Genomic DNA, 144179 nt, shown 5'->3' with positions numbered 1-144179 from the left:
TTCGTTCTTACAATTGTACCTTCTATCTCAATAAAAGCCTCAGAGGGCAGAAAATATCTACTTGTGTTATGAACTTGTAGTTCAATTCTTCCACCTTGATCTGGTAATCGTGCGTCATAAGAATAAAACTGATAATCACGTACTGATTCATCTTTGATGACCGGTGCTTCAATGTCAAATGTTGTGTCAGACATGCGCTTGAACATCTTATTATAATTATTTTCGTCTAACACGTTGATTACCGCGTTCGGGAAATTCCGCTTCCGAGTTCTTGATCTGCTAACGCCGCTAGATTTTGATTTGCAGCTTGATTTATTATTTTACTGACATCTGCGGGCATAATTTCAGTACTTGGTAGTTTTACTGGTGGTTGTAATTTTCGTCGCATTAATCGTGCTAGTCTATCTTTGATCGCCGAGAACGCCTTACCAACAACATTGACAATTGCACCAGGAGTTTTTTCACGAACAACATCAATAGCTTTCATCGATAATTGTTTTGCAACAGGCGTTACTTTTTGAGACAACCTTGTAAATAACCCTTGAACAACATCACCAAGTCCAACTCCGTAAATTGCTCTGTAGATTGGTAATCGTGAGTTTACTGCTCTGACCGGTACGGGTTTACGATGATTGTTGTGTACAATCATCTTATTTTATTTGCCATTTATCTAATCATGGTGAAAACTAGTCACTGTGATCATCAACAAGTTCATCGATAAGTTCTCGGTAAGCACCGATATCCATGATACCACAAATATCAGCTGCTTCATTAATTATTTCTGGTGAGTTATTTCCAGCTCGTTTTCCTCCTATGAGAACTTCTAATCGTGACACATCATTGAGGATATTATCAGGACAAGTAATAAAACCACTTCCCAAACCACTTCCAGTTGCTCCGTCTTCCTTACTTGTTGTTTTCGCCCTTTTCTCAAAGAGTCTTAAGGGTGATCTTTTGTTTTTTTATGTAGCTCCTCAGACTTTTTAAATTCCGACATCAACCTTTGCTGCGGTGAACAAGATTGTTGTTGTTCTATTTGTTGCAGAAGTGGAGAAAGTTGATATGAAGGCTCCTCCTGGGAAGGTTATGATTGTCGTTGTGAGTCCAGATAACGAAATTTATCTATATCTTTAGTATATTCATCGTATACTTTATCACCAATTTTTGCCCGGGGTTTGTTATAATACACGCGATATAACCATTTAAAATAAATTTTACCCCCTGCGCCAGCGTACTTGGGTTTAAAAAATTCAGACCTTTGAGGAAAATTATCAAATACAAAACGAGAAAAATCTTCCTTTTTAACTTCTTCTTTAAGTTTCTCAACAAAACCTTCGTTACATTTTTCAATCAGTTCAATATTTCCTCTTCCTGTTTTAGGTTTAGGTGCAAGTTTTTCTTTCCCGTCGGCGAATTCAGTATGAAGTTTTCCAATACCCTCAATTATTTCTTCACCGACGGGAGAAGGCTGGGCTACAGCTATATCAGTTGGAAGTTTTCGTAATCTCTTTTGTTTGTTTAGTTTTTTTGTGCTATTTTTTTCAGTTTGTTCTGCAGTTTGTTTAACTGATGGAAGAAGACCTTCAGTGGCCGTTGCAACCCTTTCAGTAATTTTAGTAACAAGTTTACATAATTGTTCTGTGCCTTCTACAAATTCAACTTGTGCTTGCTGTCTCGCTTGTAGGTTCTCTCTAAAAGAATCTCTTACGGGGATAAATTTTTTAATTGCTTCTAGTCGCTCTCGGGCTAACCGGGCAGTATAAGATTCTGGATGAACCATTATTTTGATATAACATAATGATTTAATTCCAGCAGCGACCTCAAGTTGGTTCGTTTTTGTAATATACTCGCCATCGACAAGTTTACAGTTGGAGAAATAACGTGGACTAACCCCCAAGAGGGAATTTTAGAAAGAAACTCTCTTAGAGAATCCTCAGTGTATTTAGTTATTTTGATTTTTAAGGTTATTAATCATTTTTTTTAGGAAGGTTTATTTCGTATTTTGGACTTTCTACAAAAAGGTCTGATCGCCCCCCCCCCCCCCCCCCCCGCTGCTTATGTCAAGTAACCCAAGTCTAAAACTACTGTCGCAATAAGTTCATCTTCGTTTGTAATTGTGGGCTTAAATAGTGTTACCAACCTATACAGTATTGGGTACAAAACGTGTGCGAGTAAAAAAAAAAGATTTTATATAATCTACTATACACATTATGTATTGGCACGTTCCTTCAAATGAGAACCTGTACATTGACATTTTATATTTTTCGCGTTACCGTGTATAGTTTTCCTCAAAAAGAACTGTAGTAGCAATCGACCAGAACAGTCGAGATATGTTTATGTGTGGAGGCTAGATCCATTAATTGCAAAATAAATTAATAACTGAGATATGATGTTTGATATAGGCATGTGGTCACAAGTTTGCCCCATTCCTACAATGTAAGACATAGCACATGTTTGTTTTTTTTGTTTTGTTTTTTTTTGTTTTAGTGCAAAGTCTTGCTATCCAAATAATGGCCTTGTATAGCTTATTCCGATGTCGGTTGACCTCAGAATGAGTACCGGTAGTCAAAGTTTCAGGAACATCTCACACATTTGGCAGCCTATATGGACACTCTTCCACTATTTTATGTGCAGTTAATATACTTACTGTGCTGTCTTTATCCTGGCGGAATGAACATATGACACTAGCAAATAGACGCATTTTCATCTTCCGTTGATGTACATTTGAATTTGTTGCAATGCGAGACGGTATTCGAACTATGCCGAAGTATGTTTAAGTAGGTTCATGTGGAGGATATGTTTCTTGAACGAAACGAAACGTTGCTTACAGTTCCATAGACATAATATATTTTTATTTGTTTCGTTAAAGAATATCTCAACTTAACTCGATTTCGGCATGCCCGACTTTCATCGCTTTCCAGCCAACTGAAATATAGGTCAACGAAACTTTAAAACGGGTCCATTTCTTTTGTGAGAATTTGAATTAATTAGAGAAAAGACATCAGGGTAAGTAAAGTGTGAGAAAAACATTATAACTTTACTTTGTAGAAAAGCGTCATTATTGGTTGCCATTTGTGTGTGATATTTCTGAAAAAAAATTAATTCGTTACATCAAAACACGCTACACAGCACCGTTAGTTAGGCGGAAAGACCCATCACCCCACCCACCCCAGAACAAAAATATCGGGTGATGTGTCTTACGTTGTAGGACTAAAGTTTGCCCCACTCTCGCACTGGATTTCATGTATATGTCCTTCTTTTGCTAACGCAACATTCACATGGTATATTACTGATTTGCCCATTTATGTGCCGCATGCACATTTCACTAAGTCAGATTCATCTAATGAAAATAGGTGCAAGTAACATAATATGCCGATTGACAAGTGTATCTTCTAATGTATTTCTTTTCAAACGACGCCAGGTACTCGTGTATTATGTACACATTACTTTTCACCATTTTCATGTCATTTAGAAATGTTGCCTGTGACTCAAAATGTAATTGACTCAAAAACAACAAATTAAAAACTGGACGTAATGTAAAGTCACGTGTGTGTGTGTGTATATATATATATATATATATATATATATATATATATATATATATATATATATATATATATATATATGGACCAACTGTCGGAAACGTTCGTATTTTTCTTATTGCAGACAATTTAAAATTTTATTTCAATACACATACACCCTTCTTACAAAATAGTTTATGTACAAAAAGCAATCTCAACCAACAAAATCTGTAACATATTTCTTCTCTTTTCTTGACTTTACTTACAGTAGAGATGTAGTTTCTTAGAATAGTAAGGGTATTCTCTTTTGTTTGTTTTTTCCTTCCAAATCCTCATTTAAGTTCAACATCAAAGTTGTTCTCGAAGTTTGAAGATGGATTTAGGTTTTGTTCGGATGTGATTGAGGGTTTTATACTCCAAAAATTGCAAGACATATGAGCAAGTTTTATTGGTGGATGTATTGAAGCCCTGAACTGATTATTTCAATTTTTAGGAAAATATATTTCCTTATACCATTCATAAGAGTCGCCTTTTCTCCATTCTGAATATGTGTCTGTGTTAGGAAATCATTCGATGTTTTAAACTACAATTATAACTAACATTCCTGTTTATGGCATAGCATTCTTCCGCTATGCGTGTGCGTTGGATTTTATTATCGGTACCATAAGTTTGGCATCATATTTATTCGCTTCATGGTGGTTTAAATTCATTTCCCACTTTAATGACTTTCTTCTAGGCTCTACATTGCTGGCATGCGATTTCAAAAGGGTGCCTGTGTTTTTATTCCCATGTCCCCTATTTTTGTCTCGTTCATCCATAACTAGTGAAGTGGGGCGGTTTAGCCTCAAGGGGAATTAGCATCACAAACCACCCTGGGCCTGTTTAGCCTCTATGTAAATTTAACATGGGCAAAAACCCTGGGCATGTTTAGCCTCAAGGGAATTTAACATGGTAAAACAATCTTCGACCTGTTTAGCGACAAGGGGAAATGGAACAGGGTCGGGACCCTATTTTAATATGGTCCCGACCTGATGGGTCTATGGAAATTGAACATGGGAAAATTGAAACAGGGAGGGTCTCTATTTTTTTTTTTTTAAAAAAAGGGGCTAGGCAATGAAAGTCAAGATCTTTTCGAGACCTATGAGTGGCCCTGAAAAGGGCCTTTGGGTTTATCTTCACATGCCCTATTGTTAACACAGAGGGCACCGCATTGGTCTTCTTCTTGTCCACAAGCTGCGCCTGACTGCAGGACCGTAAATGAGAACCCTTTTTAGGCATCCTTGCCTCTCCACATATATTCTTCTGATCCACAGGCTGGTGTCTGTCCTGTGGACAACTGTCCACTTGGATCGGACATACATTGGTATGTCCGTCCGGAACATCATGGAAGACACAAGAGTTGATGATTGCACGTCGGTCCACATGTTGGGGGTGCCGAGAACAGGTGAAGGAATGCAGTGAACTGCGCTTATTTATAGGGAGAGGAAGGATCGAAACGGATTGGGTTCATTGACCAATCCAAACACGCGTTACAAAATTCAGTCAGTCCACGTCCAATCCGAAGAGAGCAGTCTGTGACGTCACATGTCCCATATAGATTCGCTAGCGCCTGTACGCAGTCAATCCATGTGACAGTTTTTCAATATGACGGAAACTCAGAAAACGATAAATTGGGGTGCACCAGCCGTGGAAACTACCCAAGGGAACCCGGACTTACTTTCAGAAGAGGTGAATTGGGATTTTGTGTATTTTCTTACCTCGCAAGAATTTGTTCCGGAACCTTCGTCACCTTCTCCTTCATTACCGCACGTGGAGTATTTTAGACAGAGACAGAAAGAAGAATTGGAGAAATTTATACAACAGCAAAAGGAAGCAGAACAAGCTTTTCTCCTACAGCAACAGCAGCAAGAAGAAGAGGTAAGAAAAAAACCACAAGATGAAGCAGCAGCAGCAAAGAAACAAGGGTGTGAAAGTCAAACGGTCACGGTACTGTTAGACATTTTAGCAGAGTTAAGAAGTCTGAAACAAATGTATCAGACTTCTTTATTACGACCGAAGAGAATACGACCTTCCCGAGCTAAACACTCCAACCCTGTGACTAAGCCAGCCGTACCAACCTTAGTTATTTCAACCACATCATCATCATCAACATCACGCAGTCCAGAAGTAGGCTTTGGCCGTGGCAAAGGCTTAAGACAGTTAAAGTTGATTGCTTAAACTCACCCCTACCCCAAAGGCCCTTTTCAGGGCCACCCATCTCTCTCGAAAAGAGATCGACTTTCAGTTGCCAATAACTAAAAAAAAAACATTTTACCCCTATAGTACGTGTCTGTGTATGAGTGCGTGACTATAGCTTCTTATTTTAAAATCAAAACCCAAAGGCACTTACCTTTATATCTAATTTATTCTTTTATAAATATTTACAATCCAATTCACAATTCACAACATAGCACTTTAAAAAGTTCATAGACTTCTTCTATTTTATTGTTCATTCTCTCTGTTTTTTAAATTTCTTCATAGTTACAGTCTTTTCCTCCTCTTCCTCCTCACTTTCTTCCCTTCTTTTCTTCTCCTGTTTCTTTTTCTTCACCTGTCTGCTTTCTTCCTCTTCTTCCTCTCTATCACTCTTCTCTTCTTCTTCTTGCTCCTCTTGTTTCTTAGGGCAATCTGGAGACCAGTGTCCTTTTTCTTGACAATGATAACAGGTATCTTGACTTTTGTCTCTTTTTACCCCTGTTTTGCTTTTTTGACGGCCTGGACACTCTGAAGACCAATGCCCTTTCTTCTGACAGATATAGCAAGTATCTTGACTTTTATCTCGATAGGAGGGTGGGTAGTCCCTCGGCTGGTCTGAAGAGAATTTTCGGATGACCCCTCGCAAAGCTCTGATGAAACGTTCGATCTGTGTAGTCTCTTCCATCGTTGTGCTCGGTTTGAGAGTGAAATGAATAGTAAAAGGACAAGACACATACCCTTTATATACGCTGGTCTGCCATGACTATAAAGTAACCCATGGTGTTTAAACTTTAGTCATTTGACTTTTTGCTATCAAGATGAAACGATCCAATTCATTTAAGAAGAAAGAAGAAGAAAGTAAGAGGCAGAAACGTGATCTATCGCCTCGTACCAGGGCTGAAGTCTTGGCACAGATTCATGCCAGTGATTTGGAAGAGGACATGAGTGAACCAGAATCCAAACCCAGAGAGTTTTCCTCTAAACAAAGTTCACCACTCTTAGTCAACCCTGAAAAATACTATTCCATTCGAGAGACGGAAAAGCGTCCCTCTAGAAAATTTAGAACCACGGCTTACAAATACGCGGTGAAGTTTAAAGATTTCAAGTCCGACGTACCGTTAGAGAAAGCAGAAGGGTTCATCACCGAGATGTGGGATTCTTTGCTCACCACACTCAAGCGACAATGTCAATCCAAAGAAGACGATCGCTTGAGACTTTCCATACAACACGGCGGTTTGAAATCCCCTGTTTGGATCGAGTTTAGCAGACCTGCAGAATTGACCGCTTCCAAAGTCATGGACAAGATTCAACACGTGCAACAATCTAATGACCAGTTTGACATCACCGATGGAAAAGCCACACTGGACATGACCCACGTCTCTCCTCCTCAAGGGACCGGACAACACAATAAGGTGTTATTGGTGAACGTCTTCGCAGCACCAAAAAGAGCCTCGTCCAAATTTACAATTCTCAAGACCAGATGTGTTTAGCCAGGGCTATCGTGGTGGGACGAACCTATGTCGACAAAAACGACACGGCAGAATGGAAAAGAGCCTGGAAAACTATTCGACAATCGGACCGAGCCAAACAACGAAACGAAGCAGAACTCCTGTTACAACAAGCCGGCTTGCCCAAAGACAACCCTGTGGCATTCCTGAAATGCAAAAATTGCAAGATGTCCTAGCTCCACGCTACACCTTGAAAGTGCACCATCAAGAAGTGCGCGGGCCTCATTTGTTTCGAGGGAAAGACTTTAAGGATGGAAAATACATTCACCTCTATCATCACGATGAACATTTCGATACCATTACCAGTATCATCGCATTCCTGGGATACAGTTATTACTGTGAGAAATGTGACTATGGCTATAACAATCGAGAGCCACACAAGCATTGTGGATCGAAATGCTCAGGATGTTTGGCCTCTCAACCCTGTCTGAACGAAGGGCAAGAACGAGTGCATTGTCCAGCTTGTCTGCGCCCGTTTGTCAGCCCTGCCTGTTACCAACAACATCTGAAGACGCAAGGTTCACAGAAGAAATGTGCTTGTCACCTGCTGAGATTGTGCCTCACGTGTGGACAAGGCCTATGTACCAATAATACCAAGGCACACGTATGTCGAGGAAAGAAAAAATGTCACATTTGTCACCACATCCTCGATTTGGAACATCAGTGCAACGTACAAAAATACCAACCCCAACCAGAGAAAGATGACGGTTACAAGAAAAAAGGCAATTTCATCTTTTTCGATTTTGAATGCATGCAAGAGACCGGCATTCACATTCCTAATTTCTGCGTGGCTCATCGAGCGTGCGAGAAGTGCATTCAAGAACCTATTTTCAGTCATTGCCCTCACTGCAGTAAGATTCCTTGAGGGCGTGAAAAAATCTTTCGGGGACCGAACACGCTAGCTGATTTCGCTCAATGTGTCCTAGACCCCATCGACAAGACGTGGAGTCAAGAGGACATCGAACGTTACGGAGATTGTCGTCGTCATGCCACGGTGATGGCTCACAATTTCTCCGGATACGATGGACAGTTTCTTTTGAGATACTATACGGAACATGGTACCCAGCGTTCTAAAGTCACTTTGAACGGAGCCAAAATCATTTTCATGCAAGTGGGACAAGTGCAGTTTAAAGATTGGATGAGTTACTTGGCCATGCCTTTGAGTCGAATGCCTAAAACGTTTGGAATGACAGAAATGGCTAAAGGGTACTTTCCACACTTTTTCAATACGGAAACCAATCAACATGCCGTTCTACCCCATTTGCCTGAGGCTCACTATTACGACCCCGACAACATGCGTACCGAACAACGAGAAGCTTTCTACGCTTGGTACCAGGTCCATGCCTCTGACCCTTTCGACTTTCAGGAAGAAATGTTAAAGTATTGTCGTTCCGACGTGGACATTTGACGGCGATGCTGTGGAAAATTTCGAGAACTGTTAATGGAACATGGAGGGGTCGATCCTTTGAAAGAAGCTTGCACCATTGCCAAAGCGTGTTCCTTAGCGTACCGGCAACGATTCATGCCTGAAAACACCGTGGCTGTCATGAGTCCTCAAACGACCAACTATGTCAAACGTCAATACTCGGTTAAAGCCCTACGTTGGTTACATTACTTGTGCGACAAGGAAGACAAATGGATTCAGCATGTCCGCAACGGAGGGAGCGAAAAGACCATTGGAACGCATTTGGTCGATGACTGGGACTTAGAAAACCCCAAGATCGTGTACGAGTTTAACGGTTGCTTATTTCACGGATGTCCCGTCTGTTACCCTGATCGTGGCACTACAAATCAGTTTTTACAACGAACCATGGAAGACTTGTACCAGGCCACTTGTCAGCGACGCCTAAAGTTAGAACAGGAAGGATACCAAGTGGTGGAAATGTGGGAACACGAGTACGATCACCGTTTGAAAACCGATCCCGAGTTTAAACGTCTCGTGGAAAGTTACCAGTTCATGGACCCGCTGAACCCGAGGGATAGTTTGTACGGAGGAAGGACCAGTGCCACCTGTTTGCTGTACCAAGCCGACGAAGAGAAAGGAGAAGAAATCAAATACTTGGACGTGTGTTCGCTGTATCCCTACGTGTGCAAATATTGTCGCTTTCCTGCAGGGCACCCACAATTGTTAACGGAACACATCGACCTGAAAAACATTCGACAATATGAAGGCTTGATCAAGTGCAAAGTTTTGCCTCCCACCGACTTGTACCATCACGTCTTAGCACACCATTGCCAAGACAAACTGATGTTTCCTTTGTGCCGTACTTGTGCTGAAACGTGCAACCAAGACCAACCTTGTCAGCACACCCAGGAAGAACGGGCCTTGACGGGGACGTGGGTCAGCGTATAATTGTTCAAAGCTCTGGACATGGGATACCAACTGTTAGAAGTGTACGAAATTTGTCACTTTCCCAAGACACAACAATACCACAAGGGTGACCCCAGTCAGAAAGGCATTTGCGCCGACTACGTGGATGCCTTTTTGAAACTAGAGCAAGAAGCCAGTGGCTATCCTTCCTGATGTCACACTCCCGAAGACCAAATACAATTCAAAGAGAAATACTGGGCACAAGAAGGCATCATTTTAAATCACATCGAGAAAAACGAAGGCAGGCGATCGTTTGCCAAAGTGATGTTAAATTGCTTGTGGGGTAAAATGGCACAACGGTCGTGTTTACCCAAGACGGAATATTTGACAGAACCTTCCCGCTACTTTCAGATGATTCACGACAAAACTAAATTCATGAAACACGTGGACGTCGTTCGCGAGGATTTGATCTTAGTGAATTACGAAGAAGATCTGGACTTTGTAGAAGCCGATCCCTTTGGAAATGTCATCATTGCGGCTTACGTGTCAGCTCATGCTCGCTTAAAATTGTACGAAGCTTTAGAACTGTTAGGGGAACGCGTCCTGTACTTTGACACGGACAGTTGCATTTACATCGATCACCCGAGTCAACAGCACCCTGACATCGAAGGAGACCGTTTAGGAGCCTGGACAGACGAGCACCCCGACGACAAGATTCTAAGTTTCGCGAGTGGCGGTCCTAAAAATTACGGCTACGAATACCGGAACCAACAAGGAGAAGTGCACACGAAGTGTAAAGTGAAAGGATTGACTCTGAATTATCGTACCAGTCGAGTGGTGGACTTTGGCGTATTGAAAGAAGCCTTGCAGTCTAGAGAAGATGAACACTTTAAAGTGACCACCTATCAGCCCAACAAGATTGTACGTTTACCCACTCACCACATCGTCAGTCGACCCTTGGAAAAAGTCTATCAAATCGTGTACCAGAAGCGAGTGCGGCTTCCCAACCACTTTACTTTGCCGTATGGACATGTCGGTATAAAACATTGGTTGTAAGAGGATAGCCACCTACCAGAAGTATGACTTCGCCACAGCAAGAATCGAGTGAGAAATCCAGTGAGAACTCCAAGTTCAAACCCTACCATTTTCCGGTCTTCTTGCCTGACTATTGTGATTGTGCCTGTTGATTGGAAACATTTCAAGCATGGCCTACGGATAGGGAAGGATTACCTTCTTCGAATGTTTTAGCTAGAACAGGATTTGTCTACTTGGGACCTGAGTCTGGATTGGGATACGAATTACAGTGTTTCGCTTGCGGACTGAAGTTACGAATGGATCTATGTATCTATAAAGATTCAGCTATTCTGGAACATACTCAATGGTCTCCGCACTGCCCTTACCTTTCTATGGCCTTTCCACCCATTACACTACGGTACAATTATGACTGTACCTTAGAGACGGTACCTTCCAAAACAAGACATAACAAAGGAGCGATGTACAAGCTTGAGACTTCATTGCGCCTAGTATAAAAAGGAACCCTAGGCAAGATCGATAGTTCATTGTGACTACCAAGACCAAGCGAACAAGATGAATCTTTTGAAAGAGACATCGTTCCAGTTTGAGGATTGTAAAAAAGTTTTACCTTCCCCTGGTGTGGCTAATATTGGATGGATAAGACCCATGCATTGCGACGGAAAATATCCGGAAGGAAACTGCAAGTGTCCATGCGGTTACCATTGTAATTGCGTAACGGAGTTTGCAGACGAGTGCGATTGTGAGCCTTGCGATGGGAGCGATGCTGTACGTTGTGACCTTAGCGATGCCGAAAAGCATCATGGGAACTTTGTTCTCACTACCCCTATCATGGAAAGTGATGATGTGCGTGTCAAACCTGATGGATACGAAAGCGATGCCACTCGTCATCTTGGACACTTTACTGGGTTTCATTTTAAAGGTGGATGTCAATCTTTACGTCTACCACCCTACGGATGTCATCCAGCCCTGAGCAAACTCCTATCGATGTCACCCTACCTTTATCGAAACGAACCTGTGAAAGACGAATATTCGTTCCCTGTACGTTTGTCGGAATGTGACTTTGAAAATCGTCTTCAATCGTTCAAAGGAAAATGGCCTAAGTATCTGGGAGGACCGACCCCCGAACAATTAGCCAGAGCCGGATTTTTCTACTTGGGCGAAGGGGATAAAGTCAAGTGCTTCAGTTGCGGTGTGTCACTTCACCACTGGGAACCACAAGATTCGGCCTACCTGGAACATGCTCGATGGTCACCGAATTGTCATTACTTACCCTTAGTGGGACCGAGACATTGAAGTAACTTACCATGTCGTTGAAGAAGAAATCAGATTGGTTAGGAATCAAATGTTGGACATCACCGAGACCAGTATTTAAACTTCATTTCAAAAACGATATTGAATCATTACCTAAAGAACTGCAGGAGAAGTTTTGCAAGGAGGTTTGGCAGGGACTTGCCAGAGTGAAATCTCAATGGGTAACTGTAAAACTTTTGTGCCGAGAAATTCACAAGAGGAAAGTGAAAAAAGTCAACTATCGTGTTAGATTTCTCAGGGTCAAGGGTGCATTCATCCTATTATATCGCTTTAGACCGTTTACATCAAAAGAGTTCAATGAGATTCTTGGACGTTACCCTGAATGGCAGTGGTCAGAAATTACTCACTATGTGGATTACTTTTGCTTTAGGAGAAGATTGTGAATTGTTCTGACTGACCTATTCATGGATGCTTTGCTAGAGAACATTCGTGCTTTGCCTATGGAGTTAAGAGAATGCATTTACCGAGAGCTGGTCAAAATACAAGTGAAACGTAAAGAACAATTGCATCCGTTACATCACCGGTGTTTGAACCACTGGTACCTGAATAATATACAAGGACTGATTCAATTGAAAGTGTTCCATTGGACAGACATCGATCAACGACCCCTGGTTTAAAAAAGGATTGGTTTGCTATTGATGATTCTATGTACTACATTGTAAACTCACTGCATCGAATTGCAGAGGAAGAGTTAACGAATTACCAACATCTTTTACACAATGTCAACTTAGTGAAAGAGGAAACTTCTGAACGAATTGTAATGTGTAAATTAGTGATTAAACGATTTAGATTCGACAATGAATTAAAACCATGTCTGTGCAAACGGTACATTTCTTGTGTCAGAAAGAGGATTTAGTATGACCTATTCATGGATACTTTACAAGAGAACATTTGTGCTTTGCCTGTGGAGTTGAGAGAACGCATTTACCGAGAGCTGGTCAAAATGCAAGTCAAACGTAAAGAACAGTTGCATCCGTTACGTCACCAGATGTTTAACCACTGGTACCTGAATGGTATAAGAAGACTGATTCGTCAGAAATTGTTTCAGTGGTTAGACCTTGTTCAACATTTTGAGAAAGTGAATGAACGAAATGTTCATCATTTTGGTTACTTCGAGATTCACCTAGAGCAACGCATTGAGGAAGACGAGTTAAAGGATTACCAACATATTTTACGTGGAATCTGCTTAGCGAAAGAGGAAACTTCTAAACGAACTCTGAAGTGTAGGTTACAGTATGCAAGATTTAGATTCCCAACTGGAGAACGAAGATCTCTAGTTAGAAAGTACCTTTATTGCTTCCGAAATAAAGAGACTATAAAAACAGGAATCCATGCCACGGCTCATGTCACAAGTGATTGAACAGATTCCGTGGAAGGAACTCAATGACCATATTCAAACCGTGGATCATTACCATCAATTATTACAAGAACTGTATCCAATCAATTTGGGACGACGCATAGTGTGTATCTTAGTGACTTGTTTTCTGGGATTTCGTTTACCAGCCGATTCCTTGTGGACTCTTTACGAACAGTACTTACCACCCAATTCAACATGAAAGTGGTGCCTTTAACTGGTCACGAAAGACTCATTTTGCTCAAAGCCTTGCGTTTTCATCTGGATACTTCTCGACCTCTACGGGAACAAAAGATTCGTCAACTTTTAGCTACCGAAGACGTGTATGACGATGTGTGTGTAGCTTGTGACTTACACCCCCATTGGACAGATGTACGTGCCTGGAAAAAAGGGGGTTTTGAGGCTTGGACCCAAGAAGTGGCCCAGTATGCACGAGAGTTGTGATCCTTCCTTTCAACGTCCAAAGAAAAAGTCACTTTTCAACCTGTGTTAGTGACAGTGCCAGAAGAACCCGTCACCCAGGACAGGACTGTCGTGGACATGCCTGAAAAAACTTTCGGGAGGACACTTGTGTGACCTTACCCCCTATAGAACTGGTCAGAACATTACCCAAAACATGTTGTACAGAAACATGTTTCTATTCCACGCTGATGGTTTTCATGTGCCTTTTATCGTTGTACTTAAGCCTTTGGCTTTTATGTATTTTTGTCTTTCGTGTTCATGTTGAAAACATTCAATAAACGTGTCCTGAAAAAAGTATAAAAACTCTTGTCTTGTCTGTTTTCGTGCCACAAGTGACATTCCTAACACTATGGCTACATCTGCTGGCTCTGCTCCCTCTTCCTCCACTGTCAAAGTCATCGACGAACACTCAGATCGTGCCAGTTGGGAGGCTTTGTATCTTCGCCATCCCTTTAACATGCTCATTGCTGGACCTAGCGGTTCAGACAAAACCGAATTTGTCAAACGTTTGATCGAACATAAACATCATTTGATCGATCGACCACCTCAACGCATCGTGTGGTGTTACAAAGAGTGGCAAGCGGCGTACAGCCTCTTGCGAGAAAGTCAAGGCGATTCCATCGTGTTTGTGGAAGGCATTCCTAAAGAAGACGACGGAATCGTCTCTGACTCCCGTCAAACCCATTTGGTCATTTTCGAAGACATGTTAGGAGAAGACGAAGAAGAAATTAAACTTTGGTTCACGCGCAAAGGGCATCATCGTAATGCCAGTGTCGTTTACATCACTCAAAATTTGTTTCAACAAAGTAAAGCCCATCGCACCATCAGTCTCAATGCGCATTGCGTGGTCTTGTTTAAAAGCCCTCGAGATAAATCGCAAGTGCAAGTCTTAGCCAAACAGTTAGGAACGCCTTGGCTGACTCAGGCGTACGACTATGCCACTCAAACTCCACACGCTTATTTACTCGTCGATTTGAAACCTACGACCCCTGATGATTTGCGATTTCGTACCCAATTGTTTCACCACTGGTGTCAAGACGGAGGGCCTGTCCTGTACACGTCTCCGTCCTCGACTTAATTTCACTCTAAAAAAATCTATAAAAACCTCAGACACTTTTCGTCTGTCTCACACACAGTTTGAACATGACGTCCCTTCAGTCGCATCTTCCCGTCAAATTGATTCGTGCCGGGCTCGTGTCTTAGAAGCTAGTCTCAAACAAGTCTTACGATGGTTCACTGTGACAGCACGTCAATTACTGCAAGGGATCATTCAGACTCCTCATCAAACCAAACGCTTTTTTGATAGAAACAAAGTCGCTTTGACCCAACTGGCCGATCCCTGCATCGACACTCAGACCAAAAAACAAATCATTTTGAAACCTGGAGCGAGCGGTACTCTAGGAGGTGTCATCATTCGCTCTCTCTTAAGATGGGATCCTAATGCTTCCAAAGTTCTCCCCAAGAAAAAAGAAGTCAAACGAAGCTCCAAGAAGAAGAAAAAGAGCCACGGTGTCAAGACCAGGTCCCCAAGGAGACCGTGTCTCCAAGAACTTCTCCAGTGGCGGGACCCTCCTCTTCCCAGTCACCACCCCGGAAAAAGAAAAGTCCCCAGAAAAAGAAGCAGAGAAAAAGTCCCCAGAAAAAGAAAAGCCCACAGAAAACTAGTCGCAAGAGAGGCACTTCGGCCAGGACGCAACCTTACACTCGCAAACCACGACCTGCAACGGTGGTGACCGCGTCTCCGGTAGCCTCAGATTCATTCAATTCTCCGTTGATGACACCAAGAACTGAAAAGTACTTGGAGACGTTGATCACACCAAGAACTTCTCCGTTGATGACCCCAACAATTTCCCCAGTGGCATGACCCTCCAATTTAGCGGCAGTGGCCGCTGCTCACAAAGTACCTGCTCCCAAAATCAAAGTTCAAGAAAGATCGGGCATGTTACAAAGTTTACTGGATTTGTCCAAGCAAGAACTGGCTCGATTTAGTCCGTTGCGTACCCCTGAACGACGTGTCATACCCGTCCTCATGTTGATACGCCGTAAAGACAATCAGTGGCAACGCGTTCCAGTATAAAAAAGGCCTGCAACCAAGTAGGGGTATCAGTGAATTTCCAAAAGATGTCACCTCCAAGAAGTGCACACCGTCACTATCGTCAAAAAAGAAAGAGACAAAGGCAGACTCGTCATCCGACAAAGCGCTTAGCCAAGCATCGACGTTACCCTAAGAAAAGATACAGTCGTTCCAAGAAAAAGAGGCATCAACAAAGGGGAGGATTCCTTGGCGATTTTGGAAAAAACATTGTCACCTTTATGACAAAGCGATAGTCCAAAAAAAAAAAGATAAAAGGGCGTGTGTTAAGTCATCGACGTTAGTGTATGTTTGCTGAATGTCCCGGAACCCACAAGCAAAGATGTCACCCTCCAGAAAACATTCCTCTTCTAAACCCCAAGGAAAGAAAAGGAAAGGACTGCCTCCACGTTTAGTCAAACATGGGGACATGTTATCTGTCCTGTCCAAAGCTTCTCCACCCCCGCGAAAAAAAACTCATTCAAACAGCCTCCAAAGAGGTCATCGATACCGTGTGCGAATGTTGTTTGAACGTCTTGAAAGGTACGATCCCTTTGTCCAAACACCAGAAACAATGCTTAGGCAAACATCGTCACGTTCTTCGCCAAATGGTTCAAAAGAAAATTCCCATTCGTCAAAAGAAGAAGATGTTGATCCAACGTGGAGGAATTTTACCCCTCTTGTTAGGCCCATTGCTGAAAGGAGTCTTGGGAACAGTGTTGGGAGGACTGATGGGAGCAAGATAAAAAGGACCTCTGAAGCCCCAAGATCTCAGAATCGACCCCTGACATCCCATGGAAAGACGAAAACTAGCTTTTGTGCCTTACAAACGATGGATGGAAAACCATCATTGGCAAGAACAACGCACTCCGCATTTACCTCCCAATCCCAATTTGACTGAGATGTCCCAGTTACAACACGAATTGCAGTCCTTGATGGATCTCCAAGATTTGTCCGAAACAGAAAAATCGCAAAAGTACGGTCAACTCTTGCAACGACTGCAACTCTTTCACCAGAAAGCTTTAGACGAAACAGCTCTTCCCACTCTGAAAGATTTTAAGACCTTGATGAAAAGTCCAGCACCATCACCACCACCACCACCACTACCATCCCCAGGGGTCACCAGAGACGCTACTCCACGAAGGCCTGAGGAAGAAGAGATACGAGAAGTGTTTCAAACACCGTCAGCAGCTCCCATTTCAAGTAAGATTGCAGCATCCCTGTTGACCCCGTCCCCCACACCCCAACGAGAAGAAATGAAAGCTTGGGTAAAAAGATGATGTCCACTCCTCCTTCGACAGAAGTGAAAAAGAAAGAAGGGAAACCAGAAGTGAAAAAAGAAAAGAAAACCAAAGCCATTCCATTGCCACCTCCTCCACCACTACCTTCGACTTCTACTCCCGTAGCCCATAGGACACGTAAATCCGTTTCCAAACTCCCCTTTCGACCCACCCAAAGTAGCATCCTCGAAGAGTGGGTGCCTTATTAAGAAACAAGAAAGAAAATGGAGAAGGTGTTAGCCAGCATTTACTACGATCCCTCCCATCCTGCAGGTTACGCAGGAGTTCAAAAAATGTATCGTGCTGCCAAAACTCGACTGAAAAGTCTCCGTTTACCTCAAGTGCAACGATGGTTACAAGAACAAGCTACCTACACTTTACACAAACCCATTCGACGCAAGTTTTCCAGAAGTCGCACCCAAGTGGAAGGCATCGATCATCAATGGCAAGCCGATTTAGCGATGTCTCTCATTTAGCCAGCTAAATCGCGGCTACAAATATTTGTTTTGTGTCATCGACGTCTTTTCCAAATTTGCCTGGGTCGTACCCTTGACTTCCAAATAGAGCAGTGAGTTAGTGCGAGCCCTGCAACGGGTGTTGAAACAAAGCGGTCGTCACCCTCTTCGATGGCAAACGGACAAAGGTACCGAATTTCTGCACCAAGCTTTCCAAAAAGAATTAAAGAAACATGACATTCATTTTTTTACCACCGAGAATCCTGAAACTAAAGCCAGCATCGTGGAGCGTTTTCAAGGTACTTTGAAAGAACTAATGTGGAAATATTTTACGCATCACCACACTCTGAAGTACATCGACATCTTACCGCACCTGGTGCAAGCGTACAACCAATCTTACCATCGAAGCATTGGACGTGCCCCTCAAGAGGTGACTCCCGAGAACTAAGTGATGGTGTCTGATCCCCTGTTTGGTACGTCCCCGACGAGGGCTGTCCCCAAGAAAAGTGGAGTTTTGGTCGTAGGAGATTGGGTACGCATTGGCAAAACCAAACGCACTTTCGACAAAGGTTACTTACCTAACTGGACTACCAAATTGTTTCGTGTCACTGGACGAGTGCATGGCCGTCATCCTGCCGTCTATAAATTGGAAGACATGAACGGAGAAGTGCTCAAAGGAATGTTTTATTTGCCCGAGTTACAACGTGTCACCAAAAAAGAAGACGACGTGTACGACATCGAAAGCATTCTCGAACGCAGAACCCGTAAAGTGGGCAAACGACGTGTCAAAAAAGTCAAAGTACGTTGGAAAGGATATCCACCCAGTTTTGATTCTTGGATCGACGCTTCGCAAGTCATCGACTATAAAAAGAAGTGACCATCATGCCCTTGCACACAGATTCAGCTACGGCGACCACTCCTTCACCCAGTTCTTCTCTGCAAGATTTACAGAAACAATCCTTGTGGGTGTGGTGTGGAGAACGTGTGCCTAAAACGCAAATCGTTTTTTTTCTGCCAAATCTTTGTGGTGTATTGTGTCATCGGTGCAGCCATTGCCAATTTGAATTTGCAACAAGAAGACAAACAATTGTGGACCATTTTATTGAGCAGTTGCATCAGTTACCTGCTCCCCAATCCCTCCCTGAAATTCTCTTCCAACGGGAACAACGGGAACCTTGTGTTCAGTGCCAGTGTCAGTCACCACTCCAACAACAACAACCCCATTTTGGGCGGAGACACGCCTCTGATGTCCAGTAACCCCTCGGACAGCCACAGAACTCTGGAATTATGAGCAATAACAACCAATTTTACTTAACCTTACCCAGTGACAGTTCCATGGAGGTGTTTCCCAAGAACACGTTGTGCTGTTACATGGTCAAATTACCTCAGACCATCGAATTAGATCACGAAGCTCATTGGGAAGTGGCTTTGGTAGAAATCATTCACCCGACCCAAGTCCTCAATGTCCTTCCCAACCAAAATTATTTTTTAGTGGAAGTTCATGACGAACCATTGCAAAAGAACTTGAATACCCGTGTCAAATATGATCACAAAACCTATGATCACAAAACTCAAAAGTGGTCCTACCACTTGTTCGTTCCTGCAAGCTATTATTTTAGTGGTCAACATTTGGTGAGCACCATAACCTCCAGGTTTAATGTCGTGTTTCTTAAAGCTTTGGAGAGTGTCAAAAAAAGTGTCACCCTTGAGTAACACAAAGCAGCTCGTCGCTTCCTGATGAAATTTGACGGGGGTAAAATCATGTCTATTTTATTTTGTCCTGAATTGTTTGATATGTTGGGTGGGAACATGGACATGAGAATGACCATGATCAAGAAAAACGAATTGCCAGTCATTTCCGACAACGATTCTTTTACCAAGTTATTTCGTTCCCCGGTAGAACTGAATCAAGGACTGAATTTGATTTTTGTGTACTCCAATGCGGTGGAGTACAACGTGGTGGGACACACCTCTGTACCGTTACTGCGTGTCATTCCTTTCAAAGTGGATTCTGCTGCGAACGCTGACGAGGAAGGTGGAAACACTTACCACGTCCACCGCGAATTTGTACATCCTCACTATTTGCCCGTCAGCAAGTCGTATTTGGACACGGTCAACATTGCTATAAAAGGAGATCTGGGACAAAATATTCCATTCACCAAAGGAAAAGTCACGGTGAAACTCCATTTTCGAAAATGGTTCTCTCACGACTCGTAAGTCATGTATCCAGTGTACCGAGGGGTTGCTCTACAGCGAGGACACGGTTTATGAGATATGTTAAAATCGGCTTTTCGTTCGGTGGCTCCGGTGTTGAAACCGATGGTGACACGCGGATTGCACGCCTTGAAAGATGCCGCACTGACACAAGGCAAAGAATTTCTCCAAAATGTCATCATCGACAAACAAAACCCCAAAGAAGCCTTCCTGAGGGCAGGCAAAAATGTCTTGCTGAAAACGGGTAAAGACCTTTTGGGTCGACGAGAAACGCCTATAAATGCCCTGCACGCTACCAAGTCAGGAATTCCTACTTCCTTGACACAACAGCAAGGACAAGGCAGAAAGAGACGACGAAGAAAACACCCTTTCACCTGACTTCACACGTCTAAAGCTAGAAAGGCCAAAAAAAAAGAAGAACCGTTCGAGACTTAGACGTTTTCGATTATTGAGAAAGAGAGAAAAATGATGCACCGAGAGTCTTGCGCTTGTTCCAAGTCGGAACTGGATCTGTTTGCCATGCCACCCACCATGATGACGATGCAAGAATCCCAATGGGTGGAATTTCATCCCGTCTCCTCTTTGACGGATTCAGCTCCCATCGAGTTTGATATCAAAGGTCAGCCCGAAGATTACATTGATCTGAATAGCAGTTACCTGTATTTGAAAGTCAAAGTGATCAAAGCGTTGGACAACACCAGTCCTGGAGCCAATGATAGAGTAGCATTCCTTGTTCAACGAAGTGGACTTGTACTTGAATAACAAACTGGTCAGCAGCAGCATGGATACTTACCCTTATCGTGCCTACCTGGAAAATCTTTTGACATACGGAAAATGTGATGTGATGTGATTTGGATTTTTAACGTAGCTTTAACAATTTTTCAGTCATATCGCTACGATGTCTGCAGTGTGGCAGTTTATAGTGATGTCTAGCACTGGGGCATCATGCCGCAGACATGTAGCATGATGTCCCACCCAGTCACATTATCCTGACACCGGGCCGACCAGTCCTAACACTAACCTCTTAATGCTGAGCGCCAATCGAGGCAGCTGTTAGTGCCATTTTTTTGTAAGTCTTTGGTATGACTCGGCCGGGGATCTAACCCATGACCTCCCGCATCTGAGGCGGACGCTCTAACCACTAGGCCACCGGAGCGGTCCGTAGGGAAAAGAAGCCAAGAATACTCATCTGGATGCTTGGGTGGTATGGAAACCTAACACAGCGGGTGATAACACGTTTAACGATACAGCCCTGACAGAAGATGGGAATCCTCACAATGTGGGGTTTAACACACGTAGAAATAAAATTCTACAAGGGCGAAGTTTAGAACTGATGGATCGTTTGTATTTGGACATGTGGTCACAAGAAAAGTATTTGCTAAAAGGGGTGAATGTCCGCCTGAGACTGAATCGTAGCAGTGCCGCTTTCCATTTGATGGCCCATGCCAATGAGTACAAAACTATCATTCAAGAATCCCGACTTTACGTGCGTCGTGTGGAAGTGTTACCCAAAGTGGGAAACGACATCAGTCACACGTTGAGTAGAACGACCGCCAAGTATCCGATACGAAGAGTGGAAGTGAAAACGTTCACCATTCCCGCTGGACAGCGATCTATGATCGAAGATCATCAGTTCCAAGGACAGTTACCCAAACGTTTGATCGTTGGTATCGTCAGGAATTCAGCTTTCAACGGAACCTACAACGAAAATCCTTTCTACTTTCAACACTTTGGTGTGTCCAAGATCGAAGTCAGTCGCGACGGCAAGACCTTGTGTACCCGACCCTTTGAGCCTAACTTTGGTGCCGCGAAGAATTATTTGAGATCATACTTGTCCCTGTACGAAGCCACGGGACAGTTAGGAACCAACACCAGTCACGGTATTTCGTACGACGATTATGCAGGAGGTTATGCTTTGTGGGCTTTTGATTTCACTCCAGACCAAGGCAGCAACGAGGGACATTTCCACCCTATAAAATCGGGTCAGATTCGTGTGGAACTTCAGTTTGCAAACCGAGACCCTGATGTAACGGTGAACGTCATCCTGTATGCAGAATTTGATAATACGATAGAAATCAACAGTTTGAGAGAAGTCATTCTAGATTATTAGAAGTCATGGAAGACTGTTATCCCTCTTTACCTAGTGGAGAAACTTTGGACAAGGAATGTGAGGAGACCGTGGAAGAAGAATCTCAAGACAAAGACGACGAAGTTATGATGAAGTCGAGATGGCCAGAACAAGAAGCGCATTTAGTCTCCTGTTATGCTACAGTATTGGCAGAAAAAAATGAAGGAATTAATTAAGGAAGAGTGTTATAGATGTCACAACGATCATCCCAGTCAAATTCAACACGATAAATGTCTGATGCTGAGTCAAGAAGAAAAATTGGACGAGTATCTGGACAAAGCTTGGGGTCTCATCTCGAAAGAAGTCGTGTTGCATCAGTGGTATAAAGACTTGCGTGAACATTCTTGTCCTCCATTAACGCCTCTGGAGATCCGTCGCATCGAAACTCTCGTGAACCAGAGCTAAACGCCTTTTACTTGTCAGACATTTTCCAAGAGAAAATCAGGATCGAATTGATCACATATCATTACCTGTGAAGAAAAAAAAAACCACACAAATAAATGGATACGTGGGAAAATTATTACCTTTTGAACCACAGTTCGTACACTGCTTCTTGGAATCCTGTCGTCTGTGCTAAAGATGAACTCCCTCATCGCAAACCTCAAGACCATCAAGCTTATGTGATCAACACGGACGACAGTCATCTCCCAGGAACCCACTGGGTAGCCGTCTACTTTCCTCAAGAAGGATGTGTGGAATATTTCGATTCGTATGGATTGCCTCCTTTGGAAGACGATATAATTGACTTTTTAAGAAGAAATGCTCAGACCACCCGATTCAATAATATGAAATTACAAGGCACAGATTCCTTGGTGTGTGGACAATATTGTGTGTATTTTCTGCATCATCGCAGCCTGGGCTATTCTTAAGAACATTTAGTGACTCATTTTGATCCAAGTTCTTCTTCTAGAAACGATGTGAAAGTAGATCGATGGTTTTGTGACCATTATACTGGTCTTTTGTCTCAAGCTAGGAAACGTAGTGTCCATCAATGGCCTAATGACTTCCAACAGTGGAAATCACAATTTCATTCACAACGTTGTCAGCCCTATTTAAAGTAGAGTGTTAGCTGAAAAAAAAATGTTTGTGATTTGAAAAAATGTTTGATGTTATATTGAAAATTTATTGTTGAAAATGTTATAGTTGTTTGTTAGTGTTAAGTGATTTTGAATAAAAAGTGTTGTGTTTTGAAGAAAAAATGCCTTTGTGGTTTGTTTGGCTATAGGAATCCTGATTCATGCTCTTTGACTTCTTACTATCCCTCTCATGACACTCATTGAACGTTCTGACTCGAAAACCGTGTAGGGATGTTTTCCTTCACGTCCGCGCTTTGACCATAAAACCGCGGGAAATCTCCAGTCTAACCATCATTCAGGCAGTGGACAGCGACGGAGCAGGACCGGTGACCAGCAGCGGTGAGCGGACGGGCAGAGCAAGTAGCACGTGCATGTAGGATCACAGAACAAAGAATGTGGCCATAGCACTTTTATCAGTAGAGCAACGTACTCTACACTGTTCTACCTAAAGCCGAAAACAACGTTCACTACACCAAACGTTGCTGAATTAATTCGACCGAAACAGACGGAGAGTAGAGGAGGGAAGCAGCTGATACTGGGGTTTTGTAGTTTGGACGTACAGTGAAGCCACCACCTCAACCATGTCTCCAAGTAGGCGAAATTAAAGTTATAGCTGGAACGATGGAAGACTGGAGCGGCAGTAAAAACCTGGAAATGTCTGCTAGCCCAGGCACTGGGGAAAAAGCTGCGAGACTACCTTTCTAGACCGGACAGCTACCGCAACGCCGGAAAAATCTGCAGTTCAGCATAGCAGTCTAAGAAGAAAGAATAACAAGATTGCTACCATTGCTTTAATGATACACGGCTTTCATTTGGTAGAAAGCCGTATTTGATAATACTTTATTTAAACCAGATTTGACCTTATTGGGTACCGCCGTAAAAATTTCTTACTGACTATTTACTTGTGCGTGATTCAAACTTTTTTAAGTCACTTTGACTCAACTGATTGGTTTATTTTTTAGAATTTAAAAAAAAAGTACACTATGTACGCAAAAATTTTAACTTGTTCGATCAAAATTTATTCAAAATCGATATAACTCTGAAAATTTGACTAATTGCAGAGGTGGCTTACACATTATTGGTATTTTTATTGTCCATTAGTATAACTGGACTCGATTTGAAATAAGTACGGGCTGGCGTTTCGGGAAGTACACAACATCCATGGCTGGCTTGCTGAGCACCTTTTCCTCCTTTACCACGCTCGGATTTCGTACAAAAGTGACAAGATGTGGAACGATTTCCACTTGCCACAAGCCCAGGTGTCCTAATGTGACGTCATAGCTGATGACCAATGGCAGCTGGCGTTACATACTGCTTGGGTTGACACCTGGGGCAGCTAATACAACTGAAAACATGAGTGTGGGTTTGTATTATTCCTACTCATGACTAGGCCTTACATTTAGTTCTGTTTGGGCACATCACTACTGTCCACAAACCAACGGCCCAGTTAAAAAGTACTCTATGAGTACATAAATGCCTGAGTGGTCTGGCACCATTCCTCCGCTCAGGAGTAATCAAAAATTGCTCCGTGTGCAAATAAACCAGTGGTACATGCTCATTGCGAGCGAACACCACTTAAATCCAATTCAACAACAACAACAACAGTCTAACCATCCATTGTCGACTCATCCTCCTACGAAGATGTACTCCAGACTAGCTAAGCTAAACAAAGCCTACGTGAATTTGCATAGGGTCAGACACAGTCTGATACCGAAGCCAGAAGAGACAGAAAATGTGAGAATGTTAAAAGTCACTGAAGACCTGATAGAAGAGCTCTTCAGAGAAGAAATTAACAGAGAGAAAGAAGAATGGACAGAGAAGTACAGACTTCAGAAACAGCAGAGAGAGCAGCAACAGCAACAACAGCAGCAGCAACCTGAACCTGACAGAGGCTTTGTCGATTGTCGTATCGATACCAAAGAGTTCTTCTCTTTCGAAGAAGCAGACCTTATCCTGGGAGAAAGCCTATCGTCAAAGGAGGCCGCAATCTTAGAACCTAAAAAAAGATGGCCATAGCAAACAAAAAACAGCCCTTTTCAGGGCTACCCCAACCTCTAGAAAAGAAATAATTATGAATTTGCCAATGTGTAAATGTAGAGTAGTGTAAATATAAACAATCACTCTTTTCTGGTGTGATTGTATAAGTTATGTGTGTGTGTGTGTGTGTGTGTGTGATTGTAAGCGCTCACGGACTTTTGTGTGGATAGTAGGTTATGATAATGTTTTTTTTTTGTTGTTTGAAGTGTGTGGATAGTAGATTTTGGGTTTAATTTGACTGCTTTGCGTATGTGGATAGTATAATATTTATTTAAATGGCTTGTAAAATTTTTTAGAATAGTGATGGGTAGTATAAAAAAGTGAGTGAGTGTTTCTTTTAGGTCCGCGCGTTGTTTGGTCATGATCTAGGTATCATAAGTTTTGTCTTAGGGGGATGTTTTGCTTCACGTCCGCGCGTTTTAAGTGATGATCTAGCTAATATATGATTTGAGTCTTGGGGGATGTTTTCCTTCACGTCCGCGCTTTTCGTATAAATTGAAAATCGCTAGGCTGTCTAGCTACCCTTGTTGATTGATCAACACTAGAGAATGAACACCAGACTAGCGAAACTGTTAGAACTTCATGTGCACCTGGAATATGCCAGGCCATGCTGAATGAACTGGCCGCAGAGGCTATAGTGGAAGAAGGAAGGATAAAAGAGGAGGAGAGAAGAAAAAAAGAAGAGGAGGAAAAGGAGAGAGGAATGGCTGTACCACAGCCACAACAAGGAAATTTCAGAATCACAGAGACAGAAGATTGGGATTCTGAAGCCACTCATCCCGCCTCTGCACTCCCAGCGAAAAGAGTGAAAGGAAACTGGAGTAGGAGATGTGTTTGCGGTGCCAGGCCGGGGAGGTGCAACCACTAACAGGTGTCTGTGGAGTTGAAAAAAACAGCCCTTTTCAGGGCTACCCAAACCTCTAGAAAATAAATAGTAATCGATTTGCCAATGTGTGTATGTAGAGTATTGTGAATATGAACACTGACTCTTTTTTCCTAGTGTGAGTGTATGTGTTTGTGTTTGTAAGCACTCACGTACGTTTGTGTGGATAGTAGATTATTGGGTTTTGTAAGTGATAAAGTAAGTTTGTGTGGATAGTAGATTTGGGTTTGATTTTAATGCTTTGCGTGTGAGGATAGTAGATTTTGGGTTTGTTTATTGCTGCTTCGCGTATGTGAATAGTAGATAATATGAGATGAGAAAAGTAGGGGATGTTTTCCTTCACGTCCGCGCGTTGTTTGGTGATGATATAGGTAATATAAGTTTTGTGTCTTAGGGGGATGTTTTCCGTCACGTCCGCGCTGTTCCTATAAGAACTCGTAGCATTCGTTGTACGCGCCATTCTACGGAATAAGCGAAAAGAAAATGGTAGCTGTATCTGACCTGTTCAACAACTTAAAGGAAACATACTATTGGATGATAGACAGTGAATATGTAGTGGAAAGAATTGAAAGAGAATGGAGGATAAGAAACAGTATGGACTTTGCTAACAAACTAAAAGTAGCCAGGGAGAAGATGGAGGAGTTAATAGAAGAAGAAGTGAAGAAGTTGAGAGGGTTTATTAATCTTCCCTATGTCAAAATTGGAATGTTAAAAGAGCCTTGGATAATGTTGCAGAAGTAAGGTGTTTTTTTTGAAGGAATGGTGAAATGGTCAGATTGGCCCTTTGTCAAAAGGGGTTTGGAAAAGCTGAAGAAAGCTGAAGAACTAATTAGAAAAGTGATGGTGGAAGAAGTAAAGAAGATAAAGGAGAAATGGAATAAAGAAAGAAAGGATAAGGAAAATTTAAAGAAAAAGGAAGAGTTTGAGAGGCTCAATCAGAACTGGATAAAAGTTCAGGAAAAGTTCAGAGCTCTAGGCCATCCTGAATGGATGCAAGAAAAGGAGAAGAAGAAGACAGGAATAGTGGCAAAAGTGAGAAGATGATTGAAGAAGTGGAGGAGTTAGAAGAAGAAGAAGAAGAAGAAACCCAAAGGCCCTTTTCAGGGCCACTCATAGGTCTCGAAAAGATCTTGACTTTCATTGCCTAGCCCCTTTTTTTTAATAAAAAAAAAATAGAGACCCTCCCTGTTTCAATTTTCCCATGTTCCATTTCCATAGACCCATCAGGTCGGGATCATATTAAAATAGGGTCCCGACCCTGTTCCATTTCCCCTTGACGCTAAACAGGCCCAAGATTTTTTTTTCCATGTTAAATTCCCTTGAGGTTAAACAGGCCCAGGGTTTTTGCCCATGTTAAATTTACATAGAGGCTAAACAGGCCCACGGTGGTTGTTAATGATAATTCCCCTTGAGGCTAAACCGCCCCACTTCATTACTTCCATAGGAACCTTTTGCATTCTTACAGTCAGTCTATGCATTACGTAATTATTTTTTTTATCAAAGACTATTTCCAGTTGACCAAATGTTTTTCGTTTATTCTTTGTTCCTGCTTTGTTCGTTTCTATTAAAATAGACAAGTAACGCTTTCAGATTTAGAGAAAAAAATCAACAGTTAATTGATATATAAAATCAAACATATATTTAATATGAGTGTGCGTTTGGATGTAGAATTCTGACGAGAGAAGCAATCAGTTACGATCTCTTCTGTCTTGATTTTTATCTGAAATTGAGTTTTATCTCAAAGGCCTCTATCTTTCTGAATTTCTTGCAAATTGTGTGCTATTTGTCGCGAAGCGGACTTGCCCTGGAAACGTCATTTTTTGCATATTTCTTGGTAAATGCAGAGATAGTTGTCGAAATCGCACATCCACCCTCCTACCACCATTTATCAGTAAACTTGTTCTTTACTTGAAGTTTCAATCAGCCGCTAACCACTTTTGTCCCTGGTAACGCATAAATAAATCATTAGATAAATGACACCCTTCATGCTTAGGGAGCCTTCCTTATGGTGAGACACTTTGACAGTATTCTCCATCTATTTAACCTAATTAAATGCAGTGGGTAGTAACTTCGTTATTGTTCATCAAATCTACAGGAGTTTTGAATTCTCAAACAAATCAAGTTGTCTTTTTCTTTTCAATAGAGTCCACGTAAGGTGGACATAAAATGGTATACTAGGAGAAACGTGAATATCTCTTCTATTGATCGAAGGATCGAGGTTATATTCTATTGCCTGCTGATATACACGAACATATTTCATTCAATTGCAATTGATGTTTGGCATGCATACTTTTTTATATATATAAAAAAAATGATTCAGCATTCTTCATTTAGACTGTAAATTACCTATTAGGTAGGTCTATTTATGATACAGTAGATATCGATCGATCCACCAACCCGACCCGCAATATGTATGTATGTATGTATGTATGTATGTATGTATGTATGCATATATGTATGTATAGGGGTCCCGAGTGGCCGAGTGGTCTAAAGCGCTCTCCGTTACGGATCACTGCCATCTCACCTCTGTCTGCGTGGGTTCGAGTCTCGGATTCGGCTAATGTGGGTACGTGAGAAAGCTTGCCAGTAGCTTCTCGTGGGTCAGTGGTTCTTTCCGGGGAATTTCCCGGGTTCTTCTTCCACCATTAATACTGGCGTTCATGTGTAGCCTATCGTGTGCTGAAAAATGGCGTTAAACCCTACAACAACATATATATATATATATATATATATATATATATATATATATATATATATATATATATATATATATATATATATATATATGTGTGTGTGTGTGTGTGTGTGTGTGTGTGTGTGTAATAGAGAAATGTACTGAAAAATTCGTTTAAGCCATAGTAAAACGATCTTCATTGTCAATCCTTTATAATTTTGATTAGTTGCTGTCAGAACATCAACAAAAATCGAATGAACCCATTAACACGAATAAAATAACTACCTTGACAGCTATATATTGCATTGTCAGTAGGAGTTTCGATCAGTTTACTAGTTGTTTAATAGGAAAATCTGAAAGAAACAACATTACACCTGGCTGATTTTTTTGATGATCATACTTCGACTGAAATAATATTTTCTTCTCCTGCTTCTCTATTCCAGCAGTTACAACTTCATCATTTCTTAGGCTGTATTATATTTGGCTACAAAGGAAATTATACAATTTTCAATAAAGCATGACTTTGATTTCCCATGGGAGCTATTGACAGTACATATGACTTTAGGAAATCTCAGAGGGATATTTTGTCTTGTTGAGGTTAGTCGCTACGATACTGGGATTGGCTAAGTCAAATACTTCTACCAATCGATCGGATTGTCGATCGAGAGAGAGAGAGAGAGAGAGAGAGAGAGAGAGAGTCGAATTCAGACAAGATAAATTCAATACCAATTTATTTTTGAGGGTGGAAGAGGATGATGGTGTTGTGTCAAAAATATGGACATTATTTTCCACCTCAGCATGCACACTGTTTCAGGAGAATACCATTTGTAAACAGGCAGTAAGGAAGAAGGCAAATCGTCAACTCATACATATTTTTCTACATTTTTGGGGGGTTGTGGGTTGTATTTTTAAAAAATCAGCACCAGCGTCTCTTCAGACGGCTACTGGCATTGTATAAAAGCATCGTCGTTAATTCTGTCATTTCACTCTCATCAAATTTCTGGTTTGGAGTTTCAAAATGGCGTAAGCAGAAACCATTAATTTACATCTGCCTTTTCTCAATTTTTCGGTCTGAATAGTCCCTTTTCTTTTCACTTTGTTTCTCTTAACATATTATATTTTTCTATTCTCACTTAGTGGCAGTCATGTCAATAACATTTACTTGACTACTACCATCTTACACAAGCCACATAACAATGGCGATGATGAAGATAAAATTACTGAACCAGAAAGACGGCAGAACCTTGTCTAAAAGTGTATGCTGAGAGCACATCTGCCAAAGGAACAGTTAGGTGTCCTGGCGGGAAAAATACCAAAGGTGGATTCAGTAATATTATTCGACAAAATAAACCAAAATAATTATTCGGTCTTACTGTGAAGACATTTTTTGAACTGGTTTACATAATATAAATAATGGCATAAAGGTAAATGGTTTTGAATTCAATAGTTTTCAGAGAAGTACAAGGAATATTTAGTTTGATATTAATTGAAAAATTAAATTATCTAGTGATGATGCATGTTTCTTTATAAGTTTATACTGCTTTAAAAAAAACCAAAAAACTGAGAATAAAAATGTTCAATTGCAAATTCCACACACAAACACAAACACATATACACACATACGCACACACAAGAAAAGGCGAAAAGATGTACTCCTTTTTTTGCAAGCGACGTGTTAATACGCAAATGATTTTCATTTATTGTACGGTCGAGGCAAGAAGTAACAGCACTGTTAGCAAGATGGTTAATATAGTGGTGCTTGTGGAACGAATAAACTACTAAATGGGTAAATATACACATTTGTATTCCTCTGCATTTACGGACAATTCGAAGGTCCTGTAAACTTGGCAAAGTCAGTCTTCAGTGGTTCAAAAAAAAAAAAAACGGAATTTGTGGACCAGTCTATGAAATCGCTGTTTTAGACTTAGATGTATGAATGGTCAAATTTGACATAAATTTGAGATCATGCTTACTTTAAAAAAGATTCAAGATGAGATGCAAATAGCTGAAAATAAAAGTACCCGTTGTAGATGGATGTCTTGTTCGCTTGTTGATAATACCCACAGGCTATTTAAAAAGTGTAAATTATTCTGTGTGTGTTTCTAAAAAGAACTAAACAAGGACATTCTTTGCAAAACAAGACAAGACACTGTACTTAATTAATCTCTACTTCGATCCACGAAGTTCAGTTGCTTATACAAATATAAAAAAATACTGAGAACAAATTAAACGGCGGTGGAGGGGTACATAAAGAGGTCCACTCTTAACAAGTAATTTTACTCCTCCTCGAGCGCTCCACTGACCTAAGTGGTTAGAGCTTCTGCCCCGGATGCGGGAGATTTCAGGTTCAAACCCCGGCCGGTCAGATAAAAAAAAACTTATAAAGATCGTACTAGCAGCTTCCTCGCTTGGCGCTCAGCACTTAGAAGTTAGTGTTATGTGATTGGGTGGGACATGTCTGCGGCATGATACCCCAGTGCTAGAAATCACGTTAAACTGCCACAATGCAGACATCGTAGCGATATGACTCAGATTGTTAAATCGACGTTAAAAATCCAAACACACACACACACACACACACTTCGTTGTTGGTAAATGCTAAGCTGAACGTTTGATTTACGTGCAATACGACTGAACTTCTTCAGCCCTTCCATTCAAATAGACTCAAATTGTTTTCCAGAATTAAAAAGTTGCTATCATCAAAGAAGCGTATTATTTACGATAGTTTCGTATGATCATGCGTTTGATTTGTAAACTGTACAGTAACCTTGGTTTTGTTTTGTGGTTTGACAAAATGCCTTCCACAGGTCTTGATGCAACAGAAACCATTCTACATCAGGAGTTATACAATACTGAGTTTGTGTCTGATCCGGACACTCGTTCAAGGGAAAGGCTTGTGGTGGTGTCAGTCCTTCGTACACATCCGTAAACAGTATAACCTCATTTTTTTTTTCTTATTTGTATTTTTTTTTCTGTCAAAATTGATATAAGTATACATTGCCTATTCGGCTGAGGTTTATACAGTATCCCTATGTTTTTATTCGTGGATAGGTAGATAGGTAGGTAGGTACGCAGGCATGTAGATAGATATATAGATAGATATACATACGTAGTAGATTTGTATGAGGTATAACCGTCCTACTCCTAACCTGATCCTTTGAGACATTTTGGATCCGTTTCTTGTCGCACTGCACGAACGCATATTCATACTATGTACATTTAAAATCACTGTTATAAGAACTGAATTTTTCAGTTGGAAATTAAATGAGTCTAGTGTACGTACTTAATCAGGACTAAATGTTAAAAATTGTATTACAATCTCAACTTGTGTGTCGGCAGTAGACTACTAAAAAATTACTGTAGACAGTGACTAATATGGGTATCAGTAATTAACAGCTACAATAAACATAATCCAGGACTACGGAATACTTTAGAAGCTGTACAATCTACTTTTCTTTGGCAACGACATTAGCATAATTTGGATTTGTGCCAGATATATACCATACGTTTTGTCTACATAAACTCGTTTATTAAAATGCATTCTAACCTAATTTTCCTCCACGTTCTGAGACCAGGGGAGTATTAAACAATGTGGGCACAATTTTATAATCGGAAATTAAACTTTGACGGACAAAATATCTTTCTCTTAATCAGAATTGTGTCATTAAAACGCTTGAGGATAGTAAGCAGGTAAAATCGTCATCTGTTTACAGCCATCACATTTTCATTTAGATAATTATTTCGTTTTGCTCATTAGTCACCAATTCACCGATAATTACAACTAAAACAATTAAATATCCGGGATATAATTTACGGTTACGGCAATTTACCTGGTAAAAGAAAACGACGCTATGGCTCATCCACTTCTAGGTCGATATAAACTAGTGTACAGCACAATATTCAATTTGAAGCCAACTACTGGAAGCATTAAACACTTTCAAGCTTTTCTACCAGTAGAAATAGTCATGTAAACTTTTGTAATTTCAACGCTTTTTGTGTTTATTGTTTGTCTTGTCTATGTTTGGTTAGAACGTCTGCTTCGGATGCGGGAGGTTGCGGGTTCGAACCCTAGCCAAGTCATACCAAATACTTATAAAAATGGTACTAACAGCTATCGTGATAGACGCTCAACATTAAGAGGTTAGTGTTAGGAGTAGTGAATGGGGGCACTTTACGGACAATGGGAATTAGCATTAAAAACACCCTTGGGGCACTTTACGGACAAGGGAAAATTAACATGGAGAAAAATCGTGGGGCACTTTACGGACAAGGGGATTTAACATGGGAATAAATCGTGGGTCACTTTACGGACAAGGGGAATTTAACATGGGAATAAATCGTGGGTCACTCTACGGACAAGGGGAATTTAACATGGGATTTTTTTTTTTAAAAAAATTTTTAAAAAAATTTTTTTAAAATTTAAATTTAAATTTAGGCAATTCAAAGACTATCTCTTTTCGAGATATATGGCTGGCCCTGAAAAGGGCCTTTGGGTTTTCTTCTAATTTCTTCTTTTCCTCCACCAACTTCTTATTTTATCTCCAACACTCTTTCTCTTCTTTTTTTTCTCCTTCTCTTCTTTCTTCTCTTCCTCCTCTTCTTTCTTCCTCTTCTCATTTTCCTCTTCTTTTTCAATTTTTTCGTTCCATGTTCTTATTCTTATCTTTTCCTCTTCATCCTCCTTCTCCTCCTTGATTTCCTTCATTACACCACTAATCTTGTCCTTTGCTTTTCTTAAATTGTTAATTTCCATCTTTACACGATGGGGACTATAGGAATAATGGTCTTCAACCAGTCTTATTAGCATCTGTTCCATTATTCCTAAGTTGTCTAACACGTCTTGCAAGGTTTGCATCTTGTCCATTTGGTTTGACGCCATCTTCTTTGTATTCTTTGCAGAATGGTTTGAACGATGAATACTGTGGGTTCTTATACGAAAAGCGCGTACGTGAAGGAAAACATCCCCCTAAAACATAAAATGGATCTTACCTAGATGATGACCAAACATCGCGCGAACGTGAAGGAAAACATCCCCCTACTTTCTCATTTCATATAATAAAACCCTAACTATACTCTTCACATACGCTAAGAAACCCATAATCTACTATTCACACAAACATACCTGAGCTCTTACAAACACAAACACACAAACACACAAACTCATACCCTCACACTATCTTAAAAAAGAGTTAGTGTTTATATACACACTACTCTACCTACACACATTGGCAAATTGATCGTTATTTCTTTTCTAGAGTATTGGGTAGCCCTGAAAAGGGCTGTTTTTTGAACTCCTGATGCACCTATCTAATGGTTGCACCGTCCTGGCCTGGCGCCACACACGCATCTTCTTCCCCAGTCTTCTTTCACCTTTCTTCTGGGAAGCGCAGAGGGAGGATGATTCGCTTCAACACCCCAATCCTCTGTCTCGGGAATATTGAACGACATCCTCTCTTCTCTTTTCTTTTCCTCTTCTTCCCTCTCTCTTCTCTCCTCCTCTTCCTTCTTTACTCTTGCTTCTTCTACTATAGCCTCCGCTGATAGTTCGTTTACTATGCGCCTGGCATATTCCAGGTGCATCTGGAGTTCTAACAGTTTCACTATTCTGCTATTCATTCTTGTGTTGATCAATCAACAAGGGTAGCTTGACTGCCCAGCGAGTTTCAATTTATACTGAAAGCGCGTACGTGATGGAAAACATCCCCTAAAAACATAAAATTCATCTTACCTAGATCATGACCAAAAAAACAACAACGCGCGGACCTAAAAGAAACACTCACTCACTTTTTTTATGCTACCCATTACTATTTTAAAATTTTTTATAAATCACTTCAATAGACTATCCACATAAGCAAAGCAATCCAATCTAACCCCAAATATACACCTCAAACACCAAAAAAGACATAATTTTAATCTACTATCCACACCATCCTACTTTATCACTTACAAACACACAAACTCACAATCCTATACACTAACACATACCCTTACAGTTTTTTTAAAAAAGAGTTAATGTTTATTTTCACACTACTCTACCTACACATTGGCAAATTAATAGTTATTTCTTTTCTAGAGTATTGGATAGCCCTGAAAAGGGCTGTTTTTTGTTTTGCTATGGCATTCTTTTTTAGTTTCTAAGAATGCGATGTCCTCTGAGGATAGACTTTCTGGCGATAGGTCTGCTTCTTCGGAAAGAGAAGAAGAATTCTTTGGTGTCGATACGACAATCGACAAAGCCTCTGTCAGCTTCAGGTTGTTGCTGCTGCTGCTGTTGTTGCTGCTGTTGCTGCTGTCTCTGAAGTCTGTACTTCTCTGTCCATTCTTCTTTCTCCTTGTTCATTTCTTCTCTGAAGAGCTCTTCTATCAGGTCTTCAGTGATTTTTAACATTCTCACATTCTCTATTTCTTCTGGCTTCGGTATCAGACTGTGTCTGACCCTATGCAAATTCACGTAGGCTTCGTTGAGCTTAGCTAGTTTGGAGCACATCTTCGTAGGAGGATGAGTCGACAATGGATGGTTAGACTGGAAACAACCCCGGTTCTTAAAGTGAAAGCGCGGACGTGAAGGAAAACATCCCCCACACGGTTTTCGATTCGCAACGTTCAGTGATTGTCATGAGAGGGATAGTAAGAAATGAAAGAGCATCAATTCAACATTCTTATAGCTAAACAAAAGACAAAAGCATTTTTTCAAAACACAACATTTTTTATTCAAAAATCACTTAACACTAAACAACAACTCTAACATTTTTAACAATAATCCAACACTATAACATCAAACAATTTTTTCAAATCACAAACATTTTTTTCTCAATTCACAATCTACTTTAAACAGGGCTGACAACGTTGTGAATGAAATTGTGATTTCCACTGTTGGAAATCATTAGGCCATTGATGGACACTACGTTTCCTAGCTTGAGACAAAAGATAAACATAATGGTCACAAAACCATCGATCTACTTTCACATCATTTCTAGCAGAAGAACGAGGATCGAAATGAGTCACTAAATGTTCTAAGGAATAGCCCAGGCTCCGATGATGCAGAAAATACACACAGTACTGTCCACACACCAAGGAATCTGTGCCTTGTAATTTCACATTATTGAATCGGGTGGTTTGAGCATTTCTTCTCATAAAGTCGATGATATCGTCTTCCAAAGGGGGCAATCCATACGAATCGAAATATTCCACACATCCTTCTTGAGGAAAGTAGACGGCTACCCAGTGGGTTCCTGGGAGATGACTGTCGTCCGTGTTGATCACGTAAGCTTGATGGTCTTTAGGTTTGCGATGAGGGAGTTCATCTTTAGCACAGACGACGGGATTCCAAGAAGACGTATACGAACTGTGGTTCAAAAGGTAATAAAGTTCCCAGGTATCCATTGTTTTGTGTTTGTTTTTTTCTTCTTCACAGGTAATAATACGTTGTCAATTCGATCCTGACTTTTTGCTTGAAAATGTCTGAGGAATAAACGGTTATTCGTTCTGTTTCCTCACTCTGATTCAGGAGAGCTTCGATACGATGGATCTCTTGAGTGGTTAATGGTGGACAAGAATGTTCACGCAAGTCTTTATACCACTGGTGCAACACGTCTTCGTTCGAGATGAGACTCCAAGCTTCGTCCAGATACTCGTCCAATTTTTCTTCTTGACTTAACATCAGGCATTTATCGTGTTGAATTTGACTGGGATGATCGTTTTGACATCCATAGCAATTTTTCTTGATCAATTCCGTCATTTTGTCCACCAAGTGTTTGGCAAAACAGGAGACTAAATGGGCTTCTTGTTCTGGCCATCTCGACTTCATCATGACAATTTCTTCGTCTTGGGATTCTCCTTCCACGGTCTCCTCACATTTCATGTCCAAAGTTTCTTCACTTTGTAAAGAGGGATAACAGTCTTCCATGGCTTCTAATAATCTAGAATGACTTCTCTCAAACTGTTGATTTCTATGGTATTATCGAATTCTGCATACAGGATGACGTTCACTGTCTCTGGCAGAGGATTTGCAAACTGAAGTTCCACACGAATCTGGCCGGATTTTATAGGGTGGAAATGTCCCTCGTCGCTGCCTTGGTCTGGAGTGAAATCAAACGCCCACAAAGCATAGCCTCCTGCATAATCTTCGTACGTAATACCGTGACTGGTGTTGGTTCCTAACTGACCGGTGGCTTCGTACAAGGACAAGTACGATCTCAAGTAATTCTTCTCTTTAAAGTCAGGTTCAAAAGGTCGGGTACACAAGGTCTTACCATCGCGACTGACTTCGATCTTAGACACGTCAAAGTGTTCAAAGTTGAAAGGATTTTTATCGGCAGCTCCGTTGAAGGCTGTATTCTCGACCATACCAACGATCAAACGTTTGGGTAACTGTCCTTGAAACAGATGATCTTCGATCATGGATCGCTGTCCCTTGGGAATGGTGAAGGTTTTCACTTCCACTCTTCGTATGGGATATTTGGCGGTCGTTCTGCTCAACGTCTGACTGATGTCGTTTCCCACTTTAGGTAACACTTCCACACGGCGTACGTAGAGTCTGGCTTCTAGGATTTTGGTTTTGTACTCGTCAGCATTACCCAATAAATGGAAAGCGGTACTGCTCCGATTCAGTCTCAGGCGAACATTCACTCCGTTTAGCAAATATTTCTCTTGCAACCACATGTCCAAATGCAAACGGTCCATCAGTTCTAAACTCTGTCCATCTTTGATTCTGTCTCTTCGTTCTATAAATCCCGCATTGTTGTCTTTCTTTTCATCAGTTTCGAATGTTTCAAACTTGCCTGCTTCGTCAGCTTCCCATACCACACAGGAATTGAGATGAGTGTTCTTGGCATCTATTCCGTACGTCAAGAGATTTTCCAGGTAGGCACGATAAGGGTAAGTATCCATGCTGCTACTGACCAGTTTGTTATTCAAGTACAAGTCCACTCCACTGAACAAGGAATGCATGAAATTGTTGACGGGAGCTACTGCTTCAGTGTCTATAGGACCTCCAGTCTTATCTAGAATTTTGACTTTCAGGTACAAGTAACTGCTATTCAGATCGATGTAATCTTCGGGCTGTCCTTTGATTTCAAACTCGATGGGAGCGGAATCGGTCAATGAGGAGACGGGGTGAAATTCCACCCACTGAGATTCTTGCATGGTCATCATGGTGGGGGGCATGGCAAACAGATCCAGTTCCGTCTTGGAACAAGCGCAAGACTCTCGGTGCATCATTTTTTTGTTCTGTGTCTCAATAATCGAAAACGTCTAAGTCTCGAACGGTTCTTCTTTTCTTGGCCTTTCTCGCTTGAAGTCTGGTGAAAGGGTGTTTTCTTCTTCGTCGTCTCTTTCTGCCTTGTCCTTGCTGAATGCCTGACTCGGTAGCGTGCAGGGCATTTATAGGTGTGTCTCGTCGGCCCAAAATGTCTTTTCCCGTTTGCAGCAAGACATTTTTGCCTGCCCTCATGAAGGCTTCTTTAGGGTTTTGTTTGTCGATGATGACATTTTGGAGAAATTCTTTGCCTTGCGTCAGTGCCGCATCTTTCAAGGCGTGCAATCCTCGTGTCACCATCGGTTTCAACACTGGGGCCACCGAACGAAAGGCCGATTTTAACATGTCTCCTAAACCGTGTCCTCGCTGTCGAGCCACCCCTTGGTACACTGGATACATGACTTGCTTACGAGTCGTGAGAGAACCGTTTTCGAAAATGGAGTTTCACCGTGACTTTTCCTTTGGTGAATGGAATATTTTGTCCCAAATCTCCTTTTATAGTAATGTTGACCGTGTCCAAATACGACTTGCTGACCGGCAAATAGTGAGGATGGACAAATTCGCGGTGAACGTGATAAGTGTTTCCACCTTCCTCGTCAGCGTTTGTGGCAGAATCCACTTTGAAAGGAATGACACGTAGTAACGGTACGGAGGTGTGTCCCACCACGTTGTACTCCACCACATCGGAGTACACGAAGATCAAATTCAGTCCTTGGTTCAGTTCTACCGGGAAACGAAAATACCTGGCAAAAGAGTCGTTGTCATGAATGACTGGTAATTCGGGGCTTTTTTTTTGTTCTCCTGTCTTCCTCAGCTCCACGTCACCGCCCAATATGTCAAACAATTCAGGACAAAATAAGAAAGACATGAATTTTTTGGACCCCTCAGAAAATTTCATCAGAAAGCGACGAGCTATTTTGTGGTATTCCAGGGTGACACTTTTTTGGACATTACTCAAAGCTTTATGGAACACGCCATTAAACCTGGAGGCTATGGCGCTGACCAAATGATGACCACTGAAATAATAGCCTGGGAGAATGAACAAGTTGTAGGTGGTTGTTTTAGTTCTGTCATCAGAGGTTTTATTGGTATATGTGCCAATCTTATCCAACTCATCTTGCAATTGTTTGTCATGAACTTCCACCTTAAACCAATTTTGCTGGGCAGTGATATTGTGGACTTGGGTTGGGTGAATCATTTCCACTAAAGCCACTTCCCAATGGGCTTCGTGATCTAAGGGGATGGCTTGAGGTAATTTGGCCGTGTAACAGCACAACGTGTTGTTGGGAAACACCTCCATGGAACTGTCACTGGGTAAGGTTAAGTAAAATTGGTTTTGGTGACTCATAATTCCAGAGTTCTGTGGCTGTCCGAGGGGATATTACTGGATGTCAGAGGCGTGTCTCCACCCAAAATGGGGTTCTGGTTGTGGTTGTTGGAGTGGTGACTGGCACTGGCACTGGACACAACGTTCCCGTTCGAGGAGAATTTCAGGGAGGGATTGGGAAGCAGGTAACCGATGCAACTGCTCAATAAAATGGTCCACAATTGTTTGTCTCCTTGTTGCAAACTCAAATTGGCGATGGCTGCCCCGATGACACAATACACCACGAAGATTTGGCAGAAAAAGACGATTTGCGTTTTAGGCACACGTTCTCCACACCACACCCACAAGGGTTGTTTTTGTAAATCTTGCACAGAAGAACTAGGGGAAGAAGGACTGGTCGACGTAGCTGCGTCTGCTGTGTGAAAGGGCATGATGGTCACTTCTTCTTTTTATAGTCGATGACTTGCGAAGCGTCGATCCAAGAATCGAAACTGGGTGGATATCCTTTCCAACGTACTTTGACTTCTTTGACACGTCGTTTGCCCACTTTACGGGTTCTGCGTTCCAGAATGCTTTCGATGTCGTACACGTCGTCTTCTTTTTTGGTGACACGTTGTAACTCGGGCAAATAAAACGTTCCTTTGAGTACTTCTCCGTTCATGTCTTCCAATTTATAGACGGCAGGATGACGGCCATGCACTCGTCCAGTGACGCGAAACAATTCGGTCGTCCAGTTAGGTAAGTAACCTTTGTCGAAAGTGCGTTTGGTTTTGCCAATGCGCACCCAATCTCCTACGGCCAACTCTCCACTTTTCTTGGGGACAGCCCTCGTCGGGGACGTACCGAACAGGCGCTCGAACACCAGCACTTCGTTGTCGGGAGTCACGTCTTGCGGGGCACGTCCGATGCTTCGATGGTAAGATTGGTTGTACGCTTGCACCAGGTGCGGTAAGATGTCGATGTACTTCAGAGTGTGGTGATGCGTAAAATATTTCCACATGCGTTCTTTCAAAGTGCGTTGAAAACGTTCCACGATGCTGGCTTTGGTTTCGGGATTCTCGGTGGTAAAAAAATGAATGTCACGTTTCTTTAATTCTTTTTGGAAAGCTTGGTTCAGAAATTCGGTGCCTTTGTCCGTTTGCCATCGAAGAGGGTGACGACCGCTTTGTTTCAACACCCGTTGCAGGGCTCGCACTAACTCGCTGCTCGATTTGGAAGTCAAGGGCACGACCCAGGCAAATTTGGAAAAGACGTCGATGACACAAAACAAATATTTGTAGCCACGATTGTAGCTGGCCAAATGAGAGACATCGGCTAAATCGGCTTGCCATTGATGATCGATGCCTTCCACTCGGGTGCGACTTCTGGCAAACTTGCGTCGAATGGGTTTGTGTAAAGTGTAGGTAGCTTGTTCTTGTAACCATCGTTGCACTTGAGGTAAACGGAGACTTTTCAGTCGCGTTTTGGCAGCACGATACAATTTTTGAACTCCTGCGTAACCTGCAGGATGGGAGGGATCGTAGTAAATGCTAGCTAAGACTTTTTCCATTTTTTTTGTGTTGATTGGTGTCTTAATAAGGCACCCACTCTTGGAAGAGGCTACTCTTTTTCTCTTGGGGTATTTTCTTGGATTGCAAGGCTTTGCGTGTGCGGCCAGCAATAGGTGTCGAAGAGGAGGAGGATGTCTGAGCAGGGGATATCGGTTCTTGTTTCACTTCTGTCTTCACTTCTGTCTTCACTTTCTTTTTCTCTTGTGAGGAAGAAGGGGTCGCCATCATCTTTTTAATCCATCCAATTCTGGAGGTAGGTGGTGTTGTTAACTTGCGTACTTTTTCTGGTGGAGTTTGAAACCCTTCTTCTTCTTCTTTTCCTTTTTCTGTCTTGGTCACGGGTACTGGTGGTACTGGTACTGGTACTGGTACTGGTGATGGTGCTGGACTTTTCATCAAAGTCTTAAAATCTTTCAGAGTGGGTAAAGCTGTTTCGTCTAAAGCTTTCTGGTGAAAGAGTTGCAGTCTTTGCAAGAGTTGACCGTACTTTTGCGATTTTTCTGTTTCGGACAAATCTTGGCGATCCAACAAGGATTGCAATTCGTGTTGTAACTGGGACATTTCGCTCAAATTGGGATTGGGAGGTAAATGCGGGGTGCGTTGTTCTTGCCACCGATGGTATTCCATCCATCGTTTGTAAGGCACTAAAGCTAGTTTTCGTCCTTCCATGGGGTTGTCAGGGGTGAATTCTGAGATCTTGGGACTTCCGAAGGCCTTTTTATCTTGCTCCCATCAGTCCTCCCAACATGGTTCCCAAGACTCCTTTCAGTATGGGGCCTAACAAGAGAGGTAAAATGCCTCCACGTTGGACCAACATCTTCTTTTTTTGACGAATGGGAATTTTCTTTTGAACCATTTTCCGAAGAACGTGACGATGTTTGCCTAAGCATTGTTTCTGGTGTTTGGACAAAGGGATCGTGCCTTTCAAAACGTTCAAACAACATTCGCACACGGTATCGATGACCTCTTTGGAGGCTGTTTGAATGAGTTTTTTTCGTAGGGGTGGAGAAGCTTTGGACAGGACAGATAACAGGTCCCCATGTTTGGCTAAACGTGGTGGTAGTCCTTTTCTTTTCTTTCCTTGGGGTTTTCTGGAGGGTGACATCTTTGAGTCTTTAGGAGCACCTAAAAACACTGATACCCTACTCGGTCACAGGCCTTTTTTATACTGGAACGCGTCGCCACTGATTGTCTTTACGTTTTATCAGTTTGAGGACAGGCATGACACGTCGTGCAGGGGTACGTAACGGACTAAATCGAGCCAGTTCTTGCTTGGACAAATCCAGTAAACTTTGTAACATGCCCGATCTTTCTTGAACTTTGATTTTGGGAGAAGGTACTTTGTGAGCAGCAGCCACTGCCGCTAAATTGGAAGGTCCTGCCACTGGGGAAGTTCTTTTGGGGGTCATCAACGGAGAAGTTCTTGGTGTAATCAACGTCTCCAAGTACTCTTCAGTTCCTGGTGACATCAACGGAGAAGTGGACAAACGTGAGGCTGCCGGAGACGTTGTGGCAGGTCGTGGCTTGCGAGTGTAAGGTTGCGTCCTGGCCGAAGTGCCTCTCTTGCGACTAGTTTTCTTCTGTGGACTTTTCTTTTTCTGGGGACTTTTTCTCTGTTTCTTTTTCTTGGGGCTTCTTTTCTTTTTCCGGGGTGATGGTGGTGGTGTCTGGTAAGAGGAGGGTCCCGCCACTGGAGAAGTTCTTCTTGGGGACTTGGTCTTTTTCTTTTTCTTCTTGGGGCTTCGTTGGACTTTTGTCTTGGGGATAACTTTGGGGGCATTAGGATCCCATCTTAAGAGTGAGCGAATGATGACCCCTCCTAGAGTACCGCTCCCTCCAGGTTTCAAAATGATTTGTTTTTTGGTTTGAGTGTCGATGCGGGGATCGGCCAGTTGGACCAAAGCGACTTTGTTTCGATCGAAAAAGCGTTGGGTTTGATGAGGAATCTGAATGATTCCTTGGAGTAATTGACGTGCCGTCACCGTGAACCATCGTAAGACTTCTTTGAGACTAGCTTCTAAGACACGGGCTCGTGTTTGTGGATCTTTTTCTCGACTGATGCCATACAAGGCACGAATCAATTTGACGGGAAGATGCGACTGAAGGGACGTCATGTTCACACTGTGTGAGACAGACGAAAAAGGGTCTGAGGTTTTTATAGATTTTTTTCATGGGAGGAGTGAAATGAAGTCGAGGACGGAGACGTGTACAGGACAGGCCCTCCGTCTTGGCACCAGTGGTGAAACAAGTGGGTACGAAATCGCAAATCCTCGGGGGTCGTAGGTTTCAAATCGACGAGTAAATAGGCGTGTGGCGTTTGAGTGGCATCGTCGTACGCCTGAGTCAGCCAAGGCGTTCCTAACTGTTTGGCTAAGACTTGCACTTGCGATTTATCTCGAGGGCTTTTAAACAAGACTACGTAATGCGCATTGAGACTGATGGTGCGATGGGCTTTACTTTGTTGAAACAAATTTTGGGTGATGTAAACGACACTGGCATTACGGTGATGCCCTTTGCGCGTAAACCACAATTTAATTTCTTCTTCGTCTTCTCCTAACATGTCGTCGAAAATGACCAAATGGGTTAGACGGGAGTCAGAGACGATGCCATCGTCTTCTTTAGGAATGCCTTCCACAAACACGATGGAATCGCCTTGACTTTCACGCAAGAGGCTGTACGCCGATTGCCACTCTTTGTAACACCACACGATCCGTTGAGGGGGCCGATCGATCAAATGATGTTTATGTTCGATCAAACGTTTGACGAATTCGGTTTTGCCTGAACCGCTAGGTCCAGCAATGAGCATGTTAAAGGGATGGCGAAGATACAAAGCCTCCCAACTGGCACGATCTAAGTGTTCGTCGATGACTTTGACAGTAGAGGAAGAGGGAGCAGAGACAGCAGAGGTAGCCATGGTGTGAGAAATGTCACTTGTGACACGAAAACAAACAAGACAAGAGTTTATATACTTTTTCAGAACACGTTTATTGAATGTTTCAAATATGAACACGAAAGACAAAAATACATACAACCCAAATAGTGATGTACAGGAATATAAAACACATCAAAACAATCAAAGTGGAATATAAACAAGTGTCTGTACAACATGTTTTGGGTAACCAAGATGTCCTAGGGACAGTGTGTAATGTTCTTACAGTCTCTACATGAGGTATTGTCACACAAGTGTCCTCCCGGAATGACCTTTCAGGAATGTCCATGACAGTCCTGTCCTGAAGCGAGTGGTTGTTCTCGGTGACGGGTTCTTCTGGCACCGTCACTAACACAGGTTGAAAAGTAACTTTTTTCCTTGAACAACTCTTGTGCATACTGGGCCACTTCTTGGGTCCAAGCTTCAAAACCCCCCTTTTTCCAATCACGAACATCTGTCCAATGAGGGTGTAAGTCACAAGCTACACACACATCGTCATACACGTCTTGGGTAGCTAAAAGTTGACGAATCTTTTTTTCCTGTTGAGGTCGAGAAGTATCCAGATGAAACCGCAAGGCTTTGAGCAAAAGGAGTTTTTCGTGACCATTTAAGGCCATGGAGGTGGTAAGTACTGATCGTAAAGAGTCCACAAAGAATCGGCTTGTAAACGAAATCCCAGAAAACAAGTCACTAAGACACACACCACTTGTCGTCCCAAATTGAATGGATACAGTTCTTGCAATAATCGATGGTAATGATCCACAGTTTGAATATGGTCATTGAGTTCCTTCCACGGAATCTGTTGGATTACATACGACATAAGTCGTGGCATAGCTACCTGTTTTTATAGTCTCTTTGTTTCGAAAAGAATACACGTACTTTCTAGCCAGTGATGTTCGTTTTCCAGTGGGTAATGTAAATCTTGCATACTGTAACCGAAACGTCAGAGTTCGATTAGAAGTTTCCTCTTCCGCTAAGTAGATTCCACGTAAAATATGTTGGTAATCCTTTACCTCGTCTTCCTCAATGGGTTGCTCTAGGTGAATCTCGAAGTAACCAAAATGATCAACACGTGAATCATCGGGGGCCTGGAAGTATTGAACAAGGTCTGACCACTGAAACAATTTCTGACGAATCAGTTCTCTTATACCCTTCAGGTACCAGTGGTTAAAGATCTGGTGACGTAACGGATGCAATTGTTCTTTACGTTTCACTTGTATTTTGACCAGTTCTCGATAAATGCGTTCTCTCAACTCCACAGGCAAAGCACGAATGTTCTCTAGCAAAGTATCCATGAATAGGTCATACTAATTCCTCTTTGGTCTGACACAAGAAATGTACTCTTTGCACAAACATGGTTTCACTTCAGTGTCGAATTTAAATCGTTGAGTCACTAATCTACACATTACAATTCGTTCAGAAGTTTCCTCTTTCACCAAGTTGACATTGTGTTTAAGATGTTGGTAATTCGTTAACTCTTCCTCTGGAATTCGATGCAGTACGTTTACAATGATGTAACTACAATCGTCCATACCAAACCAATCCTTTTTAAAACTAGAGGATCGTTGATCAATGTCTGTCCGATGGAACACTTTCAATTGAATCAGTCCTTGTATAGCCTTCAGGTACCAGTGGTTCAAACACCGGTGACGTATCGGATGCAATTGTTCTTTACGTTTCACTTGTATTTTGACCAGTTCTCGATAAATGCGTTCTCTCAACTCCACAGGCAAAGCACAAATGTTCTCTTGTAAAGTATCCATGAACAGATGATTATGGTAAAAAGTTACTTCAATGTCTCGGTCCCACTAAAGGTAAGTAATGACAATTCGGTGACCATCGAGCATGTTCTACGTAGGCCGAATCTTGCGGTTCCCAGTGGTGAAGTGACACACCGCAACTGAAGCACTTGACTTTATCCCCTTCGCCCAAGTAGAAAAATCCGGCTCTGGCTAATTCTTCGGGGGTCGGTCCTCCCAGATACTTTGGCCATTTTCCTTTGAACGATTGAAGACGATTTTCAAAGTCGCAGTATTCCGACGAACGCACAGGAAACGAATATTCGTTTTTCACAGGTTCGTTTCGATGAGGGTTGGGTGACAGGAACAGGAGTTTGCTCAGGGCTGGATGACATCCGTAGGGGGGTAGACGTGAAGGTGGACATTCCCCTTTAAAACGAAACCCAGTAAAATGTTCAAGAGGACGAGCAGCATCGCTTTCGCATCCCACAGGTTTGACACGCACAGCATCACTTTCCATGACAGGGGTAGGGGCACTAAAGTTCCCATGATGCTTTACGGCATCGCTCAGGTCACAAGGTACAGCATCGGTCCCATCGCAAGGCTCACAATCGCACTCGTCTGCAAACTCCGTTACGCAATTACAATGGTAACCACATGGACAATCGCAGTTTCCTTCCGGACATTTTCCGTCGCAATGCATGGGTCTTATCCATCCAATATTAGTCACACTAGAGGAAGATACAACTTTTTTACAATCCCCAAACTGGAACGATGTCTTTTTCAAAGTATTCATCTTGTTCGCTCGGTCTTGGTAGTCACAATGAACTATCGATCTTGACCATAGCCCCCTTTTTATACTAGTCTCAATGCAGTCTCCAACTTGTACATCTTTCCTTTTTTACGTTTTTTATGTCTTGTTTCGGAAGGTACCGTCTCTAAGGTACCGTCAACATTGTACCGTAGTGTGATGGGTGGAAAGGCCATAGAAAGGTAAGGGCAGTGCGGAGACCATCGAGTATGTTCCAGAATAGCTGAATCTTTATAGATACATAGATCCATTCGTAACTTCAGTCCGCAAGCAAAACACTGTACCTCGTATCCCAATCCTGACTCAGGTCCCAAGTAGACAAATCCTGTTCTAGCTAAAACATGCGAAGAAGGTAATCCTTCCCTATCCGTAGGCCATTTCTGAAACGTGTCCAATCGACGGGCACAATCACAATAGTCAGGTAAGAAGACTGGAAAATGGTAGGGTTTGAACTTGGAGTTCTCATCGGGTTTCTCACTCGATTCTTGCTGTGGCGAAGTCATCTTTCTGGTGGGGTAACTATCCTCTTACAACCAATGTTTTATACCAACGTGTCCATACGGTAAGGTGAAATGATTGGGAAGTCGAACTCGCTTCTGGTACACGATTTGATAGACTTTTTCCAAGGGTCGACTGACGATGTGGTGAGTGGGTAAACGTACAATCTTGTTCGGTTGGTGAGTGGTCACTTTAAAGTTTCCATCCTCTCCCGATTGCAAGGCTTCTTTCAATACCCCAAAGTTGACCACTCGACTGGTACGATAATTCAGAGTCAGTCCTTTCACTTTGCACGTCGTGTGCACTTCTCCTTGTTTGTCCCGGTATTCGTAGCCGTAATTTTTGGGACCGCCACTGACGAAACTTAGAATCTTGTCGTCGGGATGCTCGTCTGTCCAGGCTCCTAAACGGTCTCCTTCGATGTTAGGGTGATGTTGAATCGGGTGATGGATGTAAATGCAACTGTCCGTGTCAAAGTACAGGACGCGTTCTTCTAACAGTTCTAAAGCTTCGTACAATTTTAAGCGAGCATGGGCTGTCACGTAAGCCGCAATGATGACATTTCCAAAAGGGTCGTCTTGTACAAAGTCCAGATCTTCTTCGTAATTGACCAAGATCAAATTCTCTCGAACGACGTCCACGTGTTTCATGTATTTGGTTTTGTCGTGAATCATCTGGAAGTAGCGGGAAGGTTCTGTCAAATATTCCGTCTTGGGTAAACACGGTCGTTGTGCCATTTTACCCCACAAGCAATTTAACATCACTTTGGCAAACGATCGCCTGCCTTCGTTTTTCTCGATGTGGTCCAAAGTGATGCCTTCTTGTTCGTAGTATTTCTCTTTGAATTGTATTTGGTCTTCGGGAGTGTGACACCAGGAAGGATAGCCGCTGGCTTCTTGCTTCAGTTTCAAAAAGGCATCCACGTAGTCGGCGAAAATGCTTTTCTGACTGGGGTCACCCTTGTGGTATTGTTGTGTCTTGGGAAAGTGGCAAATTTCGTACACTTCTAACAGTTGGTATCCCATGTCCAGAGCTTTGAACAATTCTACGCTGACCCAGGTTCCCGTCAAGGCACGTTCTTCCTGGCTGTGATGGCAAGGTTGGTCTTGGTTGCACGTTTCGGCACAAGTACGGCACAAGGGAAACATCAGTTTGCCTTGACAATGGTGAGGTAAGACGGGATGGTATAGGTTCGTGGGAGGCAAAACTTTGCACTTGATCAAGCCTTCGTATTGTCGAATGTTTTTCAGGTCGATGTGTTCAGTCAGCAATTGCGGGTGCCCTACAGGAAAGCGACAATATTTGCACACGTAGGGATACAGCGAACACACGTCCAAGTATTTGATTTCTTCTCCTTTCTCTTCGTCGGCTTGGTACAGCAAACAGGTGGCATTGGTCCTTCCTCCGTACAAACTATCCCTCGGGTTCAGCGGGTCCATGAACTGGTAACTTTCCACGAGGCGTTTAAACTCGGGATCGGTTTTCATACGGTGATCGTACTCGTGTTCCCACATTTCCACCACTTGGTATCCTTCCTGTTCCAACTTTAGGCGTCGCTGACAAGTGTCCTGGTACAAGTCTTCCATGGTTCGTTGCAAAAACTGATTTTTAGTGCCACGGTCAGGGTAACAGACGGGACATCCGTGAAATAAGCAACCGTTAAACTCGTACACGATCTTGGGGTTTTCTAAGTCCCAGCCATCGACCGAATACGTTCCGATGGTCTTTTCGCCTCCTCCGTTGCGGGCATGCTGAATCCACTTGTCTTCCTTGTCGCACAAGTAATGTAACCAGCGTAGGGCTTTGACCGAGTATTGACGTTTGACAAAGTGGGTCGTTTGAGGACTGATGACAGCCACGGTCTTTTCAGGCATGAATCGTTGTCGATACACTAAGGAACACGCTTTGGCAATGGTGCAAGCTTCTTTCAAAGGATCGACCCCTCCGTGTTCCATGAACAGTTCTCGAAATTTTCCACAGCAACGCCGTAAAATGTCCACGTCGGAACGACAATACTTTAACATTTCTTCCTGAAAGTCGAAAGGGTCCGAGGCGTGAGCCTGGTACCAAGCGTAGAAAGCTTCTCGTTGTTCGGTACGCATGTTGTCGGGGTCGTAATAGTGAGCCTCGGGCAAATGGGGTAGAACGGCGTGTTGATTGGCTTCCGTATTGAAAAAGTGTGGAAAGTACCCTTTAGCCATTTCTGTCATTCCAAACGTTTTAGGCATTCGACTCAAAGGCATGGCCAAGTAACTCATCCAATCTTTAAACTGCACTTGTCCCACTTGCATGAAAATGATTTTGGCTCCGTTCAAAGTCACTTTAGGACGCTCGGTGCCTTGTTCCGTATAGTACCTCAAAAGAAACTGTCCATCGTATCCGGAGAAATTGTGAGCCATCACCGTGGCATGACGATGACAATCTCCGTAACGTTCGATGTCCTCTTGGCTCCACGTCTTGTCAACGGGGTCTAAGACCCATTGGGCAAAATCGGCTAACGTGTTTGGTCCCCGAAAGATTTTTTCACGTCCTCCAGGAATCTTGCTGCAGTGAGGGCAATGACTGAAGATAGGTTCTTGAATGCACTTCTCGCACGCTCGATGAGCCACGCAGAAATTAGGAATGTGAATGCCGGTTTCTTGCATGCATTCGAAATCGAAAAAGATGAAATTGCCTTTCTTCTTGTGACCGTCCTCTTTCTCTGGTGGGGGTTGGTATTTTTGCACGTAACATTGGTGTTCCAAGTCCACGATGTGGTGACAAATGTGACATTTTTTCTTTCCTGAACATACGTGTGCCTTGACACTATTGGTACGTATGCCTTGTCCACACGTAGAGCACAATCTCAGCAGTTGACAAGCGCATTTCTTCTGTGAACCTTGCGTTTTCAGATGCTGTTGGTAACAGGTAGGGCTGACAAACGTGCGCAGACAAGTGGAACAAGGCACTGGTTCTTCGCTCAGACAGGGTGAAGAGGCCAAACATCCTGTGCATTTCGATCCACAATGCTTGTGTTGCTCTCGATTGTTATAACCATGGTCACATTTCTCACAGTAATAACTGTATTTCAGGAATCCGGTGATACTGGTAATGGTATCGAAATGTTCATCGTGATAATAGACATGAATGTATTTTCCGTCCTTAAAGTCTTGCCCTCGAAACAATAGAGGTCCGCGCACTTCTTGAGGGTGCACTTTCAAGGTGTAGCGTGGAGCTAGGACATCTTGCAATTTTTGCATCTCAGGAATGCCACAGGGTGTGTCTTTGGACAGGCCAGCTTGTTGCAACAGGAGTTCTGCTTCGTTTCGTTGTTTAGCTCGGTCGGAACGTTGAATAGTGTCCCAGGTTCTTTTCCATTCTACCGTGTCGTTCTTGTTGGCATAGGTTCGTCCCACCACGATGGCACGGGCTAAACACATCTGGTCATGAGGGTTGCTAATTCGGACGAGACTCTTTTTGGTGTTGCGAAGGTCGTCCACCAATAACATCTTTTTGCGTCCTGTCCCTTGAGGAGGAGAGACGTGGGTCATGTCCAGTGTGGCTTTACCATCGGTGATGTCAAACTGATCATTAGATTGTTGTACGTGTTGAATCTTGTCCATGACTTTGGAAGCAGTTAATTCTGCAGGGGTGCTAAACTCGATCCAAACAGGGGATTTCAAACCGTCGTGTTGTACGGAAAGTCTCAAGCGATCGTCTTCTTTGGGTTGACATTGTTGCTTGAGTGCAGTGAGCAAAGAATCCCACACCTCAGTGATGAACACTTCTGCTTTCTCTAACGGCACTTCAGCCTTGAAATCTTTAAACTTCACCGTGTATTTGTAAGCCGTGGTTCTAAATTTTCTAGAGGAGCGCTTTTCCGTCTCTCGAATGGAATAGTACTTTTCAGGGTTAAATAAGGGTGATGAACTTGGTTTAGAGGGTTCGGATTCTGGTTCACTCATGTCCTCTTCAAAATCACTGGCATGAATTTGTGCCAAGATTTCAGCCCTGGTACGAGGCGATAGATCACGTTTCTGCCTCTTACTTTCTTCTTCTTTCTTCTCGAATGAATGGGATCGTTTCATCTTGAAAGCAAAAAGTCAAATGACTCAAGTTCAAACACCATAAACTACTTTATAGTCATAGCAGACCAGCGTATATAAAAGGGTGTGTGTCTTGTCCTTTCACTATTCATTTCACTCTCGAGCCGAGCACAACGATGGAAGAGACTGACCAGATGGAACGTTTCGTCAGAGCTTTGCGAGGGGTCATTAGAAAATTCTCTTCAGACCAGCCTACGGACTACTCTCCTTCCTTTAGAGATAAAAGTCAAGATACTTGCTATATCTGTCAGAAGAAAGGGCATTGGTCTTCAGAGTGTCCAGACCGTCAAAAAAGAAAAAAAAACAGGAGATAAAAAAGACAAAAGTCAAGATACCTGTTATTATTGTAAAGAAAAAGGACATTGGTCTCCAGATTGCCCCAAAAAGAAACAAGAGGAGTCAGAAGAAGAGAGGGATTCTTCAGAAGAAGAGAGGGATTCTTCAGAGGAAGAGAGGGATTCTTCTGAGGAAGAAAGAAGACAGGTGAAGAAAAAGAAACAGGAGAAAAAAAGAAGAAGGGAAGAAAGCGAGGAGGAAGAAGAGGAAAAGAGTGTGACGGTGAAGAAATTCAAAAAACCGAGAGACTAAACAAGGAGAAAAGAAGAAATTAATGAACTTTTTATTAAAGTGTTGTGTTATAAATTGTGAATTGGATTGTAAAAAATGGAGAAAAGAATAAATGAATGATATAAGGTAAGTGTCTTTGAGTTGTGATTTTAAAATAAGAAGCTACACTCACGCACTCATACACAGACACGTATTAAAAGGGTAAAATGGGTGAGTTTTTTTTGAGTTATTGGCAAATTGAAATTGTATTTCTTTTCGAGAAATGTGGGTGGCCTGAAAAGGGCCTTTTTTCTTCATGGTGTAGGGGTGAGTTTAAGCAATCAATTTTAACTGCCTTAAGCCTTTGCCACGGCCAAGGCCTACTTCTGGACTGCGTAATGTTGATGATGATAATGATTGGGTTGAAATCACTAAGGGTGGTACGGTAGGCTTAGTCACAGGGTTGACATGTTTGGCTCGGGAAGGTCGTATTCTCTTCGGTCGTGATAAAGAAGTCTGATACATTTGTTTCAGACTTCTTAACTCCGCTAAAATGTCCAACAGTACCGTGACCGTTTGATTTTCACCCTCTTGTTTCTTTGCTGCTACTTCTTCTTGCTGTTGTTGCTGTTGTTTTTTTCTTACCTCTTCTTCTTGTTGCTGTTGCTGTAGGAGAAAAGTCTGTTCCGCTTCCTTTTGTCGTTGTATAAATTTCTCCAATTCTTCTTTCTGTCTCTGTCTAAAATTCTCCACTTGCGGTAATGAAGAAAGTAACGAAGGTTCCGGAACAAATTCTTGCGAGGAGAGAAAATCCACAAAATCCCAATTCACCTCTTCTGAAAGTAAGTCCGGGTTCCCTTGGGCAGTCTCCCCTGCTGGTGCACCCCACTGGATCGTTTTCTGAGTTTCCGTCATGTTGAATCACTGTCGCATAGATTGACTGCACACAAGCGCTAGCGAATCTATATTGACTACGTGACGTCACAGACTGCTCTCTTCGGATTGGATGCGAGCTGACTGAATTCTGTAACGCGTGTTAGGATTGGTAAATGAACTCAATCCGTTTCAATCCTTCCTCCGCCTATAAATAAGCGCCGTTCACTGCATTGATTCACCTGTTCTCGTCGCTTCAAGATGTGGACCACAGTTGAGTCATCCACCCTTGTGTCTTCCATGATGTTCCGGACGGACATGCTCATGTATGTCCGAGCCAAGTGGACCGTTGTCCACAGGACAAACACCAGCCTGTGGATACGTAGGATCTACGTCGAAAGACAAGGATGCCTGAAAAGAGTGCTGATGTACGGACCAACAGTAAGACGCAGCCTAAGGACAAGAAGAAGACCAATGCGGTGCCATTTATGTTAATGAATACATTAACATAAAACCCAAAGGCCCTTTTCAGGGCCAGCCATATATCTCGAAAAGAGATAGTCTTTGAATTGCCTAAATTTAAATTTAAATTTTAAAAAAAATTTTTTTTAAATTTTTTTAAAAAAAAAAATCCCATGTTAAATTCCCCTTGTCCGTAGAGTGACCCACGATTTATTCCCATGTTAAATTCCCCTTGTCCGTAAAGTGACCCACGATTTATTCCCATGTTAAATCCCCTTGTCCGTAAAGTGCCCCACGATTTTTCTCCATGTTAATTTTCCCTTGTCCGTAAAGTGCCCCAAGGGTGTTTTTAATGCTAATTCCCATTGTCCGTAAAGTGCCCCCATTCACTACTGTTAGGACTTGTCGACCTGGTGTCAGGATATTGTGATTGGGTGGGACATCATGTTACATGTCTGCGGTATGATGCCCCAGTGCAAGACATTACCAGGCCTAGCCCTGGCGAAAAGAGAACAAGGCAACCACCTTGGGCTCCGTGCTTTCAGGAAAACAACTCCGCAATGCAAGTTATTTGCTTGGGGGCCCCGCTCATCGATTGCTGCTTTGGGCCCCGCATGCTGCCTTGGGCCCCGCACATCCTAGGGCCGGCCCTGGACATCACTATAAACTGAGACACTGAAGACATCGGTACGATATGACTGAAAAAAATGTAAAAGTACGTTCACACACACGAACACACACACACACACACACAAACGTTTGTTTTTAGTGTTTGCCTTTTGTATAGAAAAAGACAGTCGAAAACGCTTAGGCAAGTTAGAAACTAGTTTTGCAATGTTGTCAGTTTATTGTGTGTGTGTGTGTGTGTATATATATATATATATATATATATATATATATATATATATATATATATATATATATATATATATATAGTGGGTGGGTGTGTGAGCGTGTTAATGCGAGTAGACATACTAATTAATGTCGTAAAATTATATATCTATTTATCGATAAAGATATGAATCGATTAATTATATGTAATTATTTATCAGCTCAAAGAAACTTTCAGTACGTTTATCTAAGACACACGTGATTACTGTGCCGTATTCTTTTGATATCATATGCTGAAGTTGAATCACTCGGCACATAATATTGCATATTCATTCTGCTATATTTTTCCTTGACACCGCTAATGTAGACAAAACATATCTACAAGAGAACCAGGATTACCGATTAAGCCCTGTCCAACGATCTAAGCTTAAATCTAGGTTTAAATAACAAGGTATCGCAGCACACCTTGAATGCGGCGTTTATAGGACAACTCTCGACGGTGGTCTGGTAATATATGTTTGCCTTCTGATAACTTTAAACATAGGGACGTGTCAAGTCTTCAATTATACACCGGCATTGCACGAATAGATATATATCGGGGACTTGAGCATATAAAGCTCTTTAATTTATGAATTGCAAGATATAGGACAAGAAATGACAGAGTAGGTAACGAATGATGGTTAGATGGAAGTTATAAACATAATGGTGTTGTAATTTATGCGTTACACAACTGTATACTAGTATAGCTTAACAAAATACATTTGACAACAATTTGTGTTTGATGAAACGTTACACTGACTAAAACGCACTACAAATTTCTGCTCCACTGAATCTTAATTTCATGCCAGAACAAATGCGAGTTTCAGTACTTCCTACAAACTCAACGTCTAATTTGTATCTAATTGCTTTTATACGAAATGATAAACATTTGTTACAGGTCCTTGACTAAAATTGACATCCTGTTTCTAAATCTTTTGATTAACTCTGGCCTTTTTTCTCTGTTGAAGTAACGAACACACATGACAATAATTTGCAAGAGAAACATGCCTGTATTCAGGCTACCGTGATATTTTAAGTTAGTGGGATGGTTAACACGATTTATCATGCTTTTACATAATTTTGTTATATTTTATTTCATTACAGAGAAGACTTGGTCCTCACAGATACACATACGCACCCCGATTGTATTTCATTACAGAGACTATTTGGTCTTCACAAATACACACACGCACACTGATATTTTTTCATTGCAGAGAATACTTGGTCCTCACAAATACATATACGCACACCGATTTTATATCATTACAGAAAATACTTGGTCTTCACAAATACACGTACGCACACCGATTTTATTTCACTTGGTCCTCACAAATACACGTACGCATACCGATGTTATTTCATTACAGAGAATACTTGGTCCTCACAAATACACATAAGCACGCCTATATTATTTCGTTACAGAGAATACTTGGTCCTTACAAATACACGTACGCACACCGATTTTATTTCATATGGTCCTCACAAATACACGTACGCATACCGATTTTATTTCATTACAGAAAATACTTGGTCCTCACAAATACACGTAGGCACACCGATTTTATTTCATTACAGAGATCACTTGGTCCTAACAGATACACGTAGACACACCGATTTTATATCATTAAGAATACTTGGTCCTCACAAATACACGTAGGCACACCGTTTTTATTTCATTACAGATAATACTTGGTCCTCACAAAAACACATACGCACACCGATTTTATTTCATTACAGAGAATACTTGGTCCTCACAAATACACGTAGGCACACCGATTTTATTTCATTACAGAGAATACTTGGTCCTCACAAATACACGTAGGCACACCGTTTTTATTTCATTACAGAGAATACTTGGTCCTCACAAAAACACATACGCACACCGATTTTATTTCATTACAGAGAATACTTGGTCCTCACAAATACACGTACGCACACCGATTTTATTTTTCAAAAACTCTTTATTCAGAATAAATTTCAGTTACATTTTTCAAACATGTTTAATCTTATCTAACAGGTTCATATTTCACCTGTATTAGACTTTACATGTACTCTATTTTTTCCATTCAGATATGTCTCTTTGGTTTTGCAGAAGATTATTTCATTAACATTTTCTCGTGCATTGTTAAAACTTACCAGCTATATTAATCACCCACGTATCAATGGTCCTGGTCTGAAAAGCGTCCTTAGTAACGGGGCGATCGGTGCGCGCGAGCGGTTAACTAGGTATTGTGGAGATCTACAGTTTGATACTCTTCACGGCAAACTCTACTGGACTTGGGGGGAATAGGGAGCTATCTCCGGACTTTCAATTCATTTACGGAATTTTAGGTAAGTTTCTTTTACCATTCACACGTTTTCTAATAATATATTAGAAGTGTAAAAGAGATTTCTGATTATCAATGCTTTGGGTGATCGGCGCGACTTCACAATGTTAATGGGATAATGACTATGGTGTCAGCTATCTGTACTGTATAATCAGTCCTATTAGAAAATTATCGGGAGCTGTTTGAACAGCAAATACTGGCAAAGGAGTAGACGGTATTTTAAATTGTGAAAGAATGTTAAATTTGTATTCCTAATTGTCGACAATATTTATATTATCACTTTTCTATTTGTAGACTAATATGGATATTTTTCTGAATTTAAATCCAAAAGACTGGTTCTGTAATAATGTTATTTAACCTGTCTTCTTATTATTTTAAAAGAATTACAACTTATTCAAATCCTTTGCCAAATCGTACAGATAATTTTATGTTTTAACGTAAATTTGAGGAATTTGCCTTCAGCTGAACAATTTTTGAATATATCAAATTGTAAATGGCTAGAACAGGTCGGATAGTGAGTGTAAATGTAACAGAATTAAATCCGAATGCATGCAAGTTGACTTTAGACCCAATCAATCTGATCCAAATGAACCCCTCTGTCGATTTTTTTTTCTCAAAACAGAAACACAATTAAAGCGTTCCCCCTTCCCCCCACCCCCGTTTTTTTTTTTTTGGAATGTACTAGACTGATCACTATTACATATTACTATGTAACACAGAGAGAGAGAGAGAGAGAGAGAGAGAGAGAGGGAGAGGGAGAGAGAGAGAGAGAGAGAGATTCTAAGCAATGAATGTGCTTAACAACTAGGCGAGATAATCGTGCTTTTGATACGGTGACTTTAAAAACATCTGGAACGATGTCAACCAGATAAAGACAGATTGTATTAAATAAATACAGACTTAACTTTTGTTTTATCTAACGTGTATAATGAAGTCGTGTTTATAAATTAATACGTTTCAAAGATAACGTTGCCATGGATATGACATACAAGAGCTATGCATATGTCGGTTTAATTATAGCAATGACCTCTATGCTGTGTAGGAACTTATATTATCCCACTCTCCTAAATTCTTAGGAACCCCATAAATTTAATTAATTTGCTAAATTCAGATATGTCAATCTTTTGGGTAAAAAAGTCGATAAGTTCTCAGTCTTAGTCTTTTGAGATCGGGAAAAAGTTATATTTATTGTTTGTTCCTTACAGTGTCCTGTCAAATCTAACCGTACGAAGTAAGGTTTTCAATGCAGTGCTTTTCTTCAGTAATATCATGATTCGTTACACATATTGACTGACCGCAAATAAGTTATATTTGAGTTCATGTGTTGAAGATTTAACGTCTGACTCTATTATTAGTTGTTCTTTGTGCTTGTTTTGCATTCATTTTTTAAAACTCATGTAAGATTTTAAAAGTAGAATTAAATTGATGTAATCGATCAAATTATGTATGCTGCCTTTTGAACAACAGTTTAAATTAGTTATTTGTGACAGAACGGAGTTAATCAGAAACCAGAACTTTAATAGTTCTGTCTTTAATATATAAAAAGAAAAAACTGTCTTGTGACGTTATCAAGTTCTCAGTTAGGGTCGTATTTCTTGAATCTGACGGTATACACAAAGAGCCTGGTGTCAATTACATTCATATCGAATCTAAACATAACCTTGTGTTATTTTAGATATATGTGTAGATGCATTAGGTGTGAAAAACGATAACATCTCCGACATTTATTGTGTGTCAGAATGTTTTGAATTATATCAGCATCATCTGCTCCTGTTCATTAATCTTGTTTACAAACATGTTATGTCACTAAACACATGTGACTAAACCAGTTTACCTTTGGGTCTCCTCTTACCTTAACGCAGTTTTCTGTTTAGCAATGTTTTTTTGTTTTTTTGTTTTTTGTTTTTGTTTGTTTTGTTGTTTGTTTTTGTTTGTTTGTTTTGGGGTGGGGGTTGTTTGTTTGTTTTTGTCAATCCAACAACCCAATCGTTTCCCTAATTTGACAGAAAAAATGGCCTGCTTATAAAATCTGATAAAAGTATTCTGTACTTTTGGCTGCCTTGTAACATCAGTATTGAGGGTAATGAAATGATGAACAAACCAGTCAAAAGTGTCTTCAGTCAGTCATTCCTGAATGGAAAATTCCATGTATTTACTTTAAATATTATGTAACTCATCATATTCTATATACATAGCAAAGCATGCCGAAAGAAAACTCCGAAAACAAGCTAAGGAAACTTTCCTCATAGGAGACTGGTATCCCGCATATAAGAAATATATATGCACATATGGAGCTGGCATTAATGTATCGTCGTATGCCACTCTTCCCATACATACGGACCGCCACCCAAAACTGTCGCTAGTACACCGTGGGAGCATCGTGTGATTTACATGCGTAATGGAAGCTTGTGGGACATTCAGACCTGATATCAGTCACATCTGTCACAATAGAGCGTGTACAAATTTAAATCGTCATGACTTGAACATTCTTCAATCAATGTTCGTGATATTTTCAGTATGCAAAAATTTTTATTAAAAAAAGACACCCATTCACATTGGGTGATTGTCACATAAACTTTGATTTTATACGATGTGCTGTGATAGTAAGATCGTGGTAATCTGCATTCTGATTGACAGTCATGTGTCTAGCTCATACACAAACCTGACCCATGTATATACCCTGATGGGTAAATCTCGACCAGAACGGCATACCATATATTGACACAAACCTAACTCACGTATGCACCCTGATGGGTAAATCTCGACCAGAATGACATACCATGCCTTGACACAAACCTAACTCACGTATACATCCTGATGGGTGAATCTCGACAAGAATGCCAGACCATACCTTGACAGTGTCTACAGAGATTTGAACACATTTTTGTCGAGCGTATCGACTTCTACCATGGGATTAATAAGCAGCGATCCATACAGTACAGAGAAAAACAGAGAGAGAGAGAGAGAGAGAGAGAGAGAGAGAGAGAGAGGGTGGATTTGAATCGTAAAGTTAGACAGGTTTTCATCACTAATTCGAGACATGGAGAAATTTTTTTAGAAAACCCAGTTCCGCTTGGGCTATCCGCAGAGGAACTAGAGAGACAGTTTTTGCTATATAATTAATGTCGAATATCTAGATGGAAGCACGACAATCGCAATTTACATGTCTGCGAAACCAAAATCAAAATCAGAAGCTTTTAACATTTGTTAAAAACAATTTATGTTGGTCATTCCAGAGCCGTATCAATCAGTCAGATGTGGCCAGATGTAAAAAATGGTTTTCACTAAGACATGTAGCTCTATATTGATTTATTACCTGCAACTCTTGGAATGAATAAACGGCTCTCACACCTTAAATGTTTTTTTTACATGCACAGCAATTTTGCCTTATTCAAGACAAAATAATTTGCTTAGTGACGAAAAACATTAACCTGGAACTTGACCAAAGCAGTTTTACATATCAAACGTTTTTAGTTAATTGTCACCGCTCCATTAAGTCAAAGCTCAACGTTAAACACTCTTTAACACTTACAGTGCGAGCGTAGCTAAAAATCAATTCTCGATCAATGTTAGACAAAATATTAATTGCTTGTGTGAATTAATCAGTTTTGAGAAAGACGTAAATGCAACAGTTTTGCACTCACCCTTTATCGTCTCATATATATATATATATATATATATATATATATATATATATATATATATATATATATATATATATATATATATATATATATATATATATATATACCTTCCTACGCACCTACCTATCTATCTATGTTTGTCTCGATTGGTCAGGGTCCGTTTGGCCATGTCCTTGTTTTATAATTTATATAAATATCCTTCGAAAGACAGAGCAACGGATACATTCACACATGTACAAAGACGTGCACAGGCAAACAGTCAGACATTGATGCATGTATTGATAGATACATGGATGTATACGTTAATTTTATAATATTTTCAAACTGTTTGACTTCTTCAGTCATATTAATTACTCGTGAACACTGACGAAATTAAAATGTCCTAATTGTAATATCCTAATATTATTTAGCTTTTGTGATCGTGTTCTTGCTATAGGGTTGTAATGGTCCAGAGAACGGGGCAACTACTGTATGAATAGGCGGTCATAAAGAGAACGTTTGTAGGCCAATAATTTTGTCCCCATAAGTAAATATATAAATCGCGTTATCCCAGTATACAGCAGTATTGAAAACCAATATGGACACATTTTTGATGCAGGAAAAGCTGATATAAGTGAGGGTTGTTGAACTATTAGGTGCCGACAAACGGCTGGTTTTGACACCAAAAAAAAAAAGGGTGTGGAGAACAAAGAAATGCTACTGCCTTTTGTCAATGGTCAGGATATGCATGGTAACCCAATGGGAAGATCTCTGACACTTTAAACAAATATATAACTAGACCGTATGTGGACTGATAGACATACATAATACATATTACAGAAGGTGAAGAATTAGTTCAAAAGAGAAAGTGTCAGTACAACTGAAATGGTGTGGAACATGTATACGTTTTAAAATCTCACCTAACTAACGGTATTTCAAATTCACGTTTCCTATGGGTTTTTTGTCGCAAATACCTCAAAATCATGATCATTACAGAATTAGGTAGTCGTACAAGATAAAGAAATTAAAGATAAAGACGATAAAATTTGTTATAAGCTGTATAAAAAGAAATACACAGACTTAAATATAAAAACCTGAAAATATATGGTCAAAATTGTTACATAAACCTGTTTCTTCTTTCTTTTAATAAAATGACTCATTTAAAAACAGAATATCCTATCGTAGTTTATCATAGTCGATCACACATCACACTTTATAGTCAGGGCACACAATTTATCATCTTAACCTGACATATACAAAGCAACAGCCAAGAATCACTTAAAATTTCATGTTTACCGAGGTATTTTGTACCTATCTATTGCCTATCAAGATTTCAACACAAACTTCTAATAGTATCTGATAACATGAGAACCGTACAATGCGTTTGGCCTTGTTCCTAAGTTTACCGGTTCAAACTAAGATATTTCTTAGATTTATATATAGGGTCAACCACAATATGAACCCCAGGATACAACTGGAATATTTATTTTAGAGCTACCGTTGCCGTTTAATTTGCGGAATGGTCAATATTTTGCCGGGGAGGGAGTGGCAGTGTAATTTAGACACAGGTACGTCTCCAACCCATATTTTTTTTAATTATTGTGATTTTCTAAGGCATTGGATTTAAATAAATTTAGGGAAAACATTTTTTTAATTACATGGGTAATAACAATCGAATGTAAAGTATTGAATGCAATATTTCAACTACTTAAACACTAGCATTAATCAGTGTGTCGAACACAGATGTTAGACCTAAATTATACATGATCAGGAACTCCGTCAACACGCATGCACTGAGGATACATGCTATCTCTTTTTAAAATTCTTTTTTTTCTGAAAACAATAGAAGTTTGACAGAAAATCTGTTATGTTCTCTCCCGACAAAACAGATATAAAATGAATTTTGGACAAAATTATAGGAAATTATATAGTAATAAACATATATACGAATTTTATAGGTATTTATATAAAAGTATATGGACGGTTGAAAACATTAAATACATTATTATTATTCGTCGATCCTTATTGGTACAATCATAAGGTATTATATGTTTCTTCAGTAGGGTTGGGAAGAAGACGAGTCCTGTACAGTACGATTTGCAATTACATTTATGGAACGCCAGAGCTGTCTTAAGAAATCATATAAGGACGAAAGCACCGCATATAAAGAAGTTTGCATATCATATAAGTACAAAAGCACATCATATAAAGAGGTTTCCACGTCATATGATAAAAATTGTCATGTTAAGACAGCTCTGGTGTTCCATATACATTGCCCAAACTCTCACTGCCGTCAACATTTCTTTCTCCCTTTTTATCAATTTGACAGGTTTGCTTCTTAGCTAGAACAAACTGATTCTGGTGAAAATTTACTACTACTACTACTACAATAATAATAATAATAATAATAATAATAATAATAATAAATGTCTATGTGATTGTGATAACGACCACCCACTGACTAAAAATGCCAAACAGCCCCCTGAGTAGTTAAATAAATGCTTTCTCAAAACTCTCTGCAATCGGCATAACTTCTGATGTAAGTTTCCTTTAAATAAATATCTCTTTCTTGTGCCAATCAATCTGCGTTTTCAGGCACCATGTAATTGCCGTCAGCAATGATCCATTTTCATCAGTGTAATTCTTTTGAGAAACACACGCCTAACCACATGAATAATGTAAAATTTATCACCTTGCGAGTGACCCTTTGTTTTCATTACATTCATCGCACAAGTCCCATTCAAAAGCTGTCAAGTTTAAAATTGTGCATAATGTCGGGACTCCCATGTGTTGCATGATTGTGCACATGTATTACCGTGTCAATATTGGAGCCTAAAGAATCTAAAATCAACGATCTCGATGTTGCACAATCAAATTATTAGTCTGAAATAATTATTTAAATGTAGCGTTTCTTAAAGGTGCGTAAGCATAACGTCTCAAAATGCATATTCACAGCATGCACATATACACCCGTTTTTAGTTGCAAATTTACATCTGACCCCGATGATACTGACATGACTTCCTCTTTCTTGATATAGTCAGTACAAACAAATCTTTTCGCACCTATTTTCGGAAGAAAACTGCACACAGCTTGAATATTTACTCAGAAAACATCTGGAGGAAATTCTGATTTGAAAATAAAGATCCGGTATTTCACAACCTGAGGTAGGTGCAAATGTTATATATCCGACACACTTTGGAACCGCCGTTGACTTAAAGTAACTCACATGTTTATCAATCGCTATTAACATGTGTGTAATTATGTCATTGTTAATGCAACGTCATGACAACAACGCCGCTGCTGCACGAAAAATATAAAATTAGGACAAATTAAAATAGGTTGATAGTTAACTATCAAAATTTGAGAGACTTTCCAAAGGGAATTTACTGTGTTCATAGTCTGTTTATGATAACGTGAGTTTTTTCTTTATCTTTTTATTTTTCTTCTTCTTCTTCTTCTGCTTCTTCTTCTTCTTCCTGTGAGAGAAATATCGAGTTAGAATATCGAATAAAATATGCAAGGAGTCACTCCTATCAGCTCAGAATCAAGCGTATTTGAACAAGTTTCAATCTATATTTTTAATTGATTGCTGTCAACATGTTAATGTCAACACTCAGATGCAAACTGTTAAGAACGTTTAGTGAAATACAGCTCCATTTACGTAAGTCAACACATACGTTTTCAGAGCGACGAACAAATCGAATTCAATTGAATTGCCATTATGAATTCAATTTGATGTTAAACATTCTCTCCCATTGTGTACCCATATCTCCATGCGCCATGTTTATTTTCATGTCAGACCCATACATCTCTCAGCTAATTCCTTATCAGCACCACATTTATTTTGTTGTCGGTGCCCACCGGTATTTTTTAAAACATATAAATGACGTATATTTATCGAATCCAAAGTCGTTACATGTGTATTTGAATAGGTAGTTGTGTAAATACATATCCTTTCAATTCGTTTAACTTCAGTAATGAAATAAATTCTGAAACGTGGCCGTGTAATCTATTGTAAAAGAATGTGTCACAAAGTCACAACTCTACATTACTTACTCGTTTTTATGTAACATACTACATCTATCCAATAATATGTTGACAGACCTTAGGATTGTTCTGCTCGTAACAGGAAAAAATAGATAAAACTGTCATTATCTTTAATAAATGTGCCAAGATCTAGTTCAACAATGTCTTAGTCCATTAACCCCCCCCCCCCCCTCTCTCTCTCTCTGTGCAGATACACTTCTGTGTTTATTAGTAAAAGATGTATGAGTAGTGGGAAAATAGAAAAAGCAAAAGCATGGTAAGCGTTAAATGTTAAAATGATGAAAGAGACAGGAATCTTTGTTAAACAACCACCTCCACTCCAAGAAAGAGACAGGAATCTTTGTTAAACACCCATCTCCACTCTAAGAAGACCAGAAGAATATGAAATGAGAAACTGCGTGAACAAGGCAGTTAGTGCAGGAAAGAAATCATTGTTTTAGTGGAGTTTATTGTATTATTAATAGCGGACGGAATTAATCAAAGTACTGGACGTACTTTCAGATAGTGGCGGGGTGTTATTGACTACCTTTTACTGTGGATTAGCTATTATTATGTTCAAAATAATTACGAGGAATTAAATTGATAAACTGTCTGAATAAAAGCTTAATCTCTTGACCTCAGATATACCGTGCATCTAAAACCTGCTTTGTTGTTTGATTTGTTCACGAGTGCACTTAACTGGACTAAATCGAAACAATACAGAAAATTCGACGAAACAACATCGTAATTTTGTGTGTGTGACCCTTTTTGATTGTTCGAGATAGAAGTCAACATGACCTATCTCTGATCCTTTCAGAAAGCATCCATGACCAGCATGACTGGATAGTTATACATTGCCCAGTCGTTCTAGCTTATTTTGTGTAGTTTATGGTCATTTGTACAACTGTCGTTTCGGATCAAACATAGCAGTAGCAAAACTAACAAACGTTTGAATCCCTCGCTACGAGAGAGAGAGAGAGAGAGAGAGAGAGAGAGAGAGAGAGAGAGGGGAGGGAGGAGAACATTATTTTCAAAGCATATAATGGACGACAACTAGAGACACGCTAATGCTTAAAAGTACTGGTGAATATATGTAGGAACCAACTCTCTTATTTTAGCTATTTTTCGAAACAGGCTATGTCGTAAGTGTCGAAGATGAAAAAGCACGATGCGACGAAGACAAATGCCACAGTCAAAGCGTCTTAGTAGTATATACACTACCATGATTCGTGATTAATTTTTGAAAAAAAAGATGTAATAATACTGTAGAGTGAGAGAGAGAGAAAGAGACAGAGGTATATAGGCTTACTTACGCCGTTGCGTAATCAGACCAATCTCCTCGCATGTAAATTGTTATTGTCCATTAGGCGTGCAATCTAGGTTTCTCGTAGACAAAAAAAAAAAAAAGAATGAAAAAACATCCATTCACCACCCCTCCCCCCCCCAAAAAAAAGCTTAAATTTAGACAAAGCTACTGAGAACCAAACCTTTATATACATATACCTTTTAACAGACATAGATAATAACTGTGCAATTATTTTAAAAAGCCTTTTTACTGTGGTATGAGCACAGTAATTTTTGGCGACAATTTGTATTTCAATGAAACTTGCGCCACTCCTACATGGACCGCATTTTCACAGGTCTTTCAAATAACATATTTAATGATTCAGTTGGCACTAATTATCTGACTTCGGTCATAAAGGGCAATTAAAAGAAAAGTATTTCAAACGTATTTTAGACATTTCTTTACAGACGATAATAGGCTGTTTTTGTAATCGAGTTATAGTTCCTGGACCCAAAACTTCATTATTTTTTCATATTTAACGGTAATTCTACAAAAGACTACAGTTTTATCTTCTTGTACTCCATTCTTATACTTCAAGAAAATTGTTATCATTGCCAAGCTTTACATTCAAATGTTTTGTCTTTATATTTTTTCTCTAAACATTGAATCAGTTTAGATTGCTGGATTTGTCGCTCAGACTTGCTGCTTTACGTTTTGGTTGGAGTTACCACGTACACATTTACATATATCTGAATGACATATCTCATCAATATTTATAATTAACTGTTATATGAAATTTGAAAATAGACACATACACATTGCACATACAACATGTTATGGTCTGATTGTGGAAAGGTTATTCAGGATTGTATATTCATCCATAGAACACAATACACCATTTCACGTTTAGAACTAATTAATAGTAACCAAACCCACCTTCCAAGAGAGATTATGACGGGCACGTGACGGGTATATTATCGTATACTAGGGTCTATCCCAATGGAGATTTTTTTTTCTTCTCCAGGTGTATTACAACTTAGTGTTGTGGAACACCATTATTGTGTTGTCACAGTGAAATCTTTTGACTGTTTCTTGTAAGTAGGTGTTTGTTCTGGATCAATTATATGATGTAAATCATTTTTAACCCCCCACCCCCCATGACAGCCTTTTCTTAAGTATTTAACATCACTTGTGAAAGGTAAAAAGAAGGAAATGCACTCTTTTTAATGTTATTTACGAAACATTTCTTAATTAAGGTTTGGAATGTATTGTTTAAACAGAGACAAAATAGCAGTAGAAGTAATCGTAAATATTTAGGAACTCAACAGGAAGTATCTGAAATATGGCGTGTTGAATACTTTAAATGCAGTCGGAACCTCTTTGATGCCATACAAATCTGTCATTAACAAAACAGAATATTTGTTCAATATCAAACAGCGAGATTCAAATTTGGGGTATTGTGTAATGCCATGGTAACCAACGGACCTAGTTTGCTTTAGCTATGTTTTTAAAAAAAAATAAAATATTTTTGTATTTAAAAAAAAATCAGTCTAAAAAGGAATGAGAATGTTATTATTTGAAAGGTATGTTACCGCTTAAAATTAAAAGTATCAGGCAATTTCTAATCACAAATGAATGAATTTATTCGAAAAGATAAGGACACCTCTATAGTATTAGTTTTCCTTTCTTTTCAAGCAGTTCAGTCAAAGCAATTTCATCAATAGTCGCAGCTACGAGCCATTTACCGTCCTATGTTAACATCTCGCTAAAATGCTATCAAAATAAAGTTATAGACATGACATTTTTTAAGGATTCCACCACAGAGAAAGTTCTCCATTACTTAATGGATTTGAAATCTTCGCAACAATGTTTCTTTTGATAACTGCTGAAACGTGAAGTTGACATCATGCCGTGGGGTCTATATTTCTTCAAGCAAAAGGATATAATAAATTTTGAATGGCAGTCATAAAGATTGAACCAAATTTATTTCTTTTGAATTACGTTCGACTTGTCCGCCGTATTCAGTGCGGGTTCCTATATAATGTCTTTCTAACAAACCCTTGTGTTCCAGATTGTATTCTATTTAGAAGAGGAAATCATGGAGTTACTTCTCTGTACTATCCCTTATATTTATGTGCACCCAAACGTGCCCTGATTGACATCTCAGGACGGGTGAAATTTTAATATTTTATGTATGTTTGCTGTACGTATCTAGAAAAGGTGATGCTTTAGGCAGGTGATTGCCTAGTAGAAATGGCACACGGTTAACACCAGGTTTGAATGTGCTGGAAAAATTTTACAGGACTCTAAACTGAAGGTTTCTTTGTCAAGCATCTTAAGTTCGCCACTGTAGAAAAATGTAGGATGCGTATTTAATATCGGGAAATGTTACCCTTATCGAAATTCTACTGAAGATCGTAGCAAATATGGTTTGTAAAAAGCTGAAAAATTACCCCGGAAAAATTACGTTACTAAGTAGCCTACACTGTAACCGTCTCTACTCGCTTATAAGACGGGACCAACTGCAAACAACGTAGATCCTTATTTGCCTTTGCAAAATGCGCAGGCAGATAACGGTCATTATTGTTTCTTCTACTTGTTACTCCAAACATACTGGATAGACCAATGTCTGCCGGCGCAGTATGCAACAGTAGGTTTGGGTCTATGCAGCAGGAACCGACTTATGCGTGAGTACATACTGTATGTAGTTCAAGAGAGCAAGGCAGGAAGCACTAAAGGAATGTTGAACATTTTAAGCTGTGTTTATCAGGATCGTCCTCTTCAACTTTCTTATCTTCCTTTTTTTATTTCTTTTATTCTTTTTAAATTTAGTATAAAAAAGTGTTTTCCTTTTTATTTTCTCTGTGTGATAGAGGGTCGAAGATTCATTACTTTAGCTAATAGCTTTGCCAGTTTTATTTCTTAACAGTTATGTGTCACAAATGATTATAAATATACTCACGTGATGTGATCTAAATGCAACTAAAAAGCACACTTTATTACAGAGAGATGTGGAGAATGATAGCGATGTTTCTTGTGAATTTTACATTTCATTTCTGTTCCGCCTAACCCTTCAAACACGTTACACTCTTAGGTCATGTGACTACAAAAGGTCCTTTAAACAGCTTGCTCGGTTTAAAGTTAAAAGCTTTGTATACGCCGTAGTTGCTACGGATCATATATCCCATTAGATATACTACACCGTTATTAGCACTGCAGTTCTTTCAATGGACATTAACAAAATTGACTATATGCGTTCTGCAGTAATTCTATCCAGGGTTTTGTCTTGTCCTGTCAGTTTGTATCTAGGTTAAAACAGATTGCATGTCGATCGCAGTTATGTATTGAACTTTTGTATATTACCGTGACATGTACATTATTTAGATCAATTAGGCCTACCCTGTCTTAGAAAAACCAAATGTTCTTCTTGAATTACGTTTAAGTTTTGCCACTGATAATAGAAACAAAACTGTGTATGCAGACGTTTTTTTTATATTTTATTGCTAGACATACATACATGTGTATATTGTACATACATTATTACAAATAAGGTCTTGAGAAGATCTGAATATTGATTGACAGGAACACTAGGAATGTATGTGTGTATGTGAATATGTATGTATGTATGTATGTATGTATGTACGCCGTAGTTGCTACGTATGTATGTATCTATGTGTGTATGTGAATATGTATATATATGTATATATATGTATGTATGTATGTACGCCGTAGTTGCTATGTATGTATGTATGTATGTATGTATGTATGTATGTATGAGGAGAATTGGGTGGGATGGGTGATTAGGTATTGGATGCTAATAAATGAGGGCAGTAAGGTCGATAGCTACATACGAATGGTATTTAATGGATCTAAATACTTTTGAATGGCTGGTTTCGTGGTTATAAAAACTATCCCGAGTCCACTGAACATGATCCACGCTCAGGAAGACCGTTGCGCGCTTGGTGAGCCGAAGTGGGTGCTGTGAGAGGGGCAATTGATCAATATGCTAAATAAATGGCGAAAGATACTTCTGTTATCACGGGCAATAATTCGTCATCTGTTTCTAGTATACCGAATAATCATTTGAAGCAAAGAATGATTCTGACAGATGGGTCATGCATTTGTTGACGGCTATTAAAAACAGGCCCGGGTTGAAATCGCCAAAGAAGATACTAACGAAATATACAGAAAGTGACCAGAGACGTTTGAATAAGCTGGTCACAAGTGATGAAATATGTATTTTCATTTTTGAACCCGACTGAAAAGAAAATAAATAATTCTGAATCAGAGAAAATGAGCACAGGCCACAAATCGCTGGACGTAGTCGAACTGGGAAGAGAGTTGCATGAACATTCATTTTTCAGTACAAAACAGCCTTGTCAGCCAGGCTTCTGTGCCTGACTATGCTAGTGTCAGTGGACATTTGTCTCCAAAATGTAACCAAATGTTGTGGAACGCATAAATCCAGTGTTGACATGCTTCCTGGTTTTGCCGCATCCTCCATACAACCCTTATTTAGCTCAAGTGATATTTGGCTGAATCCCGTTTTCAAAGATTCGACAAGTGTTCGACGATTTGAAAGCCTCCATGCGATTGGAAGCGCCGTCTTTTTCTTTCAGTATATGAACAATATAAAACTTTAATACAAAATGGCGTTCAATATTTGGCTAATCCGACTGATAAAGTGTGTAGAGGTGCATGATGGGTACTTTGAGGGGATGCACAGTGTACACTTCACTAATCAAGTAATTTGTTGCACAACACACTATTTAGAACCTTTTGAGTACCTCTCGTTGTGGTAGTAGGGAACCCGGATAGATAATCAGACAGGCACGACCTCTGATGATTTTGTTTAAATTAGATTCCATCGTTGAGATATGTTTTTCAACCTGCGGGATGTACTCGCTTATAAGTCGAGTCAAACTGTAAAAAATAAAGATCCTGATCTGCCTTAGTGTAAAGCTCATACAAACTAGGTTATGTATTATTTGTTCTACTGATTATTCATAACAAACTGCACAGACCAAGATCTAAAGGCAGCTCTGGGTATGTTCAGTTTGCAGTTGGATTCGACTTATAAGCGTGTATATTTGTATATAGAAATGTAAAATATAAGCACCCACATTTACACTAAATATGAAAGCTGCAGTCGGAAATGCACACGTTGCATGTATGGGCGGTTTAAAATATTGTTTAAAATATTTTACTGTTAAGCTTTCGGTCACTAAATCTTACACCTCATATATGTTGTTCTACTATATTTGTCCATTTGTTGTTAACATGTTGTTCTACTATACTTGGCATCCGTCCGTCTACCAGAGACGATGGCGTAGCTCCAAAGTAAGTTTTTGTTTATCCTTCTTTCTAGCTCTCTTTTCAAATTGTTTTATTTTTCTGTCTTCCTCTGCGTTTTGAACTCCCTGCCTGACAGCTAGACGCCAGCTGGAACGGTTGTTTGCACAGCTCTCCCAGTCGTTGACATTGATGTTTGCCGTCTTCATATCCTTCTTGCAAACATCTTTGTAGAGCGGATGTGGTCGTCTAGTTGGTCGTGAACCTTCTGCTAACTCCTTATATAACAGGTCCTTGGGAATGCGGCCTGGGTCCATTCTCTTGACATGGCCAAGCCAGCGAAGGCGCCTCTCGCTGAGAATGGAGAACATGCTGTTCATGTTGGCGCGTTCTAGAACCTCTGTGTTGGGTACTTTGTCCTGCCACTGGATGTGCAGAATGCGCCGCATACATCTCAGGTGGAAGCTGTTGAGTTTCCTCTCGTGTCTTGCATAGGTGGTCCATGTTTCGCTGCTGTAGAAAAGTGAGCTGAGCACGCAGGCTTGGTAGACACGCAGTTTGGTCTTCTCGGTGAGGTTGGGGTTGTTCCAGACCCTCTGGTTAAGTCTGGCCATGACTGCTGCTGCCTTGGCAATCCTGCCGTTCACCTCAGAATCAATGGAGAGTGAGCTGGAGATGTTGGACCCGAGGTATGTGAAGTTCTCGACAACTTCCAAGTTGTACCCATCGATGGTGACAGAAGCGTCCTGCGCCATGACGTTCGTTTTCTTCAAACTGATGGTCAGTCCAAATTCCTTACAAGCGTGGGAGAGGCGGCATACCAGTTGCTGAAGTCCATCTTCCGTGTGTGATGTCAAGGCTGCATTGTCGACGAAGAGCAATTCACGGATGAGTACCTCTGTGACTTTAGTCTTAGCACGGAGACGGGCGATGTTGAACAGCTTGCCGTCAGTCCTGGTATGTATGTACACTCCTTCGCTGCAGTCCTTGAATGCGTACTGGAGAAGCATGGAGAAGAAGATGGCAAACAGCGTCGGCGCAAGGACACAGCCTTGTTTGACTCCGTTGATGACTGGGAAGGCTTCCGATGTTGCGCCTTTGAAGCACACTGTGCTGTGCATGTTCTCGTGGAACGACATGAGGACAGCAAGCAGACGTGTGTTGGGGGGGGGGGGGAACCGATCTTCTGCAGGAGTCTGAAGAGTCATTCCGACTAACCAGGTCAAACGCCTTCGTCAGGTCTATGAAGGCAATGTAGAGGGGCATCTGCTGCTCGCGACACTTCTCCTGCAGCTGACGTAGTGAGAAGATCATGTTTACAGTTGACCTGCTGACTCGAAAGTCACACTGGGACTCTGGGTAGACGCGGGAGGCTAGGATCTGCAAGCGCGCCAAGGCAACACGGGCGAAAGCCTTTCCGATGATGCTGAGGAGCGAGGTGCCCCGGTAGTTGTTGCAGTCGCTAGGGTCTCCTTTGTTTTTGTACAAAGTGACGATGTTGGCGTCACGCATGTCCTGTGGGATGTATCCCTGTTCTCAGATGAGGCAGAGGAGTATGTGTAGGGGCTGGAGCAGTGCTGGTTGTCCGCACTTGAAGACTTCATGCCGATTGCCGTCGCTTCCAGGAGCCTTCCCACAGGCAAGGCAATCGATGGCTTTTCCGAGCTCTTCCAGGGTGGGCTGTGTGTCTAGCTCCTCCATGACAAGCAGGTCTGGAATGGCGTCCAGGGCAGTGTCAGTGACATTGTTTTGGGTTGCATATAGCTCGAGATAGTGCTCAACCCATCGCTGCATTTGTTTCCCCTGGTCTGTGATGACTTCGCCCGTCTTGGACTTGAGGAAGGTGGTCTTGTATCTCGGGTTGGGTGGGCCTGTCGCCTTCTTGATACCCTCATACATTCCTCTTGCATCCCCGGTGTCGGCAGCTGTCTGTATACTGTTGCAAAGGTTCAGCCAGTAGATGTTGGCACAGCGGTGGGCGGTCTTCTGGGCTTTGTTCCTTGCAATCCTGAGGGCTTGTAGTGTTCTGGGGCTAGGTGCAGCCTTGTATGCCAGGAGGGCTTTCCTCTTTGCCTCAGTCACGGGCTCCATCTCCTCCCAGTTTGCCTCATACAAGTCGACATTCTTTCGCTCCCTCTTCCCATATGTTGTTAATATGTTGATTTACTATTATTTTCTAATTTACAGTTTAATTGCAGTGCGTATTTGGTAGTGGCAATCTTTGCTGTTTTACTCTGAAAGTGCTCTTGTGCATGAGGGCAATTTTATGATCATGATTGCATATTTTCTTCCATTCAGTACTAAAATGCCGTTACTTAAATCAAGAATTAATTAAAATCTTGTTCGGTTTTTGGAGTGAAATCGGTCTTTTATTTGTGTCTTTTTATATCTAATATCGTTTTTTATGTCTTGTTGTTGTTTGTTCCTGAATGGTACCTTCACAGACGTCGAATACAAAATACGAATTGATATGTTTCCATCAAATTAAACAGCAATTTACGCTTTGTTTTAAAATGAGCTGTTCCTTTTGGCACAAAGGAGTAACATTAAAATACAATGTGGAATTCATCGTAAACAGCTTACCCTCTACATAATGTACAGTTACTCTCATTTCTTGGTAATCCCTCTCACCTTCCTTTTTCAACTGCAAATCTACGATTACTCGTATTATGTAAGAGTCTTACATTCTTTAGTTGGCAAAATGAACCGATACTTTTCTCAAATAAAATAGTTTTAAATATAACGTATTCCTTTTATCTGAGGCTGCATTATCAGCTTGATGGAAAGTATGTTATGTTGACCCGTTAGAGTTTGATTTGGCGGAAATAAATAGCTTTACTAAATATAACTGAGACCTAAATTTTCAGGTGAAGTCTTTACATAACAAATCCATACTATTTTAATTTTTCTTTGTAAGAGTCGGTCAAATATTTAATTCAAACTCTATAGACTGTGCAAGAGAATTCTGAATTTTATCTGTAACTAATTTGTGTGAATAACGGATAACGACTCAGCTCGCGGAGTCCTTTGTCTAATGTTTTGTATTGATCTTTAAAAAATAATAAACATCTAGATTTTCAGAACCTCGCCATTTGCATACTGTTACGTAAAAGAATAATTCCTTTAGTCGCTGTTTCTGAAAGAATCTGGAAATTTTCATTGTTTTAAAAAATCAAACATTAATATCTATATTGCTTAATATCGTCAACTACATTCCCATCGAATATGAAGGTGCATCCAGTTTTCGTACCCTTCGCCAAGGCAACAATTTTAAATTTTTCAACATTTACATACAATTTATATTGATTAAAATAGTATGTGGAAAATGTTTTAATCGTATCATGGTCGTTTTAATACCGGCACCGACCACTATAATACTACCTCATCACCAGCAGAGCTGTGTCTCTGTCTCATCATGAAAAAGGTTTTGACAACCTAAGTTTAGGTATTTTCAAAATGAGTTTTATTTTGAGTTTTACTGTAGACTTAATTATAATATGTCTTATATAATTCGACCTTCATAAAAAGCAGCGATAGAACATTTTGACTTTATCCGATAAACTGTGTATTCCATATGCATAGACACAATTGTTTTTTTGAAATGTAAGCATTGTCTGAGTGATAAAATCAAACTCCATCATTAAAGTCTCATCGGATGACAGATTTTTTGAGGCCATTTATGTTTTTCTATATGCTTTAGATTTAATGCTTGATAGTTAAACCTGAGTAACATTACGAATCTATAAGTTGCCAAATAATTATTCTGTATTCGTATTTGTTATCAATGGCTTCAGTGTACAAAAAGAAATCAGGACAAACTATCGCTATATGAAGACAAATGGAAATCAGAACTGGTTATAACCAACAGCCATTTAATTATCAACCGAACGTGAACATCAATGTCCTTTCACCGATCTTAATTGTCTTTTACCTCCACAAAAGTGAACCTCTTTACACCGACCAAACCAATACTTCTTCTGTGTGTGTGTGGAGGGGGATATCGATCGCTTGAAACACCATTTGGTCTAAAGGTCACGTGGGATATGTCCGTTCAAAGAGATTTTAGTTTATGTGAAATCGAATAATTGATGTGTCTACGGCTTCGTGCTTGAAGATTTTTATTGGGTTAGAATATTCTCCTTAGTCTCCTTTTCTTTAACGGTTACATACATACATACATATATATATATATATATATATATATATATATATATATATATATATATATATATATATATAGAGAGAGAGAGAGAGAGAGAGAGAGAGAGAGAGAGATATTGTCTGTTTACATGGGATTGTAGATTCGTACTGTGTATTCACGTACGTGCCTTGTGTTGCATATTGATCAGTCAGTCAGGCTTTAAGTATGTCTACATGGTCCTTATTGTTATCACTGTCTGCATGTATGTATGCATGTATGTATGAAGACTTAGATAAAACAACCCTTCGAGTCCAACACAAGGTAAATCAGGGGTAATTCTGGCACTGAACGGTTCCCATCTCGAAAGAAACTTTGAAGGGTCATAAAACTTTGAATAAGCACTTGAATTAACACAATGGAATTATGATACCTGATTTCTATGCTATTGGAGAGTGACAATTTGGTGACAATTAAGTATTTAAAAAAATAACAACTGGTGTCTTCATTTTTGTAATATCACCATTTGGTCGTTAGCAAAGATTTTCTCGAAAACCTATCAATGTTCTTTGTTTGTTTTAAGATAAATAAATTGTGTAGGAGTAATAAATATTTCCACGAAGGAGCAAATGGATGTGAGAATACAAGTAAATAGACTTCGTGTGATTTTGACCATAACAATGTTCGCCAAACATAAAAACTGTGGTACTAGCAAAAAAGAAACTCTCTTCAATTTATTACAACTTTAATGTTGTCCAGTAGAAAAATTAGCAGGTACTGGTTCTTACATTAAAGTGTATGGACGGTATTGATCCCAGACCTTGCAGATGTAACACATTTAGAATGATTGGGCGAAATGATTTGAGTATTTTGGTTTAAATGTTCTACACAGTTTTGATGGATCGCTGCTACATTTTTTTCGTCTTTGTTTTTTACTTCTTCTTCTTAGTAGTCTTTTGAGAAAAACAAATACATTAAGAACCAAGGTATTCTCTCATTTTGTAGCGTGAACTTTCTTCTGGGTATTGTTTTTATAAAGTCTGGATCTAAAAGAAGAAAAATCTCTTAAAATTTAATTAATGTTATGCTTACTAGTACTCAGTGGCTTTGACAAATGTAAGGTCCCGTCTTAAGTCTCCATCCTAATCGCTTTCATGTTCTTCTCAACATGGAATCTAAAGGAGAAAGCATCTAACATTTCTTTATTTGCTTACAGTTCCATACACTTGGTTATCATAATTCCATGCACGACACAATTTTTCGAATTTCAATGTATATGTTCTCTTTTCACCATAGCAAATAATCTGCCACTTTAATAAAGGTTGAGCGCATTTGCATTTTAATCTTAGATTATGCAAAGTATTTATTCTTAGTTTGAAAGATGCTATACGCTTTTGATGTAACACTCAAAAAGTACTGATAATCGTGTTATTACATGGCACCTTTCAAATGCTAATTCCTTTCATTCCTTAGCAAAATTTTGAACATAATTTTTTATTGATTACTAATTTTATGCAAATTGTATTCTTTGTAATTTCAGGAGAAGATGGGTAACTTTTTCAAGAGTTACTCAACACCTAAATGCACTTATTTTACACGTAAATGTCTGTATCAATCATTCAGTGGGATTTAAAGCCAAAGATTTTGTACGGGATAAAGCATTTAACTGTTATAAATATGATTAAAATATTGCACTTGCGATTCAGAGTCTCGGACTGAACTATATGTAAGCCATGGGCTAATTTCAAATTGGTATTTACCAGTGCAGGTAAAAATGTGGAGTTATTCGATAGTGGCACAATAAAGTAATAATTTAGTTATTGATGAATTTGAAGAGGTCGTGCCAGGAAATATTGGCCACATTGATCCTGCAAATAACAAATTCTGTAACCAATAGCCTCGCTGGCCGCGAAAACAATTTACAATCCGTAATCACATGCCATATTGACACCGAAATAGGTCAAAGCAGAGGAGAAGATATAATTTTCACACAAACACACACACGTTTTACTCTGAAGTGCAAACATGAATTTAATTTTAAAAAATACTGATAAAAATAATTCTGACAGTAGACCTAATCTTTTAAACCATTAGAGCTAAATTGTTAGTTTTTACAAATTTTGGGGGTGTTTGCAATACAAAACATTACAATACAACAACAAAAACAATACAATACAACAACAAAATCAATACAATACAATACAATATAATACAATACAATACAATCATTTCTACTTTCAAATGGACGAAACAGCTTGTTTAGTTCACCCACAAGCAAATCTAATAAACCAAAAGCTAAAGCTACTGTTGCTTGAGCGTACATTGTTTATTTACAATCAAAGTAGTTCCTAATACACGATACTGTTTTTTAAACAATACGAAGTCGTGCAGTATGGAAAAAATGCACAATTTTGACAATGTAAAGATAACGGAGAAATAAAGGAGCATACAGTACAATGCTACACCACACCACACCACATCATACCAATCACACCACACCACACTACACCACGCCATGCACACCACACCACTCTACACTACACTACACTACACTACACTACTATACTATACTATACTATACTATACTATACTATACTATACTATACTAGTAGTTACACTCAGGCGTTTTGGTTCAAATATATCTGCATTGTGTATAGTTATACTATTGCTTCTTCTTTGATAAATTCCTTTCTCTCCTAGTAGCCCATACTGCGGCTAAAAGGACCCCACATTTGGTAACGTATGTTATAATATTATTTTGTCAGATATCGTCTTGTATTAAATTTTGTGAAGAACCCCGTAGAATTGTCTGATACGAATCAATCGAAATGCCAGAGAACCAATACATTGTTCTGTATGAACGTGTCTAAACCGGAAATATTAGCGAACTCTAACGTGAAACAACCGTTTCCTGGCATTTCAAGACCAACAATAGTCGCGTGGTTTATATATCCGTCAGTACTGCAGCAGACCTTTTCCAAGGTATAGAAAGATAATGTGAACTTGCACACCAGTAACCTTTTATTAGAGCCTTCGATCTGAGGTGTACGACTGTGAACAACTAGCTGTCACATTCTGGGGTGTGCTTGTCAATCTCAACTGGACCGTGCTTTATATTACATGGGCTTTGCATCAAACATTTATATCTGTATTCTGAGACATTTCTTGATTTCAGTGACGATTACAGGACGCACTTGATTATATATCTTTAACCAAACAAAGTGCAAGTGTGGTTTCTCGATTTGCTAATTAAATAGTTTTGCGGAACTGAAAAGGTGACGGTCGAATTTTAGTACTTGATATCGCAAAATTAGTTTTAAGAGTTTCCCCTCATAGTTTTAACTTTGGTTTTCCTTTTATATGTTCTTGTTCATTGTAAGAATTTGATTATTTGTTTTGCATGTACGTAGATCAGTTTAAATACAAATAGGCTTGACTGAGTCCGTATGCATTTGAAAATAATGCACGAGTCGTAAAGCGTACACGCCCAGTTTGTTTTCAAATTTTCCAAAGTCTGTGAAATTGGCTTTAAAAGTACCTATTCAGAGTTTAGTCTATATTTATATAGGGCTGTATTACGTTGCATCAAGAAAGTCAAATCATATATAGACCATAACATCTGTATTTTCTATAAACTATTTTGTCGTGCATGTGTGTGTGTGTGTGTGTGTGTGCAAATATGTGGTGCAAAGTGTGTTTGTTATTTCAGAAAGAAAAAATAATTTAAAAAATGAATAAGTATCAACAAGTAAAGTAAGAACACTGATATATTCCATGTATGGTGCGGACTGAAGAAACTATATTGTAGTTAGTTCGTTAGTGCATGACCTTAAAACCTGATCCTCCAAGACCCGTGTGGCCGAGCGGTCTAAAGCGACGTCTTTACCGATCACTGTCATCTCACCTATGTCTACGTGGGTTCGAGTCTCGTGCTCGGCCAATGTAGGTAAGTGAGAAAACTTGCCAGTAGCTTCACGTGGGTCGGTGGATCTTACCTGGGGTTTCCCAGGTTCTTCCTCCACCAGCAATACTGGCCGCCATGTATAGAATATCTTGCGCTGTGAAATGGTATCAAGTCAAGACAACATCAACAACCTGATCCGAGACTCAAGGAGGTGACAATGGCAATTTCGTCATTAAATGGTTCGCACCTACTAGTTTTTAATGGAAAGCGAATAACATCTCTCTCTCTCTCTCTCTCCCTCTCTCTCTCTCTCTCTCTCTCTCTCTCTCTCTCTCTCTCTCTCTCTCTCTCTCGCATGTACACGCTTACTGAGTTCATGAGCTGACACTTGACGATAACGGGTCAAGATACCGTTGTGGTAGGTCATTATATCCCCTGGGTAATGACCAAGGAAACGCTGCTACCATATTAGTTCCACAGTTCCATTCGATGGTTGTTTAGACGAATACCTTTGTTAAATATGTGTGTAGAGTACTAATTGAGTGGGTGGGTATGGATCACAACTATTAAACCTTAAAGGCGCATGGCACTTTTCGCAGATAAAATCCTTTCAACTAATCAATATATTAATGAATATCTAGACATACTTTTGTCTCATACCATTACTGTTATGGCGTGTTGTGTGTTAATATGTCAAATACAATCAATCAGACAAAGGTTTACAACAAATTGGGAGTGCAAAATTAGACATGTCAATATAAATTGGAACATTTGAATTTTCAACCAGAGATTATTACTCTGCTAGTCTGGATGGAACAAATATTGACGGAATTGCTTAACACGCATTAAAACGATTTAGTAAATATAAGAATTAAAAGCGCAGAAAGCTAAATAAATAAATCGATGGTATTTTTGCATGGAATAGTTACTTAAGTAAATGAATCATGAATGAATTAGGCTGAATTTTCAAAACAGTAGTAATTTTCAGAGTCTGACCAATTTTATTCTTAAAGTTTAATAAGGACATTTTTGTTCTCTGGAACAACAACACAGTCAGACAAATATGAAAGCAACTGTACACATTGAATTTGTGGATCGAACCCAAAACCTGTTTGTGAAGAGTGACTGATACAGTAATTAAAACTGGATGATTTTGAGATCGAAAACCTTTAGGTGCAAAACGACTGCCACATAACAACTCGATGAAATTTTGTCCTACTTTTATTTTCGTTCTTTCTTTTTTTTTTTTTTTGTCTATTAGTCACAAAACTTTGAATGTACATTTATTATCATTTTATCACCAAGTGGTTCAGTTAAGCGAAAATTGAATAACTTTAAGAATTGTATGGGTGTTATTTATCAGGAGTAACGATAACAATACTTGACCTGGCTAACTATCACAAGAGTGGCAACAGAGACATCGCCAGTTCAGAAGCTTCCGTTTGACTTTTCCATTACCTCCAAGCCCTGTCTTTATATCTTTTGAATTTAATATATCATTATTTACCGTACACTGCCATATGCATGTAGAACTGTAGAAAAATTAAGTCTCACGTCTAAGGCATCTTCTAGTTGGTCTCATTGCATTCTCGAACATTGTTCCAACACTAAGCAGTTTTGTGGAGTGTTGGACATAGTCTATGTATATATAATGTATTTAACGCGAAACGAGATAGTCATGGCTACCAAAGTTTTGGTTACATACATCTCAGTTCATTTGATGTACACAGCATTTTACCCACTGTGGGCGTTCTTGAACTGAACTGAACAATTTTACACCGAACAACTGTTTGGAATGCAAACTTTAGAGTTTTGAGACCAGCACTTGGAAAGAGTAAAGATGGTGGAAAAACACCATGTCCTCATTACTGTCAAGGTGAAGGTACAGTCTTTGTAAGTATCTTGGACGTAGACATGGTCATTTGTTGCTACGAATGTATATATTTATAAATTTTCTTTTTTTATGACAGGCAGTACATTTTATTTCATTTTATCACCAAGTGGTTCAGTTAAGTGTAAATTAAATAACTTATAGAATTGCAGGGGTGTTATTTATCAGGAGTAACGATAACAATACTTGACATGGTCATTTGCTTCTACGAATGTATATATTTATACATTTTCCTTTTTCGGTTAGGCAATTTCTGCTGTGTCTTCGTTCTTTTTATATTTTTGTTGTTGTCAAAGTAGGCACTCGTATTGATCACATCAAGCCATTTCAACAGTATTACGATTCATGATAGTCTAAAAAGAATGGAGTTTCCATAGTTTCATCTACCAAGAAAAGAGAATGAATGTCGTAAGAAAGGTTCTGGAGTCGGTATCGAACAAGACCGTGTTAGGGCGGTACTCTGATCATTAACATTGGTCGGACGTGTTGATTAAGGTTTTATGACGTCATGGATCAGGCTAATATTTAACGGAGGGTTGCCCTTTCTGCGACAAAAACAAAAATGGCGTTTCCTTTGTCGACGCAAATACACGTTTTGGTCAGAGTACCAAAACACGTTTATACTTTAGTTTATTAGATTATATTCTATAATAACTCTCAAGGCTTTATTGGAAATTTTATGTGTTCAGATAATTTTGGAAAATGGGCATTCAGTACCTACGTTAGTACAGTATCGAGTGAGACGAGGCAAACAATGTTTTTTTCATTCTTACGTCAACCTGTACAATTTTTTCATTGATATATTTTTTGTATGCAACGATACAATATAAAAAGTATTCTCGTCAGACAGTGCGACCGTATGCTATTACGACTTTATTGTCTTAAACAAAGTAATAAAAAAGAGCGAAAGCCTGCAAGTTTTGCGAAATTCAGCAAATAAATTATTTCCCAAGAATACAAAGTTAAAATTTAAAAAGAACGTACAGTAATGCAAATTAAATCCCAAATAGTCCAAAAGATTTTATCTCCAGTCCTAATGAATTAAGTTCTAATTAAAAATTAAATTCCAGTAGTGTTCCAAAAAAGATCCAATGCTGAAGGTGTCGAATGCAGTCTTGAATGTATTAATGTACCGGTGCCCTGAAGCGTGATGATGCACTAACAGTCTTCCAATTAGTCACATAAATATAATTTAAGATATTCTTGTCTGAATTCACTATAATCCCAGAACAATGTTTCTGCCCATGAATACATCCCCTATTGAATCATACCCAAGACGTATAAATATGGTACTAACAGGTGCCTCGCTAGGTGCTCAGCATTAAGAGGTTAGTGTTAGGACTGGTCAGCCTAGTATCAGGATAATGTGACTGGGTGGGACATCATGCTACATGTCTGCAGCATGATGCCCCAGTGCTAGACATCACTATAACTGCCACACTGCAGACATCGTAGCGATATGACTGAAAAATTGTTAATGCTACGTTAAAAATTCAAATCACACACACACACACACACACACACACACACTGTCCAATAATAATATTGAGTACTGTGTAATTCCAGAGAAAAATAATTTAAATAAATAATTCTAGCTCAAATCAAATGCTTACCACAACAATAAGACTGAATCTGCCTAAAGATATTACAGTAAGAATAAATAATTTCTAGACAAACAAGATTATAAAGCCCTTGCTTGACCTATGTGTGTGATTTGGATTTTTAACGTAGCCTGAACAATTTTTGAGTCATATCGCTACGATGTCTGCAGTGTGGCAGTTATAGTGGTGTCTAGCACTGTGAACTTATTTTTGGACAAGGCAAGGCCAAAATACAATTAAGCATAACACATAATGCTGGAGAGAAAAGAAGAAAAAAAAAAACTAACAAACAATGCAAATTAAATACACATAACAGTACACTACTGAAATGAACACTATTTTGTTCATTAAAATATCATATCTCAAAGTCAAAACCCAAAAGGGTCACATATGGGATATTTGTGAAGAAATAAACTAAAACAAATAAAAAACCACGAATAAAATAACGAATAGATTAGTCACTTTTCCGTTATAGTGAAAAGGCAAAGACAGATTCGTTGGCAAGTGGTACAGCGATCGTCCTGTCGTACTGCAATTATTGCACCTTATTTCATGGCTGACTGATTTGTCTAAGACGAAAATTACATTTTTGTATAAGAAAGAACAGTCACGTGGTGAAAAGCTCATGTTCTGCACATCGATAGTTAAGTACTAGATCAATGGTGCATTTTGAATGCAGTCTACCGTTTACCATTATTCGTCCACTACGTGGACCACTTTAAGTGCAAATTATCAGAACTTATTTTGTCGAATTTCATGAAAATATATTTATTTCTTACAGAATGAGCAACGCGGAGGTGTTCAGACCCTCCAATGGCGCGGAATTGTTGACCCGCAGTGCTCTTGGAGAGGGATATGCCCCATCGATGGACATGTTCCGTAAAACCTCTCGACCCTCCACCCAAGGCGGCTACAGATTCGGACAACTTAGCCATAATTCATTCTTCACAAGGCATAACCCACATCCCTCAAGAGTGAGGCATATTAAAGGTAGGTGAGATTAAATGTCTTAACTAGCCTATGCTTAAAATAAACAAGCAAACAAAATAAACCCAACAACAATAACATCTAAGAGTTTACGAGACAAGGATGACGGAACACCGTGTCACAAATGACCTAAACGTAAACCTTAACAAAGGTGTGGCCGACGGAGGGTAACACTATATGCCTTTTCTACTGCCGTGGCGGCGCATAAAACAGAATAACACACACACACACACACACATCATGCAAGATTATACATAAAAAGGAACGCCTGAATACGACATCTTCAGCATATGAAGTAATTATTATTATTATTCAACCGTTTAATGGTCAGATATACACATCAAAAGAATAGATGTATAACACATATGCATACTAACCATACGTACATTAAAGGCACGCATCTTTTAAATATATGGGCTATGCCCTAGTGTCAAACCCCATCAGATTAAGTTAACACTACGTTGTAACGAACGAAGCTAAAGTTGTCTAGTTTAGTACACACAGAGCGTGTGATCAAAAAGGCATTACCATAGCCAGCGTTATTCGTCTGTAAACAATGCACTGCTTCACCACATGACGAGTAGGTAAAACCAATGTAACCAACAATTTACCAGATTCAGACACTGTTATCACGTTGAGACATCAATACACGTCAAGTTAACTCGGTTGCAATTTTATTATCATACATTTTTTTCCCTCGTATACGACATTTCTATCTCATTTCCGTTGGCGGAGTCAATAATGTAAAAGTTTTGTGTTTGAATTTTTGGAAAATCGCATATAATCTCCATCGTTGTATTCCACCGAAGCTTTGGGATAATATTAATTTAGGTCAGACGTTTATACCCTGATATGCTATAAATATGTTGCCTCGCCTGCGTAAGTACCATTGTTCCCTTGCTGTCAGCGATACTCGAGTTTTGTGCTTAAGACTCACATATCGTCTACACAAAGGCACTCTTTACGTACAGCCCAGCTTTTATTTAATTCGAAAAGACATATCTAAAAGGACAGTTTAAACAATTTAAATAAAAAGAAATCTTAGAATAAATATGTAACACATAGCTTAATATAGTGTGTGAACGTATAGACCTTTTTCAGGAAGTCGAATTTGGGTTTTTCCACTCCAATATTTAACGCATGCGCAATCAACGTAGGGCAACTTTTAAGCGATTGTCATTAACATAGTGTATCTTCGTGAAGAAAGTTTCATACAAATTTGTAAAGGTTTGACATCTGTACACCCTTCACAGAAACAGTGTGTTTAAAAATCATGAGTGAATAGTTCAGTAATCTGCCTAAAAGAGAAAACTAGATATGAGCACAAAAAGCATCAGAAAGGACCAGAACAGCGGACAGGATTTGTGGGCTCAAGGAAAATTATCCAGTAGGCCCCAATGAATCACAAATTGAAACAACGGTGGACCCTCTGACCGTTGTGGTCTCCCGTAATTTGTCCTACCCTGTCCGCGGTCCTGGATAGGACTTACAAAGTTGGTTGATCCATTTCTGAAAGGAAAGGGGTGGGTTGACGACTTTCCTATGTGACCAGAAAGGGAAAATAATGACAACACTCTCCTCTACTCCCAATGAACATCGTAAGCTGGGAGCAGGGGAGGGTGTTATCATAAGTTCCCCCTTTACTGATAGAAACAAGTGCCTGTTTAGAAAAGATATTAGACATTACTTAAGTTATCTCAGGCACAATTGTAAGTTTTAAGCTTCTTATGTATGTATGTATGTATGTATGTGCGTGCGTGCGTGCGTGTGTGTGTGTTGTTGTCATATGCCGCCTGCGTTTTACCTGGGCTTTCAATACCAGATCACGTTTCTGTTCTATTCTACTATAACATGCATGTACAAATTCAAATGAGCATAACTTCGTCATTTTGCAAGCATTTTTTTAAATGAAATGTTCATACTTAGCGTACATTTTAGTAAATACTATTGTAATATTAAAAGAAACCAACTTGATTTTATTAAGTTGATACGCTAATGAGTAGGCGTGGTTATATATGCCCTAGCGATGAGGCAATTCAAACCTTACCTATTACATAGTTACTGTCCTTTACTTTGAAATCGTATTATTATTGTTATCAGTCTGACATTTATCCCTGTCGTTGTTACCACGGTTGCTTACTTCATTAACAATGCGACTATTCAGTAACTCCAGAAGTTAAGACCTCTCTGTTCCAAAATTTAACTTTCTCTGTTTATGACCTTTAAGAATGTGAAATATTGTTATTTTCTTTAAGTGAATACGCAGTTGAAATGGTGACAAAGTAAACAACTAAACTTAGCGAACAAAGACGTGGTTGACAATAATACAAGTGGGATTTCGTTGAATACTTTTACCTATACTTCTCGTCTTTGATTTACGCACACAATCGATAAAATAGACTTAGAGTAGGGACTGTTCCACATTTCAATTATTCAAGCCACTCATCCGTATTTCCAATCATCCAGGTGAGAGTGTAAAGAGTCCCCAAAACTAGTTCGGAGTACGAAATACGATAGTTTAACTTTCTTTACGTACGTAAAATATTTTATTTCGTCGAACTCTGCTTAAATGACAAAGAGCAAATACAGAATTCCAGTTAAAAATATGACAGATAAAATCAATAGATATTTTTTTAAAAATTAATAAAGGCTCCAGATTTTTGCTGGCTATAACACTTTCACTGAGATTTAGGTTTGTCATTCAACACAATATGTTTTGATAACTCTTAATGGAATAATTATGAATTTAATACCAATATGTATAATATGTACTGTCTAAGTGTAATATACACTGAATGTTCCTGCAAGCAAATTCAAGGATATTTTTTAATTTTTTTAAAAATAAATATACAAATATTGGTCACATAGGTTATCACAAAACTGTCACTTGGCCTGTCAGTTCAAAGGATTGAACATGGTTTTGATTCATCAAAACTTTCATTCTGCCTGTCAGATGGTAGGATTGAACATGGTTTTGATTCAGTCAAAACTGTCACTTGGCCTGTCAGATGACTGAATTGAAAATGGTTTGGATTCAGTCTAAACTGTCACTTGGCCTGTCAGATTATTGGATTGAACATGGTTTGGATTCAGTCAAAAATTTCATTCTGCCTGTCAGATGGTAGGATTGTATATGGTTTAGATTTATTCAAAACTGTCACTCTGCCTGTCAGTTCAAAGGGTTGAACATGGTTTGGATTCATTCAAAACTGCCGCTCTGCCTGTCAAATGGTAGTTGCCTGCCAAATGGTAGTACTGTACATAGTTTGGATTCATTCACAACTGTCACTCTGCCTTTCAAATGGTAGGGTTGTTCATGGTTTGGATACATTCAAAACTGCAACTCTTCCTGTCAAATAGTAGGATTGAACATGGTTTGGATTCATTAAAAGCTGCCACTTTTCCTGTCAAATGGTAGGATTTACAGGGTTTGGATACATTCAAAACTACCACTGCCTGACAGATGGTATGATTGAAGATGTTTCGGATTAATTAAAAAAACGTCAATCTGCTTGTCAGATGGTGGGTTGTTGTTGTTGTTGTGGGGTTTAACGCCATTTCTCAGCACACGATAGGCTATGCATGGCGGCCAGTATTAATGATGGAGGAAGAACCCGGGAAAACCCCCGAGAAGAACCACCGACCCACGAGAAGCTTTCTCACGTACCCACATTGGCCGAATCCTAGACTCGAACTCACGCAGAAAGAGGTGAGATGGCAGTGATCCGTAACGGAGAGCGCTTTAGACCACTCGGCCACTCGGGGCCCCGTTCAGATGGTAGGATTGCTCATGCTTTGGATTCATTCAAAAGTAAATTAAACTCTATCCATACTGTAAAAATTAGAAAGCTCTTTCTCTTCCAGTTTGATTAGTACGCAAAATCTCGTTGGCTCTTCTATGAGAAAATTACGTTTGGAACATTAAATTATGATATTTTGCGTCGTGTTAGATAAATATTACCTTCGGCCACGCATGCCTATGAAAACAAGAGTTTTGTTTGATTATCACAACGTTCTTTTTATTAGATTTGTCTTTTTGCATCCGGGTGTCTTGTGTACTTTCTATACTTGGCGCCAAGGTCAATAAATAAGCGACTCTGCTTTCTGGCGATTTACTATCCAGTTTTGGATATTATCCCTCCACCGACCAACTCTAAGGTCACGTCTAGATGTTGAGAACAACAAGTTAGTTCTAAATATGAGGCCTCATTGTTTTGTTAATTTTCATTACTGACTGAAGTCAGTCGAACAGATCTCTTGGAAGTAATTTTAAACTAAGCACAGTTCACCCCCCCCAAAAAAAAAATAAAAGTGTGTTAATATGTGTTTTTGCAAAGCATAAAGTTGCCGATGCTTATTGGATCACTTCCGTTGTCAAATCTTCATTTTCGGAGGAGCGTAGGTTTGCACGTCGTTAAGCTCTTTAATTTCAGAGGCAAGTAAATCTTCCTTGTAGTTCGTAATCCAATAATACCTAAACAGAAGTGATCAGATTAAAACAACAACAACAAAAACCACAATCACAACAAACAAACAAACAAATAAAAGGAACTCCAAACAAACAAAGAAAGGAACTCGTGCAGTCTATTACTTTCTATACTTTAAGCATGTCTTTCTCATACGTACACAAGAAGATATAATGTAATAAATTAATACTTTATCTGTCAACCCCCCACCACCCCGTAATTGAACAGATATATATGTTCTATGCCAAATATAAGACGTGTCTGTCCTATACTAAATACAGGAATTTTCTATCCTATACCAAATGTGGGACTTTTATATCCTATACCAAATATAGGACGTTTCTGTTTTATGCCAAATATAGGACTTGTGTCCTATGCCAAATATAAGACTTTCTATCCATTACCAAATATAAGATGTTTCTGTCATATGCCAAATACAGGAATTTTCTATCCAATACTAAATATATGATTTGTCTGTCCTTTGCCAAATATAAGACTTTTCTGTCCTTTGCCAAATATAGGACTTTTGTCCGTAGCCAAATGTAAGACTTTTATGTCCAATATCAAATATAGGACATTTCTATCGTATACCCCTGTTTCTCCATTAATCTTCTCACCCACTAATAAATTATGAATAAACATATGAGTTCAGTTCGTTTTAAAGATTTTCTTGTTCTTGTTAACTTAAGGAATGCGTTTAGATAACACATTTTTGCCATATTCCTTCTCGTTATGTTACTTAAAAAAAAAAAAGAAGACAAGGTGACAAATTTGCACCGAGTTCGCTGCATAAACGGGTAGCAGCTGTAATCTAGACTGGTATATTTATTTTTGCTTGTTTTTGTTTTCATAGTAGTTTAAACATCACAATATCTATTCAAGAGATTGTTGACAGTTCAATTTGACTTCGCTTCCCTTCAAATACGCGTACACTAGTGGAATCGATGGTCAACTTATATTGAATAATATAATAATGAAATGTATTTTTCATGCTAATGAATGTTTGAAATCCAGATTGGTGTCTGGTTTACAAACTGATCTTCACCAGAGTTAAGTCGATAGGCATCTGCATGACAATTCCCCAAGTTTCGTACATTTTATATTAGCCGCGTATCAGCTCAATGTAGCAATATTTAATACCATTTAATAAAACTTCACAAACCAGACACTGCAGTTAATAAAAATTTTGACTGGTTTTTACTGTTTTTCACTTTAAAGGGCTTGCAGATAAATTCTATATTGGATTCAAAAATAAATATTAACTTTTTGCAAAGGATTCTTAATTACAGAAGGTCCGCTTTGTTAAAGTTTGTAAGATTGTTTATATGACAAGAAAAGATGTGTAGAAATGCTGAATGGTCTGTAGGAAGACTGGTATCGGGACTAGCTTTGTGTAATACCTATACGGAATGCTGATGTCATGGGTTATCATCCAAGTAATTGTATGTCGCAAGACCGAAGGGTTCAATTGCGCTTATCTCGGATAAATTCCAACCTTTATTAAAACCACCGTATCTCCCAATTTATTTATTTTCGATTTTTCTACTATCGATTCCATTCTTTTATGCAAAGCCAAGCTACTTCTCTGACGAGGTGTCTATATTTTTTTTCTTCAGTTAGCATATTGGGACGATAAATAGACATGCAAAAATTATTTTTTTTTAAAACTAGAATTCTTACCAATATTTCCAAAATAATATTAAACCATTTTAGTGTGAATTCAGATGTTGCTAGTATTGTGCCATTGTAGATTGATTTAAGGTGTAGTTGGTATTGTGCCGTTAGACATTAAATACTGGCATCACTGCATGAAAAGGTATATATCAAATAAGAACAGTGTAATCAAACGTGTTAGAGTTATACTTCAGCTCAAGCAGGAATCAAACATGTGCCGCGAGTATTCTCCATGCACCACTTGGCCATTCCGACAACCCACACACTTACCCCACAAAGGATGAAAAATGGTGAGAAAAAAGTGACTCGAATGCCTCAGAAATGACTCGCTGCGAGTCAGTAGACAAACGATATTTAACTTTCCGCTATAGGCATCAAGCAATAATCAGAAAACTCAACAGCACCTTGATTTTAGTCGAATCCAGATTAGTTCACTTCGTTTATTAGATTTTCCATTTTATAAAAAAGCCATTAATTGGAACGATTTAATATATTTTTTTATATATTAAAAAAAACGTATTTTCGAATGGTATTTTTTAATTTTTTTATTTTTAAAAAGTGTTATTGACAGCAATTTTCTATATTTTTCTCAACACAGAGCGTGTGTGTATACATTTGTGAGATAAAAACTTAATTGCTATTAGGAAAAATATTAAATGCGATCAATTTCCGAAGCCGCTTTATTTACTTTTGACCCCTTCCTCTATGCCTAATTCGGCTGTAATAAATTCATGAGTTGATACTTTTGTTGTCGTCTACTCATCCTCGAGAAAATAATATCAAACATGATTAGTTTTCCCTAGTGAGTGCAGATTGAGTTCAGGATGACTCCGTATTGCTAATGAAAATGCGACCTTTGATCCCGCTCCCTTCTCTTCGAGATACTGTACATCTGGAATCCGAAATCTTCGCCATCAACTTATTATTGTGAAATGTCTTTCCAATCATGGCCATAATGAACTAAATGACAGACGGATGAACGGGATGCACGGACAAACATAAACTTATATTAAAGAAAACCGTCTCTTAGTATCAGAAAATGGAAAAATAACTTTCTCGTTTATTGTTTGTTTGTAACGAAATGCACTGTGAGTTCATAATGAAAATAAAATAGTTAAAGTACTCTGTCGGATTCTAATGATAGTAAGTGTGGTACCAATTAAAGGTGATGAAAAACTATTTTCTCGAACTTTGATAGAAGACACGGTAAGGGGGTGTTCGTTTTAATGGGAGTCGTGAATCGGCACATATGAACAAGAGGTTCAACGGTAGGTAACATACTCACATTTTCACATTTTCTTGCCTCTGATTCACTTTAATCCACGACAAGTCTTATCACCGGGGTAGCAGCTTAAACCAGATTTTAAGAACTAAGTTGGCGTACAGTAATACCATGTAATCGTTTTAATTTTTCCCTGGCCTAAGACAACGTGTGCCCGCTTATATAAAAACTTTGGTGTCAGAAACGCGACACGAGCATGCTAAAATAAACATATTGATAGTCCGTGCATACACATACTGTGCACGTTAGTTAGTATGTTTGACCCAGCAGGAAAAAATTATTTGTACTGTTTTGACTGATGAATAACAAAGCATAAGTAAATTTTGGAACAAAAGATCTTAATATAGCTGCTATCAAATAAATTACAATTACAAGAACATTTAAAATACACGGAGACATGTATTTAAAATGTTCTTGCTAGTAAGAGATACACGGACTGCCAGTTAAGACATGTTTTAGATACTTCATAATCCTTGTACCCGACCAGTGAACAACAATCCTTCATATTGCTCTGGGCACCAATGGACCTAAGGATAATTAAACAAAACAAATGTGCAAAGTCGGGTTTTGTACAATACTTTTACAATTCTTAATAACCAGCCAAGCAAGCAATCAATAAGCCATCAACATACGAAATAATCTTCCAAAAATATTCAATTAAAGGCATTGTTATGATCATAAAATCGTTGTATGTTTCAGGTTTGCTAGATGTTCCAATATGTGCTGTCAACGACGATGGCTATTTTGCTAGTCCCAGATACTCGCTCCAGTTCCCGCCAAATGCTTTTAACAATGCCAAGCTTCAAAACAGTCGAATTCCAGTGAACGCCATAAATGTCAACTCCACGCGGCATCCTATCAACACTATCACAGGACTGCAGTACTTCACCGGCCTCAACAGTTATCCCTTCCGTGAAAAGGCCATACCAAAGATAGGACTAGGTAAGCATGGCGCCTGCTTGCGTCATACTTGTTGAAATGCTGCTTGTCTTCTTTACACATTTCTTTCAGCGTTCTTTCTTCTTCAAATGACTCTTTTCAGTGACCTCCAATTTTTGGTCTTGGACCACCAATTTGTAATACTGGGACATAGTCAATGGCGTACTAAAGTTAAATTGTGCCTGGGGCGACGATGAAGGCTCAAAGGGGTTTTGGCGCCCCACGACCTCTGGCGCCCAGGGCAAGAGCTCTGTCCCCCATCCCCCACGTTAGTATGTTACTGGACATATGACACTGTACACGTGTTTCCAAATTCTACAATTGTTCTCTTTCTCTATTTGGTGGTTACAAATGTATATCAAAACATTTTGCATAAATTGCTTTACTTTCTCTGTAAAGCAGCGTACTGGTCACAAAATATGAAGTGTATGGAACTTCCCATGTCTCGGTTTCTCGTACCACCATGGGCTTAATCCATGTACCTCAGATTAGCATTTGGTAACAACCCCTCAAACCCCAGACACCTCTTCTTTACAAAAAAAGAAACTCCCTTTGCACAGTCGCAGTTAATCTCTATCGATTGCAGGGCATAATATCACGTTATCACAATGACGTATTACGTCATTCCATCTCATTAGCCACTCGCATAGCAATTGCAGATTTTGTAAAGTTCTTGTTCTCGCGCTACAGTGAAAATTTGCTGGTACCCTGCCTGAATTGAAGAGTCAATTAAACAGGCTAGTAATACCTATCTCCCGATCGGTTAGTCAGTGTTGTCATTCGCATAACAGTAACGTTATCCATAAAGCCTAGTTTGCTCGTTGTTGTTGGTGTAGGGTTCAACGTCGTTTTTTTAGCACAAGATAGGTTATATATGGCGGCCAGTTTACCCCATCTCCTACCTCGTGGACGGAGTACTAACATGAGCATAGATGTATTGATGGAGCAAGCCTTGTGTGATTCACACCCAACGCTCTTTTAGCCTAATATCAACAATTTGAACATATTCCTTGCATACAATGCAATAAATTGAGTAGTCCTCTTATTTATACCGGAAGTATCACAAATCATTGTAGAAATAGTTGTAAAATCTCATTTACCTTTTTTATCCGATATTTTCGTTTTGGTCGTCCGCCATATTAGTTCAAATAATGATTACTTCCGTTCTCAGCCTCGTTTGTTAGTGTGCCATATAAGGACACTGAAGACTTATCTGGAAACGTAAACAAATCGTAGTAAAAATATAGCGCAGTTAGAGTCAGAAATTCTACCCATTAAAAGTAAATACGGTTTATCGGCAACTTTGAAATTCCACCAAGAAGCCATTATTTGCAACTTGATTGATAGTAAGTTAGCATAGAATATCCAAATATGGTCTGGCAAGCCTTATATAGAAAAGGGGTCATGGCGAGTCTCGCGTTATCTGTCATGGCGAACACGGTGAGGTTAGTGTAACCATGCCAATTTATTTTATCGTGTAAGGGCTTAATAAATTCAAAATAAGCCAAACTTCTTTCACAACATGATTATACTTATGTAGTAGATTTTGACACTATTTGTTTTTCTGACTTTAGTGATGATTTTTTGGCTCCATTACATGATATGGGATCATTTCGTAGCCTCAACCACAACAAATCAAGTTGAGGCTACGACATCGTAGTTAGGCGGCCAGTATAAATGGTAGAGGAAGAATCCGAGAAAACCCCCGAAAGAACCACCGACCCACGCGAAGCTACTGCCAATCTTTCCCACGTACCCACACTGGTCGAGCCCGAGGCCTAGTTTGGAAACTACTTTCTGAATTGTAGTGATTGGTTGGTAGCGCCAAATAGCGGTGTACATGATGTGTATAAAGTTTAAATGACTTACGGGCACCAGAAATTTAACGCAATAATCAGCGGAAAAAGAAAACTCATTGTTTTACCAGATCTCACCAACCACCCAAGATGCATAGTTGAACGACACTAGCGTCCTCGGTCTTTTCTACGATAACCTCTTATATTTTTGCGATTGGCAACTTCGAGGTCAAATCTACGGATCATACTTCGAATGTATATTGATTGCCGCCATTAGGCTACCTCTGGTATTTAAAAAAACAAACAAAGACTGACCAATGAGTTGCGAATGCACTGAACTAGGCTTTTTTTCATTCGCATCTTCTCGCTCAAACCAATAATAGCGTGGCGGTTCGCATAGCTTGCGGTTTCTTTTTGCAAAGATAATGCCATCTATTGTTGTGCAAAATTTGTGTGTTGTTAGGTGGGTTTTTCTCTCCACAGAAATCAATCCTCTTTTATGCATGATGTTGATCGAAGAGGTAGAGGTTGCTCTGATTTATTATCCTTCATCGAATTCACCACAAACACCACCAACTGATTTATGCTGCTGTCGTGCAGAAACGTGCTATATTGTTTCAACTTTTTTTATTTTTTTGACAGGATTCGCAACAAGTAATTGAGAAAAAAAAATTTAAGCTTGAATCAACTCTTGTACTGATATTGTTCACTTTTCAGTTCTTTTAACTTCCACGAAAAAATGACAGCGATGACAACTCAAAACGAGGCTGACCCCGAGGTCACAGGGTCTTACAGTGTAAAAGAAAAAAGAACTTTCACATGCACTGTTATTCATTATTTTAACATATTGGACTCAACTGGATGGTTCCATTTTTCGATAGATGAAAAATGTTGGTTTATTTGGGTTAATCTTGCCTTAAAATTCTTAAATTCTGCTATCAGATAATTAATCTTCGAGAATCTGAGGAATATAAATTTTAACATATTATTTATTAGTCGTTAACATTTAGTTCTAAAATAAAAATGGCAGACTAGATTTTTTTTTTTTTTTTACTATCAAAGTCAATGTCCTAAACGAACAAAAACCGAAATGAGTCATACGGTGGCTTTTCAGTGATGACGTAATAGTAAATTTATGGGGTGTAAACTTTTAATCTTCCCTATCATTAGGACGCTTATTTTCTTTAGTTACTTAATTTCCTGAAAGATTACTTAAAAGTCCACATGACCAAAATAGAGAATATACTTTATACCATATATATGTATATATATTTTGGGTAGATCATGTTATAAATGATACGCATCCATACGGAATGAAATTGTGATGTCTTTCGTAGAAAAGTTCCACTGTAATGAGTACAAGAGGATTGAAATGTATACAGTATTTTGACTCTGAGAAGTTTATGCTCTGCTATAATGTAACTATTTATGGGTATCTGGGTTCAGCTGTATGGGTATTTTCTTAGGCAAAGGTTCAAAGAAATCCCATGAAACATCCACCTCACTTAAATGCTTGTTTATAGATACATATAGATATGTTTCCCTTAGAAAGTGGACTGTTCGATATATTGGAATCGTAATGTTCTCTAAGCAATAAACGAAGCTCCAAAGACTTCACATTTCGTAAAATTACCTATTGTACATTTGTCATACTTAAACCTATTGGTTGTTACTGGGAACCGTCTTTAAGACAAGTATGTATTGACAACTAAATTGTGTCTTTCCTTGCAAGGTTTTTCAAACATCTCGAGGACAAAGTTTGATAAATAATAGCCATAAAACATTAAAGGGAAAAACAGATGTATCGGCATTTAAAAACATACCTATCACGCCGTCAGTTGAACGCCAGCAGATGATAGATATATAGGAATGAATGAACGGGTTAAGGGTTCTCGACAGACAATAATCATTCTTGATTTGAAAGGATAGCTTGATTTGACGTGTAATAACAGTTACGTGTCGTGCTTTTCTTAAACCGACCAAATTCACTTACAATGATTACAATCTTTTGAATTATCATCGAAGTACTGATAGCTCGTTCTTAAAAGGGCAACATTTACGACCGACGGTAACCAACAAGTGGGCTTGTGGACCTCGTTTTCACTTAAGCTTCAATGGCTTGACATGTGTCGTTATGTTATTATTCTAATAAAATAAGAAGTAATTGACGTAATGTTAGACGGTGTATGCTAACTGGGATATTAATCACACTGAAATAATAACTGTTTATCGGTGAAAACTGGTAGAATTGATGAATCATATTGCAAACAACATCTAAAAGCATCGACATTTTTGCAAGCTTCGTTTGTCCCTTGAAAGAACAAGTGAAGTCAGATAGAAAATCAGATCGCGCCAAGCTTTATTTTATTTATTTTTTGTCTTTTGCAACAATCGCACAACAACTGCTTTGGTTGGGCTAAACCCTTTTTAAAGTATTTTGCTTCCAAGGCTTTTGGTTTTCGTTTACTGATGGAATGGTCCCTCGCTGTGTAGAGAAACCAGAGAGAAAGATTGATTCTTTGTAAAGAAAAATCATATGCCTTAATACGGATTTTACTGCGAGGCCCCGGCTTTAAGAAAGCAAAATGCAATAAGAACATTTTCAGCCAATATTAAAAGGGTTTACTTTCATATTTAGGAACTGGGGCACAATAAGTGTTACCTTCTTTGAAACCAAGTTCCGCAAACGATTCTTCATGTCGCATATAGAAGCGGTGTATTCTTCATTGTAATGAAAAAGGATTTCAAAATTTGGTCGCACATTGATTTACTTCAGATAACATATCCATAATTGGTACATATGGGCTGGCGGCTTGGTTCCGGTGGATGAGAAAGATTGTGTTTATTTGGATATTATCCTGTGTAACTCTACAATCGTCGAATTTCTAAATTTTGTTAAATATCGGAAAATCTTGGGAATGAATATTAACAAGCTCTTTTGCGATAAATATTTCGTACAGAACAAAAAGAGCCTAGGCGATTTAATGTAAACGGAAGTTTTCTACGAACAAGCAATGAATACAGGAGACGTAATAACATCACAAAACATTCGGGCGAATGATGGTCGTTCTCACGGCTTACACACCATATAATCTACTAAAGAATGTACTGTGACTGGCTCACACTATGTAAAAGGATGCTTTTATCTTGTACACCGTCTTATTAGATCGGTGGAAATGATAGCATTAACAACAAAATTGTATCCCTCTCTATTTAATCGTTCTAAACAACAATAATAATAATAATAATAATAATAATAATAATAACGTGGCCAGTAAGGTACGAATAATACCCAAGAAGCTGCAAAAAGCCAAGAAGGATCGCCCACGCATCATCACCTGCTGTGCAAGCAACCCAGAGAAAACAGAGGTTCATCAGCAAACTGCTGGAAACTCTCACCAAAGTGACACCTGATGACACCATCGACTCCAAGTGGCCCCACCTCCGTGACGCTGTGTACAATTCAGCCATCACTGCCTACGGGAAGAAGGAGCGCAAAAATGCCGACTGGTATGATGCCAACTGGGAGGAGATGGAACCAATGACTGAGGCGAAGAGCAAAGCCCTCCGGGCATACAGAGCTGCACCTAGCCCTAGTACACTACAAGCCATCAGGACTGCCAGGAACAACGCCTAAAGGACCACCCGCCGCTGCGCCAACACCTACTGGCTTAACCTCTGCACCACTATACAGACAGCTGCTGACACCGGGGATGCAAGAGGCATGTACGAGGGTATCAAAAAGGTGACAGGTCACCCCCCCCACCTCCAAGACTGCCCCCCCCCCCCAAGTCCAAGACGGGCGAAGTCATCACAGACGAGGGGAAACAGCTGCAGCAATGGGTTGATCACTATCACATCGTCACCAACACCTCATGCATGCTAGTAATGGAGGAACTAGACAACACCCACCCTGGAAGAGCTCACAAAAGCCATTGATAACCTCGCTTGTGGGAAGGCTCCTGGAAGCCATGACATTCCACCTAAAGTCCTCAAGAGCGGGAAATCAGCACTGCTCCAGCCCCTGCACGTACCCCTCTGCTTCTGCTGGGAACAGGGACACATCCTCCAGGACATGTGTGATGCCAACATCGTCACTTTGTACAAGAACAAAGACCATAGCGACTGCAACAACTACCGGGGCATCTTCCTCCTCAGCATTGTTGGAAAGACTTTCTTGCAGACCCTAGCCTTCTGCGTCCACCCAGAGTCCCAGTGTGGTTTCCGAGCTGGTTGGTAAACTGTAGACATATCTTCCCACTATGCCACTTGCAGAAGAAGTGTCATGAGCAGCAGATGCCCCTCTACATTGCCTTCATAGACTTGACAAAGACGTTTGACCTGGTCAGTCGGAGTGGACTCTTCAGGCTCCTGCAAAAGATCAGCTGCCACCATGACTGCTTGCTGTTGTCACGCTGTTCCATGAGAACATGCACATCACAGTGGGGGCCATCCATTTAGTAAGTACACAAAAATTGGGCAATGCTTGACCCCTCCCTGTACACATGCATAGCCCCCCCACCTGCATACATACGCTTGATGTCCCCCCCAAATTCTATACAGCAGAAACGATTATGGATTAATACTATTAACATGTTTAATAAAACAGTCCACTGACGTTGACTGTCAGGTTTCATCAAAGAAATAAGCTATGTAACTTTAAAAAGTTTGTCTAGTGTCAGCTAAAATTCAAACGCCAGGCTACGTATTAGATAAATTATTATCAAGGTTTCACCACCCCCCCATTTCCTATGTGTACGTACATTACCAGTAGACGCAAACATATGCATTTGGGTTACCCCCCCTTGCCCTGAATGTGTACATACTAAATGTACAGCCCCATGGCACAACATCAGAGGCCTTCCCAGTTAGAAGCAGAGTGAAGCAAGGCTACGTCCATGCGCCAACATTTTTCCATCTTCTTCTCCATGCTTCTCCAGTATACCTTCAAGGACTGCAGCGAGGGAGTATACATCCATACCAGGGTTGACGGCAAGCTGTTCAATATCTCCCATCTATGTGCTAAAACTAAAGTCACAGAGATCCTCATACATGAATTGCTCTTCACCAATGATGCAGCCTTTACATCACACATTCACACATGGAAGATGGACTGTAGCAGCTGGTATGTTGCCTCTCCCATGCCTGTAAGGAGTTTGGATTGACCATCAGTTTGAAGAAAATGAACATCATGGTGCAGGACACAGACTCCCTTCCCTCTGTCACATTCGATGGGTACAACTTGGAATTGTTGAGAACTTCACATATCTCAGGTCCGCTATCTCTAGCTTGCTCTCCATTGATTCTGAGGTGAATGGCAGTATTGCCAAGGCAGCAGCAGTGATGGCCAGACTGAACCAGAGGGTCTGGAACAACCCCAACCTCACTGAGAAGACTAAACTGCACCTCTACTAGGCCTGCATGCTCAGCACACTCCTCTACAGCAGTGAGACATGGACCACCTATGTGAGACATGAGAGGGAACTAAACAGCTTATACCCGAGATGCCTGCGGCACATTCTGTATATCCAGTGGTATGACAAAGTACCCAACACAGAGGTTCTGGAATGTGCCAACATGAACAGCATGTTCTCCATTCTCAGCAAGAGGCACCATCACTGGCTTGGCCATGTCAAGAAAGTGAACCCAGGCCACATTCCCAAGGATCTGCTAAACTGGGATCTAGCAGAAGGCGCACGACCGACTCGATGTCCCCCTCTGCGATACAAAGATATCTGCAAGGAGGACATGAAGACAGCCAACATCAATGTCAATGACTGGGAAAGCTGTGCTAATGACTGCTCCACCTGGTGCTTAGCTGTCAGACAGGGCGTTCAAAAAGCTTATGAAGACAGGAACATAAAGCATGCTGAAAAGAGAGCCAGGAAGAAGGTGAAACAGCAACGTACTCTGAAGCTATACCACTGTCTCCCGTAGGTAGACAGATGCCATAAAGAATAAAAATAATTTAAAGTGAGCTATTTTAAAGATGGGAAATTTGTTTTTCTTTAAGTAGTGTAATGTTTTATTAAGTAGACTATACTGAACAACACTGAGTGATTAGAGTTTTGCTAATGTTGATACATGTTTACAGTAAATCGCCAGTCACTGTTTTATCAAAGTCGAATGAACTTAAGGAATCAAAGCAGAGTAACTTCATCAAAAGATCATTACAGGAGGCATTTAAAAAAAACACAACAACAACAAAAAACATGACTATATTGAACTTACATTCAGTGATTGGATCTCAGTTTGTACCAAGTGTCTATACTTTGATTGAATAATACATCAGTAAATTATCGTCTGCTGTTTCATCAAAGTCAAATGAATGGCAGGAATAAAAGCCAAGTAAATAACTTCGTCAAAGAGCAACCAAATTCAAAAGATGTTTTCTGACAGGTTAAATAATGTAATATTTGATATCATTGATAATGTAATATATAAATTATGGACGAGTCCTAAATAAAAGAAATGAAAACTTAACTGGAGTAGAGACATCCAATGCTTCTTGGTGAAGGTGTGAATACCTGAATGATTGTGTAATTGTCTGACAAGATAATCACTGATTTTAGTGGACGCCAACCAATAAAATTAAAGATCACATGTGAACATTGTGTAATCTTTTCATCGCAGGTTGTTTGTCAGGATTCTGGAACGAAGGTCTTGGATATTAGAATAGTTTTCATTATATAAGTGCAAATTCTTAAAGCTAAAACTTAGCAGTTTTCAGTCCTATCTTTAAAAAATTCAAAATATACTAAAAATCCTATCAAATCATGAATGCAGATTTTTGGAAACAAAATCATTAAATGTTTGCCATAATTCATATGATAATATAAGAGGAACATATGTTGAAAGAAACGAATCAATGGATTGATGAGGAAATCATTGGCATCATCATTTAGTGTTACTTTTCTATGGTCGTAAATTGAGTAATAGAAAAGAGCGAAAACCAATTTAAAAAAAAAATTCAGCAAATAATTTATTTCACTGGAAAAAAAGTGAAAATTTAAAAAGAACTTACAGTACTGTAGATTAAATCCCAAACAGTCATAAAAGTTCTGTCACAACCCAGAATGTATGTAATCCCAATTGAATTCCATTGGTATTCCAAATAAATTCCAGTAGAGCATGATAATATACTCAGTCTTTTGATGTATCACAATAATATAGTCCGAAAATGTCCTTGTCTGAATTCACTATAACTCCAAATTAATGTTTCTGTCCAAGAATATTATTGATAAGCACTTGTATTTCCAGTAAATAATGTTGCTGTTGTAGGGTTTAATGCCATTTTTCAGCACACGATAGGCTATACATGGTGGCCAGTATTAATGGTGGAGGAAGAACCCGGGAAAACCCCGGAAAGAACCACTGACCCATGAGAAGCTACTGGCAAGCTTTCTCACATACCCACATTGGCTGAATCCGAGACTCGAACCCATGCAGACAGAGGTGAGATGGCAGTGATCCGTAACGGACATCGCTTTAGACCACTCGGCCACTCGGGGCCCCCCAGTAAATAATAATTTTAATAAATAACTGCACCCAAATGAAAAACTGAACACAACAATAAGACTGATTTTGCTTCAAGATGTTAAGACAAGAATGAGTAATTTATAGATAAACAATATTATTTACCCATCTACACTGACCTAGGTCGCAATTACCATAATTACCATTTTCTGGTAATGTTCTATCACTTAACTCAATTTTCCATTCTAGAAAATTCTGATTTCAAAATCAAGACTGTATCTTTTAACTCAAATTCAGGTAAACATGTTTACATCAATAATGATCTAAATATTTAATCTACAAATATTTAATCTCGAAAAAAAATTCTCTATGTATTCTGTTGTTTACAAAAACTTTGAACTTGATTTTGGACAAGGTCAAATACAAAATACAAAAGTATATAACTTATCATCACTAACAAAGGACAACAAATAATACAAATTAAATATAAAATAACAGTAGCAACATGATTATGTTATCAAGTTTCCAAATTTCAGTTCCTGTAACAGAAGCTTGGAGGGATGAACTAAAAAAGTTGACTGATGGGTTACAGTTTGAAACTCAGCAGCCTACTGTCCAAGAAAAGAAGGAACCCGAGCGACCAAAGACCCAGTACTCAGAGACGACTGGGAGAATCATTCCTCCACCCTCGCGGGCTTTATCTCGGGGGCGGTCTCGATGTGGGTCCAGGATGGAACCAAGAATGGGTAACTTCCAGCATATAGCCACAGAACCTGACATGGAAGCTCATGTACGTTATCAAAAATAGCCTTTTCATACCCTTAAGATATAATTTTTGTTTAAAGTAAGCTTTTGTGCCTTTCAGCCTAGAAAATTGTGAAAAATAGCTATAATGGGATGAAATCTACATGGCATTCAGATATGCATTTAAAATTTCACCTGTCTGACTGGTGGGTTTTATATGCAGTTCATGATCACATACCTTACCAAAGGTTAAAGTCACTAAGTCAACCATACCTTACCAGTCTACACAGAGGACTATTAAACACTGACAGTCATAGAATACATTGTTCACTGTACTCTTGATTTTAAATTGTGCTAACAAGGATTTTTGTTAAAGTCCAAAAACATTAAACAAGAAAGCTGCTGATCACTGCATTGCTTGTTTTTGCATAACTGGTGTGGTACATTGAATGATACATTCTATGTATCAGTTTGAAAGCTACTGTAATGTATTTTCAGAGTTGCATAAATTGATGCAAGTGACAAACTTTCTTATCAAGGCAACATGCAAAAATACATAATTTACCAAAAACTCAAACTTTCATTAGCTTCAAATGAAATTTTTTAGAGAATGATGGAAATTGTGAACGAGGATATAATGGGTAATGACTGAAGTTAAATAAAACCCAAATCTGGAATGTATGTTCCATCAGGTAAGCCCTTTTCTGGTACAATTGATAATCAGATATGTCAGTATTGTTAAGGAAACATATGGAGATTACATGGAAAATTCTAGTGACAATCTATCAGTAGTTTCTGAAAAACAGTTAAATACAGAGATGAATGCAGATTATTAGAATGTTAAATACATGCCACAGTAACTGAGGGTGTCACAACACATCAACATGCAAAGTTTTATGACTCTGCAGTTAATAATTCATATGAAATCAAACTAAATTCAAAGGTTGAAACAAGTTATTGTGGTGGAAAAACAGGTCATAGTGACCTAGTTTTAACTAAATGGTGTAGTACTCCTCAGGATGCATCTTCCTCCGAAGTTGCATAACTGCAAACAATAGTGCAAGATAAACTGAGTTAAATGCAAGCACTAACAATAAGAAACTGAGCTTAATGCAAAAGAAATGAACCATGAAACATAGTCCACAGTTGGCTGTAGTATTCCTCATGAAACAGTTACATAACAAATCATGACATACCTTGAGGAATGGTGAGTGACAACATGACCTAAATGCAAATTCTAACATCAGTGTTGATACTGCATGGATAGACACCATCAATCCACAAGCTAGAATTGCACTGGGTATAAAAAAGAAATAGTAAAGCAAATTCTTATAATGACCTGAAAATCAATTCAGGTTATTAAATATGCATACAAACATCATTCACTTTCTTAAGTAATTCTGGGTTAATTGTACTAACAAGATTTTGTTATAAAAGACCAGCTGTTTAAAAATGGAAAATTGCTGTAATTTCCTGGCAAATTTAACAAGGTGATCTACCTATTCATATGCCCACAAAATTTTAATTGACTACCCCATGTTAAATGGTTTTTACCAAGAAATGTCCAAAAAGTAAAAACAATAGGTACCATATTGAGACACTGCTGCAGTGATCTGAAAAATAAATCAAGTCATCTACCTGTAATTTATGAGCTTGATAAAGTGTCTAAGATTTCATGGCTCCAAGATTAATAGTTTCTGAGTAATCATGCTACAATTGATTTGGGATGGGCATGATGTATAGATGTGTTGATGGATAGTAGCAAAAACAACATGTCCCCTTGGATTATTATAGTGTAGTATAATGACTTTATTGAGTATTTTGCCTTTACTAACTTTCTTCATGCAGAAAGTGCTTTAATCAATTCAGTGGAAAAGTGAAATATACATCACAGAAGCAAGGAAGAAAAGTGTGTTATTTTTAAAAAAAAGTTCTTTCTTCTGTTAAAAGTGATATTCTTATTCAAGCAAAAGATTGCTCTAAATGTTTATTTGGAATTCTTCAAGCAATAAAGTCAATCAAAGAAAAATGTGTCTATAAAGTATGTGGATCGATTTTAGTAGAGATGCCAAACCATGATGATCTGTCCCTCAGTATTTCCTCACAGTTTCCATATCTGTTTAGGTGTTGGCGATGCTGTGCCAAATTCTGCAAACAGAAGACATCAATGCAGTTCAAGCATGGCTTTGTTCAGCTGGGGAGAGAGGTGAGTGACGTAGTCACCATTTCATTATGTTAAGGATATTCTGCTTACTTCAAGAAAATTTGATTAGATCCGACCAATTACACTACAGTCATAAAATTTAACTAATGAAAGTCACCCATCATTAGCTTTGACCAATGAGCTGTAACCACTGCAACACTGAGTGAAAATAATTGTATAATTGCTTGATCAGTCATTCAGGTAGAAGCACTCTGTCCTTTGATGTATCCCATAATTTTATTATCCTTATGTCAACACATAAATAAGTATATTTGTTCTCAGAAAGACAGGTGACAGATAACTGAACATTATATTTGTCTGATGAGAATCATGTGAAAAATAAATGAAGACGTTAGCGAAAATCACGTAATAAAAGGCACATAATTTGTTATTAAAAAAGCAGATGACAAAAATCTACCCAGTATTTGTTTCAAGAAAAGAAGATGGGAATAAATGAACACATTATTTATTCTCAGTAATTCAGAAAACAAATAAAAAACACATTTGTTCTCAGAGAAGCAGATGACACATAGATGAACATATCTGTAGTTAGAGAAGCCAATGACAAACAGATGATGACATTTATATTCAGTGGAGCAGATGATAAAATTAACATTTTTTTTAGTCCTCATAGAGGTAGATGAGAAAATTAACACATTTTTTGTCCTTAGAGGCAGACAATAAAATAAACACATTGTTTTGTTCTCAGAGATATAGATGATAAACACATTTTTTTGTCCACAGAGGCAGATGATAAACACATTTGTTGTCCTCAGAGAGGCAGTTGATACAGTAAACACATTTGTTGTCCTCGGAGAGGCAAATGATAAAATTAATACATTTGTTGTCCTCAGAGAGGCAGGTGATACAGTAAACACATTTGTTGTCCTTAGAGAGGCAGGTGATACAGTAAACAAATTTGTTAACCTCAGAAAGGCAGGTAATACAGTAAACACATTTGTTGTCCTCGTAGAGGCAGATGATACAGTAAACACATTTGTTGTCCTCAGAGAGGCAGGTGATACAGTAAACACATTTGTTGTCCTCAGAGAGACAGGTGATACAGTAAACACATTTGTTGTCCTCAGAAAGGCAGATGATACAGTAAACACATTTGTTGTCCTCAGAGAGGCAGGTGGTACAGTAAACACATTTGTTGTCCTCAGATAGGCAGATGATACAGTAAACACATTTGTTGTCCTCAGAGAGGCAGATGATACAGTAAACACATTTGTTGTCCTCAGAGAGGCAGATGCTTAATGAAGACATTTGTTATTAGAGAAGGAGCAGTACAATATAAATGAACACATTTTCTTTTTTAGAGAAGCAGATAGTGATGGATCTGATCAGAACAGCCATGTCAAGCCAGAGTGATTATTACCAAAGGGATTACCCCACTGAATTCATTGAGAAAGAAAACTTCACAAAACTACCACCAATAAATGTGGCAGGAAAACCAGATGAGAATGACACAGAAAAGAGAGTAGACAGGTATGGAAAGACATTCCCCAAGACAGTTCTTCTAATGGACTTTTGAACAAAGTTTTTCTCTCTACTGTCTTATCCTTTATTCATAATTAGTACCTGTGACATGACAGGTACACATAAAATATTACCACTATTAGACAAGAAAAAGGACTGTCAATGGCACATTGTATACGTATCCCATGTTGTATAGCCTTTTAGGAAGGCACTAGTGGGCCATTATAGGTCTCAATGACTCTGACCTCTTTGTCAAGGTATGCAGTGTTGGAGTACATTGTCACTAAACAGTTTTGTATGACTGACCATGGGAGAAGGTTTAATTAAAGAGACATCCATATTTTATCTCTTTCTCTCTTGTTATTTACAATGGTGCCAGAAATGCATGATTTCATGTTGTACACACAGGGGATAACTCTAGTGCAAACACACACTGGTGTTGCTGGCTGTGTTCAACAGTTTGGCCTACCATGACCATTCAGAGCTCAGTAACAGCCTCTACTGTTCAAAGTTACAAACTGTAATAACATGAGTATGGGGGGGGGGCATGACTGCATGCAATCAGTTCCCATTTTCTCCCCGTGTTCATGCATTTACTAAATTTTTCATAGGGAGCAATTTTGTGTGAAATCTTAATTCATAGTCCACTTCCTCTTCATTAAGATAATATTTGTCATTATTCAGTACATATTATTTAAGGGTCTGTAGACCCCCAAATTTTAGGGGTTTTCATGCATTGTTGGTAGGACTGTAAATGGGTTTAGGGGTTTTTATGTGTTATTGGTAGGACTGTAAATGGGTTATGGGGTTTTCATGCATTGTTGGTAGGACTGTAAATGGGGTAACCATGGAAGACTTTGATTTGCCATGCCAATCGTTATACTTATTCACTTTCTCCATTCTCTGATGAGTTTGAAAATATATACATGTTGATGGTTATGGAGTTTTATTTGAAAGCAGGTGCCTTCAAAAGTGAGAGGTTACATCCTTGATCTTGTTTCTAGCCAAAACCTGTTTAGTACTTCCTTAATTAATAAGCATTTAAATGCAGCATGAACCCACTTTATTGAATTTCATTTGTATACCTTTTTTCATTAAAATTTTAAAATCTGGAGAAAAAAATGACTAAAAGACTTAAATTCCAAGAAACTTGATCCTCACCCTTTTTTCAATGCATGGATGAACAAAAAAGAGCAATTTTCAGTGTTTACTTTTTCTTAAGGTATCTAAGATTCATATCACACTGTTAATTTTGCATACAGCAAGGAAAAAGTAGGTCTTATTCATAATCATGTATATTATCATGTAGTTGGAAGTGTGAGGATTTTCAAAATTTTCCTTCAGGTAGCACTATGCAGTTTCATATATCAACCATGGAGTCCAATAACATTTAGTATAGATTCTTTATTGGGTTGAAAATCCAGAGTTTTAGGAATTTGCACAAGTTGTGGAGAACTTACTGTACAAAAAACATTATTTTCTTCTTAGACTTACCACGATCTTTAGAACCCAAAATCAACAGGTCTTTGTATTAACCTACATGCAGGTCATCCAGTTTTATCAAGGACTTACTCTAGAACAAAAGTTATTTTGCAAAACCCATTTCTTTAAAGCCATGATGACCTTGACCTTTGACCTTTTGTCCCCCAAATCAATAGACCTTATCTGCAAGCCCTCTACATGGTCAAAAACAGAAGTTTGTGCAGAAACACAGCTGTGTGTTTTAGCCACAGGGTCTTTTTAATCCCAAAATCACTAGGCATCTACCTTAATTATACATGCATGTTATCTACAATGTTAAAGACTGCTTCAGTGGCCTAGTGGTTAGAACATCTGCCTCGGTTGTGGGTTTGAACCCTGGCTGAGTCATACCAAAGACTTTTAAAAATGGTACTAGCAGCTGCCTCGCTAGGCACTCAGGATTAAGAGGTTAGTGTTAGGACTGGTAGACCTGGTTTCAGGATAAAGTGACTGAGTGGGACATCATGCTAAGTGTCTGTGGCATAATGGCCCAGTGCTAGATATCACTATAAACTGCCACACTGCAGACATCATAGCGACAGGACTGACATTTTTTCAGCTATGTTAAAAATCCAAATCACACACACACTCTATATAACGTCTAGATCTGAAATCTAGAATGAAAGTTCTTGTGCAGAAACCAGTTTCCTTCTTTTAGTCACAATGACCTTGACCTTGACATCTGACCTTTTGACCCCAAAATAAAGGCTTTTTCCTTACTCCAAGTAAAAGCCATCCACAAAGTTTAGCTCAGTTCTGTTTTGTAGAACTATTGTTTCTGCATGGAAATCATTTTTCTTCTTTCAGTCATAGTAACTTTGACATAATGGCACCAAAATTGATAGGATCTATCTTTAACAAATATGAGCCATTTATAAAGTTTGGTAATGTAAATGGTAGAAAACTCGTTCCCTTAGCAGAAATGAACTTGGGAACAGTCATATTGATGTCATTACTCAGCTGAAATACAATAGGAAACAGACATATGGAGATCACAACTTAGCAAAAATGAACTAGGGAACATACAGATGATGTCATTACTTAGCAGAACTGTACAAGGGAATAGACAGATTGATGTAAATTACTTAGCTGAAATGCACTAGGGAATAGAGAGATGGATGTAAATTACTTAGCTGAAATGCACTAGGGAATAGACATATGGATGTAAATTACTTAGCTGAAATGCACTAGGGAATATACAGATGGATGTAAATTACATAGCTGAAATGCATTAGGGAATAGACAGATGGATGTAAATTACTTAGCTGAAATGCACTAGGGAATAGACAGATGGATGTAAATTACTTAGCTGAAATGCACTAGGGAATAGACAGATGGATGTAAATTACTTAGCTGAAATGCACTAGGGAATATACAGATGTATGTAATAACAATATGCTTTTCCTTGTGGTGGTCATATAAAATCAGAGTAATAGATTAAAAGGTAATATTGATTTATGTGACTTATTTTGGGGTACAAATTTCAACTAAAAGGAAAGGGAGCAGTCATGAAGATTACAAGAAAGCTCGTTTTATAAGTTTTATAAATTATAAATGAAATTTTTTAACAATGTTTAACAACATGCTGAGGAAAAAGGCACTGATCTGAACAATATCACAATATTATTATTTTTTCTTTCTTCTTCTTCAGACTGGTATTACATGAGGGTCCCCCTGAGGTTCCAAGACCACAGTTTTCCCAGAATCCCATGCTGCCACCACAGGCACCAGTACCTCCCCTACAAGCTCCACCTTCCATGACAAAGCCTGTCATAGAAGATAAGGATACTGGTAGGTAGCTCTTTGAAGATACAAAATATTGTTGTAAAGTTGTGAATGTATCACCAAAACATAAATGAAACTGGTCCTACTGAAATGAAATGCCATCTCAAAAACAGTGGCAGGTCAAGCAGCAAAATTATCTAGGTATTAAGATGGCCACGTATGGTGGGAAAACCTTTTACCCTGATCAATGAACTATACCATATCTACTCGCTCATAAGTTGGGTCAAACTTCAAACTGCACATCCCAATATCTGCTATTGCATAATACACAGGCAGATCTGGGTCAATGCAGTTTAATAGGAGCAATCAGTAGAACAAATAGCACAGATATGGATCAGACAGCACATTATGCACTGTTGTTTACAGTTGATCCAACTTATAAGTAAACACTGATGGTCATATATGCATTTATAGCCAGACTGACTGGTCAGTTAGAGCTTTTTGAAAAATATTGATTAGATTCTGGTCTATTAGAGAAAAGAGAAGCATTTTGTATGCTCTTTGTCACTACAGAGATGGATATGGCGGAGCTATTTCCCTACTGAAAAGTTCAAATTTTACCACCCAAATACAGGATCATATTTGTTAAGCCAATATATTTCATAACCAACGATGCATGGTAATGTGTAGCTTACATAGGCTAATGATTCGATTATATATCATATGGCAACTCATTTGTATACATGACCATATTTAGTCTCTGTTGGCGATGTTTTTGCCATATCACTCTTGTCTCCTACTGAATAACAGTTTCAATCTCACAAACAAAAGCGAAATAGGCAAAAATGTCCAAAAGAAACCACATTGTCGGTCATGAAGGTGAATGGTTATGATGAAGAACTCTCACGTTATCATTGGTCCAATCTGTATTTGAGGAGGCAGATTTGGAATTTTTAATAGGCAATTGACTCTGACATCATGAAGTCTGAAACTGATGACTGATGTTACCCTGAATAACATAGGATACACTCCCATCATATGAAGTTAAAAAAACCCAAATAAGCAGTTTAAGAAATGAGAGATACAAGCAGTGACATTCCAATAAATAGCACAATCTAAATACCAAGGTGGGTATAAAGCAAGCTATACTTTTTTGTTGCTGGGGCTGGGGAGGTTCACTGACTAAACTTTTAACTTAGGAGAACCAGTGACATACAAGTAAATTTGCTACTACTGCCACCTCTAAATTATGGCCACCCATGTAAAAAACGTCCCAAAAACAACATGAAAAAGTTGTTCAACTGGATTAATGGTCAAATTAAACTCAGCCTGAATATTGATATGGACTACAGCTTAAACAAGGGTCAGTAAACAAAATGGCCACTTCCTCATTCTCCATTCCATCTCCTCATTTTTCAGATCAGGGTCATATGACTTACCTTAGTTGATAATAAGACTCAGACACTCAATAACGAACATAAATTTTTCCTTGAAATGGATATGACCTATCAAGACTGTATGATACCCAAATCAAATATGACTGACCCCAAGCTTTCATCACATCCAACATAATATGCAGGGTATTGAAGTATCAGTCAACTCAAGATTCCACCATATCATGATATGTTTGGATGAAAAGCTAAAATTCCAAAAGTCACACACACACACACACACACACAGAGCTATATATAATTTCTGTGCTTTTAAAATATAAATGCTCCAAGTACATGTTAAACAAGAAAGACCTATGAGGATGCAAAACAAACACACACACATTTATTTTCCACATTTGTAATCAATATTTTGCAGAAAAGTACAAGAATTAGTGTTGATTTGATAGCAGACTTTGATTCCTTTACAATCCAATCCAAAATCAAATGAAGAAAATAACTGGTACTGAAATCAATTCAGTAGGCTTTAACTTCAAATAAACAGTGCAGTTACAACAGCTTAAATGAATATATCACTTAAATATGTATTTATTATATGCTCGTTTTTGTCTCCTTTAACTTTACATTGTCTGAATCGTGCAATATTTTACGATATTCCAGACCTTCATATTGCACTCATGTGCATGACACATGTGCCCAATAGTAGTATAGTGCATTAGGAACTGCTTTGTAAACAAATCATGTACACTCATGTAGTAGACACTTTACATTTTGGTTGATTAAATTTGTTGCTGAATAAACTAAAGCAGATGTTTCGTGGTCTGCCACATACATGCTACATGTACTTTGCAATATTCCACATTAACTTTTTTAATACAATGTTTCAGATTTACGCTAGTGATAGATGCCAGACAGGTCATAAAATTGCTGGGTCCCTACAAATAACATGCAAGTGACAAGGCATAATTGTGTCTTCTTTAGCTGGTGATAAGAATGGCAAACAAGATACATACAATTTTACATCCTGAATTTCCTCAAAATGTACTTTCTTAGTTTTGCAAATCCCAATTACATGTGCCATGCCATGATTTCTAAAGCTTGATTACACATTTCAAAATTGTACTGTAATTTCAACCACATTTCAAGTGCAATTACATCCTCCTTACTACACTCAAAATGAAATGAACATTAATTATATTCCATAGTGTCATTTTGATAATTACAATTGAAAGACTTCATATTTTTCCCATATTAGGATTTCAGACATTTGTTGTTTCTTGTAGTGTATTTTTGTTTATATAATTAATAATGTTGTTGTTTTGTGTATTTAGTTTGGAGTACGGCATACATTCCTTTACTTTGTTTCTTGTAGTGTATTTTGTTTATATAATCAAGCCTTAGGTAGAATAAGAAAATGAACATATAATGAAAAGGTTACTGCATTTGTACGGGAAAATATGAACTCGTTTTGTTGGATGGATATACTGCACTCCCAAGGTTGTGCAGCATATCCACATGAAAAACTCATTCATATTTTCCCATACAAATGCAGTAACCTATAAATATTGAATGTTTGCTTCTAAAACTTGTACTTCAGTCCTTTACTGATGAACCTCATGGAAAATGTGACATTTGTTACTCAAAACAGGATTTTTTTCAAATGGCAAAAAGATTTTTCTTGAATCAAACAAACTGATGCTTTGTTATATCAGGAATTGTTAAATTCAAGTTCATTACACACTGGTTACTTTTTTCATTTACTCAAGCTTTGACTAATTATTATTCTTATTTCAGAAATGCCAGACTTTGCACCTCCAACAAGTGATGCTTTCAAGAAACCTCAAAGCCGAATGGGACGCTCCCCAACACTTGGTGGAAAAAAATCTCCAGCGAAACCTAATTCTGCCACAAATGCTGGCCGTGATCCTCCTGTAGAACCCAACACCCTTCGGTATACAAAATCTGCACAAGGACGAAAACCAGCTGTTGACCAGATTCCTAAAATAGCACCTGGTCCTGCACCTGTAGATAAATATCAGCTAAATGAAGGGATTAGTGAAAATACGTTTTAAGTAGTTATTCAGCCAGATATTTGGAATAATTTACAAAATTCAGCCATCTTTATTTCTTACTAAAGTATCTACGATTAGTTATAGTTTCAACCAAAGAAAGACAATATCCTGACTAATCGTGGAAAAGTTCTTAAAGTCACTTGAATTGTAATTAATTGCCTTTAAATGAATATCATCTAAGGGTATATTTATATTTGCAGTTGCAGTGTTGCTTGTGGATATTAATGGCTATTTCAATGCAAAAAAGGCTCTTCGGATTTTTTACTCTTTCTTAATACTTTAAACATAAAAATGTGCAAATAAAATAAGTTAAAAATACATAAATAATAAAAATAATAATGACCATGTAGATGAAAGCTGGCTATTATTAATGTAAAAGAATGTTGGACTTGCCTGTGTGGCTTTTTTCTTTGACAAATGCATGTAAAGATTTTCATGGGGAGATAAGCATGTACCAAGAGAAAATGGCTCATTTGAATAAAAACACAATTTCTCAGAAGGAAAAGCAGTAATTTTGGTATTTTGTTAATTTTATGAAGACCAAATGTTGTAATATATCTTTGACAGAATGGATTATGAAGAATATTATTACAATCGTAAAATTTTAAGTTGCTAAAATTTTGTCTTGTTAACTGCCTTGTTTAAGTTCAAAATCTTGAACTCCATATGTGTGACTATTACATTTATTACATTATAGTGTCTCTATATTTATAAATCCTATCTAGTGGTTGCAGTGCAATTCTACATTTTTTCTTTTGAGAATGATTTATCAGTATTATGGAAACACAAGTGCCTGTATAACATAGGCTAGCTATTTTATGTACGTTTATATGTTAACATATTTCAAGTTGTAGCAAAAATATATTCAAATTATTGTAAATTCTTTAAGGGATGATACAAAGTATTTGACCATTAACTCCTTAGTCATTGCCTGGTATAAGATAAAGTGAGCTTGCCTAAGTGACTGCTCAGAAACTATTGAGTAATTTATGAAGGATTACAGAAGGTAATGTGTTACTGTATGAACACATAATATTTAGAGGCTATTAAAGGGTACATGTATAAAACACAAGTGATCATTCCAGTTAATTTATAGTGTATTTCTCTGTGTACATGCATTTGCATTTTCATGGCATGAGGAAAGTAGCTTTATATACAGGGCAACATTGATTATCCAAAACTCAAAAATCTAAATGTTGCTTCATCCAGACCAACACTATGTCCCCTGAAATGTGTCCAAAATATATAAATTCTTATTTGTGTATTGTATAGGTTACTTCCCTTTCTGGCCTGGGATTGCCTCCCCCAAAGTATTTTAGTCTAAGAAAGAACATTTTTCTGACACAATTTAAAAACTGATTAGCCAATCAATTGAAACAAAATTGCATGTTGACAGAAAATAAATGAAACAACAGATCTTTATTTTTAAACAGAAGTGTTAATACCTAACTTTGAATAGATCTCGTTTTCACAACGTACTGGTACTTAACAAAATATAATGGGGAGATAATTTCTCAAAAGAAAGGGACACAACCTACATGATACTAAGTATACTACAGATTGAAAGCCCAAAATTTTGATATGAAAAACTATGACGAGTTTAGATAACTGAGGTTCTGTTGTCTCTTACTGTACATATTTTCAGAAAGCATTGTGATAAATGTTCTGTCTTTGTACTGACTTTGAAAGTTCATCAAGTTTTCTGTGATATATTCTTTTATTATCATTATTTAAAAGTATTGAATCTTTCCAGCAGGAGTGACTGAAACTTTCCCATCATGTTTTGCAATTATTTGGATGTACTTCAGCTGTTATGAACAAACTAGTGTGTAAACTTGGGTTAAACAACAGAATGGTATAATTGCTGTTTTAAAGACAAAGAAATCTAGGTCATTTAATGATGCATGCTGCAAATTTTTTTAGACCAAAGTTTATTTCTTTATCTTGATGAAGATCAGTAGCTTTAAATTATTTAGAAAAATGAGTTTAAAAATAAAAACAAAAAGTACATATCAGAAAATCCTGCTTTTTAGGGATGATGGGCATGTTTGAACATTTCCTGCATGTAAATATTGTCTTGATGTATATAGTTGTAGGGTGAATGAACTGACTTAATGCTCATGTAATGACAGTTTTTGCTCAAATGGTAAAAAAAAAAAAATGGTACAGACAGTTGATCTTTTTTTAAATGCATAGGTTGAATTGTCCACTCATTGTCCTGGTAAATACTGTTGAAAATTTTGCAGTAGCCTCCTGAATCCATATTAAACAATCTGTGTACATTAATATATGCACACAAGTTCAATTTATTGAAGATGAATGTACCCAGAATTTTTAAAAATGTTTACTGGAGATTAAAAAACATGTGAAAACTTTATTTTCTTCTTTCATGGAAAAAGTGTAAATTCATAAATATTTAAGATAGTTTACAGTCTGAAGAGAGAAATAATAAGGTTACATGAAAATAACAGCAGGCACCAATGTGAAATTTCAAACTGCAGGTGTGGACATTCAAACTATTTATGAGGTTCGGGCACTATATAACTAAAATAGCATTTTAAGGTCCTAAAAAGATCTAAATGAAAGTATTTGATGGTTCTAAGTTTTTTGTGTGTATATGTTTTGGATGTAGTAGTATCTTGTATTATAAATTCTATTGATAAATCTTGTATGATGAAATAAACTGTCCTAAATCCAATATTTATCTCTATCAATTATATTAAAACTGTTTTTTGATTTGTTATTGGATTGGACTTCTTCCTGCAAATCTTTCCTATCCATATATTTTGCTATCTGGCTAATGCTGATGTTTCCATGGAGAGGCATTAGGGTACATGATGGTTGTGTGCATGTGTCTGTTCACATGTGTATTTGAAAGTGTATGTATGACACCCACTGAATGAGTTCACATGTAATTCTAAGATGTTTTCCATATACTGTGTTCCTTCCTATAATAATTAAGCATCTTAAAAAGTCTATCAGGACTTAGTACTGTACAACCAAATTAAACAACAAAAATATAATATTTTCCATTTCATTTATTACTTGTGTATTGGTAATTGTTTCTATTCTGAATGAAAATTATTTAGGTAAATGTCAATGCTAATCAATACAAGAAGAATGAATTATTCTCCACCTTTTCCTTCTATGAAAGCATCTTTACATATGTAGAATGTATATGTCTTCACTATCTAGGTGACAACATAAGGATTTTGCATAATTATTCCTCTAGAATCACAGAGAACAAGCCAAATGTTTTTATTTAACCCTTTTCTAGAAATATCTACTTTTAAGGTCGATTAAAATGGAACAACTTGTTCTCAACACATTAAGAAATAACTTGTCAAAAGTACATTAGCTGAATCTGTCTATACACAGGATGAAACAACTTGTCAAAAGTACATCAGCTGCATCCATATATACACATATACACTTGAAGAAATAACTTGTCAAATGTACATTAGCTGAATCAGTTTATTTATATTCAGATTTTTGTGTAGATATTGACTGTGAACATATGTCTCAAATTTTTTTTATAAAATATTTTATTTTTTCTCTGGGTGTACAAATTAATGAAACAAATATTTCTACAGATGGTCTTAAAATAATTAAAGAGTATAAAAGAAAAAGAATAGACGTTTACAAAAAACTCCTGACAAATGCTGTTACTTTTCTGAAACTTTTGACACTTAAAAAAAACAGATTTGGTTTGCTGTAGTATTGTCACTGTAGAAAAAGGACATGTGGAGTGAGACAGGTCATTTTGACTGACACAAATAGGAGAGACATCATTTTTCTACTGATGGCAAAAATATTTCTAGAGTCATCGTGACCAAGTCGCACAAAGTTCCCATGTATACAGCAAATCATCAGAACTAAGATGTGAACGTATCTAATGTCAAGAAACCCTCACTAAATTCTTGCAATATAAACTTATTTCTTCAAGATTTGTCCAGAATGATTTTAAGAAAATCTCAACCCATCTGAAAAGTCCATATTCATAGTTGCCCATGTCAAATAGTTCCTGCATAAAATTATAATACTAGAAGTATACTACAAGCTCTCTAGCCCTTTTGCGTTTGATTAGTGAGTATTTACTCTAAGGCCATCTACTTTTTGATGTTTTTTTATTTATTCTCTGTTCTATTTTTTGAAGAGTTCTTATCATAAATTATTTCAGTCACCTCTGAGCTGATTCTTTTCTCTACAGAATCATTTACTGTCTGTTCCACACTATCCTTCCTCTGTCATGAAATATTCTCATCACACTGCAAGTCATTTTTCACTTCTTTCGAACAAACAGTCGTTTTCTGTCTGGAACCACCTTGCTCTTCTTCTGTAATATTTTCCCACACAGCAAAGCCTTGAGAGTCCTCACACACTTTACCAACATAACTCTTTGTAGCAGTATTGGTTATCTGGTCCATAGGTGTTGCATCCTTAATTACGCCTCCTTTCCTTGGAGGTATCACACTCATAAAGGCCTTTCCCCAGTCCTTTGTTTCAGTGAATCGTAGTAAAATCTCAAACACTAAAATGAAAAAATAATTTCTGAAAATACCTGAAAACAAACAAAAGCAAAATAATATGTCTCAAACCTCTCGAACTCATGGAAAAAATTTAATAAAATATTCTTGAGGTCTTTTGCCAGACTAAAGTTAAATATTCACTACTTTTACTACTAAAGCAAGATGGCCTGGGTCTGCAAGACAAGCCCATGATCAAAACAATGGTGCAAACAGTGGAGGATGAACTCAAAATGAACCACTGACCCACAAGAAGCTACTGGCAAGCTTTCTCACATAGGCTCACTGGTGGAGCCAAGACTCAAAACATGCAGATATAGGTGAGATGTGTCAGTGGTCTTTAAAGAAAAAATGTCTAAGATCATTCAGCCACCTGGGGCCCCTTTTCTCATTTGTAACCGAATGCCTTACAGCAAGCTGTAGCATGATACTTGGTGGGCCTGATCATACACACCATACTTTAACATAAATGTATTAATAACTGTAGTTTGGTGTAAATCACTGGCAACCCCAGACATGTATTGATACTCTTAGTTACATGTTTGTGCATGGATACACTTAGTTACATGTTCATCCATGGATACTGTTAGTTACATGTTCATGCATGGATACACTTAGTTACATGTTCATGCATGGATACACTTAGTTACATGTTCATGCATGGATACACTTAGTTACATGTTCATGCATGGATACTCTTAGTTACATGTTCATCCATGGATACTGTTAGTTACATGTTCATGCATGGATACACTTAGTTACGTGTTCATGCATGGATACTGTTAGTTACATGTTCATGCATGGATACACTTAGTTACATGTTCATGCATGGATACTCTTAGTTACATGTTCATGCATGGATACTCTTAGTTACATTTTCATGCATGGATACTGTTAGTTACATGTTCATGCATGGATACAGTTAGTTACATTACATGTTCATGCATGGATACTGTTAGTTACATTACATGTTCACGCATGGATACTGTTAGTTACATGTTCATGCATGGATACTGTTAGTTACATGTTCATGCATGGATAAACTTAGTTACATGTTCATTTACCAGAATGTATCAAATGTTAACAAGGTTCTTAACAGATTTAAAACTGCAAAGTCATCTTACGCTCTATCTTAAAATCTCAAGAGTCACAACCAAAATCTCAAGAATAATTTAGTTTTGAGCATAGCTGGGATTGTTCCTTATTCATGGAGCTTACTGATGTTAAAGATTTCTTACAACTTAGGAGATTAATTCTCTTTCTCAAAATTTTCAATGACCTTTCTGTTTTCTTTAGAGTCTGAAGGGTTTGGAATGATTATCACAGGACTGGCAGGTAATTTCTGAGACTGAGTCAGAAAAGAAACTAAACTTCTATGAGCCACTGCTATTGATTTTTTTAAAATGAGCTAGTGTGTGACAATTCAATGACAAAGGAAGAGGTGTACATCTTGTAGTTCACTGCAAAGATTTAAAAAATAAAATCCACAAGCAGTATTAGTTTCCTTCACAAGATCACTGGCTGCTGACCACTCATAACATTAATTGTGATTATTAAGTATCACATGTAACAGGCTCTCAATAGTTTTTGTGATCCAGATATTCCCCTAAAGTCAAAATACCTACTGCTGAATAATTTTTTAGTCAATCTCTCATTTTCATCTCATCTGTGCCAAAGGTCAGACAACTTTATTAAAAGATTTGAAAGCCATTACCATCTTTGATCCCTTTATTACTTTTAACACCATCATAAAACATCTTGAATTAACCACAGACTTTCCATATTACAACAGCAAGGTACTCAGCAGTTTGTTGTGTACATGTAAGCCTTCATAATCTGATTACTCAGCCACACATCACTGCACTGTTATAATATTTCTGGTAGCATTTCCAGTTTCTCAATAGATTTTCTAATGTTGGATAGAATGCCCAAATTTACTGATTGTTTGGCTTTAAGAATAATAATAATAATAATAATAATAATAATTTTAAAATTTTCAAGTGGCAGAGTAAAATTCAACTACAAAATGGACACAACTGACAAACAAGTTCAGATGACTGATGGCTAACTTGACATGCAGGACAAAGGACAAAAAAGTTAACCAAAAAACTTAACCATAATAATCTTGTTTTCTCAGTTGTTTAGAGACTACAGAGATGTGAATTCTTATCTATCGGTCTTGTAAAAACCCTAAAACTGAATGACTGCCCTAGGGTCTGTACATACATGATTTCATACTGATAATAGACTTGACAATAATAAGCCCCTCACACCATGGCATATGCTGCTTAACAATGTGGCAGTCTGTAAGCATAGATCAATGTGGCAGTCTGCTAGCACAGATCAATGAGGCAGTATGTTAGCATAGATCAATGTGGCAGTCTGTTAGCACAGATCAATGTGGCAATCTATTAGCATAGATCAATATGGAAGTCTTTTAGCGCAGATCAATGTGGCAGTCTGTTAGCACAGATCAATGTGGCAGTCTGATAGCACGGAACAATGTGGCAATCTGTTAGCACAGATCAATGCAGCAGTATTTTAGCACAGATCAATGTGGAAGTCTGTTAGCACAGATCAAGGTGGCAGTCTGTTAGTACAGATCAATGTGACAATCTGCTAGCACAGATCAATGTGGCAGTCTGTTAGCACAGATCAATGTGACAGCCTGTTAGCATAGATCACAACTTTAGAACAATCTATGTGTAGCCTAGGCCCAAATTCCAATGAAGAAAGATACTAGTAGCAAAAGCTAACCTTTAATTTTTTTCCAAAATGGTTGAGGACCTGATTAATTAGAAATTTTACTGTCTGACTTAACTGGAACTTCCTGTCATTTAGGTGTTATGATGATATCTTCTTGTCAAAAAATAAATAATTTGTAAAACAGAAGAGTATCATAAAATACTGTTGCTGGGTGAAATTCTATTGGATAGTTTTCTGACAGAAAATATCATTTTAAGAAATAATAATCTGATATAAAACTAATGAAGCATGAAAGGATGATACTAAAACTTAATCAACTACTTATCCTGAACTGAAAATGACACATTCACTTGTACATTAATAATTATGTATATCAATGTTTTCGTTTTTGGAACAACATTTTATCTCCCCATTAAATGTTTTTATATTAAATATCACAAATACCTGTCTGTCACTCACAAAATAATGTCTGACAACAAATACCTGTCTGTCACTCACAAAATAATGTTTGACAGCCATTAGAATTTCTGGATACCTGATTATATTTTATATCCTTCATTTTTTTCTCTTATCACAAATTGTGTGACTTTCAGAATTTGCTCCTTTCCCAATGCAGACACATTGAAACTCCCAAAAGTGGCCTTTCTACATAGGTGCCCTTTGTACAAGGTCATATCTTTCAAAATTGCTTTTTAAACAAATATCACACTCTGAATATTATTATTATTATTATTATTATTATTATTATTATTATATTATCAATTTATGTAAACAATTGAACATAATCAAAAAATACATGTATACTGTTCTCTCCCAAAGTTTGTTTCACACAAGATTACTATATCCTGCTCACTTTAATCCATCCTGTAAATTAAATAATCACTGACTCTTAAAATATTCCGTGTTCTTAATTTTTGTGTGCATCATAACAAAACATTACTTTAACTACTGACTGACAGCTTAAATATGACCGTAAAACAGAACTAACTCTTTTGTCAGCCAGCTTGTATAAATTAGGCATGGAAACAGCTTGTTTAAATCAGGCATGAAAACAGCTTGTATAAATTAGGCATGGAAACAGCTTGTATAAATTATGCATGGAAACAGATGTATAAATTATGCATGGAAACAGCTTGTATTAATTAGGGATGGAAACAGCTTGTTTAAATTAGACATGGAAACAGCTTGTATAAATTAGGCATGGAACCAGCTTGTTTAAATTAGGCATGGAAACAGCTTGTATAAATCAGGTATGGAAACAACTGTTCATGCTTCAAAAATTATATCTAGACTAGCTAGTTGCTTAACTCACTGAGATAAAAATACAACTTATGCAAGAAGCCTAAGATGAACAGGAAATCAACAAAAGCACTGTTCTTTGTGACCCCGAACCAAAATTGACTGCCTTTACAAACAATTGTTAAATACTGCATGACCCTTGATCCTAATGAAAAGGAATGCAACTCACATCTTTTCTCAAGGAAGAACTTTTGTCATCAGAGACAACTTTACTTCACAAGGCATATTAATGAATGACTGAAATATACCTGTCACACTAGCACAAAAAGTGACTTCCATTTCTGCTTTGATAATGCAACTACTATTCCCAGTATCCAGTAAACAAACTTCTTTGACTCTCCACCCTAATGACATCTTTGAGTTACACTGCCAACATGACTGGAGTACAGTGAGTACATGTGAGATAAGAAATGTCTGCACATTGATTCATGTGATATTCATTTATGTAAACAATTTCTTCCTCATGAAGCAAATGTTTAGTTTTGCATACAATGAGTGGCCACGGTCGATAAACTCCAGCAAGTGCTTAAAGCAGTGAGAAACCATTATTTGGTTAGGAAACACCTGGCTGCTGAGTGCAGAAGCAGGTGACCATTATATACATAATATCTATGTAGGAAATTTGCCAGGAGTAAATAAGAATGGCCACCGAGACCAGATGTCTGCCAGATAAAGGTGACTATTCAGACAGGTTTGACTGTATATGTACAGGTTGAGATCACAGAAATTCTTTTAAGTGTTTGGGGTCCAGGGCATGAAATGACCTCACAGTAGATGTACATGCCACTATAACCTTTCAGATGTGTGGAAAAAATGTGCCCAGTATCTTAGGTCGCTAAGAAATTTCATTTTACTGTTCATGTCCTGTGATGAATGGTTTCTCATATCCCTCAATGTTTGTATCATTTTAGTTGTTATATATGTAATTATTTAATATGATATACTTCACATGTAATAACATATTAATATCTTCTTGTGTTCCAATGTTTTTATAAAAAAGAGTTGCCCTCTTAATTGTTGTAATTGTCTCATTATTATAAGTGCCCAATGTTGGCTTTTATCATAAATTTCAACATTCTTCAAATCAAAATAAAATTTGGACGGAAGGAAATGCATTGTTAAAAAAAGCTATCTGACATAAACTGTTCTTTGAAATAATCAAGATGTTAATTGTAAACGATGTTCAAATGTTCAATTTAGATTTAAGAGGCGCCACTCCCTTAATTCAGTCAACAAAGTCACTCATAATTCCATTCTTTTTCAGGAATTCTCCTAGAGGAGTAATGTGATACGTGCAACAAATTCCATTAGCAACTAATCTAATAACAACAACATTTGCACATGACATACAAATTAATTTGAGGTGGAATGAAGAAAGGCATGCCAGCTTTTTTTAAAGTGGATCTGAGAAGAAAAAGTGCGCATTAGATAGAAGTAGGACTTTGATGAATACTCGTGAACAGCTGGTATCTTGAAGGTAGCTAGTCAGCACTCATCTACTTGTGGTTATAATTTCAATGAAAACCAAACCTACAATAACACAGAGTGATCCTATAACTTATGAGAATGAGGGAACCAGTGCAAAAAAACTTTCAGTTTCAAACAGTTCATACGTACACAAGTTAAATTTACTATCAAACCATATTGTACAATCAAATGCATGTACACTTGTTGACTTGTAAGGCTGTATATATATTTTGTGTCAAATTTCACCAACACTGATGACACCTGTGGAGTAGGACTACTTATCTAACTTGGACAGGACCAAGGTCGGATGCAGGGGTTATAGATATAATGATTGTTCTATTGGTTCTTATTTAAAATTGAAATGACATCTCTATTATTTAAGTATTCAAATTCAAAACATTCATGGAAAAATTATAAGGATGTTATGGGAAAGAAGTAATATGAAATAATTATAGACAAACTGTATACTGTCTTCCCTTCAGGTTACTGCGAAGGAATTTATGCTAATAACCAAGTACATGTGTGTTTATACATGTAGGTCCTTCAGCACATGAACTGAACATCCATACAAATGTTATATACATGTTATTTGTGGTGTGTTTCTTTTAATGCAGTGTAAATGCCTTAACTGGCATCTTTTTATAACATAAACTTGCTGACATTCCTTGCAATTAGAAAATTTGCTACCAAGAGACACTTTTGACATTTTCTTCAATGAATAAAGCAGCTAACCATTCATGATTATTAAAGATAAGTCTGATCATGGTAAATAATGAAATACTTGGTATAGCTAAATTGATCTAACTGGCCTACAAGTAAGCTACTCATCTCACCCACGATCATGAAGCTGGACTTGTTATTACTGGTTCACAATAAAACAATTTCACATACAATATAGGCTGAGCTAATCTATTTGACTTTTTTGCATTGTGGATGTTTTTTGTTCTATCTCTTGGTAGGGAACAATTTCCATGTCCAACTGAAAATATCTACCCTGCTTCACAAAACAGTCAGTACTGCCTCACATGAATGAGATAGTAATGACCTTTTGGACAATCTTTTTGAAGATTCTGTAGGGCACTCTTTCTTGAATAATAAAATGGGGTCATTAATTATAATTCTGTAAGGCAATTCATTTTGTAATTGATCTAGAAGATACTACAGCTCAGGTGAAAAGGAACATAAAATAATATATTTGGAATTAATCAGGACACAATAACATTAATTACAGCTACATTCTAGCTAAAAATCTCATAATCTAATTAAAAACTATATTGTTCTTAACACAAGCAAAGATGACTTGAATGCAAACAGATTCCAATCTCTTTAACATTTGTGCTGGTATCTTGGTATATTATCTAAACATTATATAAAATAAATTTTAAATGAGGATTTGATTGGTTTATGGTAAAACTGAAGAACAAAAAATAAAATGAATCATACAAACAACAAATTTACCATGGTTTACAGTGAGGACTTTTCTGGTTTTCAGGTCCATAAACTGGGAAATGGGCAGCTGTGCATGAGCTATGTGTTTCTCTTCTGCAAGTCGGTGACATAGTCCCTGAAAGAGAAAGAAGTTGCAATAATAAATACCAAAAAATTCAGCAATATCCACAGCCTTTTCTTCCCCAACAACTCCCAGTAGTGACCATAACCTTTAACATTACGGTAGTGACCATGACCTTTGACCTTACTGCCAAATGATTTTATTCAATAATACCTGCCTACCAATTCTTGAAAGATCTCAGTTTTATGAGACACCCTTAATGCATGGATCAAATTTGGTACTTAGTGTGATGACCTCTACTGAGTGACAACCTGTCTAGCAAGACTACCATAATTACCATATGTTTTGGACACCATTTGCTTTGGACACCGTTTTTTGGGGGAAAATATAATATTTAAATGCCTTGTAAGTTTTTGGACGCTGCTTTGCTATAATTTTTTCTACAATTTATGTTTTCGGACACAATCTAAGAAGATCTGCTGCAGCATTTTAATGAAAAATTCACAGCGTGTTTGTTGTTAATTTAACTGATACAAAGTTCGCTTCATTTGGTCACCAATTATTTAATGTGATCATGAACTTCCATGAACTAATTTAATTTTAAATTCTTAATCGTATGTATGTATGTATGTATGTATGTATGTACAGATAGATTGATAAACATTTTTATATTAAGTCATACACAATAAATAGCAATATCAAAGAATGAAATGAAATATGATTTCATGCTGTAATATATTTAAATATATTATTCAATTTCAAGTAGCTTGTCCATAGCCTTTTTTAGGGCCTCTGGCGAAAAGCCCTCAAATTCTTTATAACTATCATTGTCCATAATGTTTAACTGTTTGTCATTTCTTATCAGTGCGTTTTCACTTCCACTCAGACTGACACTGATGACTCACACCTTGAAAGATTTAATTATCATTGTGTGCTTTTCCTTCAATGTGTCCATGGCATTTACAACCTTGTCCAATACAGTCTGTTTGCTGGCTGTCTCGATCCGCTGCTTTTATCAGATGATTTTAATGCATTCCATCCAGCTGCAGTGGAGGTAGCTCTTGACAGGTTTACTGATGCTCACATCAAGAGGTTACAACTTGGATGTGCAACCTCCTGGTATTATTGCTGGCACATTTCTGTGCTGCAAACTGTTTCTTCATGTCATCAGTGATGTGAGCCCAGAACGAGTCCATAACTAATAGTGATCGCTATCTTCTGGTGAATGGCAAATAAATTTATTCAATCCATTGCAGCATTAGCATTCTGTCCATCCATGCTTTCTCCTGAACTGTGATAATCAACCCTTTTGGTGCCTTCAGATCTAGATGTCTCTTTCCCTTGAAAATAACCATTGGGGGTAATACGTCGCCAGAACCTGCAATGGCTAAAACGACAGTAATGTGTCTCTTCTCTGCTCCAGTTGTATGAATCAGAATGCTTTTTGTTCCTTGTTTGTACACTGTTTTCCCTGGCACAAGATCAAAGTACATCGGTGTCTCGTCCATGTTAATAATAAACATTTTGTCAAACTTGTCCTCCTCACATCTATCCATCACAAACTTGTGGAAACCAATCTTTTCTTCAAAATCATTGGGTAAACGTTGGGCAAGAGAGGTCCTGCTTCTGAGCACAAACCCATGTCTTTTCATGAAACTCCCTCCTCAAGAATGACTGGCATGGAATTTGCTCTCCGGAAATTCTGTTGAGACAAGCTCGTTGGTATATATACATATTCTCTCAACACTGACTGGAATTTTGTAAGTGACACTGAGTGAGCACCCACTGAGCTATCTTATCATCCATAGCTTGTCCATATGAAGTGGGTCATCCACACTTAGGCAAATGACTGTTCAAGTTTAGATCTACAGAAAAGTAAATTTTCATCCAGGTACTCACCGTGGATTTTGGAATCTTGAATTTTTCCACTGTATGTCTAATTCCCAGACGTTTTGCATTGTTAACGATATCCTACTTTTGCTTTAATGTATAATGTTTATAGTGACCACATACAGAACCGGGTGGAGCACTCCTGGGTTCAAGATAATCAGATTCATCATCTAGAGCAGCTTTCTTCGTAGGCGGTTCTTTTTGTGATGCATCCTCAGAATCATTAATTCGATGTCGCTTCTGTGGACAGCATACTGGCCTCTTTGGAGACGATTTTGGCAAGGGAGAGTCCCTCTAGTGCTTCCTCACTTGTTGCATAACGTATGATAAACTTATCCATCAAAATTATTACAGTACTAACAATATTATGTTTCACAACAACAGCTACCCAGTATATAAACTTCTGATAGTGGTGGGTATTTTACTTATACTTTATATTTTAATTGCTTGATTTAGCTAACAAAAATATGATTTGTTATCAGTGGAGACATTGTTACACACGAAACCACTTCAAATAAGTGTGACAGTTATGACCTCTGCTTTATATCATTAAACAATACATCAGAGAGTCAGTATGGATGAGTAAAATTCATTAGCATTGTGCAACAAAACAAACCCCTTATCCCTAAGGCAATATATACCAAGGTTTAAACATAGTTATTGTTCTACAGGTAATAAACCTCTTTGTAGACGATAAATATTGATTGTGGATGCTAAATGTTCAGTACACATTGTGTGCTCTTTCAATGAAATCCAGATGGTTGTCTTTTATTTCCGAACACACCTGTCAAAGAAATCCCACAAGTTATATTACTAACAATTATCACCTAGACACCTTGAAATATCTGACATGCATCAAAACAGTCTTTGTGCAGTCATTTGTTTCAAATCGGCAAGCTCTGCTCATTTTGAAGGTACCCTCGGCTAGGTGGAAAAAAATAGGGAATCACAACAAATAGATCACCTTTATTTTAAAAAATACCAACATATTAATCATGCCGACTCGTACATTGCAACTTGCTTGTTATTTTTACCCTTCCTAGGCGTACATACAACACTCATCCCATATGGAGCCTCTCACCCTTGGTGCTCTAAGATTAGCCATCATACATGTACCGGTATTTCTACTCTCGATACTGTTTCTGTCATAAATATCTTAAGAACTATAATTCCAAAATCTTTTTATTTAGTTTGTATTAATATCTTGATTACACAGAAATAAAGCTTGTGTGCATTTGTAATGTAGATTTTAATGACCACTGATTAGCAGAGGTTAAACTGTAGATTGCAAGATTAGTAATATGGCGGTTCTTTTGGAAAATATGCACACAAGCGAGGCTCTAATAGATCTATGGCTGTGTTTTCTGGTGGATGGACATCTATCAAACAGACAAAATAAAGTAACGCCTGTTTTTCATTCGTTATCCTTTCTGTGGTGTCAGACAAAACACTTGTTTTACTTCATGGCAGCAAGTCGTCATACAGCTAATGGTAAATTTGTTATGGATGGGTGGGGGGATCTATCTTTACTTGTATGTTTTTGGACACCTAAGAATTTAATATGTATTCGGACGACAAAAAAAGTAATTATTTGTTGCAGTCCAAAAACATACGGTAAATAAGGTATATGTTATTGACAGAAGCGGTGGTCATCAAGCTTTCTGACCATACATGCAACAATTACATCAATGACAATGATAATAATTCCTTATGAAAACTTAATTTTATGTTGTTGTGCCTTTTCTTTTAGGAGAGAAAAAAAATCAACTTTCTTATGGATGATTTTCATTTTTTACATTTGTCAACGCTTGTTTGCCATAAAAATGTTTTGCTATTACTAAGTGGGTTTATTTATAACATATTTTATCATTATCGAAAGTTGGAGTGAAATGCACATTGCACAATGCTTTTTGAATTTTGTGCTATATGCTCAAGTGAGATGCATCTTGCAAATTGTGTATGCATCTAGGTAAAAAAAATTTTATTTACGTTAGTCCAATTAACATGGGTTTTTATTTGCTGCATGCAGTTTGCTAAATGCTACATATGCGAATTGCTTTATGTGAATGAGAACTGTTCAATGATTTATGAAAATTTGAATCCCAATATGTTTAAAAAAGCATTGCAGCTATTATTATAATCAAATCTGTCCATTGAGCATTGAGCAATCCATGCCAAGTGGAAATTAATGAAACTTGGTAGTTATGTTGCCTCTGGGGTAGCCATCCTCAAAAAGGGGTATCATCCTTGGCCCCCACTCCTGGGGTCCTTAGGAGGGAATCCAAGGTCAGATTTTAACAAATTTCATTTTCAAATATTTATTGACAAGCTCTAAATATGGAGTCATACCAGGAAGAAGCATTATATATGTGATGTATTTTGCTTTATGATCCATGTGTCCCAGTCTGTGGATGGGGTGAGTGGCAGGAACACGGTTATGGAGAGGATTGGAATTGTAGGAAGAACATGTCAGGATTTGCAATAACGAGACACTGCAGTTGCTCTTGTCATTTTGGTTGCTGTCATTCATGATATAGCTTTATGAAAGCTGCACATACTTTTCAAGATATGGGTGGTTTTAATTTTGATAATTTACATTTTCTGAGGAAATGAATTTGGGTACATTTGCTGGGCTTAGTTACCATGAAATAAAGTACACCTAAACGTAAATTGTAAACTTGTTTATAAAGTTTTTAAAATGTTGCCAGCTTTCTTGTCACATAATATAACAATGCTACTTACCTTATGGTGATTGTGGTCCACAAGTCCACCAATTACATAGCACTTCTTTTCATCAAGTTGGTCTAATACATTGGCCGACTCGCTTGACAGGTAAACAATGGACTCCTTACAAAAGACAGCCTCATAGTTCTCTTCTCTGAAGTGAACCTACAAAGAATTACATAAACGAAGAAACGTCAGTGATCACTATGCTGGAACAAATCTCAACTCCAAGAAAAGATTTCAGCAAATGCCTCTCAAAGTCGCTAAAAGGGCTTGGATAACACACTGGTAATGAAGTTGTTTTGGTGGCTCCTATTGGCTGGTAGGTTTCTTTTGGTTCTCCTGTTTAACCAATTAAATCTAAATTATCATCAGATGCAAGGTACAACTGTTAACCTAACAAAAATAAAGTCTAACAAGGATTCCACAAGACATGGACTCATGCCTGCAAATCACTTTATGATGTATCATTCAAAATCTTAATACTCATGCTGCTCCCACCAAAAGTGACAACTATCTTTTAACACCTGCTAAACTATGGCTTTGAAAATCCACCACTCAAAATGCACTTACTGAACCTGAATGTACTGTCACCCTCCTGTATGTACAATGCACATTATTATTATTATTACAATCATGTAGTCAAAGGTGCATGAGAAACTACTAAAGTGCAAAACTAGAGCTAAAGAGGCATGAAATACTGGCCAAAGTGATCTAATTTTGGTGGGATGGAATTGTACTCGCTAAGAAACATCAACTAAAATATCTGCATGCATTATAGTCAATAACGCCTGAGAAAGTAACCTAAACATAAAACTACTCTTTGAAGATGGTATATACTCACCATGATGAATCTACAAGACAAGCTGCATGTCTTGGGGTCTTTTATAGAATACCAGAAAAACACCTAAATGCAAACTTTCACCTATGTCACTGAAGCATGGAATGTAGGTCACAGAGATATATTTTTGCAAAGGTGACATTATACTAAGGAATATCGCCACACGAAGTTGCATGCCTTTATCACCAATAATGTCCCCCAAAAAAACTCACCTAAATGCATGAATTAACCAGTCATTGATGCATAAAATTTAGGTCCATGACCGATCTTTTGAAAGATGGTGTTGTACTTAATAAGATTTGAAGAAGCATCTACATACAATGAATGTATGGCAAACAGTGTCAAAAGAATCTGACCCAAATGCAAAACTAAACCTAGGTGTGATGGATTCAAAGTTGGACATGGGTAACATTATATGCCCTTTCCACATCTGCGGCAGGACAAAAAAGGTTATTACAGGTTTTTCTTCTGTAAAAATGGTGTGTGTGTGTGGATTCCTTGTAAACCTATGGATAAGAGAAGATGGGCTTATCATTAGACAGTTTTATTAGATATAAATTTTAGTACAACTATAAATTAAATCGTACCATTTATACTTGCTTATAAGTTGATACTCATTTTACTGACAATTTTATTCATCCAGAGTAAGGGTCATCTCCTAAGTTTGACAAATAAAAAGATTTTATATATCTAGAAGTAATACTGGAAATCCACGTACATACAAATATTGACAATTCAAATATTTTTTACATTTTCATGCTACTTATCCTATTCAGAAATGCATTATGGTATGCACTGAATTTATCTCTTTCATGACAGCATTCACTACACAACACTTACACAGTATCTATATTTATTTGGATTTTAATAATCTGAAAATATTCCCAGTAAATAAAAATATAACCCACCATAAACTGAAGTGTCTGTCAATGTTGTTTACCTGGCTGAATAAATATGTTTGTATTATATTTTATGTTTGGCTGCAGTTTTGGTACAAATGGAAGTAAGGAAAAGGTACGTATTGACGTGTATCTCTGAAAAGGTTGCTGTCTTGCTTTAGATAATTCATGACTATTAGTAGTTCCCCATATTCAAAGTATATTTATGATATTTATGCTCTGAGTATGGGACATTACTAATATCAAGAGTCTCCCTATTTAAATTATTTACTAGATGGCGGGAATGGATGCCATTTGAACGACAAAGCACAGACCTGACAGATTTGTATTCACTTTATCGTGGTACTCAAATCACTGAAATTGAAAGTAACTAAACTAAAAAGTATCCCTCTTTGCAAAATATGATGAATACAAGACTATGATGTATATTCAAAAGTTTGAACACAGAAGATGTGTGTGTGTGTGTGTGACTTCCCATACAATGGAAATGCCTGATGATGATAGTTTCTTACCTATATACAGCTATTTTTAAAGTCTGGCAGTACATCAAGTCTTCAATTATAGGTGAACAAATAGGTCACTACTATTCAGAATATAAATAAAGTAATAGGTGTGTGATTTGGATTTTTAATGTCACTTTAACAATCTTTCAGTCAAATCGCTACAATGTCTGCAGTGTGGCAGTTTATAGTAATGTCTAGAACTGAGGCATCATGCCAAAGACATGTAGCATCATGTCCCACCCAGTCACATTATCCTGATACTATGCCGACCAGTCCTAAACCTAACTTATTAATGCTGAACATCAAGCGAGGAAGCTGCTAGTACCATTTTTATGTCTTTGGTATGACTCAGCTGGGGGTTAAAACCCGCGACCTCCTGCATCCAAGAAAGATGCTCTAACTATTCAGGTCACTGGAACAGTCAAGGTAATAGGTCCTTAATTAATTTGCTCAGGTCTGTCAGCTCCAAGTCATTTAACTGAACCACAGGATCATGATTTGAAATATAAGCTCCTGTCTAAACATCAATGTTTTATATTTATTTGTTCATTCCATTTTGACCCTGGCAGGATTGGGCAAATGGCTAGGTCTATAAATACCAACTTCCTGCAATATGATACAGTGCAACCACGCTATAATGTGCCACACTTTAACATGAATTTGGATATAATGTGGTTGTGGCGTGGCTCCCGAAATTTCATATATTCGCACATGAAAAAAATATTTTTTGTTTAAAGTACATGAAATAGTGTATAAATAAATTAGTATCATTATGGGGAGGAGATCGCATATGAATTCCAATTTAATATGATCGTGGCGTGGTTCCTGAAATGTTAAATACATGGTTGTGTATTTTTCTCGTACTGGGATTTTTTTTTTTTAAAGTATGAGAAATAGTCTGTCAAATGTTTATTATCATTTTGGGGAAGAGTTCGCATATAAATTTTAATATAATATGATCGTGGTGTAGCTTCTGAAATTTAACAATATCACCAGGTTCTTGATGTGTTACGCCAAAATAAACATTATCGGAAATGTTACTTATTACTGGTCCATGAGTAAAGTCAGTAAGTCGTCTTTGTGATTGTCTTCAATTAATTCTGTATATAATCATTGCTCAAACAATAGATAACATGTATTTCTTCTTTAACTGCATACACAACCAAGCAGCAGACAATGCGGTGGTTGATAAAAGATTCTCACAATTTGATAAACATAAAAAAAAAAAGCCCCCATGATATTTGCTGGGCTTGGCGGTGTTATTAGACGCAATCAGTTGACCAGTAAATAATGTCTTTATTAGCTAGAAACTGAAAGGATATGAAATTGTACATGCATTCAGCTTAAATTTTTTATAAACGTGACTCATGACCATCGCAGGCCTATGCACTTAGTTCTCAGGTTTTATGGGTATGGTGTTTGTTCATGAACTTGTTATTAATTTTCTATTTTTTATAAAAATATTTTACCGTTATGGAAAAGCAAGTTTACAAACGCAAGTCGTTCTCTGCACTTTGCACAGTGATTAGTATAGTAGTTTTCACATGTTTTTTTTTTTTCTTTGATATTCACAAAATCTGAAGTAAAAGTTATATGCAGGCTGAAAGCATGTGTTGATTGTTAATTATTCTTGCTGTAGTCGTTCAAATGAATAGGCATACAAGCGTTAATTATTGGAAATCTGCAATGGATAAATGTACACGGAAACGTATATGAGAAAAAATTTTGCAATAGGAAATTTGCACAGACACTGCTCATAGACCCTGGAACATAATGAACCGTACATGTACTTTGTCTTTCTTAACCTAATTTTGCTGTTAATTTTTCACATTGAATTTAGACACATAATGATGTGTGACAAAATTATTGAATAGTTTAAATATTTATACAATTTTGGCAATGGAATTACATATATTATGGATTAATTGCAAGCCCCGATGGTACGATATCAGACGGCAAGTAAACGGTGTTGATACTCTGTTCATACTGTATATTAGACGCTGAATTCAGACACAATGATCTGGGAATTTTTTTATATTAAATATTGTAAATATGTTTGCAATTTTTCAATGGAATTACATGCATTATAGATGAACTGCATGCCATGACGGCACGATAGTAAATGGTGTTGATACCCTATTCATCATACACATTAGACATGAATGCACGCATATGTGCCAATGAGTTGTTCTTGGAAAAAAGTAAAATACTGTAAAACCCAGTATTAATGCGACCTCGATATTAACGTGATTCAAATTTTTGGACCCCAATTATCGCGTTATAGAGGGGTTCCACTGTATTATGAATAATAAAAACAAAATGGGGAAAAAGCAAACTGTGTGAGAGAAAACTATTAACTGTGCAAGAAAACTGTTATTATTAAAGTTCAAACATTTGTGCTTTTGTGATTTTATCAGGCATAACTGAATATGATTTGTTTTTCTTGCATTTCAATCATAATTATAAAACAAATACAAAGAAGAAGATGAATAAGAAGAAGCAAATGCTTATGTAAGGATCAGCTAGGTTTCTAGAATATAATTACCTACATTTAGCAAATTATGTGACTGAATATTAGAAGTATAGAAATATGATGTAAAATTGACTGTATACATTTTTTTGGTCTCCATGTGGTACATCCATATCCAAAATATTACGGAGATATTTCCTCCACCCTCATCCCCCCATTGATTATTAATGATGAGTCAGAAATATGGTACTCCGGGAAACTCTACTTACATCCCAATTCTTGAAGTCCCCTATTTCCTCCAGTCTCTTCTTAGTTTTGCCATGAACTCCACACACATAGAGCTAAAATGGATTATATAAGAAAGATTTTTTTTTAAAAATCTGCAGTGCCAAAAGTTTAATACATTTTCTTCCTAAAATATGGTTGTCAAACATATTTAAACAAAAGAAACAATTTCTGATTTGTATATTGTCAACAGCTTTGCAAGACGCTACACCTCTGCCTCTCAGATCAGCTGTGGCTATAACGAAACACCTAACCCCAAAACCACATGGTCACAATCAGGGGTTTGACTCAAGGGCAGGAATGATATTGTTATATAGAGTTTATAAGAGGCAAAGAAATGATTACCATGAACGGCACACTAAACACCTGTCTCGTTTGTATAAATCCCTATGATAACACACGGTTATATAAATCCCTATGATAACACACGGTTGTATAAATCCCTATTATAACACACGGTTGTATAAATCCCTATGATAACACACAGTTGTATAAATCCCTATGATAACACACGGTTGTATAAATCCCTACGATAACACACGGTTGTATAAATCCCTATGATAACACACGGTTGTATAAATCCCTATGATAACACACAGTTGTATAAATCCCTATGATAACACGGTTGTATAAATCCCTATGATAACACATGGTTGTATAAATCCCTATGATAACACACAGTTGTATAAATCCCTATGATAACACATGGTTGTATAAATCCCTATGATAACACACAGGACAAAACAGTATAAGGAGAACATGGAATATGGATCATATGTTATTCAAAAAGTTATCTAAATCATAGGAGTTGAATGACCAACTGTGTCCAACATAGTGATCTCTTGGCTCCACCCAGGGACTGGACCAATGGACAAAAGTCAAATCAACATGGTCAGTGTGTGATTACATTATACCAAACAAAGTAAACTGGTTATTTAAATATAAGTGAGAACAATAACTTGACCAAAATCTTTTATCAAAATGTGTCCCCACTATAATTCTTAATCTATTGATCCCATAGAGAGGCAGAACCCATTGCAAGGGTGGTAGTAAGAGACAGGGATATTGAGATGATACTCTTGGGTCTCTTTATAACACTATCGTCTGGAGTTAAGAGGCAGAACCCAGGACAAGAGTGGTAGTAAGAGACAGGATATTGAGATGATACTCTTGGGTCTCTTTATAACACTGCTGTCTGGAGTTAAGAAGCCTTTCATCAAGTTATCCTTGATATTTGAAAATGTATTATTTAACAAATAAAATGTATAATTCCATACTGCACACTTAAATTTTCTCTCTCTTCTTACACATATATGGTCATAATTGACCCACATATATACTATAATGATTATGATCATGTGGTAAAGTTTAAAATATAATATCAATAAATTAACTCTGCTTGAAATAAAGAAAAAACCCAAAAACAATCTGCATCAGACTAGTCATACAATGCACCCAGTCATTATGCAAGTTGAGTAAATATGCAAAAGTACTTACATGTAACAAGTCCTGATCAAGTTTAATGTCTTTTATCCCTGATATGTGTTTTTTGTTGGTCAAGATAATAAACTGGCACTCAGTTTGTGTATTAGCAACTGATGGTCACTTGTGGTACTTTGAGAATGGAAATATGCAAAGATATTTATATTCCAGGTATGATGCGAATCAGGTAAGGAGAGACTGGGCTACAAGTGCTGGAAAACTTCAACTAAAACTGTGCACATGTGCATGTACACACATATGCATGCATGTGTATACACACACACACACACACACACCAAACATAACATCATGTATGACCTCAACTTATTCTGACTAGGTTCTATGTTGGCAAAGAAGATTTTTATTGAATGTTTGCTCCATCGAATACCTAATGTTACTAACATTAAAATGGCTGCATCTTCCATAGTGAATTTTAGGTCAGCAGACAAGATTCTTCATGTACCTGAAGTGGGCTTGCTGCTCTTCTGTTAGCCGAGTAGCTATGTTGAATCTGTTGCACAAGCATCCTGATATCCTGTATATAGAAATGTACACACATCTTCAAGTACAATGTTGATATCCTGTATATAGAAATGTATACACATCTTCAAGTACAATGTTGATATCCTACATATAGAGATTAATACATATGTTGAAGTAAAATATTCTATATACAGAGGTTTATATAAATGTTCAAGTAAAATATTTATATTTTATATCCTTTGTCGAGATTTATACTCATTTTAAAGTAAAATGTTCATATTTTATGCAGAGAGAGTAATACCCATGTTCAAGCAAAATGTTATTATTTTATAAGGAGATTTACAAAAAAGTTGATATTCTATATCTTTTATAGAGATTTTTGCAAATCTAAAGGTAAAGTTTTCATATGATATCCCGTATTTACCACATATGTTGGGATACCATATTTGTTGGGACACCATAAATTAATTTTGAAAGTAATTTTTTTTGTGCACTGTATGTTCTGGGACACATCATTTTTTAGTAGTAAGTTGTGGAACACCTTTAAAATCATTTGAAAATTACATTCTCAGAATATGCACTCCAACTGAAATTTTATTTTAAAAAATATAAAACTGTGCTTGAGATAAAACTCTTTAATCCACTGCTGCATCATCTCATCAACACAACCCTTCTCCTGCACATGTTTGATCCATTCTTTTGGTGCATGAATATTTTTTTTAGCTTTCTCATAACTTGAAAAATTATTGTTTGATGCAACAAATCACCTGATGCAGAAACTGCAAGAACTAAAGTCAGATTTTTCCAATCTGTACCAGTCGTGCTAATTCTCACACTTTTGACCCCAATTTTATCATCAGTTCATCCAGGAATGAGATCAAAATACACAAGAATTTCATCCATGTTTTTGATCATATTGTCAGCAAAATCATCTACTTCTCTTCTTGCCTTCATGAATTCATCAAATGATTTTGATTTCTCCAAATCTTTTGTGCAATGCTGGGTCTTTCATGTCCATGCATGAAGCACTATATTGGGTCACTTTAAAAATCATTTGATTGTTTCAATTTATTTTCACAATTACCATAAATACAGGCGAAAAGGAACAAAAGCTAGCTTCCATATCTTGGCCATCTTTGTATATTCCAACAACAAAAAATCAGCACACTTAAATTAATCCAAAGCCGACTTCCAAGGTCGGCTTGCTTTGCAATACATGTAAACTAAACTTTGTATGGATATCTTTTAAAAACAGAAAAACCGGCTTCAAAGTGTCTACAGTAGGCTTCTGAGATCGGCTTGCTTTGTAATAAAAATAACCTTTGTCTTTGATATCCTGTCAGTAACTTCAAAGAATGGGTTTGCTGCTCACTGCCAGTTGTGTTTATTCACCACCTGGGTGTGTATTGGCTTGGCATCTGTTGTTACAGTACAAACAGGCCTTGATGTCTGCAGGTAAATAGTATAAACAGTAACTTGCTTTAATGATACTTTTGTAACCTGTGATAGCGAAAAGATTGTCACTTACACTCAAGTGAATTTGTTGTCAAATAATTATTTTTATTAGTGAAATACTGTCATATAGTTGACCTGGATAAAATTCAATCTTGATTATTTTGCACATAACACCGTGTCATGCGTGAATGACAGTTGTTTTCAAAATAACAGTTGATTATTTCTCTCTCATTTGTGATTCTGTTGGATCCCGTTTTCAGTGAGATAACATATTCAAACCTTTGAGCACAACCAAACACAATTGGTTTCTCAATGTTCATGTCAATGAATGTGTTGTGTGTTATCGGACATAAGCAATACATGCTACAGTATGGAAGCCTATGCTACATATACAGAGTTCATGGATATATATTTATTCTTTAATGCTCATGATGAAAAAAGGATAAATGATAAGATTACAATGTTAGTTTCTTTCTTTCTAATATGAAATAAGTGTTTTGTTTATATCAGACATGATTTTGGTCTTCCATAAAAAAAGCTGACAAAATTGCAAGGGGTGCTTGGGGATCCTCCCCCAAAGTGGTCTCGAGGGGCAGCACCCCTGATGTGGGGGTCCAGGGTACCAAAGGCCCCCGGCCAAAAACACATTTGACACTCGTAAAAAACTGCTCCTGGTGCAACTTATGATCATAAAATAAACCCAAACAATCATTTGAAATACTAAAAAACTTACCAAAAATGTTCAATTTGACTTCAATAATTTCACAATATTTATAGTCACATTAATTTGTTCTCCAATACTATTGATACTTAAGTTACTTCATGTGCATGCCAGAGTTCACATCATAATCAAGTCACAATAATTTCTCAATTTTTGCATCAAATATATTATGTTTCTCTCTTTTCATAACAAATCTGTAAGGGGCCCCAAGTGGCCGAGTGGCCTAAAGCACTCTCCATTACGGATCACTGCCATCTCACCTCTGTCTGCGTGGGTTCGAGTCTCAGATTCGGCTAATGTGGGTATGTGAGAAAGCTTGCCAGTAGCTTCTCGTGGGTCGGTGGTTCTTTCCGGGGTTTTCCCGTGTTCTTCCTCCACCATTACTACTGACCGCCATGTATAGCCTATCGTGTGCTGAAAAATGGCATTAAACCCTACAGTCTTTTTTTCCGATGGACACAACCTGTTGATATGCCAGTGGAGCTCTGTTTGCAGCTTTGGCCAATGTTTTTTAGCCTTCCTTTTTGTCACCACTGACTTTTTTGGCTCAATGTGAAATCATTTCTTTTCTTTCTCAATGAGAGCCCTTTTTTTCCTTTCAAGCTGGTGCTTGTATTGGCGACATGCAGTGCGCATATTCTGACAGAGGGCTATATCTGTTCTCTCATGCAAGAAATCTTTCTTCTTATAGTAATTAAATGCACTTTTTCCAGATGCCTTCTGAACTTCAATTTTTCTGTGTGCAACTTCTTTTGTTGGTGCTGTTCCAAACTACCTGCTCTGGTAGCCTAGTGGTTAGAGTGTCTGCCTCAGATGTGGGAAATTGTGGGTTTGATCCCTGGCTGAGTCATACCAAAAACTTACAAAAATGGTACTTAACAGCTGCCTCGCTTGGCACTCAGCACTGAGAGGTTAGTGTTAAGACTGGTCGGCCTGGTGTCAGGATAATGTGACTGCTTGGGACAAGATGCTACATGTCTGCGGCATGATGCCCCAGTGCTAGACATCAATATAAACTGCCACACTGCAGACATCGTAGTGATATGAATGAAAAATTGTTAACGCTTAAGTTAAAAATCCAAATCACACACACATACACACTGTTCCAAACTCTTCCAACTATGATTACTGTAATTCAGATCTTCCTTGCAGAGGTCACAAAATGACAGTCCTCTAGCATTCAATTTTCTATTAAACTGACCAACTAAATTTCCATCAACTTTTCACTCCAGCCATTACTATTGCCATACGTTTTTTTAAACCTTTATCTAAACTTTTTGTTTCTCTCTCAACAACTTGGTATGCCATGTTTTGCAAGCATGCTTCTTCTTTCCATTGCCATCAGTATCCATTACATGAAGATTCAATGGCTGAATTTAAACCTTTGACCAATCATAATACCCATTAGGAGAGTCATGCGCTACTTAATATATGGAACTAATAATTTACAAGGGTCATTGCAGAATGGGACTTGACAGACTGTTTTTTTTTAAAACTGGATTAGAGATGATATAAAAACCAGACTATAACAAGAAAAAACTGATTCAAGACAGGAGAAAAATCATGTCTGTTATATATTTTATTGTAACGTGCAGTGGGTGAGGGACATAAATTCAATACAAATTTATTTAGTTTTTTAAGTCTTGGGACATATGATCTAGGTGAAAAAAGTTTCACCATAAGTTCTATGACAGGGAAAAAATTAATAATTTATTGTGTCCCAATATTTATGGTAAATATGGTATATGAAGATACATATTCAAGTAAAATGTTTATATTTTATAGTTATGCACATTATTCAAGTCAAATGTTGATATCTGTAAATGTTGATATACTATAAACAGAGAGATTTAAATACATGTTCAAGTAAAATGTTATGATAATTGCAAATAAAACTGATACATTATCTGAACCTCACAATTTAAATACAATATAGTCAAACCTGTAATAGCAGCCACCTATGGGAAAATTAATAGGTGACCTCTGTACACAGGTTTACCATTCAAAATTGGTTTCTGAACAAATACAATGCACCAAATATTATTATTATCTACATTATTATTGCTATTATTATTATTATTGTTTAGGGTCCCAGGCAGCAGAGTGATCTCAGGTGCTTGTCTTGACAGATCGCAGTGTACAAGACCATATTTATTCAGGGCAGTTTTTATTCATAGCTTTTGCAATGAGACAAAAGACTATTTTCAGTTAACTGTCGACTGTGATGATCCTCAGGTACTACTACCCTACTATATTTAACACCACTAAATCAACAATTCATTCGTGTTTAATTATGATATACATTATCACAACAACCACATGGCTATGCAGTATTATTTACATGGTAATTAAACATGTATAGCGCTTTGGTTATTCCAGTTGAAACCAGATAGAGGGCAAGAATCAACCGAAGAGGTCAAATCAGTGAGGTTGCCAGTAAAGAAATGAGGCTCTCTTTAGGGAAATGAAAATCTGTCAATTTGCTATTGAAGCAGTTGTCCAAACAGCAGATGTTATAAGGACAAGTGATCATATGCATTACTTGGTATTCAAACTCGTCAATAAAGATAACAATAGAGGGTATATTGTAGAATAGATTTGCAATAAAATGTTAATTATATCCAAGTCAAAACAGTACAAGCACTTAAAAAATAGTATATGTATATTTACGATTTGATTTAAGAGAGTCTGTGACTTTCAAATTCATGATAGAAAATGAATAGGTTTTTATATTTTACTTTTGTATGCCTATAATGAAACAATAAGACTAGTTGACCAATGGTCTGTGGTCTTCACTTTAGCATGCACTGAGATATAATTTTTGTTGGATAAGAAAACATCAAAGGGCATCCAAACTCATTTTAAAATGTACATGGTGTTTTGTTATGGTCATGGACTTAATAAAGAGAACTAATTAATGATAATATTTGAAGATATGTTCTGTGAAGGCCTTTGTCCATTTGCTAATAAACACCAGTAGAGATATTGTAATGACAACAAGAGAGCTTATGCATCAATCATTGTATTTTCTCACCAACAATTAATCATTAATTTATATAAAAACAAAATGGCAATATGGTATTTTCGATCTTTTTGCAAACATACATCTTCTTAGTAGAAATTTTAAGTCCAATAATTTCAAATTAAAGTTTTTGAAAAGTACAAAGTGATATGTGTGAAAAAATATTAAACATTTAAATAATTATTATTTTAACAACTGGATTGTGTACAAAAAATTAAAGGGTACAAAAAAATACATGCAATATGGTAATCAGTAGAACAAACAACATAAACCTTGATCTGCTGGTGTATTATCCAAAGGCAAATCAAGGTCTATGCTGCTTGTAGCTGGACTCACCTTAAAAGTTAGTATATATAGTATATTTAACTAACATCTAATTCTAACATTACTAATGTACAGGGGCCCCGAGTGGTCGAGTGGTCTAAAGCGCTTTCTGTTATGGATCACTGCCATCTCACCTGTCTGCATGGGTTTGAGTCTCAGATTCAGCCAATGTGGGTATGTGAGAAAGCTTGCCAGTAGCTTCTCGTGGGTCGGTGGTTCTTTCCGGGGTTATCCTCAGGTTCTTCCTCCACCATTAATACTGACCACCATGCATAGCCTATCGTGGGCTGAAAAATGGCGTTAAACCCCACAACAACAACAACAACAACAACTAATGTACAATCTGGATGCTAGTAAAAGACTAATTATAAAAATGTACAAAAGAAAAGAACTCCATATTTTTCAAATTAATCCACAGATGTTCAATGTTATAAAAATAAATTTCTTGAGAACAGGATCTGGTCACTGTAAGTTGCATTTCAATGAACAATTTGGTGTAAAGTGGTCTGGCAATCATCCGTTTCTTGAGCCTGAGTTCCTTCTCAGCCAAAAATACTGACATTACAAACATTAAGTCCTTTGTAACTGGGTTAACACATGACTTCATACTAAAATGTAAGCTAAACAATTCTACGATCTGAATGCCTATTGGTCTTCACCATGTTATGTTGAATTTAAAACCACCACAACGATTACAGCCACTACTGAAATGTGTTAGTAATGATGGCACCACAAATAGAATACAAAAAAGAATAGTTCTTTGTATTTCATTCAGAATCAGAATTTCACCTTCTCATTCATATAGTCATCAAAGGAACAATCGATGACCACTCTTTGTTTGCAGTCTGATTTCTCCATGGTGTTGAACTTAAGCTGTTTCCGGGAAGGTCCAAGATCTATTCCTTGTTCAATGCAGTTTTTTCTCTTCTCTTGTTTTCTTTTCTTTTCAGCTTTTCTATTGATAAGAAAGAAACTCAATTAAGAACAACCCTGGTTGGTTTTCACTCATATAACAGTGCCCTTAAGAGAATTACATGATGGGGGATGCAATAAACACAGGTCTAACTTTGAAGAGTCAAAATTGGAGGCCATGATTCAAAGCTTGAATCTAAATATATTTGCTCCACTGTTACATACTAAAATATAGAAACTGACAGCCTTCCCTAAACAAATTTATGAATCAAATACTATCATGGCCAAAATAAGGGAATCAACAAATATGCATATCAGTATTCCAGAAAGAAATTTCTTCAAAACCGAAGGGAAGAGGGGCACTTTAAGCAGGATGGGTACTTTTATTTAGGCAAAGGTAAAGGTAATTTTTTGGCAACAAAAATGATGATGTCAGTAATCATAATCCATCTTTTTTGGAAGTAGAAATTGAAAAGAACACATTAATATATTTATCCTATATTAAATGAACACAAAAGAGTGGAATAAATAGAAAACAATCAAGGTATATTTTAGTGATCTGGAGATAGAGGAGAAAGCATTATGGAGAGTGAAATGACAAGTAGGTTACAGAGGGTACTGAAGGTTAATAGGAGGGGGAACACTCCTCTATTTTTTTTCTAGCCGGATCAATGCATGTTAATATGCAGAATATAATAAATTTGTGTCCTCCCTATTCATTTTGTGGAGTGTGAGTGTAATGCAGGCAGAGAACCATCTGTGAGTGAATATGTTGTTTTTCGAGGGTCTGCACTAGTTGCTGCATGGAACCAGCTACTGCATGATTGTTTACTCTGAATGCTGTGCACTGTTATTTTCTGATACAAAATGTAGCTTATATTGAAAATTAGCTGTTTCATCTGCTAAGTTATTAAATACCACACAGAGTAAAAAATAAGAAACAATATGTGGTAACCAATTCATGATGCAAATGTTACATGTCCCTCTATGTACATCAGACTTCTGCTACCTGCAAAGGTTGGGCAAAGTAATGGGAAATAGGAAGATGATATACTATTTGAGTCATCATAGTGGACAAAATTTAGAATTTCATAAAAGTTGCATATACTCAATAATCTGAAAGAAATGATAATGAAGCAAATGAATTCACATTAAACTTTATGAAAAGAATAACTGTTTCTGATTTTAAATCTACCAAACAGTCATTTAACTTATCTAGTGATCATCTTACCTCGAAACTGTGTGACTATAGACAGACCACTGATGCTCTTCAAGTAATAGGATAATATACTGGATATTTCTCCTTACTAGAAAAATTATTACTGTAGTGCACACATGATCATTAATGTTTCAGGTGATAGCCATGCTTGTGTGTGCTACAGAAGCATTAATTTCTCTCACTTACTGGTTGTTCATGTATGAATTACTGGATGAATTCTATATAATTACTGATAAAACTATGACAGGTAGCTCAGTTGGTAGATCATCTGACTTGTACTCCAAGGGTGTGTGTGTGTGATTTGGAATTTTAACGTAGCTTTAACAATTTTTCAGTCATGTTGCTATGATGTCTGCAGTGTGACAGTCTATAGTAATGTCGAGCACTGGGGCATCATGCTGCACCCAGTCACATTATCCTGACACCAGGCCGACCAGTCCTAACACTAAGCTTAAAATGCCATTATATAACAAAGAATGTGTTAAAATGCCATTAAAACCAATAAAAACGCTCAGCATAATGGAGGGAAATGACAAAACCTGGGTGACTATTGCACCTGAATCTCTCCAACAATGAGCCTTAAACTCAGTCCATTGATTATGGATGTTAGAGTCCTACATTTTCTAAAACTTAGCTCATACTCATTTGCTCATACAGACATGTATAATGAGGGGCAATTTTAATGATGGTAGTTGACAATTTGGTTGCAAATTCACCATTTCACACCCTTTGAACATAAATATTGATGATTGCAGATTATGTCTAACTGCATCCTTTACATTAATTTCACTGATTCCTCTGGGTTTACAAAAGAACATCTGTTGGTAATTTACTACAAGTATATTCAGGGTGAAAACTGAGGCACTGCACAGGGGTTCAACACAACGATAGGCATGTAAACTGAGTACACAAATGGAAAATTGTGCATTATACATTAAGTTCATTCATATATGACTTGAGGTCCCATGTTACTGAGAACACCAATTTTATTAGTTCAATTTTAAATTTTCCGAGCATATCTCTCTATGTAAGATACTCAATAGCAAACTACCAATTTATTGTACGAAGCATTTTTAATTATTTTTCATTATCAAACACAATGGTCAGAAGGTAAACAGGACTGATCTCCACGAAATTTTGATTATTTAACTGCTGGATGAACAAAAGTTCATGACTTAGGAGATGTTTTTACAATAACCTTTTCTAGATCAACAAGATTTTGCCAATATGACGTCGATCCTGATCGATGTCTTACATTGTACGATTAAAGAGACACAATATGATGTGGGGATGTAGGGATGCACCTTTTCTCGGCTTTAATAGCTTGCCATCTTTCCTGCTTTCGCAGCTTTCTAAGCTGGCCTTTAGACAATCCCTTTAGGTTGTTTTCTGCTGATAACTCTTCCAATGCTGATGTAGAAACGTTACTATCATAGGAATCGTCATTTATGTAATTCTTAAAATTCTCATCGATCTCAGTCATCTCTTTGTCGCCCATTTTTTTACTATATAGAATATCTTTATATTTAAGTATGTTTGCTAACAAGCACTTCTTAAATTATCCTAAAAGATTTAAAAACTACTCATATCGTGCCAACGTCTACATGGGCGCAGCCATCTTGTCCTCTACTACTTCTGGACAAATACGCGTGTGAACACGGAAAAACTATTCGATCAAGTATATTTTGGAGGACATCATGCTTTGAAATTTTATATGGTTTTTTTTTTTGTTTGGGGGTGGTGTAAAATATTTGGGGGTGTTTTGCTTTTTTATTGCTGTTTTTCTTTTCATCACGTATGTTTCTGAAAACATCTTACTTTAGTGTTTTGTTACTCTTATTTGTTATTGTTTTGGTAAATCTCAGATCGTTGAAGTCGAGTACTTGGTGTGTGTACAAAAGACATTCAATATGAGCTGTCATAAACTGTGAAGAAATTATTACTCTGCTAAGAATTGACATTTACACTGCAGTTCGATTCGCATGTAACAAATCTTGGTAGGAAAGCTTCAAGGCAACTGCTAGTGGTTAGAGCGTCCGCCTCGAAAGCGGGAGGTCGTGGGTTCGATCCCCAACCGAGTCATACGAAAGACTT

The 144179-nt window shown here is 38.1% G+C and overlaps 2 protein-coding genes across 4 annotated transcripts; one reads left to right on the top strand and one right to left on the bottom strand.

The window, feature by feature from the left end:
* The first annotated feature begins 55698 nt into the window (after positions 1-55698).
* LOC149803208 (protein TBATA-like) lies at positions 55699-114045 on the top strand. 3 transcript variants are annotated; one of them, XM_089952832.1, is made up of 8 exons: positions 55699-55832; positions 82371-82579; positions 90698-90940; positions 100746-100999; positions 103078-103159; positions 104479-104647; positions 107811-107950; positions 111070-114045. In XM_089952832.1, the coding sequence occupies exons 2-8, from the start codon at positions 82372-82374 to the stop codon at positions 111345-111347; spliced, it is 1374 nt and encodes a 457-aa protein (XP_089808958.1). In that variant the 5' UTR covers positions 55699-55832; position 82371; the 3' UTR covers positions 111348-114045. The 3 variants fall into 3 exon arrangements, with proteins under 3 accessions (XP_089808958.1, XP_089808959.1, XP_089808957.1); XM_089952833.1 differs by lacking the exon at positions 55699-55832 and adding an exon at positions 60932-61019; XM_089952831.1 differs by lacking the exon at positions 55699-55832 and adding an exon at positions 79863-79990.
* Positions 114046-114370: 325 nt separating this feature from the next.
* LOC149803207 (tRNA methyltransferase 10 homolog A-like) lies at positions 114371-143709 on the bottom strand. The gene is made up of 7 exons (XM_089952834.1): positions 143390-143709; positions 140744-140909; positions 134413-134484; positions 132452-132523; positions 127488-127634; positions 122804-122909; positions 114371-115878 (listed from the first exon to the last, which is right to left on the bottom strand). The coding sequence occupies exons 1-7, from the start codon at positions 143581-143583 to the stop codon at positions 115595-115597; spliced, it is 1041 nt and encodes a 346-aa protein (XP_089808960.1). The 5' UTR covers positions 143584-143709; the 3' UTR covers positions 114371-115594.
* Positions 143710-144179: the final 470 nt, after the last annotated feature.

The sequence above is a fragment of the Sinohyriopsis cumingii genome, chromosome 3 (genome assembly GCF_028554795.1).
Source record: "Sinohyriopsis cumingii isolate HCF-2022 chromosome 3, ASM2855479v2, whole genome shotgun sequence".
Classification (NCBI taxonomy): Eukaryota; Metazoa; Mollusca; class Bivalvia; order Unionida; family Unionidae; genus Sinohyriopsis; species Sinohyriopsis cumingii.
The sequence above is the reverse complement of the archived record's forward strand: the minus strand, read 5'-3'. Positions and strand labels throughout refer to the sequence as shown.

Excerpts from the sequence above, each read along its gene's own strand:
- LOC149803207 (XM_089952834.1), bottom strand. The coding sequence starts at position 143,583 with ATGGGCGACAAAGAGATGACTGAGATCGATGAGAATTTTAAGAATTAC. Across the intron at positions 140,910-143,389 it reads GCTATTAAAGCCGAGAAAAG|AAAAGCTGAAAAGAAAAGAA; the intron begins GTGCATCCCTAC and ends TCTTATCAATAG. Across the intron at positions 115,879-122,803 it reads AGTCCTCACTGTAAACCATG|TGTTTGAGATTTTACTACGA; the intron begins GTAAATTTGTTG and ends TTTTCATTTTAG.
- LOC149803208 (XM_089952831.1), top strand. The coding sequence starts at position 79,938 with ATGGTGGAAAAACACCATGTCCTCATTACTGTCAAGGTGAAGGTACAG. Across the intron at positions 101,000-103,077 it reads AACCTGACATGGAAGCTCAT|GTGTTGGCGATGCTGTGCCA; the intron begins GTACGTTATCAA and ends ATATCTGTTTAG. Across the intron at positions 104,648-107,810 it reads ACAGAAAAGAGAGTAGACAG|ACTGGTATTACATGAGGGTC; the intron begins GTATGGAAAGAC and ends CTTCTTCTTCAG.